The following is a 144,179-nucleotide window of genomic DNA, read 5'->3' as shown; positions in this document are numbered from 1 at the left end:
TTTTCTTTTACTGGCACAAGGACATGGTTGTGAGGAATTTGAAGGATTGTGTTGTATGAATTTGTCTGATCGTTCTGAATCCATTCACAAAAGCATTCAAAAATTAAAGGATCTGACAGCCCAAATTAAAGAAGATGGAGGTTCCTGGTTGGATGATTTGTTTCAAAATTGGAGTTTTGCACCTTGGCTAAGGCAACTTTGCAAGATAGGTCTTTACATATTAGGTGTTCTAATACTGATATTGATAGTGGCACCTTGTATACTCTGTTGTCTTCGGCGAATGATGAACAAAACAGCCCGAGAAGTTTTTGTCATTCAAGCAGGAGAATTAGGAAGTAGAAGCACAGAGAGTGTACGAAATCTCACGAAAGCAGTAGATGAGGGTATTGACATGAACGAAGGTTTTGAATTAAGGCCTTGGAATCGACCAGAGTTTTTTGAACGATGCCTTGTGACTGTTGCCAAACGTGATTCATATCTCTCTTTCAGGGATTGGGTCTTCACAGCATTAAGTTGCTGTGCCGTAATATAGCAATGCTTCAGTTAAGTGAAAATAGGTCTTCAGCAGATAATAAGCAGAAATTTTGCAATAGATCTATGAAACGCAAATAGCAAGCGACAAGAAAATGAAAGCTTCTGGGTCAAACAGAGAGGGGGAAATGTTGGAATCCATAAGGTTAGAGGATTTTTAAGAAATGGTTACAAAGAAGTATGTAGGCCTTAGACTGGAGTTTTGTTAGCATTGCAGAAAAGTTTCCCATGCAAGCAGAAAAAGTTTTCCATGCAAGCAGAAAAGTTTCCCAAGCAGTAGACGTGACAAAGAACAATAGGCTTCTGTAGAATTGGCTTTAGGACGGCAACAAGGTTATTTAATGTATATCTTTAGAAGGTTAGCATGAATAGAACTCTGTTCTTTGTCTCTTATCAACTAGTCTTTGTTTTAGCTACGATTACCTATGTTTTATAAGATTGGATAGAATGCTTGTCAAGATGTGTTTTCTGTGTCTGATTGGCTGAATTCTAGTCTGAGATGATTTTATGTATTGCTGTATGAGCCCTGTTGAAGGAGACATTTTTTGGTGTGGATCAGTGAGCTGTCATGTCTCCATTTTGTATTTTGAGACTGATGTGCTGGAAATAAAAGCAAAAATCTCTTCACTGGTCTGGTTACCATGTTATCCATATTTGGATATTTTGCCGCGGCCTAGTGGGTTCCTTTTTTAAGGCGTGGGTTCCTGACACTATTGGACTTATACCTGTCCCGTCCCCCGCATATTGGTGCCTCGTGTGAGGACGTAGAATAGAAGAAAAAGAAAGAAAAATCGTGGAAGTACCAGCTGCGGAGACCCAAGTGTTAACAAGGAGCACACTGTATCATCTCTCCCGCCGAAGCCAAGAAAATTGTAAGTAACTTATCTCGGGAGAGCGCTTGGGTGACGTTGGGAGGCAAAATAGCGAAAAAGAAAATTATTAAAAGAACACAAAAATGGGAACGAATTTATCAAAAGTTGAATGGGATGTTTTTCATCAATTAGAGACAATGTTACAAGAAAAAGGTCACTCTGAAATTTCAAAAACTGAGCTTAAAAACTTACTTATCTGGGTTAAAGCGAATACGCAAGATTTAAATCTGCAGTCTGCTTTTACTTTTCATTTTTGGGATCAGATAAACTGGAGAATCTATAAACTAGTCTCTCTCAAAAAAGATGAAAGCTTAAGAGAACTTATGCTGGTTTGTAGAGCGCTGTTGGAGCACTGTTTTAAACAAACTGATAATAATAAGATCAACTTGGACTCAGAAAACAAAGCTTCTGGTTCTGTCTCATTAAATTCCAGTAAACCGGAGACTGTGTGAGTATCGGAGAATGTTACAAGTGTTGTTGCAAATGCTGAAAGTATTGCTTTGAACTCTGTTGAACAAAATCTTTCTCCTCTCTCTCTGGGAAAAAATGAGACTCCTTTGGACTTTTCTTCGCGTTGTTCTGTTAATGTAAAAATATGTGACTCTTGTAAGGGGGATGGAACAAAGTGTGTAAAAGATGGAAATGAAAAAGTGACTGTACTTCCTAAAATTGTTTGTGCAGGGACACTGAAACCTGAATTGGATTCTGTTGGGCCTGGGGTGGAGGCTGAGGTGGCTGCTTCCACTCGGGAAATTGTGGTTCCGGGGAACTCTTTTTCAGTTAAGCAAAAACATGGTTGTTCTGGTGTTTGTCAATCTATAGATACAGAGAAAGAAAAATTGGCTTTAAGGGTGGAGTCCTTTGAAAGGAAGAGATGGAAGAAACTCGCGACTGTGTTGTTGCTGAAATTCAAAAAGCTGGACTTGAAATCTCTGCAACGAAAATTCAACAAGTTTCACCTTAGAAGTACCTGGGATGGAAGATGATGGAAGACGATGGAAGACGACAATAATACCACAGAAAATTCAGATCCAAACCAGAGTCAACAACCTACAAGAGTTACAACAACTTCTAGGAGAAATCAACTGGGTCAGACCGATGGTGGGAATCACCAATGATGAACTGAGTCTGCTCTTCCATTTGCTGAGAGGAAGTTGCGACATCACTTCGCCAAGAACTTTAACCCCTGAAGCTCGTGCTGCTCTCGACAAAGTCACAGAAGCTCTTCAAAAAAGACAAGCTCATCGCTGCGTTCCTGAAAATCCTTTCTTTCTTGCAATCTTAGGAGAGAAGATGCAGCTTTGTGGTCTCATTTTCCAGTGGGATGCCACAGAACAAGATCCTTTGTTAATAATGGAATGGGTTTTTCCTCCCTACAGGTTTTCAAAGACCATTTGCTCAGTTTTAGAAATGATTGCATACATTATAATTAAGGCTAGAACCAGATTGTTAACTTTGGCAGGTCAAGAATGTTCAGTTATCTATTTGCCATTGAAAAATGATTATTTCAATTGGGCAATGCAAAATTCTGATGATTTACAATATGCATTCTTAGGTTTTCCAGGTGTTTGTTCCATACACTATCCAGCTCACAAACTACTGCAAGCAAAATTGAGTTTCAGAGAAAAACCTAAATTAAGTGAAGAACCTTTACATGCTGTGACTCTCTTCACTGATGGCTCTGGTAAAAGCCACAAGTCCGTTGTGACTTGGTTTAATCAAAAGACTGATGTTTGGGAATCTGATATTCAAACAGTAGAGGGATCCCCTCAAATTGTTGAGCTTGCTGCAGTAGTTTGAGCTTTTCAGCTGTTTCCTCAGCCTTTTAATTTGGTCACAGATTCTGCTTATGTTGCTAATGTAGTCAGGAGAATAGAAGGTTCCATTTTAAAGGATGTTAGTAATGAAACTTACATCGTTGGCTTTCATGTCTTTTTATAACTTTGCAATATAGAACTAATCCATATTTTGTTTCTCACATTAGGGCGCATTCTTCACTTCCTGGATTTTTAGTGGAAGGAAATGCAAGAGCGGACATGCTGACAATGGTCATTTCTAACACATTGCCAAATATTTTTGAACAAGCAAAATTGAGTCATGCCTTTTTCCACCAAAATGCACAAGCACTCATGCGAATGTTCCAAATCACTAAAAGTCAAGCTAAAGCTATCATTCATACTTGCCCTGACTGTCAATTGGTACAACCTCCTGTTTCTACAGGAGCAATCAACCCCCGAGGCTTACAAAGCCTACAGTTGTGGCAAACAGGTGTTACTAAATAGCCTTCTTTTGGTAAATTTAAAAATATTCATGTTTCCATAGACACGTTCTCTGGTGCAGTTTTTGCTTCCCTTCACACAGGTGAAACTGGCAGCCATGCCTGTCATCATTTCCTGCAAGCTTTTGCTTCATTGGGTATACCCCAAGAAGTAAAAACTGACAATGGTCCCGCATACATATCTCAAAAATTGGCCACATTTTTAAATGAATGGGGTGTTCGACACATTTTTGGTATTCCCCACTCTCCCACAAGCCAAGCAATCATTGAAAGAACACATCAAACCTTAAAACGCATATTAGATCAACAGAGAAGGGGAACGGAAATCACCCCACAGATGAGACTGAGTAAGGCTTTGTATGGTTTTAATTTTCTAAATAGTTCAAGTACAGAACCAGATCCACCAATCTTTAGACACTTTTCAAATAGCACACAGGCAAAACTGAAAGAACATCCTCCTCTTCTAATTAGAAACCCTGACTCTGGACAGATGGAAGGCCCGTTTCAATTAATAACGTGGGGCAAAGGGTATGCTTCTATTTCCACAGGTGCTGGAAGAATTAAGTGGGTTCCTGCCAAAAACGTCAAACCGTATCGCACTTCAGAACCTGTTGTCGAGCCTAGAACTGAGGAAGCGAGTACGCAGACGTGGACCGAATGGAAGGATCCCGGGTCTCGCCTGACGCCTCTTGTGCCTGACGTTCTTTGTGCATCGGTGGAACCCATGAACTCTGATTTTGTGCCAATGTTATTTATGAGTATACGAATTGAATGCTGAATGTTTGTCTAACGAAGCAAATTTTTGGCTGAAAATTTAGGTTATTGTTTTTGTTTAGAAAGAATTCTGCCAAAACTTAGTTCTTGAAAGAGATGGGGAAGAATCAAATGGTATACTTGTTTTGCTTGATTTTAATTGTTTTTTGTCGTGCAGATTTGCCTGTGGATCAACCGAAAACGAGTGTTTGGGTGACCTTAGCCAAGGCTGCCGGATCGGATACTATATGTCTGTCTAATTCGGAACCAGAAAAGCCTTTCTCAACCTGTTTGGTTGGTGTGCCAGTGAAAGAGTTTCCTTTGGTCAGAAAAGAATCCAATGGTAAACCAGGTGGAATTGACAATGGAAACAGTCCTTCCTTCAATTGGAACATTTGTTCGAAAAAACTTCTCAGGGCAGCAAATGTTTCAAACAGTTGGGATGTGTTTCTGGAGACGGACCAATATCCACGGCAATTGCCAAAAGGGTATTGGATCATTTGCGGAGACAGAGGTTGGCAAGGCATTCCAGCCCACCTTGAAGGTGGCCCTTGTAGCATTGGTATGCTTACCATAATTGCCCCCACTGCCAAAGCAGTGATGAAAAAGAAACAAAGGAAAACAAGAGCTGTTCCTCATTATGATGAGAACTGTCAGAGTGATTTTATGCCTTGGAATGCCGCCAGAAGGCTTTCAGCAGGTATATTTCTACCCCAATTGGCTTCAGCTGTGGCATTGAGACAATTAGATCGAGTTGGATGTTGGCTGAGCAAACAAGCTAATGCCACATCCTCCGCAATCAGTGATATGTTGACCGATGTTGATAGTATTAGACATGCTACTCTTCAAAACAGAGCAGCCATTGATTTTCTCTTACTGGCACAAGGACATGGTCGTGAGGAATTTGAAGGATTGTGTTGTATGAATTTGTCTGATCGTTCTGAATCCATTCACAAAAGCATTCAAAAATTAAAGGATCTGACAGACCAAATTAAAGAAGATGGAGGTTCCTGGTTGGATGATTTGTTTCAAAATTGGAGTTTTGCACCTTGGCTAAGGCAACTTTGCAAGATAGGTCTTTACATATTAGGTGTTCTAATACTGATATTGATAGTGGCACCTTGTATACTCTGTTGTCTTCGGCGAATGATGAACAAAACAGTCTGAGAAGTTTTTGTCATTCAAGCAGGAGAACTAGGAAGTAGAAGCACAGAGAGTGTACGAAATCTCACGAAAGCAGTAGATGAGGGTATTGACATGAACGAAGGTTTTGAATTAAGGCCTTGGAATCGACCAGAGTTTTTTGAACGATGCCTTGTGACTGTTGCCAAACGTGATTCATATCTCTCTTTCAGGGATTGGGTCTTCACAGCATTAAGTTGCTGTGCCGTAATATAGCAATGCTTCAGTTTAGTGAAAATAGGTCTTCAGCAGATAATAAGCAGAAATTTTGCAATAGAGCTATGAAACGCAAATAGCAAGCGACAAGAAAATGAAAGCTTCTGGGTCAAACAGAGAGGGGGAAATGTTGGAATCCATAAGGTTAGAGGATTTTTAAGAAATGGTTACAAAGAAGTATGTAGGCCTTAGACTGGAGTTTTGTTAGCATTGCAGAAAAGTTTCCCATGCAAGCAGAAAAAGTTTTCCATGCAAGCAGAAAAGTTTCCCAAGCAGTAGACGTGACAAATAACAATAGGCTTCTGTAGAATTGGCTTTAGGACGGCAACAAGGTTATTTAATGTATATCTTTAGAAGGTTAGCATGAATAGAACTCTGTTCTTTGTCTCTTATCAACTAGTCTTTGTTTTAGCTACGATTACCTATGTTTTATAAGATTGGATAGAATGCTTGTCAAGATGTGTTTTCTGTGTCTGATTGGCTGAATTCTAGTCTGAGATGATTTTATGTATTGCTGTATGAGCCCTGTTGAAGGAGACATTTTTTGGTGTGGATCAGTGAGCTGTCATGTCTCCATTTTGTATTTTGAGACTGATGTGCTGGAAATAAAAGCAAAAATCTCTTCACTGGTCTGGTTACCATGTTATCCATATTTGGATATTTTGCCACGGCCTAGTGGGTTCCTTTTTTAAGGCGTGGGTTCCTGACACTATTGGACTTATACCTGTCCCGTCCCCCGCATATTGGTGCCTCGTGTGAGGACGTAGAATAGAAGAAAAACAAAGAAAAATCGTGGAAGTACCAGCTGCGGAGACCCAAGTGTTAACAAGGAGCACACTGTATCATCTCTCCCGCCGAAGCCAAGAAAATTGTAAGTAACTTATCTCGGGAGAGCGCTTGGGTGACGTTGGGAGGCAAAATAGCGAAAAAGAAAATTATTAAAAGAACACAAAAATGGGAACGAATTTATCAAAAGTTGAATGGGATGTTTTTCATCAATTAGAGACAATGTTACAAGAAAAAGGTCACTCTGAAATTTCAAAAACTGAGCTTAAAAACTTACTTATCTGGGTTAAAGCGAATACGCAAGATTTAAATCTGCAGTCTGCTTTTACTTTTCATTTTTGGGATCAGATAAACTGGAGAATCTATAAACTAGTCTATCTCAAAAAAGATGAAAGCTTAAGAGAACTTATGCTGGTTTGTAGAGCGCTGTTGGAGCACTGTTTTAAACAAACTGATAATAATAAGATCAACTTGGACTCAGAAAACAAAGCTTCTGGTTCTGTCTCATTAAATTCCAGTAAACCGGAGACTGTGTGAGTATCGGAGAATGTTACAAGTGTTGTTGCAAATGCTGAAAGTATTGCTTTGAACTCTGTTGAACAAAATCTTTCTCCTCTCTCTCTGGGAAAAAATGAGACTCCTTTGGACTTTTCTTCACGTTGTTCTGTTAATGTAAAAATATGTGACTCTTGTAAGGGGGATGGAACAAAGTGTGTAAAAGATGGAAATGAAAAAGTGACTGTACTTCCTAAAATTGTTTGTGCAGGGACACTGAAACCTGAGTTGGATTCTGTTGGGCCTGGGGTGGAGGCTGAGGTGGCTGCTTCCACTCGGGAAATTGTGGTTCCGGGGAACTCTTTTTCAGTTAAGCAAAAACATGGTTGTTCTGGTGTTTGTCAATCTATAGATACAGAGAAAGAAAAATTGGCTTTAAGGGTGGAGTCCTTTGAAAGGAAGAGATGGAAGAAACTCGCGACTGTGTTGTTGCTGAAATTCAAAAAGCTGGACTTGAAATCTCTGCAACGAAAATTCAACAAGTTTCACCTTAGAAGTGCCTGGGATGGAAGATGATGGAAGACGATGGAAGACGACAATAATACCACAGAAAATTCAGATCCGAACCAGAGTCAACAACCTACAAGAGTTACAACAACTTCTAGGAGAAATCAACTGGGTCAGACCGATGGTGGGAATCACCAATGATGAACTGAGTCCGCTCTTCCATTTGCTGAGAGGAAGTTGTGACATCACTTCGCCAAGAACTTTAACCCCTGAAGCTCGTGCTGCTCTCGACAAAGTCACAGAAGCTCTTCAAAAAAGACAAGCTCATCCCTGCGTTCCTGAAAATCCTTTCTTTCTTGCAATCTTAGGAGAGAAGATGCAGCTTTGTGGTCTCATTTTCCAGTGGGATGCCACAGAACAAGATCCTTTGTTAATAATGGAATGGGTTTTTCCTCCCTACAGGTTTTCAAAGACCATTTGCTCAGTTTTAGAAATGATTGCATACATTATAATTAAGGCTAGAACCAGATTGTTAACTTTGGCAGGTCAAGAATGTTCAGTTATCTATTTGCCATTGAAAAATGATTATTTCAATTGGGCAATGCAAAATTCTGATGATTTACAATATGCATTCTTAGGTTTTCCAGGTGTTTGTTCCATACACTATCCAGCTCACAAACTACTGCAAGCAAAATTGAGTTTCAGAGAAAAACCTAAATTAAGTGAAGAACCTTTACATGCTGTGACTCTCTTCACTGATGGCTCTGGTAAAAGCCACAAGTCCGTTGTGACTTGGTTTAATCAAAAGACTGATGTTTGGGAATCTGATATTCAAACAGTAGAGGGATCCCCTCAAATTGTTGAGCTTGCTGCAGTAGTTTGAGCTTTTCAGCTGTTTCCTCAGCCTTTTAATTTGGTCACAGATTCTGCTTATGTTGCTAATGTAGTCAGGAGAATAGAAGGTTCCATTTTAAAGGATGTTAGTAATGAAACTTTACATCGTTGGCTTTCATGTCTTTTTATAACTTTGCAATATAGAACTAATCCATATTTTGTTTCTCACATTAGGGCGCATTCTTCACTTCCTGGATTTTTAGTGGAAGGAAATGCAAGAGCGGACAAGCTGGCAATGGTCATTTCTAACACATTGCCAAATATTTTTGAACAAGCAAAATTGAGTCATGCCTTTTTCCACCAAAATGCACAAGCACTCATGCGAATGTTCCAAATCACTAAAAGTCAAGCTAAAGCTATCATTCATACTTGCCCTGACTGTCAATTGGTACAACCTCCTGTTTCTACAGGAGCAATCAACCCCCGAGGCTTACAAAGCCTACAGTTGTGGCAAACAGGTGTTACTAAATAGCCTTCTTTTGGTAAATTTAAAAATATTCATGTTTCCATAGACACGTTCTCTGGTGCAGTTTTTGCTTCCCTTCACACAGGTGAAACTGGCAGCCATGCCTGTCATCATTTCCTGCAAGCTTTTGCTTCATTGGGTATACCCCAAGAAGTAAAAACTGACAATGGTCCCGCATACATATCTCAAAAATTGGCCACATTTTTAAATGAATGGGGTGTTCGACACATTTTTGGTATTCCCCACTCTCCCACAAGCCAAGCAATCATTGAAAGAACACATCAAACCTTAAAACGCATATTAGATCAACAGAGAAGGGGAACGGAAATCACCCCACAGATGAGACTGAGTAAGGCTTTGTATGGTTTTAATTTTCTAAATAGTTCAAGTACAGAACCAGATCCACCAATCTTTAGACACTTTTCAAATAGCACACAGGCAAAACTGAAAGAACATCCTCCTCTTCTAATTAGAAGCCCTGACTCTGGACAGATGGAAGGCCCGTTTCAATTAATAACGTGGGGCAAAGGGTATGCTTCTATTTCCACAGGTGCTGGAAGAATTAAGTGGGTTCCTGCCAAAAACGTCAAACCGTATCGCACTTCAGAACCTGTTGTCGAGCCTAGAACTGAGGAAGCGAGTACGCAGACGTGGACCGAATGGAAGGATCCCGGGTCTCGCCTGACGCCTCTTGTGCCTGACGTTCTTTGTGCATCGGTGGAACCCATGAACTCTGATTTTGTGCCAATGTTATTTATGAGTATACGAATTGAATGCTGAATGTTTGTTTAACAAAGCTAATTTTTGGCTGAAAATTTAGGTTATTGTTTTTGTTTAGAAAGAATTCTGCCAAAACTTAGTTCTTGAAAGAGATGGGGCAGAATCAAATGGTATACTTGTTTTGCTTGATTTTAATTGTTTTTTGTCGTGCAGATTTGCCTGTGGATCAACCGAAAACGAGTGTTTGGGTGACCTTAGCCAAGGCTGCCGGATCGGATACTATATGTCTGTCTAATTCGGAACCAGAAAAGCCTTTCTCAACCTGTTTGGTTGGTGTGCCAGTGAAAGAGTTTCCTTTGGTCAGAAAAGAATCCAATGGTAAACCAGGTGGAATTGACAATGGAAACAGTCCTTCCTTCAATTGGAACATTTGTTCGAAAAAACTTCTCAGGGCAGCAAATGTTTCAAACAGTTGGGATGTGTTTCTGGAGACGGACCAATATCCACGGCAATTGCCAAAAGGGTATTGGATCATTTGCGGAGACAGAGGTTGGCAAGGCATTCCAGCCCACCTTGAAGGTGGCCCTTGTAGCATTGGTATGCTTACCATAATTGCCCCCACTGCCAAAGCAGTGATGAAAAAGAAACAAAGGAAAACAAGAGCTGTTCCTCATTATGATGAGAACTGTCAGAGTGATTTTATGCCTTGGAATGCCGCCAGAAGGCTTTCAGCAGGTATATTTCTACCCCAATTGGCTTCAGCTGTGGCATTGAGACAATTAGATCGAGTTGGATGTTGGCTGAGCAAACAAGCTAATGCCACATCCTCCGCAATCAGTGATATGTTGACCGATGTTGATAGTATTAGACATGCTACTCTTCAAAACAGAGCAGCCATTGATTTTCTTTTACTGGCACAAGGACATGGTTGTGAGGAATTTGAAGGATTGTGTTGTATGAATTTGTCTGATCGTTCTGAATCCATTCACAAAAGCATTCAAAAATTAAAGGATCTGACAGCCCAAATTAAAGAAGATGCAGGTTCCTGGTTGGATGATTTGTTTCAAAATTGGAGTTTTGCACCTTGGCTAAGGCAACTTTGCAAGATAGGTCTTTACATATTAGGTGTTCTAATACTGATATTGATAGTGGCACCTTGTATACTCTGTTGTGTTCGGCGAATGATGAACAAAACAGTCCGAGAAGTTTTTGTCATTCAAGCAGGAGAACTAGGAAGTAGAAGCACAGAGAGTGTATGAAATCTCACGAAAGCAGTAGATGAGGGTATTGACATGAACAAAGGTTTTGAATTAAGGCCTTGGAATCGACCAGAGTTTTTTGAACGATGCCTTGTGACTGTTGCCAAACGTGATTCATATCTCTCTTTCAGGGATTGGGTCTTCACAGCATTAAGTTGCTGTGCCGTAATATAGCAATGCTTCAGTTTAGTGAAAATAGGTCTTCAGCAGATACTAAGCAGAAATTTTGCAATAGAGCTATGAAACGCAAATAGCAAGCGACAAGAAAATGAAAGCTTCTGGGTCAAACAGAGAGGGGGAAATGTTGGAATCCATAAGGTTAGAGGATTTTTAAGAAATGGTTACAAAGAAGTATGTAAGCCTTAGACTGGAGTTTTGTTAGCATTGCAGAAAAGTTTCCCATGCAAGCAGAAAAAGTTTTCCATGCAAGCAGAAAAGTTTCCCAAGCAGTAGACGTGACAAATAACAATAGGCTTCTGTAGAATTGGCTTTAGGATGGCAACAAGGTTATTTAATGTATATCTTTAGAAGGTTAGCATGAATAGAACTCTGTTCTTTGTCTCTTATCAACTAGTCTTTGTTTTAGCTACGATTACCTATGTTTTATAAGATTGGATAGAATGCTTGTCAAGATGTGTTTTCTGTGTCTGATTGGCTGAATTCTAGTCTGAGATGATTTTATGTATTGCTGTATGAGCCCTGTTGAAGGAGACATTTTTTGGTGTGGATCAGTGAGCTGTCATGTCTCCATTTTGTATTTTGAGACTGATGTGCTGGAAATAAAAGCAAAAATCTCTTCACTGGTCTGGTTACCATGTTATCCATATTTGGATATTTTGCCGCGGCCTAGTGGGTTCCTTTTTTAAGGCGTGGGTTCCTGACACTATTGGACTTATACCTGTCCCGTCCCCCGCATATTGGTGCCTCGTGTGAGGACGTAGAATAGAAGAAAAACAAAGAAAAATCGTGGAAGTACCAGCTGCGGAGACCCAAGTGTTAACAAGGAGCACACTGTATCATCTCTCCCGCCGAAGCCAAGAAAATTGTAAGTAACTTATCTCGGGAGAGCGCTTGGGTGACGTTGGGAGGCAAAATAGCGAAAAAGAAAATTATTAAAAGAACACAAAAATGGGAACGAATTTATCAAAAGTTGAATGGGATGTTTTTCATCAATTAGAGACAATGTTACAAGAAAAAGGTCACTCTGAAATTTCAAAAACTGAGCTTAAAAACTTACTTATCTGGGTTAAAGCGAATACGCAAGATTTAAATCTGCAGTCTGCTTTTACTTTTCATTTTTGGGATCAGATAAACTGGAGAATCTATAAACTAGTCTCTCTCAAAAAAGATGAAAGCTTAAGAGAACTTATGCCGGTTTGTAGAGCGCTGTTGGAGCACTGTTTTAAACAAACTGATAATAATAAGATCAACTTGGACTCAGAAAACAAAGCTTCTGGTTCTGTCTCATTAAATTCCAGTAAACCGGAGACTGTGTGAGTATCGGAGAATGTTACAAGTGTTGTTGCAAATGCTGAAAGTATTGCTTTGAACTCTGTTGAACAAAATCTTTCTCCTCTCTCTCTGGGAAAAAATGAGACTCTTTTGGACTTTTCTTCACGTTGTTCTGTTAATGTAAAAATATGTGACTCTTGTAAGGGGGATGGAACAAAGTGTGTAAAAGAAGGAAATGAAAAAGTGACTGTGCTTCCTAAAATTGTTTGTGCAGGGACACTGAAACCTGAATTGGATTCTGTTGGGCCTGGGGTGGAGGCTGAGGTGGCTGCTTCCACTCGGGAAATTGTGGTTCCGGGGAACTCTTTTTCAGTTAAGCAAAAACATGGTTGTTCTGGTGTTTGTCAATCTATAGATACAGAGGAAGAAAAATTGGCTTTAAGGGTGGAGTCCTTTGAAAGGAAGAGATGGAAGAAACTCGCGACTGTGTTGTTGCTGAAATTCAAAAAGCTGGACTTGAAATCTCTGCAACGAAAATTCAACAAGTTTCACCTTAGAAGTACCTGGGATGGAAGATGATGGAAGACGATGGAAGACGACAATAATACCACAGAAAATTCAGATCTGAACCAGAGTCAAACACCTACAAGAGTTACAACAACTTCTAGGAGAAATCAACTGGGTCAGACCGATGGTGGGAATCACCAATGATGAACTGAGTCCGCTCTTCCATTTGCTGAGAGGAAGTTGCGACATCACTTCGCCAAGAACTTTAACCCCTGAAGCTCGTGCTGCTCTCGACAAAGTCACAGAAGCTCTTCAAAAAAGACAAGCTCATCGCTGCGTTCCTGAAAATCCTTTCTTTCTTGCAATCTTAGGAGAGAAGATGCAGCTTTGTGGTCTCATTTTCCAGTGGGATGCCACAGAACAAGATCCTTTGTTAATAATGGAATGGGTTTTTCCTCCCTACAGGTTTTCAAAGACCATTTGCTCAGTTTTAGAAATGATTGCATACATTATAATTAAGGCTAGAACCAGATTGTTAACTTTGGCAGGTCAAGAATGTTCAGTTATCTATTTGCCATTGAAAAATGATTATTTCAATTGGGCAATGCAAAATTCTGATGATTTACAATATGCATTCTTAGGTTTTCCAGGTGTTTGTTCCATACACTATCCAGCTCACAAACTACTGCAAGCAAAATTGAGTTTCAGAGAAAAACCTAAATTAAGTGAAGAACCTTACATGCTGTGACTCTCTTCACTGATGGCTCTGGTAAAAGCCACAAGTCCGTTGTGACTTGGTTTAATCAAAAGACTGATGTTTGGGAATCTGATATTCAAACAGTAGAGGGATCCCCTCAAATTGTTGAGCTTGCTGCAGTAGTTTGAGCTTTTCAGCTGTTTCCTCAGCCTTTTAATTTGGTCACAGATTCTGCTTATGTTGCTAATGTAGTCAGGAGAATAGAAGGTTCCATTTTAAAGGATGTTAGTAATGAAACTTACATCGTTGGCTTTCATGTCTTTTTATAACTTTGCAATATAGAACTAATCCATATTTTGTTTCTCACATTAGGGCGCATTCTTCACTTCCTGGATTTTTAGTGGAAGGAAATGCAAGAGCGGACAAGCTGGCAATGGTCATTTCTAACACATTGCCAAATATTTTTGAACAAGCAAAATTGAGTCATGCCTTTTTCCACCAAAATGCACAAGCACTCATGCGAATGTTCCAAATCACTAAAAGTCAAGCTAAAGCTATCATTCATACTTGCCCTGACTGTCAATTGGTACAACCTCCTGTTTCTACAGGAGCAATCAACCCCCGAGGCTTACAAAGCCTACAGTTGTGGCAAACAGGTGTTACTAAATAGCCTTCTTTTGGTAAATTTAAAAATATTCATGTTTCCATAGACACGTTCTCTGGTGCAGTTTTTGCTTCCCTTCACACAGGTGAAACTGGCAGCCATGCCTGTCATCATTTCCTGCAAGCTTTTGCTTCATTGGGTATACCCCAAGAAGTAAAAACTGACAATGGTCCCGCATACATATCTCAAAAATTGGCCACATTTTTAAATGAATGGGGTGTTCGACACATTTTTGGTATTCCCCACTCTCCCACAAGCCAAGCAATCATTGAAAGAACACATCAAACCTTAAAACGCATATTAGATCAACAGAGAGGGGGAACGGAAATCACCCCACAGATGAGACTGAGTAAGGCTTTGTAGGGTTTTAATTTTCTAAATAGTTCAAGTACAGAACCAGATCCACCAATCTTTAGACACTTTTCAAATAGCACACAGGCAAAACTGAAAGAACATCCTCCTCTTCTAATTAGAAACCCTGACTCTGGACAGATGGAAGGCCCGTTTCAATTAATAACGTGGGGCAAAGGGTATGCTTCTATTTCCACAGGTGCTGGAAGAATTAAGTGGGTTCCTGCCAAAAACGTCAAACCGTATCGCACTTCAGAACCTGTTGTCGAGCCTAGAACTGAGGAAGCGAGTACGCAGACGTGGACCGAATGGAAGGATCCCGGGTCTCGCCTGACGCCTCTTGTGCCTGACGTTCTTTGTGCATCGGTGGAACCCATGAACTCTGATTTTGTGCCAATGTTATTTATGAGTATACGAATTGAATGCTGAATGTTTGTTTAACAAAGCTAGTTTTTGGCTGAAAATTTAGGTTATTGTTTTTGTTTAGAAAGAATTCTGCCAAAACTTAGTTCTTGAAAGAGATGGGGCAGAATCAAATGGTATACTTGTTTTGCTTGATTTTAATTGTTTTTTGTCGTGCAGATTTGCCTGTGGATCAACCGAAAACGAGTGTTTGGGTGACCTTAGCCAAGGCTGCCGGATCGGATACTATATGTCTGTCTAATTCGGAACCAGAAAAGCCTTTCTCAACCTGTTTGGTTGGTGTGCCAGTGAAAGAGTTTCCTTTGGTCAGAAAAGAATCCAATGGTAAACCAGGTGGAATTGACAATGGAAACAGTCCTTCCTTCAATTGGAACATTTGGTCCAACAAACTTCTCAGGGCAGCAAATGTTTCAAACAGTTGGGATGTGTTTCTGGAGACGGACCAATATCCACGGCAATTGCCAAAAGGGTATTGGATCATTTGCGGAGACAGAGGTTGGCAAGGCATTCCAGCCCACCTTGAAGGTGGCCCTTGTAGCATTGGTATGCTTACCATAATTGCCCCCACTGCCAAAGCAGTGATGAAAAAGAAACAAAGGAAAACAAGAGCTGTTCCTCATTATGATGAGAACTGTCAGAGTGATTTTATGCCTTGGAATGCCGCCAGAAGGCTTTCAGCAGGTATATTTCTACCCCAATTGGCTTCAGCTGTGGCATTGAGACAATTAGATCGAGTTGGATGTTGGCTGAGCAAACAAGCTAATGCCACATCCTCCGCAATCAGTGATATGTTGACCGATGTTGATAGTATTAGACATGCTACTCTTCAAAACAGAGCAGCCATTGATTTTCTCTTACTGGCACAAGGACATGGTTGTGAGGAATTGGAAGGATTGTGTTGTATGAATTTGTCTGATCGTTCTGAATCCATTCACAAAAGCATTCAAAAATTAAAGGATCTGACAGCCCAAATTAAAGAAGATGGAGGTTCCTGGTTGGATGATTTGTTTCAAAATTGGAGTTTTGCACCTTGGCTAAGGCAACTTTGCAAGATAGGTCTTTACATATTAGGTGTTCTAATACTGATATTGATAGTGGCACCTTGTATACTCTGTTGTCTTCGGCGAATGATGAACAAAACAGTCTGAGAAGTTTTTGTCATTCAAGCAGGAGAACTAGGAAGTAGAAGCACAGAGAGTGTACGAAATCTCACGAAAGCAGTAGATGAGGGTATTGACATGAACGAAGGTTTTGAATAAAGGCCTTGGAATCGACCAGAGTTTTTTGAACGATGCCTTGTGACTGTTGCCAAACGTGATTCATATCTCTCTTTCAGGGATTGGGTCTTCACAGCATTAAGTTGCTGTGCCGTAATATAGCAATGCTTCAGTTTAGTGAAAATAGGTCTTCAGCAGATAATAAGCAGAAATTTTGCAATAGAGCTATGAAACGCAAATAGCAAGCGACAAGAAAATGAAAGCTTCTGGGTCAAACAGAGAGGGGGAAATGTTGGAATCCATAAGGTTAGAGGATTTTTAAGAAATGGTTACAAAGAAGTATGTAAGCCTTAGACTGGAGTTTTGTTAGCATTGCAGAAAAGTTTCCCATGCAAGCAGAAAAAGTTTTCCATGCAAGCAGAAAAGTTTCCCAAGCAGTAGACGTGACAAATAACAATAGGCTTCTGTAGAATTGGCTTTAGGATGGCAACAAGGTTATTTAATGTATATCTTTAGAAGGTTAGCATGAATAGAACTCTGTTCTTTGTCTCTTATCAACTAGTCTTTGTTTTAGCTACGATTACCTATGTTTTATAAGATTGGATAGAATGCTTGTCAAGATGTGTTTTCTGTGTCTGATTGGCTGAATTCTAGTCTGAGATGATTTTATGTATTGCTGTATGAGCCCTGTTGAAGGAGACATTTTTTGGTGTGGATCAGTGAGCTGTCATGTCTCCATTTTGTATTTTGAGACTGATGTGCTGGAAATAAAAGCAAAAATCTCTTCACTGGTCTGGTTACCATGTTATCCATATTTGGATATTTTGCCGCGGCCTAGTGGGTTCCTTTTTTAAGGCGTGGGTTCCTGACACTATTGGACTTATACCTGTCCCGTCCCCCGCATATTGGTGCCTCGTGTGAGGACGTAGAATAGAAGAAAAACAAAGAAAAATCGTGGAAGTACCAGCTGCGGAGACCCAAGTGTTAACAAGGAGCACACTGTATCATCTCTCCCGCCGAAGCCAAGAAAATTGTAAGTAACTTATCTCGGGAGAGCGCTTGGGTGACGTTGGGAGGCAAAATAGCGAAAAAGAAAATTATTAAAAGAACACAAAAATGGGAACGAATTTATCAAAAGTTGAATGGGATGTTTTTCATCAATTAGAGACAATGTTACAAGAAAAAGGTCACTCTGAAATTTCAAAAACTGAGCTTAAAAACTTACTTATCTGGGTTAAAGCGAATACGCAAGATTTAAATCTGCAGTCTGCTTTTACTTTTCATTTTTGGGATCAGATAAACTGGAGAATCTATAAACTAGTCTCTCTCAAAAAAGATGAAAGCTTAAGAGAACTTATGCCGGTTTGTAGAGCGCTGTTGGAGCACTGTTTTAAACAAACTGATAATAATAAGATCAACTTGGACTCAGAAAACAAAGCTTCTGGTTCTGTCTCATTAAATTCCAGTAAACCGGAGACTGTGTGAGTATCGGAGAATGTTACAAGTGTTGTTGCAAATGCTGAAAGTATTGCTTTGAACTCTGTTGAACAAAATCTTTCTTCTCTCTCTCTGGGAAAAAATGAGACTCTTTTGGACTTTTCTTCGCGTTGTTCTGTTAATGTAAAAATATGTGACTCTTGTAAGGGGGATGGAACAAAGTGTGTAAAAGATGGAAATGAAAAAGTGACTGTACTTCCTAAAATTGTTTGTGCAGGGACACTGAAACCTGAATTGGATTCTGTTGGGCCTGGGGTGGAGGCTGAGGTGGCTTCTTCCACTCGGGAAATTGTGGTTCCGGGGAACTCTTTTTCAGTTAAGCAAAAACATGGTTGTTCTGGTGTTTGTCAATCTATAGATACAGAGAAAGAAAAATTGGCTTTAAGGGTGGAGTCCTTTGAAAGGAATGATGGAAGAAACTCGCGACTGTGTTGTTGCTGAAATTCAAAAAGCTGGACTTGAAATCTCTGCAACGAAAATTCAACAAGTTTCACCTTAGAAGTACCTGGGATGGAAGATGATGGAAGACGATGGAAGACGACAATAATACCACAGAAAATTCAGATCCGAACCAGAGTCAACAACCTACAAGAGTTACAACAACTTCTAGGAGAAATCAACTGGGTCAGACCGATGGTGGGAATCACCAATGATGAACTGAGTCCGCTCTTCCATTTGCTGAGAGGAAGTTGCGACATCACTTCGCCAAGAACTTTAACCCCTGAAGCTCGTGCTGCTCTCGACAAAGTCACAGAAGCTCTTCAAAAAAGACAAGCTCATCGCTGCGTTCCTGAAAATCCTTTCTTTCTTGCAATCTTAGGAGAGAAGATGCAGCTTTGTGGTCTCATTTTCCAGTGGGATGCCACAGAACAAGATCCTTTGTTAATAATGGAATGGGTTTTTCCTCCCTACAGGTTTTCAAAGACCATTTGCTCAGTTTTAGAAATGATTGCATACATTATAATTAGGGCTAGAACCAGATTGTTAACTTTGGCAGGTCAAGAATGTTCAGTTATCTATTTGCCATTGAAAAATGATTATTTCAATTGGGCAATGCAAAATTCTGATGATTTACAATATGCATTCTTAGGTTTTCCAGGTGTTTGTTCCATACACTATCCAGCTCACAAACTACTGCAAGCAAAATTGAGTTTCAGAGAAAAACCTAAATTAAGTGAAGAACCTTTACATGCTGTGACTCTCTTCACTGATGGCTCTGGTAAAAGCCACAAGTCCGTTGTGACTTGGTTTAATCAAAAGACTGATGTTTGGGAATCTGATATTCAAACAGTAGAGGGATCCCCTCAAATTGTTGAGCTTGCTGCAGTAGTTTGAGCTTTTCAGCTGTTTCCTCAGCCTTTTAATTTGGTCACAGATTCTGCTTATGTTGCTAATGTAGTCAGGAGAATAGAAGGTTCCATTTTAAAGGATGTTAGTAATGAAACTTTACATCGTTGGCTTTCATGTCTTTTTATAACTTTGCAATATAGAACTAATCCATATTTTGTTTCTCACATTAGGGCGCATTCTTCACTTCCTGGATTTTTAGTGGAAGGAAATGCAAGAGCGGACAAGCTGGCAATGGTCATTTCTAACACATTGCCAAATATTTTTGAACAAGCAAAATTGAGTCATGCCTTTTTCCACCAAAATGCACAAGCACTCATGCGAATGTTCCAAATCACTAAAAGTCAAGCTAAAGCTATCATTCATACTTGCCCTGACTGTCAATTGGTACAACCTCCTGTTTCTACAGGAGCAATCAACCCCCGAGGCTTACAAAGCCTACAGTTGTGGCAAACAGGTGTTACTAAATAGCCTTCTTTTGGTAAATTTAAAAATATTCATGTTTCCATAGACACGTTCTCTGGTGCAGTTTTTGCTTCCCTTCACACAGGTGAAACTGGCAGCCATGCCTGTCATCATTTCCTGCAAGCTTTTGCTTCATTGGGTATACCCCAAGAAGTAAAAACTGACAATGGTCCCGCATACATATCTCAAAAATTGGCCACATTTTTAAATGAATGGGGTGTTCGACACATTTTTGGTATTCCCCACTCTCCCACAAGCCAAGCAATCATTGAAAGAACACATCAAACCTTAAAACGCATATTAGATCAACAGAGAGGGGGAACGGAAATCACCCCACAGATGAGACTGAGTAAGGCTTTGTATGGTTTTAATTTTCTAAATAGTTCAAGTACAGAACCAGATCCACCAATCTTTAGACACTTTTCAAATAGCACACAGGCAAAACTGAAAGAATATCCTCCTCTTCTAATTAGAAACCCTGACTCTGGACAGATGGAAGGCCCGTTTCAATTAATAACGTGGGGCAAAGGGTATGCTTCTATTTCCACAGGTGCTGGAAGAATTAAGTGGGTTCCTGCCAAAAACGTCAAACCGTATCGCACTTCAGAACCTGTTGTCGAGCCTAGAACTGAGGAAGCGAGTACGCAGACGTGGACCGAATGGAAGGATCCCGGGTCTCGCCTGACGCCTCTTGTGCCTGACGTTCTTTGTGCATCGGTGGAACCCATGAACTCTGATTTTGTGCCAATGTTATTTATGAGTATACGAATTGAATGCTGAATGTTTGTTTAACAAAGCTAGTTTTTGGCTGAAAATTTAGGTTATTGTTTTTGTTTAGAAAGAATTCTGCCAAAACTTAGTTCTTGAAAGAGATGGGGCAGAATCAAATGGTATACTTGTTTTGCTTGATTTTAATTGTTTTTTGTCGTGCAGATTTGCCTGTGGATCAACCGAAAACCATGTTTGGGTGACCTTAGCCAAGGCTGCCGGATCGGATACTATATGTCTGTCTAATTCGGAACCAGAAAAGCCTTTCTCAACCTGTTTGGTTGGTGTGCCAGTGAAAGAGTTTCCTTTGGTCAGAAAAGAATCCAATGGTAAACCAGGTGGAATTGACAATGGAAACAGTCCTTCCTTCAATTGGAACATTTGTTCGAAAAAACTTCTCAGGGCAGCAAATGTTTCAAACAGTTGGGATGTGTTTCTGGAGACGGACCAATATCCACGGCAATTGCCAAAAGGGTATTGGATCATTTGCGGAGACAGAGGTTGGCAAGGCATTCCAGCCCACCTTGAAGGTGGCCCTTGTAGCATTGGTATGCTTACCATAATTGCCCCCACTGCCAAAGCAGTGATGAAAAAGAAACAAAGGAAAACAAGAGCTGTTCCTCATTATGATGAGAACTGTCAGAGTGATTTTATGCCTTGGAATGCCGCCAGAAGGCTTTCAGCAGGTATATTTCTACCCCAATTGGCTTCAGCTGTGGCATTGAGACAATTAGATCGAGTTGGATGTTGGCTGAGCAAACAAGCTAATGCCACATCCTCCGCAATCAGTGATATGTTGACCGATGTTGATAGTATTAGACATGCTACTCTTCAAAACAGAGCAGCCATTGATTTTCTTTTACTGGCACAAGGACATGGTTGTGAGGAATTTGAAGGATTGTGTTGTATGAATTTGTCTGATCGTTCTGAATCCATTCACAAAAGCATTCAAAAATTAAAGGATCTGACAGCCCAAATTAAAGAAGATGCAGGTTCCTGGTTGGATGATTTGTTTCAAAATTGGAGTTTTGCACCTTGGCTAAGGCAACTTTGCAAGATAGGTCTTTACATATTAGGTGTTCTAATACTGATATTGATAGTGGCACCTTGTATACTCTGTTGTCTTCGGCGAATGATGAACAAAACAGTCTGAGAAGTTTTTGTCATTCAAGCAGGAGAACTAGGAAGTAGAATCACAGAGAGTGTACGAAATCTCACGAAAGCAGTAGATGAGGGTATTGACATGAACGAAGGTTTTGAATTAAGGCCTTGGAATCGACCAGAGTTTTTTGAACGATGCCTTGTGACTGTTGCCAAACGTGATTCATATCTCTCTTTCAGGGATTGGGTCTTCACAGCATTAAGTTGCTGTGCCGTAATATAGCAATGCTTCAGTTTAGTGAAAATAGGTCTTCAGCAGATAATAAGCAGAAATTTTGCAATAGAGCTATGAAACGCAAATAGCAAGCGACAAGAAAATGAAAGCTTCTGGGTCAAACAGAGAGGGGGAAATGTTGGAATCCATAAGGTTAGAGGATTTTTAAGAAATGGTTACAAAGAAGTATGTAAGCCTTAGACTGGAGTTTTGTTAGCATTGCAGAAAAGTTTCCCATGCAAGCAGAAAAAGTTTTCCATGCAAGCAGAAAAGTTTCCCAAGCAGTAGACGTGACAAATAACAATAGGCTTCTGTAGAATTGGCTTTAGGATGGCAACAAGGTTATTTAATGTATATCTTTAGAAGGTTAGCATGAATAGAACTCTGTTCTTTGTCTCTTATCAACTAGTCTTTGTTTTAGCTACGATTACCTATGTTTTATAAGATTGGATAGAATGCTTGTCAAGATGTGTTTTCTGTGTCTGATTGGCTGAATTCTAGTCTGAGATGATTTTATGTATTGCTGTATGAGCCCTGTTGAAGGAGACATTTTTTGGTGTGGATCAGTGAGCTGTCATGTCTCCATTTTGTATTTTGAGACTGATGTGCTGGAAATAAAAGCAAAAATCTCTTCACTGGTCTGGTTACCATGTTATCCATATTTGGATATTTTGCCGCGGCCTAGTGGGTTCCTTTTTTAAGGCGTGGGTTCCTGACACTATTGGACTTATACCTGTCCCGTCCCCCGCATATTGGTGCCTGGTGTGAGGACGTAGAATAGAAGAAAAACAAAGAAAAATCGTGGAAGTACCAGCTGCGGAGACCCAAGTGTTAACAAGGAGGACACTGTATCATCTCTCCCGCCGAAGCCAAGAAAATTGTAAGTAACTTATCTCGGGAGAGCGCTTGGGTGACGTTGGGAGGCAAAATAGCGAAAAAGAAAATTATTAAAAGAACACAGAAATGGGAACGAATTTATCAAAAGTTGAATGGGATGTTTTTCATCAATTAGAGACAATGTTACAAGAAAAAGGTCACTCTGAAATTTCAAAAACTGAGCTTAAAAACTTACTTATCTGGGTTAAAGCGAATACGCAAGATTTAAATCTGCAGTCTGCTTTTACTTTTCATTTTTGGGATCAGATAAACTGGAGAATCTATAAACTAGTCTCTCTCAAAAAAGATGAAAGCTTAAGAGAACTTATGCCGGTTTGTAGAGCGCTGTTGGAGCACTGTTTTAAACAAACTGATAATAATAAGATCAACTTGGACTCAGAAAACAAAGCTTCTGGTTCTGTCTCATTAAATTCCAGTAAACCGGAGACTGTGTGAGTATCGGAGAATGTTACAAGTGTTGTTGCAAATGCTGAAAGTATTGCTTTGAACTCTGTTGAACAAAATCTTTCTTCTCTCTCTCTGGGAAAAAATGAGACTCTTTTGGACTTTTCTTCGCGTTGTTCTGTTAATGTAAAAATATGTGACTCTTGTAAGGGGGATGGAACAAAGTGTGTAAAAGATGGAAATGAAAAAGTTGTTTGTGCAGGGACACTGAAACCTGAATTGGATTCTGTTGGGCCTGGGGTGGAGGCTGAGGTGGCTTCTTCCACTCGGGAAATTGTGGTTCCGGGGAACTCTTTTTCAGTTAAGCAAAAACATGGTTGTTCTGGTGTTTGTCAATCTATAGATACAGAGAAAGAAAAATTGGCTTTAAGGGTGGAGTCCTTTGAAAGGAAGAGATGGAAGAAACTCGCGACTGTGTTGTTGCTGAAATTCAAAAAGCTGGACTTGAAATCTCTGCAACGAAAATTCAACAAGTTTCACCTTAGAAGTACCTGGGATGGAAGATGATGGAAGACGATGGAAGACGACAATAATACCACAGAAAATTCAGATCCGAACCAGAGTCAACAACCTACAAGAGTTACAACAACTTCTAGGAGAAATCAACTGGGTCAGACCGATGGTGGGAATCACCAATGATGAACTGAGTCCACTCTTCCATTTGCTGAGAGGAAGTTGTGACATCCCTTCGCCAAGAACTTTAACCCCTGAAGCTCGTGCTGCTCTCGACAAAGTCACAGAAGCTCTTCAAAAAAGACAAGCTCATCGCTGCGTTCCTGAAAATCCTTTCTTTCTTGCAATCTTAGGAGAGAAGATGCAGCTTTGTGGTCTCATTTTCCAGTGGGATGCCACAGAACAAGATCCTTTGTTAATAATGGAATGGGTTTTTCCTCCCTACAGGTTTTCAAAGACCATTTGCTCAGTTTTAGAAATGATTGCATACATTATAATTAAGGCTAGAACCAGATTGTTAACTTTGGCAGGTCAAGAATGTTCAGTTATCTATTTGCCATTGAAAAATGATTATTTCAATTGGGCAATGCAAAATTCTGATGATTTACAATATGCATTCTTAGGTTTTCCAGGTGTTTGTTCCATACACTATCCAGCTCACAAACTACTGCAAGCAAAATTGAGTTTCAGAGAAAAACCTAAATTAAGTGAAGAACCTTTACATGCTGTGACTCTCTTCACTGATGGCTCTGGTAAAAGCCACAAGTCCGTTGTGACTTGGTTTAATCAAAAGACTGATGTTTGGGAATCTGATATTCAAACAGTAGAGGGATCCCCTCAAATTGTTGAGCTTGCTGCAGTAGTTTGAGCTTTTCAGCTGTTTCCTCAGCCTTTTAATTTGGTCACAGATTCTGCTTATGTTGCTAATGTAGTCAGGAGAATAGAAGGTTCCATTTTAAAGGATGTTAGTAATGAAACTTACATCGTTGGCTTTCATGTCTTTTTATAACTTTGCAATATAGAACTAATCCATATTTTGTTTCTCACATTAGGGCGCATTCTTCACTTCCTGGATTTTTAGTGGAAGGAAATGCAAGAGCGGACAAGCTGACAATGGTCATTTCTAACACATTGCCAAATATTTTTGAACAAGCAAAATTGAGTCATGCCTTTTTCCACCAAAATGCACAAGCACTCATGCGAATGTTCCAAATCACTAAAAGTCAAGCTAAAGCTATCATTCATACTTGCCCTGACTGTCAATTGGTACAACCTCCTGTTTCTACAGGAGCAATCAACCCCCGAGGCTTACAAAGCCTACAGTTGTGGCAAACAGGTGTTACTAAATAGCCTTCTTTTGGTAAATTTAAAAATATTCATGTTTCCATAGACACGTTCTCTGGTGCAGTTTTTGCTTCCCTTCACACAGGTGAAACTGGCAGCCATGCCTGTCATCATTTCCTGCAAGCTTTTGCTTCATTGGGTATACCCCAAGAAGTAAAAACTGACAATGGTCCCGCATACATATCTCAAAAATTGGCCACATTTTTAAATGAATGGGGTGTTCGACACATTTTTGGTATTCCCCACTCTCCCACAAGCCAAGCAATCATTGAAAGAACACATCAAACCTTAAAACGCATATTAGATCAACAGAGAGGGGGAACGGAAATCACCCCACAGATGAGACTGAGTAAGGCTTTGTATGGTTTTAATTTTCTAAATAGTTCAAGTACAGAACCAGATCCACCAATCTTTAGACACTTTTCAAATAGCACACAGGCAAAACTGAAAGAATATCCTCCTCTTCTAATTAGAAACCCTGACTCTGGACAGATGGAAGGCCCGTTTCAATTAATAACGTGGGGCAAAGGGTATGCTTCTATTTCCACAGGTGCTGGAAGAATTAAGTGGGTTCCTGCCAAAAACGTCAAACCGTATCGCACTTCAGAACCTGTTGTCGAGCCTAGAACTGAGGAAGCGAGTACGCAGACGTGGACCGAATGGAAGGATCCCGGGTCTCGCCTGACGCCTCTTGTGCCTGACGTTCTTTGTGCATCGGTGGAACCCATGAACTCTGATTTTGTGCCAATGTAATTTATGAGTATACGAATTGAATGCTGAATGTTTGTTTAACAAAGCTAATTTTTGGCTGAAAATTTAGGTTATTGTTTTTGTTTAGAAAGAATTCTGCCAAAACTTAGTTCTTGAAAGAGATGGGGAAGAATCAAATGGTATACTTGTTTTGCTTGATTTTAATTGTTTTTTGTCGTGCAGATTTGCCTGTGGATCAACCAAAAACCATGTTTGGGTGACCTTAGCCAAGGCTGCCGGATCGGATACTATATGCCTGTCTAATTCGGAACCAGAAAAGCCTTTCTCAACCTGTTTGGTTGGTGTGCCAGTGAAAGAGTTTCCTTTGGTCAGAAAAGAATCCAATGGTAAACCAGGTGGAATTGACAATGGAAACAGTCCTTCCTTCAATTGGAACATTTGGTCCAACAAACTTCTCAGGGCAGCAAATGTTTCAAACAGTTGGGATGTGTTTCTGGAGACGGACCAATATCCACGGCAATTGCCAAAAGGGTATTGGATCATTTGCGGAGACAGAGGTTGGCAAGGCATTCCAGCCCACCTTGAAGGTGGCCCTTGTAGCATTGGTATGCTTACCATAATTGCCCCCACTGCCAAAGCAGTGATGAAAAAGAAACAAAGGAAAACAAGAGCTGTTCCTCATTATGATGAGAACTGTCAGAGTGATTTTATGCCTTGGAATGCCGCCAGAAGGCTTTCAGCAGGTATATTTCTACCCCAATTGGCTTCAGCTGTGGCATTGAGACAATTAGATCGAGTTGGATGTTGGCTGAGCAAACAAGCTAATGCCACATCCTCCGCAATCAGTGATATGTTGACCAATGTTGATAGTATTAGACATGCTACTCTTCAAAACAGAGCAGCCATTGATTTTCTTTTACTGGCACAAGGACATGGTTGTGAGGAATTTGAAGGATTGGGTTGTATGAATTTGTCTGATCGTTCTGAATCCATTCACAAAAGCATTCAAAAATTAAAGGATCTGACAGCCCAAATTAAAGAAGATGGAGGTTCCTGGTTGGATGATTTGTTTCAAAATTGGAGTTTTGCACCTTGGCTAAGGCAACTTTGCAAGATAGGTCTTTACATATTAGGTGTTCTAATACTGATATTGATAGTGGCACCTTGTATACTCTGTTGTCTTCGGCGAATGATGAACAAAACAGTCTGAGAAGTTTTTGTCATTCAAGCAGGAGAACTAGGAAGTAGAAGCACAGAGAGTGTACGAAATCTCACGAAAGCAGTAGATGAGGGTATTGACATGAACGAAGGTTTTGAATTAAGGCCTTGGAATCGACCAGAGTTTTTTGAACGATGCCTTGTGACTGTTGCCAAACGTGATTCATATCTCTCTTTCAGGGATTGGGTCTTCACAGCATTAAGTTGCTGTGCCGTAATATAGCAATGCTTCAGTTTAGTGAAAATAGGTCTTCAGCAGATAATAAGCAGAAATTTTGCAATAGAGCTATGAAACGCAAATAGCAAGCGACAAGAAAATGAAAGCTTCTGGGTCAAACAGAGAGGGGGAAATGTTGGAATCCATAAGGTTAGAGGATTTTTAAGAAATGGTTACAAAGAAGTATGTAAGCCTTAGACTGGAGTTTTGTTAGCATTGCAGAAAAGTTTCCCATGCAAGCAGAAAAAGTTTTCCATGCAAGCAGAAAAGTTTCCCAAGCAGTAGACGTGACAAATAACAATAGGCTTCTGTAGAATTGGCTTTAGGATGGCAACAAGGTTATTTAATGTATATCTTTAGAAGGTTAGCATGAATAGAACTCTGTTCTTTGTCTCTTATCAACTAGTCTTTGTTTTAGCTACGATTACCTATGTTTTATAAGATTGGATAGAATGCTTGTCAAGATGTGTTTTCTGTGTCTGATTGGCTGAATTCTAGTCTGAGATGATTTTATGTATTGCTGTATGAGCCCTGTTGAAGGAGACATTTTTTGGTGTGGATCAGTGAGCTGTCATGTCTCCATTTTGTATTTTGAGACTGATGTGCTGGAAATAAAAGCAAAAATCTCTTCACTGGTCTGGTTACCATGTTATCCATATTTGGATATTTTGCCGCGGCCTAGTGGGTTCCTTTTTTAAGGCGTGGGTTCCTGACACTATTGGACTTATACCTGTCCCGTCCCCCGCATATTGGTGCCTCGTGTGAGGACGTAGAATAGAAGAAAAACAAAGAAAAATCGTGGAAGTACCAGCTGCGGAGACCCAAGTGTTAACAAGGAGCACACTGTATCATCTCTCCCGCCGAAGCCAAGAAAATTGTAAGTAACTTATCTCGGGAGAGCGCTTGGGTGACGTTGGGAGGCAAAATAGCGAAAAAGACAATTATTAAAAGAACACAAAAATGGGAACGAATTTATCAAAAGTTGAATGGGATGTTTTTCATCAATTAGAGACAATGTTACAAGAAAAAGGTCACTCTGAAATTTCAAAAACTGAGCTTAAAAACTTACTTATCTGGGTTAAAGCGAATACGCAAGATTTAAATCTGCAGTCTGCTTTTACTTTTCATTTTTGGGATCAGATAAACTGGAGAATCTATAAACTAGTCTCTCTCAAAAAAGATGAAAGCTTAAGAGAACTTATGCCGGTTTGTAGAGCGCTGTTGGAGCACTGTTTTAAACAAACTGATAATAATAAGATCAACTTGGACTCAGAAAACAAAGCTTCTGGTTCTGTCTCATTAAATTCCAGTAAACCGGAGACTGTGTGAGTATCGGAGAATGTTACAAGTGTTGTTGCAAATGCTGAAAGTATTGCTTTGAACTCTGTTGAACAAAATCTTTCTTCTCTCTCTCTGGGAAAAAATGAGACTCTTTTGGACTTTTCTTTGCGTTGTTCTGTTAATGTAAAAATATGTGACTCTTGTAAGGGGGATGGAACAAAGTGTGTAAAAGATGGAAATGAAAAAGTTGTTTGTGCAGGGACACTGAAACCTGAATTGGATTCTGTTGGGCCTGGGGTGGAGGCTGAGGTGGCTTCTTCCACTCGGGAAATTGTGGTTCCGGGGAACTCTTTTTCAGTTAAGCAAAAACAGGGTTGTTCTGGTGTTTGTCAATCTATAGATACAGAGAAAGAAAAATTGGCTTTAAGGGTGGAGTCCTTTGAAAGGAAGAGATGGAAGAAACTCGCGACTGTGTTGTTGCTGAAATTCAAAAAGCTGGACTTGAAATCTCTGCAACGAAAATTCAACAAGTTTCACCTTAGAAGTACCTGGGATGGAAGATGATGGAAGACGATGGAAGATGACAATAATACCACAGAAAATTCAGATCCGAACCAGAGTCAACAACCTACAAGAGTTACAACAACTTCTAGGAGAAATCAACTGGGTCAGACCGATGCTGGGAATCACCAATGATGAACTGAGTCCACTCTTCCATTTGCTGAGAGGAAGTTGTGACATCACTTCGCCAAGAACTTTAACCCCTGAAGCTCGTGCTGCTCTCGACAAAGTCACAGAAGCTCTTCAAAAAAGACAAGCTCATCGCTGCATTCCTGAAAATCCTTTCTTTCTTGCAATCTTAGGAGAGAAGATGCAGCTTTGTGGTCTCATTTTCCAGTGGGATGCCACAGAACAAGATCCTTTGTTAATAATGGAATGGGTTTTTCCTCCCTACAGGTTTTCAAAGACCATTTGCTCAGTTTTAGAAATGATTGCATACATTATAATTAAGGCTAGAACCAGATTGTTAACTTTGGCAGGTCAAGAATGTTCAGTTATCTATTTGCCATTGAAAAATGATTATTTCAATTGGGCAATGCAAAATTCTGATGATTTACAATATGCATTCTTAGGTTTTCCAGGTGTTTGTTCCATACACTATCCAGCTCACAAACTACTGCAAGCAAAATTGAGTTTCAGAGAAAAACCTAAATTAAGTGAAGAACCTTTACATGCTGTGACTCTCTTCACTGATGGCTCTGGTAAAAGCCACAAGTCCGTTGTGACTTGGTTTAATCAAAAGACTGATGTTTGGGAATCTGATATTCAAACAGTAGAGGGATCCCCTCAAATTGTTGAGCTTGCTGCAGTAGTTTGAGCTTTTCAGCTGTTTCCTCAGCCTTTCAATTTGGTCACAGATTCTGCTTATGTTGCTAATGTAGTCAGGAGAATAGAAGGTTCCATTTTAAAGGATGTTAGTAATGAAACTTACATCGTTGGCTTTCATGTCTTTTTATAACTTTGCAATATAGAACTAATCCATATTTTGTTTCTCACATTAGGGCGCATTCTTCACTTCCTGGATTTTTAGTGGAAGGAAATGCAAGAGCGGACAAGCTGACAATGGTCATTTCTAACACATTGCCAAATATTTTTGAACAAGCAAAATTGAGTCATGCCTTTTTCCACCAAAATGCACAAGCACTCATGCGAATGTTCCAAATCACTAAAAGTCAAGCTAAAGCTATCATTCATACTTGCCCTGACTGTCAATTGGTACAACCTCCTGTTTCTACAGGAGCAATCAACCCCCGAGGCTTACAAAGCCTACAGTTGTGGCAAACAGGTGTTACTAAATAGCCTTCTTTTGGTAAATTTAAAAATATTCATGTTTCCATAGACACGTTCTCTGGTGCAGTTTTTGCTTCCCTTCACACAGGTGAAACTGGCAGCCATGCCTGTCATCATTTCCTGCAAGCTTTTGCTTCATTGGGTATACCCCAAGAAGTAAAAACTGACAATGGTCCCGCATACATATCTCAAAAATTGGCCACATTTTTAAATGAATGGGGTGTTCGACACATTTTTGGTATTCCCCACTCTCCCACAAGCCAAGCAATCATTGAAAGAACACATCAAACCTTAAAACGCATATTAGATCAACAGAGAGGGGGAACGGAAATCACCCCACAGATGAGACTGAGTAAGGCTTTGTATGGTTTTAATTTTCTAAATAGTTCAAGTACAGAACCAGATCCACCAATCTTTAGACACTTTTCAAATAGCACACAGGCAAAACTGAAAGAACATCCTCCTCTTCTAATTAGAAACCCTGACTCTGGACAGATGGAAGGCCCATTTCAATTAATAACGTGGGGCAAAGGGTATGCTTCTATTTCCACAGGTGCTGGAAGAATTAAGTGGGTTCCTGCCAAAAACGTCAAACCGTATCGCACTTCAGAACCTGTTGTCGAGCCTAGAACTGAGGAAGCGAGTACGCAGACGTGGACCGAATGGAAGGATCCCGGGTCTCGCCTGACGCCTCTTGTGCCTGACGTTCTTTGTGCATCGGTGGAACCCATGAACTCTGATTTTGTGCCAATGTAATTTATGAGTATACGAATTGAATGCTGAATGTTTGTTTAACAAAGCTAATTTTTGGCTGAAAATTTAGGTTATTGTTTTTGTTTAGAAAGAATTCTGCCAAAACTTAGTTCTTGAAAGAGATGGGGAAGAATCAAATGGTATACTTGTTTTGCTTGATTTTAATTGTTTTTTGTCGTGCAGATTTGCCTGCGGATCAACCGAAAACAAGTGTTTGGGTGACCTTAGCCAAGGCTGCCGGATCGGATACTATATGCCTGTCTAATTCGGAACCAGAAAAGCCTTTCTCAACCTGTTTGGTTGGTGTGCCAGTGAAAGAGTTTCCTTTGGTCAGAAAAGAATCCAATGGTAAACCAGGTGGAATTGACAATGGAAACAGTCCTTCCTTCAATTGGAACATTTGTTCGAAAAAACTTCTCAGGGCAGCAAATGTTTCAAACAGTTGGGATGTGTTTCTGGAGACGGACCAATATCCACGGCAATTGCCAAAAGGGTATTGGATCATTTGCGGAGACAGAGGTTGGCAAGGCATTCCAGCCCACCTTGAAGGTGGCCCTTGTAGCATTGGTATGCTTACCATAATTGCCCCCACTGCCAAAGCAGTGATGAAAAAGAAACAAAGGAAAACAAGAGCTGTTCCTCATTATGATGAGAACTGTCAGAGTGATTTTATGCCTTGGAATGCCGCCAGAAGGCTTTCAGCAGGTATATTTCTACCCCAATTGGCTTCAGCTGTGGCATTGAGACAATTAGATCGAGTTGGATGTTGGCTGAGCAAACAAGCTAATGCCACATCCTCCGCAATCAGTGATATGTTGACCGATGTTGATAGTATTAGACATGCTACTCTTCAAAACAGAGCAGCCATTGATTTTCTTTTACTGGCACAAGGACATGGTTGTGAGGAATTGGAAGGATTGTGTTGTATGAATTTGTCTGATCATTCCGAATCCATTCACAAAAGCATTCAAAAATTAAAGGATCTGACAGCCCAAATTAAAGAAGATGGAGGTTCCAGGTTGGATGATTTGTTTCAAAATTGGAGTTTTGCACCTTGGCTAAGGCAACTTTGCAAGATAGGTCTTTACATATTAGGTGTTCTAATACTGATATTGATAGTGGCACCTTGTATACTCTGTTGTCTTCGGCGAATGATGAACAAAACAGTCCGAGAAGTTTTTGTCATTCAAGCAGGAGAACTAGGAAGTAGAAGCACAGAGAGTGTATGAAATCTCACGAAAGCAGTAGATGAGGGTATTGACATGAACGAAGGTTTTGAATTAGGGCCTTGGAATCGACCAGTTTTTTGAACGATGCCTTGTGACTGTTGCCAAACGTGATTCATATCTCTCTTTCAGGGATTGGGTCTTCACAGCATTAAGTTGCTGTGCCATAATATAGCAATGCTTCAGTTTAGTGAAAATAGGTCTTCAGCAGATAATAAGCAGAAATTTTGCAATAGAGCTATGAAACGCAAATAGCAAGCGACAAGAAAATGAAAGCTTCTGGGTCAAACAGAGAGGGGGAAATGTTGGAATCCATAAGGTTAGAGGATTTTTAAGAAATGGTTACAAAGAAGTATGTAGTCCTTAGACTGGAGTTTTGTTAGCATTGCAGAAAAGTTTCCCATGCAAGCAGAAAAAGTTTTCCATGCAAGCAGAAAAGTTTCCCAAGCAGTAGACGTGACAAATAACAATAGGCTTCTGTAGAATTGGCTTTAGGATGGCAACAAGGTTATTTAATGTATATCTTTAGAAGGTTAGCATGAATAGAACTCTGTTCTTTGTCTCTTATCAACTAGTCTTTGTTTTAGCTACGATTACCTATGTTTTATAAGATTGGATAGAATGCTTGTCAAGATGTGTTTTCTGTGTCTGATTGGCTGAATTCTAGTCTGAGATGATTTTATGTATTGCTGTATGAGCCCTGTTGAAGGAGACATTTTTTGGTGTGGATCAGTGAGCTGTCATGTCTCCATTTTGTATTTTGAGACTGATGAGCCGGAAATAAAAGCAAAAATCTCTTCACTGGTCTGGTTACCATGTTATCCATATTTGGATATTTTGCCGCGGCCTAGTGGGTTCCTTTTTTAAGGCGTGGGTTCCTGACACTATTGGACTTATACCTGTCGCGTCCCCCGCATATTGGTGCCTCGTGTGAGGACGTAGAATAGAAGAAAAACAAAGAAAAATCGTGGAAGTATCAGCTGCGGAGACCCAAGTGTTAACAAGGAGCACACTGTATCATCTCTCCCGCCAAAGCCAAGAAAATTGTAAGTAACTTATCTCGGGAGAGCGCTTGGGTGACGTTGGGAGGCAAAATAGCGAAAAAGAAAATTATTAAAAGAACACAAAAATGGGAACGAATTTATCAAAAGTTGAATGGGATGTTTTTCATCAATTAGAGACAATGTTACAAGAAAAAGGTCACTCTGAAATTTCAAAAACTGAGCTTAAAAACTTACTTATCTGGGTTAAAGCGAATACGCAAGATTTAAATCTGCAGTCTGCTTTTACTTTTCATTTTTGGGATCAGATAAACTGGAGAATCTATAATCTAGTCTCTCTCAAAAAAGATGAAAGCTTAAGAGAACTTATGCCAGTTTTTAGAGCGCTGTTGGAGCACTGTTTTAAACAAACGGATAATAATAAGATCAACTTGGACTCAGAAAACAAAGCTTCTGGTTCTGTCTCATTAAATTCCAGTAAACCGGAGACTGTGTGAGTATCGGAGAATGTTACAAGTGTTGTTGCAAATGCTGAAAGTATTGCTTTGAACTCTGTTGAACAAAATCTTTCTTCTCTCTCTGGGAAAAAATGAGACTCTTTTGGACTTTTCTTTGCGTTGTTCTGTTAATGTAAAAATATGTGACTCTTGTAAGGGGGATGGAACAAAGTGTGTAAAAGATGGAAATGAAAAAGTGACTGTACTTCCTAAAATTGTTTGTGCAGGGACACTGAAACCTGAATTGGATTCTGTTGGGCCTGGGGTGGAGGCTGAGGTGGCTGCTTCCACTCGGGAAATTGTGTTCCGGGGAACTCTTTTTCAGTTAAGCAAAAACAGGGTTGTTCTGGTGTTTGTCAATCTATAGATACAGAGAAAGAAAAATTGGCTTTAAGGGTGGAGTCCTTTGAAAGGAAGAGATGGAAGAAACTCGCGACTGTGTTGTTGCTGAAATTCAAAAAGCTGGACTTGAAATCTCTGCAACGAAAATTCAACAAGTTTCACCTTAGAAGTACCTGGGATGGAAGACGATGGAAGACGATGGAAGACGACAATAATACCACAGAAAATTCAGATCCGAACCAGAGTCAACAACCTACAAGAGTTACAACAACTTCTAGGAGAAATCAACTGGGTCAGACCGATGCTGGGAATCACCAATGATGAACTGAGTCCGCTCTTCCATTTGCTGAGAGGAAGTTGCGACATCACTTCGCCAAGAACTTTAACCCCTGAAGCTCGTGCTGCTCTCGACAAAGTCACAGAAGCTCTTCAAAAAAGACAAGCTCATCGCTGCGTTCCTGAAAATCCTTTCTTTCTTGCAATCTTAGGAGAGAAGATGCAGCTTTGTGGTCTCATTTTCCAGTGGGATGCCACAGAACAAGATCCTTTGTTAATAATGGAATGGGTTTTTCCTCCCTACAGGTTTTCAAAGACCATTTGCTCAGTTTTAGAAATGATTGCATACATTATAATTAAGGCTAGAACCAGATTGTTAACTTTGGCAGGTCAAGAATGTTCAGTTATCTATTTGCCATTGAAAAATGATTATTTCAATTGGGCAATGCAAAATTCTGATGATTTACAATATACATTCTTAGGTTTTCCAGGTGTTTGTTCCATACACTATCCAGCTCACAAACTACTGCAAGCAAAACTGAGTTTCAGAGAAAAACCTAAATTAAGTGAAGAACCTTTACATGCTGTGACTCTCTTCACTGATGGCTCTGGTAAAAGCCACAAGTCCGTTGTGACTTGGTTTAATCAAAAGACTGATGTTTGGGAATCTGATATTCAAACAGTAGAGGGATCCCCTCAAATTGTTGAGCTTGCTGCAGTAGTTTGAGCTTTTCAGCTGTTTCCTCAGCCTTTTAATTTGGTCACAGATTCTGCTTATGTTGCTAATGTAGTCAGGAGAATAGAAGGTTCCATTTTAAAGGATGTTAGTAATGAAACTTTACATCGTTGGCTTTCATGTCTTTTTATAACTTTGCAATATAGAACTAATCCATATTTTGTTTCTCACATTAGGGCGCATTCTTCACTTCCTGGATTTTTAGTGGAAGGAAATGCAAGAGCGGACAAGCTGACAATGGTCATTTCTAACACATTGTCAAATATTTTTGAACAAGCAAAATTGAGTCATGCCTTTTTCCACCAAAATGCACAAGCACTCATGCGAATGTTCCAAATCACTAAAAGTCAAGCTAAAGCTATCATTCATACTTGCCCTGACTGTCAATTGGTACAACCTCCTGTTTCTACAGGAGCAATCAACCCCCGAGGCTTACAAAGCCTACAGTTGTGGCAAACAGGTGTTACTAAATAGCCTTCTTTTGGTAAATTTAAAAATATTCATGTTTCCATAGACACGTTCTCTGGTGCAGTTTGTGCTTCCCTTCACACAGGTGAAACTGGCAGCCATGCCTGTCATCATTTCCTGCAAGCTTTTGCTTCATTGGGTATACCTCAAGAAGTAAAAACTGACAATGGTCCCGCATACATATCTCAAAAATTGGCCACATTTTTAAATGAATGGGGTGTTCGACACATTTTTGGTATTCCCCACTCTCCCACAAGCCAAGCAATCATTGAAAGAACACATCAAACCTTAAAACGCATATTAGATCAACAGAGAGGGGGAACGGAAATCACCCCACAGATGAGACTGAGTAAGGCTTTGTATGGTTTTAATTTTCTAAATAGTTCAAGTACAGAACCAGATCCACCAATCTTTAGACACTTTTCAAATAGCACACAGGCAAAACTGAAAGAACATCCTCCTCTTCTAATTAGAAACCCTGACTCTGGATAGATGGAAGTTCCGTTTCAATTAATAACGTGGGGCAAAGGGTATGCTTCTATTTCCACAGGTGCTGGAAGAATTAAGTGGGTTCCTGCCAAAAACGTCAAACCGTATCGCACTTCAGAACCTGTTGTCGAGCCTAGAACTGAGGAAGCGAGTACGCAGACGTGGACCGAATGGAAGGATCCCGGGTCTCGCCTGACGCCTCTTGTGCCTGACGTTCTTTGTGCATCGGTGGAACCCATGAACTCTGATTTTGTGCCAATGTTATTTATGAGTATACGAATTGAATGCTGAATGTTTGTTTAACGAAGCTAGTTTTTGGCTGAAAATTTAGGTTATTGTTTTTGTTTAGAAAGAATTCTGCCAAAACTTAGTTCTTGAAAGAGATGGGGCAGAATCAAATGGTATACTTGTTTTGCTTGATTTTAATTGTTTTTTGTCGTGCAGATTTGCCTGCGGATCAACCGAAAACGAGTGTTTGGGTGACCTTAGCCAAGGCTGCCGGATCGGATACTATATGTCTGTCTAATTCGGAACCAGAAAAGCCTTTCTCAACCTGTTTGGTTGGTGTGCCAGTGAAAGAGTTTCCTTTGGTCAGAAAAGAATCCAATGGTAAACCAGGTGGAATTGACAATGGAAACAGTCCTTCCTTCAATTGGAACATTTGTTCGAAAAAACTTCTCAGGGCAGCAAATGTTTCAAACAGTTGGGATGTGTTTCTGGAGACGGACCAATATCCACGGCAATTGCCAAAAGGGTATTGGATCATTTGCGGAGACAGAGGTTGGCAAGGCATTCCAGCCCACCTTGAAGGTGGCCCTTGTAGCATTGGTATGCTTACCATAATTGCCCCCACTGCCAAAGCAGTGATGAAAAAGAAACAAAGGAAAACAAGAGCTGTTCCTCATTATGATGAGAACTGTCAGAGTGATTTTATGCCTTGGAATGCCGCCAGAAGGCTTTCAGCAGGTATATTTCTACCCCAATTGGCTTCAGCTGTGGCATTGAGACAATTAGATCGAGTTGGATGTTGGCTGAGCAAACAAGCTAATGCCACATCCTCCGCAATCAGTGATATGTTGACCGATGTTGATAGTATTAGACATGCTACTCTTCAAAACAGAGCAGCCATTGATTTTCTTTTACTGGCACAAGGACATGGTTGTGAGGAATTTGAAGGATTGTGTTGTATGAATTTGTCTGATCGTTCTGAATCCATTCACAAAAGCATTCAAAAATTAAAGGATCTGACAGCCCAAATTAAAGAAGATGGAGGTTCCTGGTTGGATGATTTGTTTCAAAATTGGAGTTTTGCACCTTGGCTAAGGCAACTTTGCAAGATAGGTCTTTACATATTAGGTGTTCTAATACTGATATTGATAGTGGCACCTTGTATACTCTGTTGTGTTCGGCGAATGATGAACAAAACAGTCCGAGAAGTTTTTGTCATTCAAGCAGGAGAACTAGGAAGTAGAAGCACAGAGAGTGTATGAAATCTCACGAAAGCAGTAGATGAGGGTATTGACATGAACAAAAGTTTTGAATTAGGGCCTTGGAATCGACCAGTTTTTTGAACGATGCCTTGTGACTGTTGCCAAACGTGATTCGTATCTCTCTTTCAGGGATTGGGTCTTCACAGCATTAAGTTGCTGTGCCGTAATATAGCAATGCTTCAGTTTAGTGAAAATAGGTCTTCAGCAGATAATAAGCAGAAATTTTGCAATAGAGCTATGAAACGCAAATAGCAAGCGACAAGAAAATGAAAGCTTCTGGGTCAAACAGAGAGGGGGAAATGTTGGAATCCATAAGGTTAGAGGATTTTTAAGAAATGGTTACAAAGAAGTATGTAGGCCTTAGACTGGAGTTTTGTTAGCATTGCAGAAAAGTTTCCCATGCAAGCAGAAAAAGTTTTCCATGCAAGCAGAAAAGTTTCCCAAGCAGTAGACGTGACAAATAACAATAGGCTTCTGTAGAATTGGCTTTAGGATGGCAACAAGGTTATTTAATGTATATCTTTAGAAGGTTAGCATGAATAGAACTCTGTGCTTTGTCCCTTATCAACTAGTCTTTGTTTTAGCTACGATTACCTATGTTTTATAAGATTGGATAGAATGCTTGTCAAGATGTGTTTTCTGTGTCTGATTGGCTGAATTCTAGTCTGAGATGATTTTATGTATTGCTGTATGAGCCCTGTTGAAGGAGACATTTTTTGGTGTGGATCAGTGAGCTGTCATGTCTCCATTTTGTATTTTGAGACTGATGTGCTGGAAATAAAAGCAAAAATCTCTTCACTGGTCTGGTTACCATGTTATCCATATTTGGATATTTTGCCGCAGCCTAGTGGGTTCCTTTTTTAAGGCGTGGGTTCCTGACACTATTGGACTTATACCTGTCCCGTCCCCCGCATATTGGTGCCTCGTGTGAGGACGTAGAATAGAAGAAAAACAAAGAAAAATCGTGGAAGTACCAGCTGCGGAGACCCAAGTGTTAACAAGGAGCACACTGTATCATCTCTCCCGCCGAAGCCAAGAAAATTGTAAGTAACTTATCTCGGGAGAGCGCTTGGGTGACGTTGGGAGGCAAAATAGCGAAAAAGAAAATTATTAAACGAACACAAAAATGGGAACGAATTTATCAAAAGTTGAATGGGATGTTTTTCATCAATTAGAGACAATGTTACAAGAAAAAGGTCACTCTGAAATTTCAAAAACTGAGCTTAAAAACTTACTTATCTGGGTTAAAGCGAATACGCAAGATTTAAATCTGCAGTCTGCTTTTACTTTTCATTTTTGGGATCAGATAAACTGGAGAATCTATAAACTAGTCTCTCTCAAAAAAGATGAAAGCTTAAGAGAACTTATGCCGGTTTGTAGAGCGCTGTTGGAGCACTGTTTTAAACAAACGGATAATAATAAGATCAACTTGGACTCAGAAAACAAAGCTTCTGGTTCTGTCTCATTAAATTCCAGTAAACCGGAGACTGTGTGAGTATCGGAGAATGTTACAAGTGTTGTTGCAAATGCTGAAAGTATTGCTTTGAACTCTGTTGAACAAAATCTTTCTTCTCTCTCTGGGAAAAAATGAGACTCTTTTGGACTTTTCTTTGCGTTGTTCTGTTAATGTAAAAATATGTGACTCTTGTAAGGGGGATGGAACAAAGTGTGTAAAAGATGGAAATGAAAAAGTGACTGTACTTCCTAAAATTGTTTGTGCAGGGACACTGAAACCTGAATTGGATTCTGTTGGGCCTGGGGTGGAGGCTGAGGTGGCTGCTTCCACTCGGGAAATTGTGTTCCGGGGAACTCTTTTTCAGTTAAGCAAAAACATGGTTCTTCTGGTGTTTGTCAATCTATAGATACAGAGAAAGAAAAATTGGCTTTAAGGGTGGAGTCCTTTGAAAGGAAGAGATGGAAGAAACTCGCGACTGTGTTGTTGCTGAAATTCAAAAAGCTGGACTTGAAATCTCTGCAACGAAAATTCAACAAGTTTCACCTTAGAAGTACCTGGGATGGAAGACGATGGAAGACGATGGAAGACGACAATAATACCACAGAAAATTCAGATCCGAACCAGAGTCAACAACCTACAAGAGTTACAACAACTTCTAGGAGAAATCAACTGGGTCAGACCGATGCTGGGAATCACCAATGATGAACTGAGTCCGCTCTTCCATTTGCTGAGAGGAAGTTGCGACATCACTTCGCCAAGAACTTTAACCCCTGAAGCTCGTGCTGCTCTCGACAAAGTCACAGAAGCTCTTCAAAAAAGACAAGCTCATCGCTGCGTTCCTGAAAATCCTTTCTTTCTTGCAATCTTAGGAGAGAAGATGCAGCTTTGTGGTCTCATTTTCCAGTGGGATGCCACAGAACAAGATCCTTTGTTAATAATGGAATGGGTTTTTCCTCCCTACAGGTTTTCAAAGACCATTTGCTCAGTTTTAGAAATGATTGCATACATTATAATTAAGGCTAGAACCAGATTGTTAACTTTGGCAGGTCAAGAATGTTCAGTTATCTATTTGCCATTGAAAAATGATTATTTCAATTGGGCAATGCAAAATTCTGATGATTTACAATATGCATTCTTAGGTTTTCCAGGTGTTTGTTCCATACACTATCCAGCTCACAAACTACTGCAAGCAAAATTGAGTTTCAGAGAAAAACCTAAATTAAGTGAAGAACCTTTACATGCTGTGACTCTCTTCACTGATGGCTCTGGTAAAAGCCACAAGTCCGTTGTGACTTGGTTTAATCAAAAGACTGATGTTTGGGAATCTGATATTCAAACAGTAGAGGGATCCCCTCAAATTGTTGAGCTTGCTGCAGTAGTTTGAGCTTTTCAGCTGTTTCCTCAGCCTTTTAATTTGGTCACAGATTCTGCTTATGTTGCTAATGTAGTCAGGAGAATAGAAGGTTCCATTTTAAAGGATGTTAGTAATGAAACTTTACATCGTTGGCTTTCATGTCTTTTTATAACTTTGCAATATAGAACTAATCCATATTTTGTTTCTCACATTAGGGCGCATTCTTCACTTCCTGGATTTTTAGTGTATTGGAAAAAAAAGCTCCCAATATTACCAGTTAGATTGTGCCTGGGCCGGTCTGACCCTCGCTGCTGGGCCAAAGGCAGCAACTGCGGCGTGTCACCCCAGAGATACCTTAGCTTGCTGGTGGTTGCAGCTGGGCACTGAACAAGTCCAGGCTTGTAAGGCACCCCGTTACCTCAGGAGGATAGCTTCAGGCGATGGTGAAGAGAAAAAGGAGAGGATTCTGCTGGAGGGTTTAATGTCCAGAGGTTTATTCCATGGTTACAGAGGTCTGAACGTGAGGACCTGCTCCAACAGAACACCGACCGCATGGTCTGATGACCTTTTTAAGCTCAGGGACAGGGGGAGGGGAGGTACAGGTGAGCCACCAACCAGGTGAGAGGGGCAGGGTCTCAGGGGAAGATGACACCCAGACAGGCCAATGACCCCTGGGCCTGAGTGGCATCCTTTGAACTTGACCAACCACACGACGCCTTGCTGGAATGTTAAGCCTGAGTGACAGGACTCACTCAGCATGGGGGCAAGGGGGAAGGGAGAGAGGTATTGGCACACCTGGGAAAGTGACCTGGAAGGCCAAAATGGGACATTACAGCACACCACAATATTAGTGGAAGGAAATGCAAGAGCGGACAAGCTGACAATGGTCATTTCTAACACATTGCCAAATATTTTTGAACAAGCAAAATTGAGTCATGCCTTTTTCCACCAAAATGCACAAGCACTCATGCGAATGTTCCAAATCACTAAAAGTCAAGCTAAAGCTATCATTCATACTTGCCCTGACTGTCAATTGGTACAACCTCCTGTTTCTACAGGAGCAATCAACCCCCGAGGCTTACAAAGCCTACAGTTGTGGCAAACAGGTGTTACTAAATAGCCTTCTTTTGGTAAATTTAAAAATATTCATGTTTCCATAGACACGTTCTCTGGTGCAGTTTTTGCTTCCCTTCACACAGGTGAAACTGGCAGCCATGCCTGTCATCATTTCCTGCAAGCTTTTGCTTCATTGGGTATACCCCAAGAAGTAAAAACTGACAATGGTCCCGCATACATATCTCAAAAATTGGCCACATTTTTAAATGAATGGGGTGTTCGACACATTTTTGGTATTCCCCACTCTCCCACAAGCCAAGCAATCATTGAAAGAACACATCAAACCTTAAAACGCATATTAGATCAACAGAGAGGGGGAACGGAAATCACCCCACAGATGAGACTGAGTAAGGCTTTGTATGGTTTTAATTTTCTAAATAGTTCAAGTACAGAACCAGATCCACCAATCTTTAGACACTTTTCAAATAGCACACAGGCAAAACTGAAAGAACATCCTCCTCTTCTAATTAGAAACCCTGACTCTGGACAGATGGAAGGCCCGTTTCAATTAATAACGTGGGGCAAAGGGTATGCTTCTATTTCCACAGGTGCTGGAAGAATTAAGTGGGTTCCTGCCAAAAACGTCAAACCGTATCGCACTTCAGAACCTGTTGTCGAGCCTAGAACTGAGGAAGCGAGTACGCAGACGTGGACCGAATGGAAGGATCCCGGGTCTCGCCTGACGCCTCTTGTGCCTGACGTTCTTTGTGCATCGGTGGAACCCATGAACTCTGATTTTGTGCCAATGTTATTTATGAGTATACGAATTGAATGCTGAATGTTTGTTTAACAAAGCTAGTTTTTGGCTGAAAATTTAGGTTATTGTTTTTGTTTAGAAAGAATTCTGCCAAAACTTAGTTCTTGAAAGAGATGGGGCAGAATCAAATGGTATACTTGTTTTGCTTGATGTTAATTGTTTTTTGTCGTGCAGATTTGCCTGTGGATCAACCGAAAACGAATGTTTGGGTGACCTTAGCCAAGGCTGCCGGATCGGATACTATATGTCTGTCTAATTCGGAACCAGAAAAGCCTTTCTCAACCTGTTTGGTTGGTGTGCCAGTGAAAGAGTTTCCTTTGGTCAGAAAAGAATCCAATGGTAAACGAGGTGGAATTGACAATGGAAACAGTCCTTCCTTCAATTGGAACATTTGGTCCAACAAACTTCTCAGGGCAGCAAATGTTTCAAACAGTTGGGATGTGTTTCTGGAGACGGACCAATATCCACGGCAATTGCCAAAAGGGTATTGGATCATTTGCGGAGACAGAGGTTGGCAAGGCATTCCAGCCCACCTTGAAGGTGGCCCTTGTAGCATTGGTATGCTTACCATAATTGCCCCCACTGCCAAAGCAGTGATGAAAAAGAAACAAAGGAAAACAAGAGCTGTTCCTCATTATGATGAGAACTGTCAGAGTGATTTTATGCCTTGGAATGCCGCCAGAAGGCTTTCAGCAGGTATATTTCTACCCCAATTGGCTTCAGCTGTGGCATTGAGACAATTAGATCGAGTTGGATGTTGGCTGAGCAAACAAGCTAATGCCACATCCTCCACAATCAGTGATATGTGGACTGATGTTGATATTATAGGCATGCTACTCTTCAAAACAGAGCAGCCATTGATTTTCTCTTACTGGCACAAGGACATGGTTGTGAGGAATTGGAAGGATTGTGTTGTATGAATTTGTCTGATCATTCCGAATCCATTCACAAAAGCATTCAAAAATTAAAGGATCTGACAGCCCAAATTAAAGAAGATGGAGGTTCCTGGTTGGATGATTTGTTTCAAAATTGGAGTTTTGCACCTTGGCTAAGGCAACTTTGCAAGATAGGTCTTTACATATTAGGTGTTCTAATACTGATATTGATAGTGGCACTTTGTATACTCTGTTGTGTTCGGCGAATGATGAACAAAACAGTCCGAGAAGTTTTTGTCATTCAAGCAGGAGAATTAGGAAGTAGAAGCACAGAGAGTGTACGAAATCTCACGAAAGCAGTAGATGAGGGTATTGACATGAACGAAGGTTTTGAATTAAGGCCTTGGAATCGACCAGAGTTTTTTGAACGATGCCTTGTGACTGTTGCCAAACGTGATTCATATCTCTCTTTCAGGGATTGGGTCTTCACAGCATTAAGTTGCTGTGCCGTAATATAGCAATGCTTCAGTTTAGTGAAAATAGGTCTTCAGCAGATAATAAGCAGAAATTTTGCAATAGAGCTATGAAACGCAAATAGCAAGCGACAAGAAAATGAAAGCTTCTGGGTCAAACAGAGAGGGGGAAATGTTGGAATCCATAAGGTTAGAGGATTTTTAAGAAATGGTTACAAAGAAGTATGTAGGCCTTAGACTGGAGTTTTGTTAGCATTGCAGAAAAGTTTCCCATGCAAGCAGAAAAAGTTTTCCATGCAAGCAGAAAAGTTTCCCAAGCAGTAGACGTGACAAATAACAATAGGCTTCTGTAGAATTGGCTTTAGGATGGCAACAAGGTTATTTAATGTATATCTTTAGAAGGTTAGCATGAATAGAACTCTGTTCTTTGTCTCTTATCAACTAGTCTTTGTTTTAGCTACAATTACCTATGTTTTATAAGATTGGATAGAATGCTTGTCAAGATGTGTTTTCTGTGTCTGATTGGCTGAATTCTAGTCTGAGATGATTTTATGTATTGCTGTATGAGCCCTGTTGAAGGAGACATTTTTTGGTGTGGATCAGTGAGCTGTCATGTCTCCATTTTGTATTTTGAGACTGATGTGCTGGAAATAAAAGCAAAAATCTCTTCACTGGTCTGGTTACCATGTTATCCATATTTGGATATTTTGCCGCGACCTAGTGGGTTCCTTTTTTAAGGCGTGGGCTCCTGACACCATTGGACTTATACCTGTCCCGTCCCCCGCATATTGGTGCCTCGTGTGAGGACGTAGAATAGAAGAAAAACAAAGAAAAATCGTGGAAGTACCAGCTGCGGAGACCCAAGTGTTAACAAGGAGCACACTGTATCATCTCTCCCGCCGAAGCCAAGAAAATTGTAAGTAACTTATCTCGGGAGAGCGCTTGGGTGACGTTGGGAGGCAAAATAGCGAAAAAGAAAATTATTAAAAGAACACAAAAATGGGAACGAATTTATCAAAAGTTGAATGGGATGTTTTTCATCAATTAGAGACAATGTTACAAGAAAAAGGTCACTCTGAAATTTCAAAAACTGAGCTTAAAAACTTACTTATCTGGGTTAAAGCGAATACGCAAGATTTAAATCTGCAGTCTGCTTTTACTTTTCATTTTTGGGATCAGATAAACTGGAGAATCTATAATCTAGTCTCTCTCAAAAAAGATGAAAGCTTAAGAGAACTTATGCCGGTTTGTAGAGCGCTGTTGGAGCACTGTTTTAAACAAACTGATAATAATAAGATCAACTTGGACTCAGAAAACAAAGCTTCTGGTTCTGTCTCATTAAATTCCAGTAAACCGGAGACTGTGTGAGTATCGGAGAATGTTACAAGTGTTGTTGCAAATGCTGAAAGTATTGCTTTGAACTCTGTTGAACAAAATCTTTCTTCTCTCTCTCTGGGAAAAAATGAGACTCTTTTGGACTTTTCTTTGCGTTGTTCTGTTAATGTAAAAATATGTGACTCTTGTAAGGGGGATGGAACAAAGTGTGTAAAAGATGGAAATGAAAAAGTGACTGTACTTCCTAAAATTGTTTGTGCAGGGACACTGAAACCTGAATTGGATTCTGTTGGGCCTGGGGTGGAGGCTGAGGTGGCTGCTTCCACTCGGGAAATTGTGGTTCCGGGGAACTCTTTTTCACTTAAGCAAAAACATGGTTGTTCTGGTGTTTGTCAATCTATAGATACAGAGAAAGAAAAATTGGCTTTAAGGGTGGAGTCCTTTGAAAGGAAGAGATGGAAGAAACTCGCGACTGTGTTGTTGCTGAAATTCAAAAAGCTGGACTTGAAATCTCTGCAACGAAAATTCAACAAGTTTCACCTTAGAAGTACCTGGGATGGAAGATGATGGAAGACGATGGAAGACGACAATAATACCACAGAAAATTCAGATCCGAACCAGAGTCAACAACCTACAAGAGTTACAACAACTTCTAGGAGAAATCAACTGGGTCAGACCGATGCTGGGAATCACCAATGATGAACTGAGTCCGCTCTTCCATTTGCTGAGAGGAAGTTGCGACATCACTTCGCCAAGAACTTTAACCCCTGAAGCTCGTGCTGCTCTCGACAAAGTCACAGAAGCTCTTCAAAAAAGACAAGCTCATCGCTGCGTTCCTGAAAATCCTTTCTTTCTTGCAATCTTAGGAGAGAAGATGCAGCTTTGTGGTCTCATTTTCCAGTGGGATGCCACAGAACAAGATCCTTTGTTAATAATGGAATGGGTTTTTCCTCCCTACAGGTTTTCAAAGACCATTTGCTCAGTTTTAGAAATTATTGCATACATTATAATTAAGGCTAGAACCAGATTGTTAACTTTGGCAGGTCAAGAATGTTCAGTTATCTATTTGCCATTGAAAAATGATTATTTCAATTGGGCAATGCAAAATTCTGATGATTTACAATATGCATTCTTAGGTTTTCCAGGTGTTTGTTCCATACACTATCCAGCTCACAAACTACTGCAAGCAAAATTGAGTTTCAGAGAAAAACCTAAATTAAGTGAAGAACCTTTACATGCTGTGACTCTCTTCACTGATGGCTCTGGTAAAAGCCACAAGTCCGTTGTGACTTGGTTTAATCAAAAGACTGATGTTTGGGAATCTGATATTCAAACAGTAGAGGGATCCCCTCAAATTGTTGAGCTTGCTGCAGTAGTTTGAGCTTTTCAGCTGTTTCCTCAGCCTTTTAATTTGGTCACAGATTCTGCTTATGTTGCTAATGTAGTCAGGAGAATAGAAGGTTCCATTTTAAAGGATGTTAGTAATGAAACTTTACATCGTTGGCTTTCATGTCTTTTTATAACTTTGCAATATAGAACTAATCCATATTTTGTTTCTCACATTAGGGCGCATTCTTCACTTCCTGGATTTTTAGTGTATTGGAAAAAAAAGCTCCCAATATTACCAGTTAGATTGTGCCTGGGCCGGTCTGACCCTCGCTGCTGGGCCAAAGGCAGCAACTGCGGCGTGTCACCCCAGAGATACCTTAGCTTGCTGGTGGTTGCAGCTGGGCACTGAACAAGTCCAGGCTTGTAAGGCACCCCGTTACCTCAGGAGGATAGCTTCAGGCGATGGTGAAGAGAAAAAGGAGAGGATTCTGCTGGAGGGTTTAATGTCCAGAGGTTTATTCCATGGTTACAGAGGTCTGAACGTGAGGACCTGCTCCAACAGAACACCGACCGCATGGTCTGATGACCTTTTTAAGCTCAGGGACAGGGGGAGGGGAGGTACAGGTGAGCCACCAACCAGGTGAGAGGGGCAGGGTCTCAGGGGAAGATGACACCCAGACAGGCCAATGACCCCTGGGCCTGAGTGGCATCCTTTGAACTTGACCAACCACACGACGCCTTGCTGGAATGTTAAGCCTGAGTGACAGGACTCACTCAGCATGGGGGCAAGGGGGAAGGGAGAGAGGTATTGGCACACCTGGGAAAGTGACCTGGAAGGCCAAAATGGGACATTACAGCACACCACAATATTAGTGGAAGGAAATGCAAGAGCGGACAAGCTGACAATGGTCATTTCTAACACATTGCCAAATATTTTTGAACAAGCAAAATTGAGTCATGCCTTTTTCCACCAAAATGCACAAGCACTCATGCGAATGTTCCAAATCACTAAAAGTCAAGCTAAAGCTATCATTCATACTTGCCCTGACTGTCAATTGGTACAACCTCCTGTTTCTACAGGAGCAATCAACCCCCGAGGCTTACAAAGCCTACAGTTGTGGCAAACAGGTGTTACTAAATAGCCTTCTTTTGGTAAATTTAAAAATATTCATGTTTCCATAGACACGTTCTCTGGTGCAGTTTTTGCTTCCCTTCACACAGGTGAAACTGGCAGCCATGCCTGTCATCATTTCCTGCAAGCTTTTGCTTCATTGGGTATACCCCAAGAAGTAAAAACTGACAATGGTCCCGCATACATATCTCAAAAATTGGCCACATTTTTAAATGAATGGGGTGTTCGACACATTTTTGGTATTCCCCACTCTCCCACAAGCCAAGCAATCATTGAAAGAACACATCAAACCTTAAAACGCATATTAGATCAACAGAGAGGGGGAACGGAAATCACCCCACAGATGAGACTGAGTAAGGCTTTGTATGGTTTTAATTTTCTAAATAGTTCAAGTACAGAACCAGATCCACCAATCTTTAGACACTTTTCAAATAGCACACAGGCAAAACTGAAAGAACATCCTCCTCTTCTAATTAGAAACCCTGACTCTGGACAGATGGAAGGCCCGTTTCAATTAATAACGTGGGGCAAAGGGTATGCTTCTATTTCCACAGGTGCTGGAAGAATTAAGTGGGTTCCTGCCAAAAACGTCAAACCGTATCGCACTTCAGAACCTGTTGTCGAGCCTAGAACTGAGGAAGCGAGTACGCAGACGTGGACCGAATGGAAGGATCCCGGGTCTCGCCTGACGCCTCTTGTGCCTGACGTTCTTTGTGCATCGGTGGAACCCATGAACTCTGATTTTGTGCCAATGTTATTTATGAGTATACGAATTGAATGCTGAATGTTTGTTTAACAAAGCTAGTTTTTGGCTGAAAATTTAGGTTATTGTTTTTGTTTAGAAAGAATTCTGCCAAAACTTAGTTCTTGAAAGAGATGGGGCAGAATCAAATGGTATACTTGTTTTGCTTGATGTTAATTGTTTTTTGTCGTGCAGATTTGCCTGTGGATCAACCGAAAACGAATGTTTGGGTGACCTTAGCCAAGGCTGCCGGATCGGATACTATATGCCTGTCTAATTCGGAACCAGAAAAGCCTTTCTCAACCTGTTTGGTTGGTGTGCCAGTGAAAGAGTTTCCTTTGGTCAGAAAAGAATCCAATGGTAAACGAGGTGGAATTGACAATGGAAACAGTCCTTCCTTCAATTGGAACATTTGGTCCAACAAACTTCTCAGGGCAGCAAATGTTTCAAACAGTTGGGATGTGTTTCTGGAGACGGACCAATATCCACGGCAATTGCCAAAAGGGTATTGGATCATTTGCGGAGACAGAGGTTGGCAAGGCATTCCAGCCCACCTTGAAGGTGGCCCTTGTAGCATTGGTATGCTTACCATAATTGCCCCCACTGCCAAAGCAGTGATGAAAAAGAAACAAAGGAAAACAAGAGCTGTTCCTCATTATGATGAGAACTGTCAGAGTGATTTTATGCCTTGGAATGCCGCCAGAAGGCTTTCAGCAGGTATATTTCTACCCCAATTGGCTTCAGCTGTGGCATTGAGACAATTAGATCGAGTTGGATGTTGGCTGAGCAAACAAGCTAATGCCACATCCTCCACAATCAGTGATATGTGGACTGATGTTGATAGTATTAGGCATGCTACTCTTCAAAACAGAGCAGCCATTGATTTTCTCTTACTGGCACAAGGACATGGTTGTGAGGAATTGGAAGGATTGTGTTGTATGAATTTGTCTGATCATTCCGAATCCATTCACAAAAGCATTCAAAAATTAAAGGATCTGACAGCCCAAATTAAAGAAGATGGAGGTTCCTGGTTGGATGATTTGTTTCAAAATTGGAGTTTTGCACCTTGGCTAAGGCAACTTTGCAAGATAGGTCTTTACATATTAGGTGTTCTAATACTGATATTGATAGTGGCACCTTGTATACTCTGTTGTGTTCGGCGAATGATGAACAAAACAGTCCGAGAAGTTTTTGTCATTCAAGCAGGAGAATTAGGAAGTAGAAGCACAGAGAGTGTACGAAATCTCACGAAAGCAGTAGATGAGGGTATTGACATGAACGAAGGTTTTGAATTAAGGCCTTGGAATCGACCAGAGTTTTTTGAACGATGCCTTGTGACTGTTGCCAAACGTGATTCATATCTCTCTTTCAGGGATTGGGTCTTCACAGCATTAAGTTGCTGTGCCGTAATATAGCAATGCTTCAGTTTAGTGAAAATAGGTCTTCAGCAGATAATAAGCAGAAATTTTGCAATAGAGCTATGAAACGCAAATAGCAAGCGACAAGAAAATGAAAGCTTCTGGGTCAAACAGAGAGGGGGAAATGTTGGAATCCATAAGGTTAGAGGATTTTTAAGAAATGGTTACAAAGAAGTATGTAGGCCTTAGACTGGAGTTTTGTTAGCATTGCAGAAAAGTTTCCCATGCAAGCAGAAAAAGTTTTCCATGCAAGCAGAAAAGTTTCCCAAGCAGTAGACGTGACAAATAACAATAGGCTTCTGTAGAATTGGCTTTAGGATGGCAACAAGGTTATTTAATGTATATCTTTAGAAGGTTAGCATGAATAGAACTCTGTTCTTTGTCTCTTATCAACTAGTCTTTGTTTTAGCTACGATTACCTATGTTTTATAAGATTGGATAGAATGCTTGTCAAGATGTGTTTTCTGTGTCTGATTGGCTGAATTCTAGTCTGAGATGATTTTATGTATTGCTGTATGAGCCCTGTTGAAGGAGACATTTTTTGGTGTGGATCAGTGAGCTGTCATGTCTCCATTTTGTATTTTGAGACTGATGTGCTGGAAATAAAAGCAAAAATCTCTTCACTGGTCTGGTTACCATGTTATCCATATTTGGATATTTTGCCGCGACCTAGTGGGTTCCTTTTTTAAGGCGTGGGTTCCTGACACTATTGGACTTATACCTGTCCCGTCCCCCGCATATTGGTGCCTCGTGTGAGGACGTAGAATAGAAGAAAAACAAAGAAAAATCGTGGAAGTACCAGCTGCGGAGACCCAAGTGTTAACAAGGAGCACACTGTATCATCTCTCCCGCCGAAGCCAAGAAAATTGTAAGTAACTTATCTCGGGAGAGCGCTTGGGTGACGTTGGGAGGCAAAATAGCGAAAAAGAAAATTATTAAAAGAACACAAAAATGGGAACGAATTTATCAAAAGTTGAATGGGATGTTTTTCATCAATTAGAGACAATGTTACAAGAAAAAGGTCACTCTGAAATTTCAAAAACTGAGCTTAAAAACTTACTTATCTGGGTTAAAGCGAATACGCAAGATTTAAATCTGCAGTCTGCTTTTACTTTTCATTTTTGGGATCAGATAAACTGGAGAATCTATAATCTAGTCTCTCTCAAAAAAGATGAAAGCTTAAGAGAACTTATGCCGGTTTGTAGAGCGCTGTTGGAGCACTGTTTTAAACAAACTGATAATAATAAGATCAACTTGGACTCAGAAAACAAAGCTTCTGGTTCTGTCTCATTAAATTCCAGTAAACCGGAGACTGTGTGAGTATCGGAGAATGTTACAAGTGTTGTTGCAAATGCTGAAAGTATTGCTTTGAACTCTGTTGAACAAAATCTTTCTTCTCTCTCTCTGGGAAAAAATGAGACTCTTTTGGACTTTTCTTTGCGTTGTTCTGTTAATGTAAAAATATGTGACTCTTGTAAGGGGGATGGAACAAAGTGTGTAAAAGATGGAAATGAAAAAGTGACTGTACTTCCTAAAATTGTTTGTGCAGGGACACTGAAACCTGAATTGGATTCTGTTGGGCCTGGGGTGGAGGCTGAGGTGGCTGCTTCCACTCGGGAAATTGTGGTTCCGGGGAACTCTTTTTCACTTAAGCAAAAACATGGTTGTTCTGGTGTTTGTCAATCTATAGATACAGAGAAAGAAAAATTGGCTTTAAGGGTGGAGTCCTTTGAAAGGAAGAGATGGAAGAAACTCGCGACTGTGTTGTTGCTGAAATTCAAAAAGCTGGACTTGAAATCTCTGCAACGAAAATTCAACAAGTTTCACCTTAGAAGTACCTGGGATGGAAGATGATGGAAGACGATGGAAGACGACAATAATACCACAGAAAATTCAGATCCGAACCAGAGTCAACAACCTACAAGAGTTACAACAACTTCTAGGAGAAATCAACTGGGTCAGACCGATGCTGGGAATCACCAATGATGAACTGAGTCCGCTCTTCCATTTGCTGAGAGGAAGTTGCGACATCACTTCGCCAAGAACTTTAACCCCTGAAGCTCGTGCTGCTCTCGACAAAGTCACAGAAGCTCTTCAAAAAAGACAAGCTCATCGCTGCGTTCCTGAAAATCCTTTCTTTCTTGCAATCTTAGGAGAGAAGATGCAGCTTTGTGGTCTCATTTTCCAGTGGGATGCCACAGAACAAGATCCTTTGTTAATAATGGAATGGGTTTTTCCTCCCTACAGGTTTTCAAAGACCATTTGCTCAGTTTTAGAAATGATTGCATACATTATAATTAAGGCTAGAACCAGATTGTTAACTTTGGCAGGTCAAGAATGTTCAGTTATCTATTTGCCATTGAAAAATGATTATTTCAATTGGGCAATGCAAAATTCTGATGATTTACAATATGCATTCTTAGGTTTTCCAGGTGTTTGTTCCATACACTATCCAGCTCACAAACTACTGCAAGCAAAATTGAGTTTCAGAGAAAAACCTAAATTAAGTGAAGAACCTTTACATGCTGTGACTCTCTTCACTGATGGCTCTGGTAAAAGCCACAAGTCCATTGTGACTTGGTTTAATCAAAAGACTGATGTTTGGGAATCTGATATTCAAACAGTAGAGGGATCCCCTCAAATTGTTGAGCTTGCTGCAGTAGTTTGAGCTTTTCAGCTGTTTCCTCAGCCTTTTAATTTGGTCACAGATTCTGCTTATGTTGCTAATGTAGTCAGGAGAATAGAAGGTTCCATTTTAAAGGATGTTAGTAATGAAACTTTACATCGTTGGCTTTCATGTCTTTTTATAACTTTGCAATATAGAACTAATCCATATTTTGTTTCTCACATTAGGGCGCATTCTTCACTTCCTGGATTTTTAGTGGAAGGAAATGCAAGAGCGGACAAGCTGACAATGGTCATTTCTAACACATTGCCAAATATTTTTGAACAAGCAAAATTGAGTCATGCCTTTTTCCACCAAAATGCACAAGCACTCATGCGAATGTTCCAAATCACTAAAAGTCAAGCTAAAGCTATCATTCATACTTGCCCTGACTGTCAATTGGTACAACCTCCTGTTTCTACAGGAGCAATCAACCCCCGAGGCTTACAAAGCCTACAGTTGTGGCAAACAGGTGTTACTAAATAGCCTTCTTTTGGTAAATTTAAAAATATTCATGTTTCCATAGACACGTTCTCTGGTGCAGTTTTTGCTTCCCTTCACACAGGTGAAACTGGCAGCCATGCCTGTCATCATTTCCTGCAAGCTTTTGCTTCATTGGGTATACCTCAAGAAGTAAAAACTGACAATGGTCCCGCATACATATCTCAAAAATTGGCCACATTTTTAAATGAATGGGGTGTTCGACACATTTTTGGTATTCCCCACTCTCCCACAAGCCAAGCAATCATTGAAAGAACACATCAAACCTTAAAACGCATATTAGATCAACAGAGAGGGGGAACGGAAATCACCCCACAGATGAGACTGAGTAAGGCTTTGTATGGTTTTAATTTTCTAAATAGTTCAAGTACAGAACCAGATCCACCAATCTTTAGACACTTTTCAAATAGCACACAGGCAAAACTGAAAGAACATCCTCCTCTTCTAATTAGAAACCCTGACTCTGGACAGATGGAAGGCCCGTTTCAATTAATAACGTGGGGCAAAGGGTATGCTTCTATTTCCACAGGTGCTGGAAGAATTAAGTGGGTTCCTGCCAAAAACGTCAAACCGTATCGCACTTCAGAACCTGTTGTCGAGCCTAGAACTGAGGAAGCGAGTACGCAGACGTGGACCGAATGGAAGGATCCCGGGTCTCGCCTGACGCCTCTTGTGCCTGACGTTCTTTGTGCATCGGTGGAACCCATGAACTCTGATTTTGTGCCAATGTTATTTATGAGTATACGAATTGAATGCTGAATGTTTGTCTAACGAAGCAAATTTTTGGCTGAAAATTTAGGTTATTGTTTTTGTTTAGAAAGAATTCTGCCAAAACTTAGTTCTTGAAAGAGATGGGGCAGAATCAAATGGTATACTTGCTTTGCTTGATGTTAATTGTTTTTTGTCGTGCAGATTTGCCTGTGGATCAACCGAAAACGAATGTTTGGGTGACCTTAGCCAAGGCTGCCGGATCGGATACTATATGCCTGTCTAATTCGGAACCAGAAAAGCCTTTCTCAACCTGTTTGGTTGGTGTGCCAGTGAAAGAGTTTCCTTTGGTCAGAAAAGAATCCAATGGTAAACCAGGTGGAATTGACAATGGAAACAGTCCTTCCTTCAATTGGAACATTTGTTCGAAAAAACTTCTCAGGGCAGCAAATGTTTCAAACAGTTGGGATGTGTTTCTGGAGACGGACCAATATCCACGGCAATTGCCAAAAGGGTATTGGATCATTTGCGGAGACAGAGGTTGGCAAGGCATTCCAGCCCACCTTGAAGGTGGCCCTTGTAGCATTGGTATGCTTACCATAATTGCCCCCACTGCCAAAGCAGTGATGAAAAAGAAACAAAGGAAAACAAGAGCTGTTCCTCATTATGATGAGAACTGTCAGAGTGATTTTATGCCTTGGAATGCCGCCAGAAGGCTTTCAGCAGGTATATTTCTACCCCAATTGGCTTCAGCTGTGGCATTGAGACAATTAGATCGAGTTGGATGTTGGCTGAGCAAACAAGCTAATGCCACATCCTCCGCAATCAGTGATATGTGGACTGATGTTGATAGTATTAGACATGCTACTCTTCAAAACAGAGCAGCCATTGATTTTCTCTTACTGGCACAAGGACATGGTTGTGAGGAATTGGAAGGATTGTGTTGTATGAATTTGTCTGATCATTCCGAATCCATTCACAAAAGCATTCAAAAATTAAAGGATCTGACAGCCCAAATTAAAGAAGATGGAGGTTCCTGGTTGGATGATTTGTTTCAAAATTGGAGTTTTGCACCTTGGCTAAGGCAACTTTGCAAGATAGGTCTTTACATATTAGGTGTTCTAATACTGATATTGATAGTGGCACCTTGTATACTCTGTTGTCTTCGGCGAATGATGAACAAAACAGCCCGAGAAGTTTTTGTCATTCAAGCAGGAGAATTAGGAAGTAGAAGCACAGAGAGTGTACGAAATCTCACGAAAGCAGTAGATGAGGGTATTGACATGAACGAAGGTTTTGAATTAAGGCCTTGGAATCGACCAGAGTTTTTTGAACGATGCCTTGTGACTGTTGCCAAACGTGATTCATATCTCTCTTTCAGGGATTGGGTCTTCACAGCATTAAGTTGCTGTGCCGTAATATAGCAATGCTTCAGTTTAGTGAAAATAGGTCTTCAGCAGATAATAAGCAGAAATTTTGCAATAGAGCTATGAAACGCAAATAGCAAGCGACAAGAAAATGAAAGCTTCTGGGTCAAACAGAGAGGGGGAAATGTTGGAATCCATAAGGTTAGAGGATTTTTAAGAAATGGTTACAAAGAAGTATGTAGGCCTTAGACTGGAGTTTTGTTAGCATTGCAGAAAAGTTTCCCATGCAAGCAGAAAAAGTTTTCCATGCAAGCAGAAAAGTTTCCCAAGCAGTAGACGTGACAAATAACAATAGGCTTCTGTAGAATTGGCTTTAGGATGGCAACAAGGTTATTTAATGTATATCTTTAGAAGGTTAGCATGAATATGTGGGATCTCAGCACCTCAGGACTGAGGTACAGAGAGACCGAGAACACCCTTGGGGGGCTCGGGAGTCCTGGAATGTTGCCAGAAGTGTCTGGTGACAGGACTTTGATCCTACACAGGAGACGACACCTGTATGAGGACTGGGAGGATTTCACTGGGTGAATGGTGAAGGGATAAATTAATTAAGGTGTAGAACACAGGGTTTAGGATTTCTGTACAGGGGGGTCTAAAGAAGTAAGATGGAGGAATTGGGGCGTGTCCTGTTCTTCTTCTTCTTCTTCTTGGCCTCCATCTTCTGTGGTGATGGTGGCACTTTGGGATTGGTCTTTACTAAAAGTGCACCGGTTAATAAGAGTAGAAGGTATTGGAGAAAAATCATAAATATTGTACACGTAACTTTAGGTATAAAGATAAGTGACCGCCCCGGAGGCTCGGGTGTGTGCCCATGGCTGACTTGCTGTGCAGACCTCTGTCGGGCTGAAAGAAAATCTTTTAGATAAACAATTAATAAACACTGAGACCGAAACAAGATCAGAAGTCTCTCCTCGTCCTTTGAAGCGCGGGCTGTCCAAGGCCACTCTGGGCCTTTCCAGGTCTTTGAAACAGCCGAGAAAAGAGAGCAGAAACCGAGCAAGTGGCATCCCTGAGCTATCTCCGGACATAAAACAGCCGGGAAGAGAAACCGACAACCAGCAAACATAAATCAACCATAAAACAGAGGAGAAAGAGAAAAATGGGATCCGACATCTGGCGTTCCCTGCTTGGGCTACTCCCCACCAACCCTTTCGGGGGGGGGATCAGCCCTGAAGAGCTGAAGCTCAAGAACTGAAGAGCAAAGAGGGCAGCTCCAATCTAGGACGAGTTCTCAGGAGAGCACTGATAGCTCCTGAGGAGAGAAGCCTGAAGAAAAAAGAAAAAGAAGAAAAAAAAAAAAAAACAGCCAGAAGAGTCTGCAAAAAACAGCAGTCACTGAGAATTACATCTCTCAGCTTCTACCGAAGACAGTTCGTAGCAGAGCAGCCCGGATCGGAACCGGAAGGCGCCTCCGGATTCTTCTCCTGTGACCTGCTGGACAGAGACGGGAGCCTTCGGACAGCTCTGACGACAGATTCGGTGAGAAGGTCAAAATATAAGAACATAATTGCACACACTCTCCCAAGAACAACGGGAAATTTTGTCCGCCTTACAAGGCGTGGCTCAAGCACACACAGAAGAGATCCCAAAGAAAGTATTAAAACAGCTATTGTTGTGGGCAAGGCTTAATTACCCACTGGCCGAAACATGCCTGCTATTGGAAGTGGGGTTTTGGCAGGAAATCAATAGGCACTGATATTTCTTAACGACAAAAAAAAGACGAGACAGCGTTAAAGCTGCTCTCGCCGGCAAGGGTAATGCTAGAGAAAAGCATACCGGTTCAGTCGAAAAGACTGGGAGAGCAACGAAAAGTTACGGCATCCTCAGCAGAAGGATGGGGGAGCAAAGCTCCGGAAAAAAAAAAATTATTTCTGGCCTTAAGAAGCCAGGGGGAAAGGGCTCTCGAGAAAAGAGAGCAGGAAAAAATATTAAAGCCCCGGTCCCAAAACCCAGAAACCCCAGGAAGCTCCTAAAGCGTCCTGAAACTCCGGAGAGTACAGGGGAGTCAGGATCGGAGGGGGGGGTGAAGGGGGACAGAGAAGGGATTGGGGGGGGACGCTTCCTCGCGGGGGCACGGCGCGGTAGCGGCGGAGCAGGCGGGGAGCGCGGGAGAAGAGATACTGGGAGACACGAGTCCCGGTGCGGCTTTTGTCAGCACGGCGCCGGGGGGTGGCGGCCGTCCCGGAGACGCGCGCGGCGGGCAGAACTCGCAAAAACCCGCGGACAAATTCGGCTCGAATTGCGGGGCGGAGCGGGCCCGGGTGCCGGCGGGGGGCGGGCCGTACACACCGGCGGGAGGAATGGACACAGAGACAGAGTCAGGGGCAGACCGAGGGAGGAGACCTCGGAGGTGGAACAAGGGGGGGAGAGTGACGTCAGCCCAGGAGAGACGGGGAGAGGCTCGGAGAGCACGCATGCGCAGAGTAGAGCGCGGGCGGGGGCGGGCCCGTGACGTCTCGGGCGAGGAGGGGCCGTGCTCGGGATCCTCTGTCCCAGCGGCTCCACACCCTCTTCAGACTTGGTACCTCTGGTTATAACCCTCGGAGTCCCAGTCCCTTCCCTTCAAGGGAGACGTTCTGGTGTTCAAGCTCCATTTCCAGCTGAATTAAAAGCCAGACAGACACGGTCTCAAACGAGATCACGAACACGGCAGTTGACAGGACGAGGGGCAGTCCAGCTCATGCTGTCGTCCGACCTGGGGAGGCCGGTGACAGCGCCACCTAGTGGGGGGCAAGGCTTTCGCTTGTGTTTCCACAGATCGAGATCTGACGTGGGTGTTGGTACGACACGTGAAACCATTTCGAGTGCGAGAACATGAAAACGTGGATCCGAGAAACAATGATTCAAGTAACAAAGAGACGAGTACTCAGACAGGAGTCGAGACTCAGACTGCACAAGACGACTTGGAAGAGAAATAAAAAGAAACTAAGGACTTTGGGGGAATTCTCTGTTAAGGTCCTGAAAGAAAAGCGAAACAATGATTTCACATAGAAGCGAAGCCATGAGTTTCATGATGCTTATCTGCATCATTCTTTCATTCATTGCAGTAAGCAATGGGGGTAATATACCTATTAGTCAGCCAAAGCAAAATGTATGGTAGAATTCTTTGACATCTCTCCCATTTGGAGAGGAATTTTAAGGGTAGACTTCTTTGACATCTCTCCTATTTGGAGAGGAATTTTAAGGGTAGAGTTCTATGTTTTAATAATTCTACTAGTCCTCATACTTGTTATCCCATGAATATTTGCATGTTTAAAAGACACTATGAATCGGATAGCAAAAGAAGTTTTCCTGGTGCAAACAGAAGGGGGAGATGTGGGATCTCAGCACCTCAGGACTGAGGTACAGAGAGACCGAGAACACCCTTGGGGGGCTCGGGAGTCCTGGAATGTTGCCAGAAGTGTCTGGTGACAGGACTTTGATCCTACACAGGAGACGACACCTGTATGAGGACTGGGAGGATTTCACTGGGTGAATGGTGAAGGGATAAGTTAATTAAGGTGTAGAACACAGGGTTTAGGATTTCTGTACAGGGGGGTCTAAAGAAGTAAGATGGAGGAATTGGGGCGTGTCCTGTTCTTCTTCTTCTTCTTCTTGGCCTCCATCTTCTGTGGTGATGGTGGCACTTTGGGATTGGTCTTTACTAAAAGTGCACCGGTTAATAAGAATAGAAGGTATTGGAGAAAAATCATAAATATTGTACACGTAACTTTAGGTATAAAGATAAGTGACCGCCCCGGAGGCTCGGGTGTGTGCCCATGGCTGACTTGCTGTGCAGACCTCTGTCGGGCTGAAAGAAAATCTTTTAGATAAACAATTAATAAACACTGAGACCGAAACAAGATCAGAAGTCTCTCCTCGTCCTTTGAAGCGCGGGCTGTCCAAGGCCACTCTGGGCCTTTCCAGGTCTTTGAAACAGCCGAGAAAAGAGAGCAGAAACCGAGCAAGTGGCATCCCTGAGCTATCTCCGGACATAAAACAGCCGGGAAGAGAAACCGACAACCAGCAAACATAAATCAACCATAAAACAGAGGAGAAAGAGAAAAATGGGATCCGACATGAATAGAACTCTGTTCTTTGTCTCTTATCAACTAGTCTTTGTTTTAGCTACGATTACCTATGTTTTATAAGATTGGATAGAATGCTTGTCAAGATGTGTTTTCTGTGTCTGATTGGCTGAATTCTAGTCTGAGATGATTTTATGTATTGCTGTATGAGCCCTGTTGAAGGAGACATTTTTTGGTGTGGATCAGTGAGCTGTCATGTCTCCATTTTGTATTTTGAGACTGATGTGCTGGAAATAAAAGCAAAAATCTCTTCACTGGTCTGGTTACCATGTTATCCATATTTGGATATTTTGCCGCGACCTAGTGGGTTCCTTTTTTAAGGCGTGGGCTCCTGACACCATTGGACTTATATCTGTCCCGTCCCCTGCATATTGGTGCCTCGTGTGAGGACGTAGAATAGAAGAAAAACAAAGAAAAATCGTGGAAGTACCAGCTGCGGAGACCCAAGTGTTAACAAGGAGCACACTGTATCATCTCTCCCGCCGAAGCCAAGAAAATTGTAAGTAACTTATCTCGGGACAGCGCTTGGGTGACGTTGGGAGGCAAAATAGAGAAAAAGAAAATTATTAAAAGAACACAAAATGGGAACGAATTTATCAAAAGTTGAATGGGATGTTTTTCATCAATTAGAGACAATGTTACAAGAAAAAGGTCACTCTGAAATTTCAAAAACTGAGCTTAAAAACTTACTTATCTGGGTTAAAGCGAATACGCAAGATTTAAATCTGCAGTCTGCTTTTACTTTTCATTTTTGGGATCAGATAAACTGGAGAATCTATAAACTAGTCTCTCTCAAAAAAGATGAAAGCTTAAGAGAACTTATGCCGGTTTGTAGAGCGCTGTTGGAGCACTGTTTTAAACAAACTGATAATAATAAGATCAACTTGGACTCAGAAAACAAAGCTTCTGGTTCTGTCTCATTAAATTCCAGTAAACCGGAGACTGTGTGAGTATCGGAGAATGTTACAAGTGTTGTTGCAAATGCTGAAAGTATTGCTTTGAACTCTGTTGAACAAAATCTTTCTTCTCTCTCTCTGGGAAAAAATGAGACTCTTTTGGACTTTTCTTCGCGTTGTTCTGTTAATGTAAAAATATGTGACTCTTGTAAGGGGGATGGAACAAAGTGTGTAAAAGATGGAAATGAAAAAGTGACTGTACTTCCTAAAATTGTTTGTGCAGGGACACTGAAACCTGAATTGGATTCTGTTGGGCCTGGGGTGGAGGCTGAGGTGGCTGCTTCCACTCGGGAAATTGTGTTCCGGGGAACTCTTTTTCAGTTAAGCAAAAACAGGGTTGTTCTGGTGTTTGTCAATCTATAGATACAGAGAAAGAAAAATTGGCTTTAAGGGTGGAGTCCTTTGAAAGGAAGAGATGGAAGAAACTCGCGACTGTGTTGTTGCTGAAATTCAAAAAGCTGGACTTGAAATCTCTGCAACGAAAATTCAACAAGTTTCACCTTAGAAGTACCTGGGATGGAAGATGATGGAAGACGATGGAAGACGACAATAATACCACAGAAAATTCAGATCCGAACCAGAGTCAACAACCTACAAGAGTTACAACAACTTCTAGGAGAAATCAACTGGGTCAGACCAATGCTGAGAATCACCAATGATGAACTGAGTCCGCTCTTCCATTTGCTGAGAGGAAGTTGCGACATCACTTCGCCAAGAACTTTAACCCCTGAAGCTCGTGCTGCTCTCGACAAAGTCACAGAAGCTCTTCAAAAAAGACAAGCTCATCACTGCGTTCCTGAAAATCCTTTCTTTCTTGCAATCTTAGGAGAGAAGATGCAGCTTTGTGGTCTCATTTTCCAGTGGGATGCCGCAGAACAAGATCCTTTGTTAATAATGGAATGGGTTTTTCCTCCCTACAGGTTTTCAAAGACCATTTGCTCAGTTTTAGAAATGATTGCATACATTATAATTAAGGCTAGAACCAGATTGTTAACTTTGGCAGGTCAAGAATGTTCAGTTATCTATTTGCCATTGAAAAATGATTATTTCAATTGGGCAATGCAAAATTCTGATGATTTACAATATACATTCTTAGGTTTTCCAGGTGTTTGTTCCATACACTATCCAGCTCACAAACTACTGCAAGCAAAACTGAGTTTCAGAGAAAAACCTAAATTAGGTGAAGAACCTTTACATGCTGTGACTCTCTTCACTGATGGCTCTGGTAAAAGCCACAAGTCCGTTGTGACTTGGTTTAATCAAAAGACTGATGTTTGGGAATCTGATATTCAAACAGTAGAGGGATCCCCTCAAATTGTTGAGCTTGCTGCAGTAGTTTGAGCTTTTCAGCTGTTTCCTCAGCCTTTTAATTTGGTCACAGATTCTGCTTATGTTGCTAATGTAGTCAGGAGAATAGAAGGTTCCATTTTAAAGGATGTTAGTAATGAAACTTTACATCGTTGGCTTTCATGTCTTTTTATAACTTTGCAATATAGAACTAATCCATATTTTGTTTCTCACATTAGGGCGCATTCTTCACTTCCTGGATTTTTAGTGGAAGGAAATGCAAGAGCGGACAAGCTGGCAATGGTCATTTCTAACACATTGCCAAATATTTTTGAACAAGCAAAATTGAGTCATGCCTTTTTCCACCAAAATGCACAAGCACTCATGCGAATGTTCCAAATCACTAAAAGTCAAGCTAAAGCTATCATTCATACTTGCCCTGACTGTCAATTGGTACAACCTCCTGTTTCTACAGGAGCAATCAACCCCCGAGGCTTACAAAGCCTACAGTTGTGGCAAACAGGTGTTACTAAATAGCCTTCTTTTGGTAAATTTAAAAATATTCATGTTTCCATAGACACGTTCTCTGGTGCAGTTTTTGCTTCCCTTCACACAGGTGAAACTGGCAGCCATGCCTGTCATCATTTCCTGCAAGCTTTTGCTTCATTGGGTATACCCCAAGAAGTAAAAACTGACAATGGTCCCGCATACATATCTCAAAAATTGGCCACATTTTTAAATGAATGGGGTGTTCGACACATTTTTGGTATTCCCCACTCTCCCACAAGCCAAGCAATCATTGAAAGAACACATCAAACCTTAAAACGCATATTAGATCAACAGAGAGGGGGAACGGAAATCACCCCACAGATGAGACTGAGTAAGGCTTTGTATGGTTTTAATTTTCTAAATAGTTCAAGTACAGAACCAGATCCACCAATCTTTAGACACTTTTCAAATAGCACACAGGCAAAACTGAAAGAACATCCTCCTCTTCTAATTAGAAACCCTGACTCTGGACAGATGGAAGGCCCGTTTCAATTAATAACGTGGGGCAAAGGGTATGCTTCTATTTCCACAGGTGCTGGAAGAATTAAGTGGGTTCCTGCCAAAAACGTCAAACCGTATCGCACTTCAGAACCTGTTGTCGAGCCTAGAACTGAGGAAGCGAGTACGCAGACGTGGACCGAATGGAAGGATCCCGGGTCTCGCCTGACGCCTCTTGTGCCTGACGTTCTATGTGCATCGGTGGAACCCATGAACTCTGATTTTGTGCCAATGTTATTTATGAGTATACGAATTGAATGCTGAATGTTTGTTTAACGAAGCTAGTTTTTGGCTGAAAATTTAGGTTATTGTTTTTGTTTAGAAAGAATTCTGCCAAAACTTAGTTCTTGAAAGAGATGGGGCAGAATCAAATGGTATACTTGTTTTGCTTGATGTTAATTGTTTTTTGTCGTGCAGATTTGCCTGTGGATCAACCGAAAACGAATGTTTGGGTGACCTTAGCCAAGGCTGCCGGATCGGATACTATATGCCTGTCTAATTCGGAACCAGAAAAGCCTTTCTCAACCTGTTTGGTTGGTGTGCCAGTGAAAGAGTTTCCTTTGGTCAGAAAAGAATCCAATGGTAAACCAGGTGGAATTGACAATGGAAACAGTCCTTCCTTCAATTGGAACATTTGGTCCAACAAACTTCTCAGGGCAGCAAATGTTTCAAACAGTTGGGATGTGTTTCTGGAGACGGACCAATATCCACGGCAATTGCCAAAAGGGTATTGGATCATTTGCGGAGACAGAGGTTGGCAAGGCATTCCAGCCCACCTTGAAGGTGGCCCTTGTAGCATTGGTATGCTTACCATAATTGCCCCCACTGCCAAAGCAGTGATGAAAAAGAAACAAAGGAAAACAAGAGCTGTTCCTCATTATGATGAGAACTGTCAGAGTGATTTTATGCCTTGGAATGCCGCCAGAAGGCTTTCAGCAGGTATATTTCTACCCCAATTGGCTTCAGCTGTGGCATTGAGACAATTAGATCGAGTTGGATGTTGGCTGAGCAAACAAGCTAATGCCACATCCTCCGCAATCAGTGATATGTTGACCGATGTTGATAGTATTAGACATGCTACTCTTCAAAACAGAGCAGCCATTGATTTTCTCTTACTGGCAGAAGGACATGGTTGTGAGGAATTTGAAGGATTGGGTTGTATGAATTTGTCTGATCATTCCGAATCCATTCACAAAAGCATTCAAAAATTAAAGGATCTGACAGCCCAAATTAAAGAAGATGGAGGTTCCTGGTTGGATGATTTGTTTCAAAATTGGAGTTTTGCACCTTGGCTAAGGCAACTTTGCAAGATAGGTCTTTACATATTAGGTGTTCTAATACTGATATTGATAGTGGCACCTTGTATACTCTGTTGTCTTCGGCGAATGATGAACAAAACAGTCCGAGAAGTTTTTGTCATTCAAGCAGGAGAACTAGGAAGTAGAAGCACAGAGAGTGTACGAAATCTCACGAAAGCAGTAGATGAGGGTATTGACATGAACGAAGGTTTTGAATTAAGGCCTTGGAATCGACCAGAGTTTTTTGAACGATGCCTTGTGACTGTTGCCAAACGTGATTCATATCTCTCTTTCAGGGATTGGGTCTTCACAGCATTAAGTTGCTGTGCTGTAATATAGCAATGCTTCAGTTTAGTGAAAATAGGTCTTCAGCAGATAATAAGCAGAAATTTTGCAATAGAGCTATGAAACGCAAATAGCAAGCGACAAGAAAATGAAAGCTTCTGGGTCAAACAGAGAGGGGGAAATGTTGGAATCCATAAGGTTAGAGGATTTTTAAGAAATGGTTACAAAGAAGTATGTAGGCCTTAGACTGGAGTTTTGTTAGCATTGCAGAAAAGTTTCCCATGCAAGCAGAAAAAGTTTTCCATGCAAGCAGAAAAGTTTCCCAAGCAGTAGACGTGACAAATAACAATAGGCTTCTGTAGAATAGGCTTTAGGATGGCAACAAGGTTATTTAATGTATATCTTTAGAAGGTTAGCATGAATAGAACTCTGTTCTTTGTCTCTTATCAACTAGTCTTTGTTTTAGCTACGATTACCTATGTTTTATAAGATTGGATAGAATGCTTGTCAAGATGTGTTTTCTGTGTCTGATTGGCTGAATTCTAGTCTGAGATGATTTTATGTATTGCTGTATGAGCCCTGTTGAAGGAGACATTTTTTGGTGTGGATCAGTGAGCTGTCATGTCTCCATTTTGTATTTTGAGACTGATGTGCTGGAAATAAAAGCAAAAATCTCTTCACTGGTCTGGTTACCATGTTATCCATATTTGGATATTTTGCCGCGACCTAGTGGGTTCCTTTTTTAAGGCGTGGGCTCCTGACACCATTGGACTTATATCTGTCCCGTCCCCTGCATATTGGTGCCTCGTGTGAGGACGTAGAATAGAAGAAAAACAAAGAAAAATCGTGGAAGTACCAGCTGCGGAGACCCAAGTGTTAACAAGGAGCACACTGTATCATCTCTCCCGCCGAAGCCAAGAAAATTGTAAGTAACTTATCTCGGGACAGCGCTTGGGTGACGTTGGGAGGCAAAATAGAGAAAAAGAAAATTATTAAAAGAACACAAAATGGGAACGAATTTATCAAAAGTTGAATGGGATGTTTTTCATCAATTAGAGACAATGTTACAAGAAAAAGGTCACTCTGAAATTTCAAAAACTGAGCTTAAAAACTTACTTATCTGGGTTAAAGCGAATACGCAAGATTTAAATCTGCAGTCTGCTTTTACTTTTCATTTTTGGGATCAGATAAACTGGAGAATCTATAAACTAGTCTCTCTCAAAAAAGATGAAAGCTTAAGAGAACTTATGCCGGTTTGTAGAGCGCTGTTGGAGCACTGTTTTAAACAAACTGATAATAATAAGATCAACTTGGACTCAGAAAACAAAGCTTCTGGTTCTGTCTCATTAAATTCCAGTAAACCGGAGACTGTGTGAGTATCGGAGAATGTTACAAGTGTTGTTGCAAATGCTGAAAGTATTGCTTTGAACTCTGTTGAACAAAATCTTTCTTCTCTCTCTCTGGGAAAAAATGAGACTCTTTTGGACTTTTCTTCGCGTTGTTCTGTTAATGTAAAAATATGTGACTCTTGTAAGGGGGATGGAACAAAGTGTGTAAAAGATGGAAATGAAAAAGTGACTGTACTTCCTAAAATTGTTTGTGCAGGGACACTGAAACCTGAATTGGATTCTGTTGGGCCTGGGGTGGAGGCTGAGGTGGCTGCTTCCACTCGGGAAATTGTGTTCCGGGGAACTCTTTTTCAGTTAAGCAAAAACAGGGTTGTTCTGGTGTTTGTCAATCTATAGATACAGAGAAAGAAAAATTGGCTTTAAGGGTGGAGTCCTTTGAAAGGAAGAGATGGAAGAAACTCGCGACTGTGTTGTTGCTGAAATTCAAAAAGCTGGACTTGAAATCTCTGCAACGAAAATTCAACAAGTTTCACCTTAGAAGTACCTGGGATGGAAGATGATGGAAGACGATGGAAGACGACAATAATACCACAGAAAATTCAGATCCGAACCAGAGTCAACAACCTACAAGAGTTACAACAACTTCTAGGAGAAATCAACTGGGTCAGACCAATGCTGAGAATCACCAATGATGAACTGAGTCCGCTCTTCCATTTGCTGAGAGGAAGTTGCGACATCACTTCGCCAAGAACTTTAACCCCTGAAGCTCGTGCTGCTCTCGACAAAGTCACAGAAGCTCTTCAAAAAAGACAAGCTCATCACTGCGTTCCTGAAAATCCTTTCTTTCTTGCAATCTTAGGAGAGAAGATGCAGCTTTGTGGTCTCATTTTCCAGTGGGATGCCGCAGAACAAGTTCCTTTGTTAATAATGGAATGGGTTTTTCCTCCCTACAGGTTTTCAAAGACCATTTGCTCAGTTTTAGAAATGATTGCATACATTATAATTAAGGCTAGAACCAGATTGTTAACTTTGGCAGGTCAAGAATGTTCAGTTATCTATTTGCCATTGAAAAATGATTATTTCAATTGGGCAATGCAAAATTCTGATGATTTACAATATACATTCTTAGGTTTTCCAGGTGTTTGTTCCATACACTATCCAGCTCACAAACTACTGCAAGCAAAACTGAGTTTCAGAGAAAAACCTAAATTAGGTGAAGAACCTTTACATGCTGTGACTCTCTTCACTGATGGCTCTGGTAAAAGCCACAAGTCCGTTGTGACTTGGTTTAATCAAAAGACTGATGTTTGGGAATCTGATATTCAAACAGTAGAGGGATCCCCTCAAATTGTTGAGCTTGCTGCAGTAGTTTGAGCTTTTCAGCTGTTTCCTCAGCCTTTTAATTTGGTCACAGATTCTGCTTATGTTGCTAATGTAGTCAGGAGAATAGAAGGTTCCATTTTAAAGGATGTTAGTAATGAAACTTTACATCGTTGGCTTTCATGTCTTTTTATAACTTTGCAATATAGAACTAATCCATATTTTGTTTCTCACATTAGGGCGCATTCTTCACTTCCTGGATTTTTAGTGGAAGGAAATGCAAGAGCGGACAAGCTGGCAATGGTCATTTCTAACACATTGCCAAATATTTTTGAACAAGCAAAATTGAGTCATGCCTTTTTCCACCAAAATGCACAAGCACTCATGCGAATGTTCCAAATCACTAAAAGTCAAGCTAAAGCTATCATTCATACTTGCCCTGACTGTCAATTGGTACAACCTCCTGTTTCTACAGGAGCAATCAACCCCCGAGGCTTACAAAGCCTACAGTTGTGGCAAACAGGTGTTACTAAATAGCCTTCTTTTGGTAAATTTAAAAATATTCATGTTTCCATAGACACGTTCTCTGGTGCAGTTTTTGCTTCCCTTCACACAGGTGAAACTGGCAGCCATGCCTGTCATCATTTCCTGCAAGCTTTTGCTTCATTGGGTATACCCCAAGAAGTAAAAACTGACAATGGTCCCGCATACATATCTCAAAAATTGGCCACATTTTTAAATGAATGGGGTGTTCGACACATTTTTGGTATTCCCCACTCTCCCACAAGCCAAGCAATCATTGAAAGAACACATCAAACCTTAAAACGCATATTAGATCAACAGAGAGGGGGAACGGAAATCACCCCACAGATGAGACTGAGTAAGGCTTTGTATGGTTTTAATTTTCTAAATAGTTCAAGTACAGAACCAGATCCACCAATCTTTAGACACTTTTCAAATAGCACACAGGCAAAACTGAAAGAACATCCTCCTCTTCTAATTAGAAACCCTGACTCTGGACAGATGGAAGGCCCGTTTCAATTAATAACGTGGGGCAAAGGGTATGCTTCTATTTCCACAGGTGCTGGAAGAATTAAGTGGGTTCCTGCCAAAAACGTCAAACCGTATCGCACTTCAGAACCTGTTGTCGAGCCTAGAACTGAGGAAGCGAGTACGCAGACGTGGACCGAATGGAAGGATCCCGGGTCTCGCCTGACGCCTCTTGTGCCTGACGTTCTATGTGCATCGGTGGAACCCATGAACTCTGATTTTGTGCCAATGTTATTTATGAGTATACGAATTGAATGCTGAATGTTTGTTTAACGAAGCTAGTTTTTGGCTGAAAATTTAGGTTATTGTTTTTGTTTAGAAAGAATTCTGCCAAAACTTAGTTCTTGAAAGAGATGGGGCAGAATCAAATGGTATACTTGTTTTGCTTGATGTTAATTGTTTTTTGTCGTGCAGATTTGCCTGTGGATCAACCGAAAACGAATGTTTGGGTGACCTTAGCCAAGGCTGCCGGATCGGATACTATATGCCTGTCTAATTCGGAACCAGAAAAGCCTTTCTCAACCTGTTTGGTTGGTGTGCCAGTGAAAGAGTTTCCTTTGGTCAGAAAAGAATCCAATGGTAAACCAGGTGGAATTGACAATGGAAACAGTCCTTCCTTCAATTGGAACATTTGGTCCAACAAACTTCTCAGGGCAGCAAATGTTTCAAACAGTTGGGATGTGTTTCTGGAGACGGACCAATATCCACGGCAATTGCCAAAAGGGTATTGGATCATTTGCGGAGACAGAGGTTGGCAAGGCATTCCAGCCCACCTTGAAGGTGGCCCTTGTAGCATTGGTATGCTTACCATAATTGCCCCCACTGCCAAAGCAGTGATGAAAAAGAAACAAAGGAAAACAAGAGCTGTTCCTCATTATGATGAGAACTGTCAGAGTGATTTTATGCCTTGGAATGCCGCCAGAAGGCTTTCAGCAGGTATATTTCTACCCCAATTGGCTTCAGCTGTGGCATTGAGACAATTAGATCGAGTTGGATGTTGGCTGAGCAAACAAGCTAATGCCACATCCTCCGCAATCAGTGATATGTTGACCGATGTTGATAGTATTAGACATGCTACTCTTCAAAACAGAGCAGCCATTGATTTTCTCTTACTGGCAGAAGGACATGGTTGTGAGGAATTTGAAGGATTGGGTTGTATGAATTTGTCTGATCATTCCGAATCCATTCACAAAAGCATTCAAAAATTAAAGGATCTGACAGCCCAAATTAAAGAAGATGGAGGTTCCTGGTTGGATGATTTGTTTCAAAATTGGAGTTTTGCACCTTGGCTAAGGCAACTTTGCAAGATAGGTCTTTACATATTAGGTGTTCTAATACTGATATTGATAGTGGCACCTTGTATACGCTGTTGTCTTCGGCGAATGATGAACAAAACAGTCCGAGAAGTTTTTGTCATTCAAGCAGGAGAACTAGGAAGTAGAAGCACAGAGAGTGTACGAAATCTCACGAAAGCAGTAGATGAGGGTATTGACATGAACGAAGGTTTTGAATTAAGGCCTTGGAATCGACCAGAGTTTTTTGAACGATGCCTTGTGACTGTTGCCAAACGTGATTCATATCTCTCTTTCAGGGATTGGGTCTTCACAGCATTAAGTTGCTGTGCTGTAATATAGCAATGCTTCAGTTTAGTGAAAATAGGTCTTCAGCAGATAATAAGCAGAAATTTTGCAATAGAGCTATGAAACGCAAATAGCAAGCGACAAGAAAATGAAAGCTTCTGGGTCAAACAGAGAGGGGGAAATGTTGGAATCCATAAGGTTAGAGGATTTTTAAGAAATGGTTACAAAGAAGTATGTAGGCCTTAGACTGGAGTTTTGTTAGCATTGCAGAAAAGTTTCCCATGCAAGCAGAAAAAGTTTTCCATGCAAGCAGAAAAGTTTCCCAAGCAGTAGACGTGACAAATAACAATAGGCTTCTGTAGAATAGGCTTTAGGATGGCAACAAGGTTATTTAATGTATATCTTTAGAAGGTTAGCATGAATAGAACTCTGTTCTTTGTCTCTTATCAACTAGTCTTTGTTTTAGCTACGATTACCTATGTTTTATAAGATTGGATAGAATGCTTGTCAAGATGTGTTTTCTGTGTCTGATTGGCTGAATTCTAGTCTGAGATGATTTTATGTATTGCTGTATGAGCCCTGTTGAAGGAGACATTTTTTGGTGTGGATCAGTGAGCTGTCATGTCTCCATTTTGTATTTTGAGACTGATGTGCTGGAAATAAAAGCAAAAATCTCTTCACTGGTCTGGTTACCATGTTATCCATATTTGGATATTTTGACGCGGCCTAGTGGGTTCCTTTTTTAAGGCGTGGGCTCCTGACACCATTGGACTTATACCTGTCCCGTCCCCTGCATATTGGTGCCTCGTGTGAGGACGTAGAATAGAAGAAAAACAAAGAAAAATCGTGGAAGTACCAGCTGCGGAGACCCAAGTGTTAACAAGGAGCACACTGTATCATCTCTCCCGCCGAAGCCAAGAAAATTGTAAGTAACTTATCTCGGGACAGCGCTTGGGTGACGTTGGGAGGCAAAATAGAGAAAAAGAAAATTATTAAAAGAACACAAAATGGGAACGAATTTATCAAAAGTTGAATGGGATGTTTTTCATCAATTAGAGACAATGTTACAAGAAAAAGGTCACTCTGAAATTTCAAAAACTGAGCTTAAAAACTTACTTATCTGGGTTAAAGCGAATACGCAAGATTTAAATCTGCAGTCTGCTTTTACTTTTCATTTTTGGGATCAGATAAACTGGAGAATCTATAAACTAGTCTCTCTCAAAAAAGATGAAAGCTTAAGAGAACTTATGCCGGTTTGTAGAGCGCTGTTGGAGCACTGTTTTAAACAAACTGATAATAATAAGATCAACTTGGACTCAGAAAACAAAGCTTCTTGTTCTGTCTCATTAAATTCCAGTAAACCGGAGACTGTGTGAGTATCGGAGAATGTTACAAGTGTTGTTGCAAATGCTGAAAGTATTGCTTTGAACTCTGTTGAACAAAATCTTTCTTCTCTCTCTCTGGGAAAAAATGAGACTCTTTTGGACTTTTCTTTGCGTTGTTCTGTTAATGTAAAAATATGTGACTCTTGTAAGGGGGATGGAACAAAGTGTGTAAAAGATGGAAATGAAAAAGTGACTGTACTTCCTAAAATTGTTTGTGCAGGGACACTGAAACCTGAATTGGATTCTGTTGGGCCTGGGGTGGAGGCTGAGGTGGCTGCTTCCACTCGGGAAATTGTGTTCCGGGGAACTCTTTTTCAGTTAAGCAAAAACAGGGTTGTTCTGGTGTTTGTCAATCTATAGATACAGAGAAAGAAAAATTGGCTTTAAGGGTGGAGTCCTTTGAAAGGAAGAGATGGAAGAAACTCGCGACTGTGTTGTTGCTGAAATTCAAAAAGCTGGACTTGAAATCTCTGCAACGAAAATTCAACAAGTTTCACCTTAGAAGTACCTGGGATGGAAGATGATGGAAGACGATGGAAGACGACAATAATACCACAGAAAATTCAGATCCGAACCAGAGTCAACAACCTACAAGAGTTACAACAACTTCTAGGAGAAATCAACTGGGTCAGACCGATGGTGGGAATCACCAATGATGAACTGAGTCCGCTCTTCCATTTGCTGAGAGGAAGTTGCGACATCACTTCGCCAAGAACTTTAACCCCTGAAGCTCGTGCTGCTCTCGACAAAGTCACAGAAGCTCTTCAAAAAAGACAAGCTCATCGCTGCGTTCCTGAAAATCCTTTCTTTCTTGCAATCTTAGGAGAGAAGATGCAGCTTTGTGGTCTCATTTTCCAGTGGGATGCCACAGAACAAGATCCTTTGTTAATAATGGAATGGGTTTTTCCTCCCTACAGGTTTTCAAAGACCATTTGCTCAGTTTTAGAAATGATTGCATACATTATAATTAAGGCTAGAACCAGATTGTTAACTTTGGCAGGTCAAGAATGTTCAGTTATCTATTTGCCATTGAAAAATGATTATTTCAATTGGGCAATGCAAAATTCTGATGATTTACAATATGCATTCTTAGGTTTTCCAGGTGTTTGTTCCATACACTATCCAGCTCACAAACTACTGCAAGCAAAACTGAGTTTCAGAGAAAAACCTAAATTAAGTGAAGAACCTTTACATGCTGTGACTCTCTTCACTGATGGCTCTGGTAAAAGCCACAAGTCCGTTGTGACTTGGTTTAATCAAAAGACTGATGTTTGGGAATCTGATATTCAAACAGTAGAGGGATCCCCTCAAATTGTTGAGCTTGCTGCAGTAGTTTGAGCTTTTCAGCTGTTTCCTCAGCCTTTTAATTTGGTCACAGATTCTGCTTATGTTGCTAATGTAGTCAGGAGAATAGAAGGTTCCATTTTAAAGGATGTTAGTAATGAAACTTTACATCGTTGGCTTTCATGTCTTTTTATAACTTTGCAATATAGAACTAATCCATATTTTGTTTCTCACATTAGGGCGCATTCTTCACTTCCTGGATTTTTAGTGGAAGGAAATGCAAGAGCGGACAAGCTGACAATGGTCATTTCTAACACATTGCCAAATATTTTTGAACAAGCAAAATTGAGTCATGCCTTTTTCCACCAAAATGCACAAGCACTCATGCGAATGTTCCAAATCACTAAAAGTCAAGCTAAAGCTATCATTCATACTTGCCCTGACTGTCAATTGGTACAACCTCCTGTTTCTACAGGAGCAATCAACCCCCGAGGCTTACAAAGCCTACAGTTGTGGCAAACAGGTGTTACTAAATAGCCTTCTTTTGGTAAATTTAAAAATATTCATGTTTCCATAGACACGTTCTCTGGTGCAGTTTTTGCTTCCCTTCACACAGGTGAAACTGGCAGCCATGCCTGTCATCATTTCCTGCAAGCTTTTGCTTCATTGGGTATACCCCAAGAAGTAAAAACTGACAATGGTCCCGCATACATATCTCAAAAATTGGCCACATTTTTAAATGAATGGGGTGTTCGACACATTTTTGGTATTCCCCACTCTCCCACAAGCCAAGCAATCATTGAAAGAACACATCAAACCTTAAAACGCATATTAGATCAACAGAGAGGGGGAACGGAAATCACCCCACAGATGAGACTGAGTAAGGCTTTGTATGGTTTTAATTTTCTAAATAGTTCAAGTACAGAACCAGATCCACCAATCTTTAGACACTTTTCAAATAGCACACAGGCAAAACTGAAAGAACATCCTCCTCTTCTAATTAGAAACCCTGACTCTGAACAGATGGAAGGCCCGTTTCAATTAATAACGTGGGGCAAAGGGTATGCTTCTATTTCCACAGGTGCTGGAAGAATTAAGTGGGTTCCTGCCAAAAACGTCAAACCGTATCGCACTTCAGAACCTGTTGTCGAGCCTAGAACTGAGGAAGCGAGTACGCAGACGTGGACCGAATGGAAGGATCCCGGGTCTCGCCTGACGCCTCTTGTGCCTGACGTTCTTTGTGCATCGGTGGAACCCATGAACTCTGATTTTGTGCCAATGTTATTTATGAGTATACGAATTGAATGCTGAATGTTTGTCTAACGAAGCTAATTTTTGGCTGAAAATTTAGGTTATTGTTTTTGTTTAGAAAGAATTCTGCCAAAACTTAGTTCTTGAAAGAGATGGGGCAGAATCAAATGGTATACTTGTTTTGCTTGATGTTAATTGTTTTTTGTCGTGCAGATTTGCCTGTGGATCAACCGAAAACGAATGTTTGGGTGACCTTAGCCAAGGCTGCCGGATCGGATACTATATGCCTGTCTAATTCGGAACCAGAAAAGCCTTTCTCAACCTGTTTGGTTGGTGTGCCAGTGAAAGAGTTTCCTTTGGTCAGAAAAGAATCCAATGGTAAACCAGGTGGAATTGACAATGGAAACAGTCCTTCCTTCAATTGGAACATTTGTTCGAAAAAACTTCTCAGGGCAGCAAATGTTTCAAACAGTTGGGATGTGTTTCTGGAGACGGACCAATATCCACGGCAATTGCCAAAAGGGTATTGGATCATTTGCGGAGACAGAGGTTGGCAAGGCATTCCAGCCCACCTTGAAGGTGGCCCTTGTAGCATTGGTATGCTTACCATAATTGCCCCCACTGCCAAAGCAGTGATGAAAAAGAAACAAAGGAAAACAAGAGCTGTTCCTCATTATGATGAGAACTGTCAGAGTGATTTTATGCCTTGGAATGCCGCCAGAAGGCTTTCAGCAGGTATATTTCTACCCCAATTGGCTTCAGCTGTGGCATTGAGACAATTAGATCGAGTTGGATGTTGGCTGAGCAAACAAGCTAATGCCACATCCTCCGCAATCAGTGATATGTTGACCGATGTTGATAGTATTAGACATGCTACTCTTCAAAACAGAGCAGCCATTGATTTTCTCTTACTGGCACAAGGACATGGTTGTGAGGAATTTGAAGGATTGGGTTGTATGAATTTGTCTGATCATTCTGAATCCATTCACAAAAGCATTCAAAAATTAAAGGATCAGACAGCCCAAATTAAAGAAGATGGAGGTTCCTGGTTGGATGATTTGTTTCAAAATTGGAGTTTTGCACCTTGGCTAAGGCAACTTTGCAAGATAGGTCTTTACATATTAGGTGTTCTAATACTGATATTGATAGTGGCACCTTGTATACTCTGTTGTCTTCGGCGAATGATGAACAAAACAGTCCGAGAAGTTTTTGTCATTCAAGCAGGAGAACTAGGAAGTAGAAGCACAGAGAGTGTACGAAATCTCACGAAAGCAGTAGATGAGGGTATTGACATGAACGAAGGTTTTGAATTAAGGCCTTGGAATCGACCAGAGTTTTTTGAACGATGCCTTGTGACTGTTGCCAAACGTGATTCATATCTCTCTTTCAGGGATTGGGTCTTCACAGCATTAAGTTGCTGTGCCGTAATATAGCAATGCTTCAGTTTAGTGAAAATAGGTCTTCAGCAGATAATAAGCAGAAATTTTGCAATAGAGCTATGAAACGCAAATAGCAAGCGACAAGAAAATGAAAGCTTCTGGGTCAAACAGAGAGGGGGAAATGTTGGAATCCATAAGGTTAGAGGATTTTTAAGAAATGGTTACAAAGAAGTATGTAGGCCTTAGACTGGAGTTTTGTTAGCATTGCAGAAAAGTTTCCCATGCAAGCAGAAAAAGTTTTCCATGCAAGCAGAAAAGTTTCCCAAGCAGTAGACGTGACAAATAACAATAGGCTTCTGTAGAATAGGCTTTAGGATGGCAACAAGGTTATTTAATGTATATCTTTAGAAGGTTAGCATGAATAGAACTCTGTTCTTTGTCTCTTATCAACTAGTCTTTGTTTTAGCTACGATTACCTATGTTTTATAAGATTGGATAGAATGCTTGTCAAGATGTGTTTTCTGTGTCTGATTGGCTGAATTCTAGTCTGAGATGATTTTATGTATTGCTGTATGAGCCCTGTTGAAGGAGACATTTTTTGGTGTGGATCAGTGCGCTGTCATGTCTCCATTTTGTATTTTGAGACTGATGTGCTGGAAATAAAAGCAAAAATCTCTTCACTGGTCTGGTTACCATGTTATCCATATTTGGATATTTTGCTGCGACCTAGTGGTTCCTTTTTTAAGGCGTGGGCTCCTGACACCATTGGACTTATACCTGTCCCGTCCCCCGCATATTGGTGCCTCGTGTGAGGACGTAGAATAGAAGAAAAACAAAGAAAAATCGTGGAAGTACCAGCTGCGGAGACCCAAGTGTTAACAAGGAGCACACTGTATCATCTCTCCCGCCGAAGCCAAGAAAATTGTAAGTAACTTATCTCGGGACAGCGCTTGGGTGACGTGGGGAGGCAAAATAGCGAAAAAGAAAATTATTAAAAGAACACAAAAATGGGAACGAATTTATCAAAAGTTGAATGGGATGTTTTTCATCAATTAGAGACAATGTTACAAGAAAAAGGTCCCTCTGAAATTTCAAAAACTGAGCTTAAAAACTTACTTATCTGGGTTAAAGCCAATACGCAAGATTTAAATCTGCAGTCTGCTTTTACTTTTCATTTTTGGGATCAGATAAACTGGAGAATCTATAAACTAGTCTCTCTCAAAAAAGATGAAAGCTTAAGAGAACTTATGCCGGTTTGTAGAGCGCTGTTGGAGCGCTGTTTTAAACAAACTGATAATAATAAGATCAACTTGGACTCAGAAAACAAAGCTTCTGGTTCTGTCTCATTAAATTCCAGTAAACCGGAGACTGTGTGAGTATCGGAGAATGTTACAAGTGTTGTTGCAAATGCTGAAAGTATTGCTTTGAACTCTGTTGAACAAAATCTTTCTTCTCTCTCTCTGGGAAAAAATGAGACTCTTTTGGACTTTTCTTCGCGTTGTTCTGTTAATGTAAAAATATGTGACTCTTGTAAGGGGGATGGAACAAAGTGTGTAAAAGATGGAAATGAAAAAGTGACTGTACTTCCTAAAATTGTTTGTGCAGGGACACTGAAACCTGAATTGGATTCTGTTGGGCCTGGGGTGGAGGCTGAGGTGGCTGCTTCCACGCGGGAAATTGTGGTTCCGGGGAACTCATTTTCACTTAAGCAAAAACATGGTTGTTCTGGTGTTTGTCAATCTATAGATACAGAGAAAGAAAAATTGGCTTTAAGGGTGGAGTCCTTTGAAAGGAAGAGATGGTAGAAACTCGCGACTGTGTTGTTGCTGAAATTCAAAAAGCTGGACTTGAAATCTCTGCAACGAAAATTCAACAAGTTTCTTCTTAGATGTACCTGGGATGGAAGATGATGGAAGACGTTGGAAGACGACAATAATACCACAGAAAATTCAGATCCGAACCAGAGTCAACAACCTACAAGAGTTACAACAACTTCTAGGAGAAATCAACTGGGTCAGACCGATGCTGGGAATCACCAATGATGAACTGAGTCCGCTCTTCCATTTGCTGAGAGGAAGTTGCGACATCACTTCGCCAAGAACTTTAACCCCTGAAGCTCGTGCTGCTCTCGACAAAGTCACAGAAGCTCTTCAAAAAAGACAAGCTCATCGCTGCGTTCCTGAAAATCCTTTCTTTCTTGCAATCTTAGGAGAGAAGATGCAGCTTTGTGGTCTCATTTTCCAGTGGGATGCCACAGAACAAGATCCTTTGTTAATAATGGAATGGGTTTTTCCTCCCTACAGGTTTTCAAAGACCATTTGCTCAGTTTTAGAAATGATTGCATACATTATAATTAAGGCTAGAACCAGATTGTTAACTTTGGCAGGTCAAGAATGTTCAGTTATCTATTTGCCATTGAAAAATGATTATTTCAATTGGGCAATGCAAAATTCTGATGATTTACAATATGCATTCTTAGGTTTTCCAGGTGTTTGTTCCATACACTATCCAGCTCACAAACTACTGCAAGCAAAATTAAGTTTCAGAGGAAAACCTAAATTAAGTGAAGAACCTTTACATGCTGTGACTCTCTTCACTGATGGCTCTGGTAAAAGCCACAAGTCCGTTGTGACTTGGTTTAATCAAAAGACTGATGTTTGGGAATCTGATATTCAAACAGTAGAGGGATCCCTTCAAATTGTTGAGCTTGCTGCAGTAGTTTGAGCTTTTCAGCTGTTTCCTCAGCCTTTTAATTTGGTCACAGATTCTGCTTATGTTGCTAATGTAGTCAGGAGAATAGAAGGTTCCATTTTAAAGGATGTTAGTAATGAAACTTTACATCGTTGGCTTTCATGTCTTTTTATAACTTTGCAATATAGAACTAATCCATATTTTGTTTCTCACATTAGGGCGCATTCTTCACTTCCTGGATTTTTAGTGGAAGGAAATGCAAGAGCGGACAAGCTGGCAATGGTCATTTCTAACACATTGCCAAATATTTTTGAACAAGCAAAATTGAGTCATGCCTTTTTCCACCAAAATGCACAAGCACTCATGCGAATGTTCCAAATCACTAAAAGTCAAGCTAAAGCTATCATTCATACTTTCCCTGACTGTCAATTGGTACAACCTCCTGTTTCTACAGGAGCAATCAACCCCCGAGGCTTACAAAGCCTACAGTTGTGGCAAACAGGTGTTACTAAATAGCCTTCTTTTGGTAAATTTAAAAATATTCATGTTTCCATAGACACGTTCTCTGGTGCAGTTTTTGCTTCCCTTCACACAGGTGAAACTGGCAGCCATGCCTGTCATCATTTCCTGCAAGCTTTTGCTTCATTGGGTATACCCCAAGAAGTAAAAACTGACAATGGTCCCGCATACATATCTCAAAAATTGGCCACATTTTTAAATGAATGGGGTGTTCGACACATTTTTGGTATTCCCCACTCTCCCACAAGCCAAGCAATCATTGAAAGAACACATCAAACCTTAAAACGCATATTAGATCAACAGAGAGGGGGAACGGAAATCACCCCACAGATGAGACTGAGTAAGGCTTTGTAGGGTTTTAATTTTCTAAATAGTTCAAGTACAGAACCAGATCCACCAATCTTTAGACACTTTTCAAATAGCACACAGGCAAAACTGAAAGAACATCCTCCTCTTCTAATTAGAAACCCTGACTCTGGACAGATGGAAGGCCCGTTTCAATTAATAACGTGGGGCAAAGGGTATGCTTCTATTTCCACAGGTGCTGGAAGAATTAAGTGGGTTCCTGCCAAAAACGTCAAACCGTATCGCACTTCAGAACCTGTTGTCGAGCCTAGAACTGAGGAAGCGAGTACGCAGACGTGGACCGAATGGAAGGATCCAGGGTCTCGTCTGACGCCTCTTGTGCCTGACGTTCTCTGTGCATCGGTGGAACCCATGAACTCTGATTTTGTGCCAATGTTATTTATGAGTATACGAATTGAATGCTGAATGTTTGTTTAACGAAGCTAATTTTTGGCTGAAAATTTAGGTTATTGTTTTTGTTTAGAAAGAATTCTGCCAAAACTTAGTTCTTGAAAGAGATGGGGAAGAATCAAATGGTATACTTGTTTTGCATGATTTTAATTGTTTTTTGTCGTGCAGATTTGCCTGTGGATCAACCGAAAACGAGTGTTTGGGTGACCTTAGCCAAGGCTGCCGGATCGGATACTATATGCCTGTCTAATTCGGAACCAGAAAAGCCTTTCTCAACCTGTTTGGTTGGTGTGCCAGTGAAAGAGTTTCCTTTGGTCAGAAAAGAATCCAATGGTAAACCAGGTGGAATTGACAATGGAAACAGTCCTTCCTTCAATTGGAACATTTGTTCGAAAAAACTTCTCAGGGCAGCAAATGTTTCAAACAGTTGGGATGTGTTTCTGGACACGGACCAATATCCACGGCAATTGCCAAAAGGGTATTGGATCATTTGCGGAGACAGAGGTTGGCAAGGCATTCCAGCCCACCTTGAAGGTGGCCCTTGTAGCATTGGTATGCTTACCATAATTGCCCCCACTGCCAAAGCAGTGATGAAAAAGAAACAAAGGAAAACAAGAGCTGTTCCTCATTATGATGAGAACTGTCAGAGTGATTTTATGCCTTGGAATGCCGCCAGAAGGCTTTCAGCAGGTATATTTCTACCCCAATTGGCTTCAGCTGTGGCATTGAGACAATTAGATCGAGTTGGATGTTGGCTGAGCAAACAAGCTAATGCCACATCCTCCGCAATCAGTGATATGTTGACCGATGTTGATAGTATTAGACATGCTACTCTTCAAAACAGAGCAGCCATTGATTTTCTCTTACTGGCACAAGGACATGGTTGTGAGGAATTGGAAGGATTGTGTTGTATGAATTTGTCTGATCCTTCCGAATCCATTCACAAAAGCATTCAAAAATTAAAGGATCTGACAGCCCAAATTAAAGAAGATGGAGGTTCCTGGTTGGATGATTTGTTTCAAAATTGGAGTTTTGCACCTTGGCTAAGGCAACTTTGCAAGATAGGTCTTTACATATTAGGTGTTCTAATACTGATATTGATAGTGGCACCTTGTATACTCTGTTGTCTTCGGCGAATGATGAACAAAACAGTCCGAGAAGTTTTTGTCATTCAAGCAGGAGAATTAGGAAGTAGAAGCACAGAGAGTGTACGAAATCTCACGAAAGCAGTAGATGAGGGTATTGACATGAACGAAGGTTTTGAATTAAGGCCTTGGAATCGACCAGAGTTTTTTGAACGATGCCTTGTGACTGTTGCCAAACGTGATTCATATCTCTCTTTCAGGGATTGGGTCTTCACAGCATTAAGTTGCTGTGCCGTAATATAGCAATGCTTCAGTTTAGTGAAAATAGGTCTTCAGCAGATAATAAGCAGAAATTTTGCAATAGAGCTATGAAACGCAAATAGCAAGCGACAAGAAAATGAAAGCTTCTGGGTCAAACAGAGAGGGGGAAATGTTGGAATCCATAAGGTTAGAGGATTTTTAAGAAATGGTTACAAAGAAGTATGTAGGCCTTAGACTGGAGTTTTGTTAGCATTGCAGAAAAGTTTCCCATGCAAGCAGAAAAAGTTTTCCATGCAAGCAGATAAGTAAGTTTTTAAGCTCAGTTTTTGAAATTTCAGAGTGACCTTTTTCTTGTAACATTGTCTCTAATTGATGAAAAACATCCCATTCAACTTTTGATAAATTCGTTCCCATTTTTGTGTTCTTTTAATAATTCTCTTTTTCGCTATTTTGCCTCCCAACGTCACCAAAGCGCTCTCCCGAGATAAGTTACTTACAATTTTCTTGGCTTCGGCGGGAGAGATGATACAGTGTGCTCCTTGTTAACACTTGGGTCTCCGCAGCTGGTACTTCCACGATTTTTCTTTGTTTTTCTTCTATTCTACGTCCTCACACGAGGCACCAATATGCGGGGGACGCGACAGGTATAAGTCCAATGGTGTCAGGAGCCCACGCCTTAAAAAAGGAACCCACTAGGTCGCGGCAAAATATCCAAATATGGATAACATGGTAACCAGACCAGTGAAGAGATTTTTGCTTTTATTTCCAGCACATCAGTCTCAAAATACAAAATGGAGACATGACAGCTCACTGATCCACACCAAAAAATGTCTCCTTCAACAGGGCTCATACAGCAATACATAAAATCATCTCAGACTAGAATTCAGCCAATCAGACACAGAAAACACATCTTGACAAGCATTCTATCCAATCTTATAAAACATAGGTAATCGTAGCTAAAACAAAGACTAGTTGATAAGAGACAAAGAACAGAGTTCTATTCATGCTAACCTTCTAAAGATATACATTAAATAACCTTGTTGCCATCCTAAAGCCAATTCTACAGAAGCCTATTGTTATTTGTCACGTCTACTGCTTGGGAAACTTTTCTGCTTGCATGGAAAACTTTTTCTGCTTGCATGGGAAACTTTTCTGCAATGCTAACAAAACTCCAGTCTAAGGCCTACATACTTCTTTGTAACCATTTCTTAAAAATCCTCTAACCTTATGGATTCCAACATTTCCCCCTCTCTGTTTGACCCAGAAGCTTTCATTTTCTTGTCGCTTGCTATTTGCGTTTCATAGCTCTATTGCAAAATTTCTGCTTATTATCTGCTGAAGACCTATTTTCACTAAACTGAAGCATTGCTATATTACGGCACAGCAACTTAATGCTGTGAAGACCCAATCCCTGAAAGAGAGATATGAATCACGTTTGGCAACAGTCACAAGGCATCGTTCAAAAAACTCTGGTCGATTCCAAGGCCTTAATTCAAAACCTTCGTTCATGTCAATACCCTCATCTACTGCTTTCGTGAGATTTCATACACTCTCTGTGCTTCTACTTCCTAATTCTCCTGCTTTAATGACAAAAACTTCTCGGACTGTTTTGTTCATCATTCGCCGAACACAACAGAGTATACAAGGTGCCACTATCAATATCAGTATTAGAACACCTAATATGTAAAGACCTATCTTGCAAAGTTGCCTTAGCCAAGGTGCAAAACTCAAATTTTGAAACAAATCATCCAACCAGGAACCTCCATCTTCTTTAATTTGGGCTGTCAGATCCTTTAATTTTTGAATGCTTTTGTGAATGGATTCAGAACGATCAGACAAATTCATACAACACAATCCTTCAAATTCCTCACAACCATGTCCTTGTGCCAGTAAAAGAAAATCAATGGCTGCTCTGTTTTGAAGAGTAGCATGTCTAATACTATCAACATCGGTCAACATATCACTGATTGCGGAGGATGTGGCATTAGCTTGTTTGCTCAGCCAACATCCAACTTGATCTAATTGTCTCAATGCCACAGCTGAAGCCAATTGGGGTAGAAATATACCTGCTGAAAGCCTTCTGGCGGCATTCCAAGGCATAAAATCACTCTGACAGTTCTCATCATAATGAGGAACAGCTCTTGTTTTCCTTTGTTTCTTTTTCATCACTGCTTTGGCAGTGGGGGCAATTATGGTAAGCATACCAATGCTACAAGGGCCACCTTCAAGGTGGGCTGGAATGCCTTGCCAACCTCTGTCTCCGCAAATGATCCAATACCCTTTTGGCAATTGCCGTGGATATTGGTCCGTCTCCAGAAACACATCCCAACTGTTTGAAACATTTGCTGCCCTGAGAAGTTTGTTGGACCAAATGTTCCAATTGAAGGAAGGACTGTTTCCATTGTCAATTCCACCTGGTTTACCATTGGATTCTTTTCTGACCAAAGGAAACTCTTTCACTGGCACACCAACCAAACAGGTTGAGAAAGGCTTTTCTGGTTCCGAATTAGACAGACATATAGTATCCGATCCGGCAGCCTTGGCTAAGGTCACCCAAACATTCGTTTTCGGTTGATCCACAGGCAAATCTGCACGACAAAAAACAATTAACATCAAGCAAAACAAGTATACCATTTGATTCTGCCCCATCTCTTTCAAGAACTAAGTTTTGGCAGAATTCTTTCTAAACAAAAACAATAACCTAATTTTCAGCCAAAAACTAGCTTTGTTAAACAAACATTCAGCATTCAATTCGTATACTCATAAATAACATTGGCACAAAATCAGAGTTCATGGGTTCCACCGATGCACAAAGAACGTCAGGCACAAGAGGCGTCAGGCGAGACCCGGGATCCTTCCATTCGGTCCACGTCTGCGTACTCGCTTCCTCAGTTCTAGGCTCGACAACAGGTTCTGAAGTGCGATACGGTTTGACGTTTTTGGCAGGAACCCACTTAATTCTTCCAGCACCTGTGGAAATAGAAGCATACCCTTTGCCCCACGTTATTAATTGAAACGGGCCTTCCATCTGTCCAGAGTCAGGGCTTCCAATTAGAAGAGGAGGATGTTCTTTCAGTTTTGCCTGTGTGCTATTTGAAAAGTGTCTAAAGATTGGTGGATCTGGTTCTGTACTTGAACTATTTAGAAAATTAAAACCATACAAAGCCTTACTCAGTCTCATCTGTGGGGTGATTTCCGTTCCCCCTCTCTGTTGATCTAATATGCGTTTTAAGGTTTGATGTGTTCTTTCAATGATTGCTTGGCTTGTGGGAGAGTGGGGAATACCAAAATGTGTCGAACACCCCATTCATTTAAAAATGTGGCCAATTTTTGAGATATGTATGCGGGACCATTGTCAGTTTTTACTTCTTGGGGTATACCCAATGAAGCAAAAGCTTGCAGGAAATGATGACAGGCATGGCTGCCAGTTTCACCTGTGTGAAGGGAAGCAAAAACTGCACCAGAGAACGTGTCTATGGAAACATGAATATTTTTAAATTTACCAAAAGAAGGCTATTTAGTAACACCTGTTTGCCACAACTGTAGGCTTTGTAAGCCTCGGGGGTTGATTGCTCCTGTAGAAACAGGAGGTTGTACCAATTGACAGTCAGGGCAAGTATGAATGATAGCTTTAGCTTGACTTTTAGTGATTTGGAACATTCGCATGAGTGCTTGTGCATTTTGGTGGAAAAGGCATGACTCAATTTTGCTTGTTCAAAAATATTTGGCAATGTGTTAGAAATGACCATTGTCAGCTTGTCGCTCTTGCATTTCCTTCCACTAAAAATCCAGGAAGTGAAGAATGCGCCCTAATGTGAGAAACAAAATATGGATTAGTTCTATATTGCAAAGTTATAAAAAGACATGAAAGCCAACGATGTAAAGTTTCATTACTAACATCCTTTAAAATGGAACCTTCTATTCTCCTGACTACATTAGCAACATAAGCAGAATCTGTGACCAAATTAAAAAGGCTGAGGAAACAGCTGAAAAGCTCAAACTACTGCAGCAAGCTCAACAATTTGAGGGGATCCCTCTACTGTTTGAATATCAGATTCCCAAACATCAGTCTTTTGATTAAACCAAGTCACAACGGACTTGTGGCTTTTACCAGAGCCATCAGTGAAGAGAGTCACAGCATGTAAAGGTTCTTCACTTAATTTAGGTTTTTCTCTGAAACTCAATTTTGCTTGCAGTAGTTTGTGAGCTGGATAGTGTATGGAACAAACACCTGGAAAACCTAAGAATGCATATTGTAAATCATCAGAATTTTGCATTGCCAATTGAAATAATCATTTTTCAATGGCAAATAGATAACTGAACATTCTTGACCTGCCAAAGTTAACAATCTGGTTCTAGCCTTAATTATAATGTATGCAATCATTTCTAAAACTGAGCAAATGGTCTTTGAAAACCTGTAGGGAGGAAAAACCCATTCCATTATTAACAAAGGATCTTGTTCTGTGGCATCCCACTGGAAAATGAGACCACAAAGCTGCATCTTCTCTCCTAAGATTGCAAGAAAGAAAGGATTTTCAGGAACGCAGCGATGAGCTTGTCTTTTTTGAAGAGCTTCTGTGACTTTGTCGAGAGCAGCACGAGCTTCAGGGGTTAAAGTTCTTGGCGAAGTGATGTCGCAACTTCCTCTCAGCAAATGGAAGAGCGGACTCAGTTCATCATTGGTGATTCCAGCATCGGTCTGACCAGTTGATTTCTCCTAGAAGTTGTTGTAACTCTTGTAGGTTGTTGACTCTGGTTCGGATCTGAATTTTCTGTGGTCTTCTTGTCGTCTTCCATCGTCTTCCATCATCTTCCATCCAGGTACTTCTAAGGTGAAACTTGTTGAATTTTCGTTGCAGAGATTTCAAGTCCAGCTTTTTGAATTTCAGCAACAACACAGTCGCCAGTTTCTTCCATCTCTTCCTTTCAAAGGACTCCACCCTTAAAGCCAATTTTTCTTTCTCTGTATCTATAGATTGACAAACACCAGAACAACCATGTTATTGCTTAAGTGAAAACGAGTTCCCCGGAACCACAATTTCCGCGTGGAAGCAGCCACCTCAGCCTCCACCCCAGGCCCAACAGAATCAATTCAGGTTTCAGTGTCCCTGCACAAACAATTTTAGGAAGTACAGTCACTTTTTCATTTCCATCTTTTACACACTTTGTTCCATCCCCCTTACAAGAGTCACATATTTTTACATTAATAGAACAACGCAAAGAAAAGTCCAAAGAGTCTCATTTTTCCCAGAGAGAGAGAAGAAAGATTTTGTTCAACAGAGTTCAAAGCAATACTTTCAGCATTTGCAACAACACTTGTAACATTCTCCGATACTCACACAGTCTCCGGTTTACTGGAATTAATGAGACAGAACCAGAAGCTTTGTTTTCTGAGTCCAAGTTGATCTTATTATTATCAGTTTGTTTAAAACAGCGCACCAACAGCGCTCTACAAACCGGCATAAGTTCTCTAAGCTTTCATCTTTTTTGAGAGAGACTAGTTTATAGATTCTCCAGTTTATCTGATCCAAAATGAAAAGTAAAAGCAGACTGCAGATTTAAATCTTGCGTATTCGCTTTACCCAGATAAGTAAGTTTTTAAGCTCAGTTTTGAAATTTCAGAGTGACCTTTTTCTTGTAACATTGTCTCTAATTGATGAAAAACATCCCATTCAACTTTTGATAAATTCGTTCCCATTTTTGTGTTCTTTTAATAATTTTCTTTTTCGCTATTTTGCCTCCCAACGTCACCCAAGCGCTCTCCCGAGATAAGTTACTTACAATTTTCTTGGCTTCGGCGGAGATGATACAGCTAGTGCTCCTTGTAACACTTGGGTCTCCGCTCCGCAGCTGTACTTCCACGATTTTTCTTTGTTTTTCTTCTATTCTACGTCCTCACACGAGGCACCAATATGCGGGGGACGCGACAGGTATAAGTCCAATGGTGTCAGGAGCCCACGCCTTAAAAAAGGAACCCACTAGGCCGCGACAAAATATCCAAATATGGATAACATGGTAACCAGACCAGTGAAGAGATTTTTGCTTTTATTTCCATCACATCAGTCTCAAAATACAAAATGGAGACATGACAGCTCACTGATCCACACCAAAAAATGTCTCCTTCAACAGGGCTCATACAGCAATACATAAAATCATCTCAGACTAGAATTCAGCCAATCAGACACAGAAAACACATCTTGACAAGCATTCTATCCAATCTTATAAAACATAGGTAATCGTAGCTAAAACAAAGACTAGTTGATAAGAGACAAAGAACAGAGTTCTATTCATGCTAACCTTCTAAAGATATACATTAAATAACCTTGTTTCCATTTTTCACTTCTACTGCTTGGGAAACTTTTCTGCTTGCACGGAAATCTTTTCTGCTTGCATGGGAAACTTTTCTGCAATGCTAACAAAACTCCAATCTAAGGCCTACGTACTTTTTTTTAACCATTTCTTAAAAATCCTCTAACCTTATGGATTCCAACATCAGGCCTTTATCAGTTCCATAGCTTTAAGCCATAACAAACACAATTCAACCAACCACCATGCACCACGCTGTCAACACTCGACGGTTCTAGAACTTGTTGATTTACGTCTAATTCAGCTGCCTCACCTCCCACAGTCCTTTTCTACTTAGCCAAAGTAATGGGCCTCAGCCCAAGGCCTTCCTTTTGTAAGCTTCTAGCTATATGCAGCAGCAAACCACTACTTTCTTCTGTGCCAAGACTTTAGGTAGACGATTTGCATCTGCCCTTCCAGTGAAACCTAATGGAGAGAGAAAAGCCTCTCAGAGATGTTTAGTCATTCCATTTTCTAGACAGGCCAAATCCAAAGAAAAGCAAGCTATGGGATTGTGTACTTGCTCTTACAAAACACCTGCTGCCCTCTGACAATCAACTAGCAGAAAACCAGCCAAACTGAGACTTGAGGCAAACGACCCTTGGAAGGGAATAATGATGTGATCAATCAAGACAACACTTTTCCAGGCTACCGAGATATTGGAAATGTCAGCAAAGGCTTGAGAGCAAAGGCTGAACAAATGGGGAAAGGGTAAAAGAATCCCAAGAAAAACATGACCAAAGGTTAAAACAATTCCAAGAAAAACATGGGCAAGTAACCTGTTGAAGCCTTCAGGAAATCAGTGGCCGCTGATTGACATAGGCCATTCAAGTTAATTGACCCCTGCACCTTCCACTCCTTTTTCATAGGGTGAATTGAGACCATGGAATCACAATTCCTTGGATTCTGTTCTTAACTTTAGGAGAGAAGTACAGCAGCTGAAGTACCTGTTACTGATGTGATACCCAGAAACACAGAGTTGACACATTTCATTCTTGGCCAATCACAACAAGCAAGACTAAGAGGATAAGGCTGGCTTATTTTCATGACATTTTTCTTGTTTGACAGCCTGCTCTGATTGCAGTGAAACTTTTTCATTAGCTTCTCTCTACAAGGAAAAAGTCCAGTTCACTGTCCTGCCCTACAGCTGCAGGTATACCATTTGGTTTGTCGAGCCAAAAAATTGAATTGGAAGGTACGGAGCTAAGAGGCGCTCCGGGGCGTCTTTCAGCAGAAGCCGCGCTAAGGAGAGCACTGTGAGCGGCACAATCGTCTTTGCGCGAAGAAGCCGCTTCTTCGGCTCCGGGAGCCGGAGAGAGCGGCAGCTTCGGGAAGGTGAAGAAGAAAGCTGTACAACACTGGGATTGTGAGCGCACCTTGCCAACTGATAGAAAACAGTACCTTTGCACTCTCCTGACTTTTCCAATCACATGAACATTCGATTAGAAGCTGTTTTGGACAACTTTTCTTTTCTTCCTGCCAAACACTTGGCAGACATCTCTGCAACTTCTAGAACACGATGGGAGATGTTTTCTGTGCTGGCACAATTTTTCCTAGCCAGACATAGTGGGAAAGCGTTTTGCTAAGATGTAGACTGCAAAAGAAGCGAAAGACGAAGGTAGGATGCTGTCCGGAGCTAAGAGCCGCTCCTGGGCGTCTTTCGGCAGAAGCCGCGCTAAGGAGAGCACTGTGAGCGGCACAATCGTCTTTGCGCGAAGAAGCCGCTTCTTCGGCTCCGGGAGCCGGGGAGAGCGGCAGCTTCGGAAAGGTGAAGAAGCAAGCTGTACAACACTGGGATTGTGTGTGCAGCTTGCCAACTGATAGAAAACAGTACTTTTGCACTCTCCTGACTTTTCCAATCACATGAACATTCGATTGGAAGCTGTTTTGGACAACTTTTCTTTTCTTCCTGCCAAACACTTGGCAGACATCTCTGCAACTTCTAGAACACGATGGGAGATGTTTTCTGTGCTGGCACAGTTTTTCCTAGCCAGACATAGTGGGAAAGCGCTTTGCTGAGATGTAGATGAGAAGAGGCGCTAAAGACGAAGGTAGGATGCTCTCCGGAGCTAAGAGCCGCTCCCGGGCGTCTTTCAGCAGAAGCCGCGCTAAGGAGAGCACTGTGAGCGGCACAATCGTCTTTGCGCGAAGAAGCCGCTTCTTCGGCTCCGGGAGCCGGGGAGAGTGGCAGCTTCGGAAAGGTGAAGAAGCAAGCTGTACAACACTGGGATTGTGTGCGCACCTTGCCGACTGATAGAAAACAGTACTTTTGCACTCTCCTGACTTTTCCAATCACATGAACATTCGATTGGAAGCTGTTTTGGACAACTTTTCTTCCTGCCAAACACTTGGCAGACACCTCTGCAACTTCTAGAACACGATGGGAGATGTTTTCTGTGCTGGCACAATTTCTCCTTGCCAGATGTAGTGGAAAAGCTTTTTGCTAAGATGTAGACGACAAGAGAGGCTAAAGAGTGGATGTAAGCAAATGACACCCATCTTCAAAAAAGGCAATTCAGAGGACTCGCGATAGTACAAACCAGCCAGCCTCTTTTTTATCCCCAGGAAGTTGATGAAGCAGCTCTTCCTGGAAATCCTTGCCAGGCACATGAAAGACGACCAAATAATGTAGTTAGCATGATTTTTCAGGGGAATTTCATGCTGAACATCACTTTAAACTCCTCTGATGAATCAACTTGACTGGTAGATGAAGGGAATATTATCTGCCTGGGCTTCAGGGCGGTTTTTGACATATCTCTACATGGCAGCACACATACATATGGAAGCAATAGTGCAAAGGGGAGGGAATCAGTGTCTTTTCAGTGATGCTGAGGGAAAAGACAAGAGGCAGTGGGCACACACTGAAATACAGGAGATTGCCTTTGAACATCAGTAAATGTTTCTTTACTGTGAGGGTGACTGAACCACGGCACAGACTGCCCAGAAAGATTGTGGAGCCTGGATCTTTGAAGACATTAAAAGTACACCCAGATAGAATCCTGGGCAAGAGGCTCTAGGTATCCTGGTTTAGGCAGGGGGGTTGGGCCTGGTTAGCCCCACCAACCCCTTCCACTCTCTTTCATTCTGTGCTAGTGAATTCTCTTCAAGATGCATTTCAAGCACTGGCATGACAAAGTTCTGTGCAGACAGAGATCCAAATGGACATGGCATCTAAGTTCCTTAAGCAGTGTTCAAGAAGAATGTAAAACTCTGGCACAAGTGTCTCTTCCCTAACTGAATCCCTTTCATGGGAAAATTCCCAGCTCTAGAAAGATCTTCTGATACGCATGCTTAAGACTGACACTGGCTGAGCAAATTTCTCCCTATGTGTATCTAAGACCAGTTAGGATCTTCACCCAAAGTGCTGTCAACATAGTCACAGAATGCCTATTGTTAAGAAGTGACAGCTTCCATCAGAATGGCAACTATTGGTCCACAAAATGGATTAATGGATGGGAATTATCTACGTGGGTTAAAAACAAAAATAAAGAGTTGGTCTTTATTTATCAATTTCATTGCAATATTGATAAGGGAAGAAAAAGATCTAAGTCCTTGACTTTCTGAACTCGAGGAAAGATTTTAAAAATTCCTTGTAAAAATGTATGATCACAATCAGACTATTGAAACCATTTTAGTTGGGAACAAAGTTCCAAAATTGTCTAGATAGTGGCAAAGAAGCCAAGAAAATAGGAAAGAAACAAAAAGAGAGCAAAAGAGTCAGCTTCAGTGTACAAGCTCGTTCTAGAAGTAGTCTGCTGGGAAAAGGAACCCCCAGCTAAATTTCCAATGTATTCCTGCGCTTGATTCAGTAACTGGTCAATGTAAAAACCAATCCTTTTGTACAACTTCTTCCAGCAACAAAAGCTCCAACAGGTTGACACTACCATCATGCCTGTTCCAGACATATTTAAAAGAGAAATGATGATTTTCTTGAAAACCTACTTGCATAAAAGTTGCAAGATGGTGGAGGGATTCCCACATCCTCCTTCCTCCATCTGGCTTGAAAGTATATTTGATAAAATATGCAACAAAGCACATGATTTATAAGGGAGAGTCAAATGGATGATTTGGGAATTGATCTCTTGTTGATAGTAAACTTCATATCCACTCGGTGTGACCTTTTTAAAACAAAATGTGGAGCTGAGGCATGAATCTGCCACAACAATTGTAAAGCAAACATACACACTCCCCTTCACATGCCCCCCCTTCCACACACACCTAGGCACACACAGAGATCAGCATAGCAGATCATGAACACCTTGGAAAAGACTGAAATGCTAAATGCCTCTCTTGATGGGCAAAAGAGCTGGTGCAGTAATTCAAATGCCTGGTACAAAAATTCTGTTTCATATTTAGCTCCTATTTAAAACACAGCTTTTCATTTCATTCTATTTACAGAATATTTTAATTTCATTTGTTTCTTTAAAATTACTTAGTTCTCACCTGTTGTATGTCTAGGAATATTTTCTTCCAAAAATAGAAAAAAATAGATGATATCTTTTCAGCAGAAAACATTGGTTGATACAATTTTAAACCATCATGATATGGAAGAATTCTTCTGTCCCTCTCGAAGGTGGAAGAAGCATTTGGATCACAGATCATCTACAATGAAATACTTGACATGTTTAAGATGCTTTCAATCAATTTTGATCGTCAATTGCTTATTCGTTGTAAACAGTAATTTTTCAGTGAAGGGAAAGTGTGTGTGGTATATCTACATGATGTGTTCAAAGCCAGTTCCTACTAATGGCCAGGCTGAATTCCAGTAAATAATGTCCCGAATGATATTTTGCCGCCTTCTTTGGCACTTCATGAAATCTTACCCCGATGAAGTGCTGAAACACAGAGATTTTCTCTTAGAGAGTGTCTCATGTTGTAACCCATCCCATGGATTTTATGCTGTAATTCTTATCTCTTTTAAAATTTACTATCTTCTGTACAGTTTTCATGAAACTTTCTGTTACAGTAGTGAATAGCACAGATAAATGTCATTTTGTACAACTTTGAATTTACCCCAAGAGCTGAGAGAAAACTTGCTCCTATACTTCAATCCGAGTTTCTTCTATAGTCCAACTTTGTTTCTCTACCATCAAGCTTCTCCTTTGTTGCTGCTCCAAGCCCCGTCCAAGGTGACCTTGAATACTTTCAGGGAGGGGACACCCACAACTTCTCTGGGCAACCTGTTCCAGTGTTCCAGCACTCCCACAGTAAAAAAGGCCTTCCTTTCATCTAATATGTGTAGGAAATCATAAATCTAGGCATAGAAGCTTGGAGTGCAAATTTGAAATTCTTTGGATTTGAAGCACATTTTATATGAATACTGACTTACAGATGACTAAAAGATGTTGATGGGCATTTGAGCTGACAAGTTTTGAAAAAGTGCACGGAAATTAAAATTGAAACCACTAAAATTAAAAACTCCTTGCCATTTTCTTTTTCCTCTCCTATTCAAAATTGCATATGTCAGATATCAGTGCTTCATGCAAACATCTCAGATGCTCTCAGAGAAAAAGCTTTTCTTTCAGACTAAGTTGCGGTTGACGTAGAACACTAGCAGGAGTGAAAGTTTTTCTGGGCATCGGGGCAGCACCTTCTCCTTGGATTTGTGTGCAGAATGCATTTTATCCAAACTGGAAAATAGATCCCAGCTCTGTTCTATTCATCATTCTTACTTCATCAGGCCTGAAGATTCTGTGAAAAGTAGCCTGTGGACCTTGAAGATAGCGCATGTGAAACAGATGAGAGGTGATAGAGAAGTTGAGGGAGAGAAGAAAGAGCATATGGCTGAAACCAGAAAGTATTTCTTCACATGATCATGGAAGATTGCAGGAGCCACTTGGTGCTATCAAACCAACCCGACTTGGCACTGGTGCCACCTTGGGTCTGGGAGCCATCTTGCATATCGTGCATTTTAAGGAGCCAGCTGGCCACTCCCAGCCATATGCCCCCAAACACAAACCACGGCCCTTTTCTCTGGCAAACAAAACTCAGCTGCCCAGCTTTTTGATGGCAGATGGCAGGAGCCACTTGATACTATCAAACCAGCCTGACTTGGCACTGGTGCCACCATGGGTCTGGTAACCATCCTGCCTATTGTAGCTTTTCAGGAGCCAGCCGGTCACTCTCAGCCATAGGCCCCAGACACAAACCTTGGCCCGTTTCCCTGGCAAACAAAAGTAAGCTGCCCCGCTTCTGGATGGCAGATTGCAGGAGATACTTAGTACTATAAAACCAGCCCGACTTGGCACTGGTGCCACCTTGGATCTGGGAACCATCCTGCGTATCGAGCATTTTAAGGAGCCAGCCGGCCACTCCCATCCATATGCCCCCAAAAACAAACCACGGACCTTTACTCTGGCAAACAAAAATCAGCTGCCCCGCTTCTGGATGGCAGATTGCAGGAGCCACTTGGTACTATCAAACCAGCCCGACTTGGCACTGGTGCCACCTTGGATCTGGGAACCATCCTGCGTATCGTACATATTCAGGAACCAGCCGAACACTGCTGGCCATAGGCCCCCAAACCCAAACCTTGGCACGTTTCCCTGGCAAACAAAAGTAAGCTGCCCCGCTTCTGGATGGCAGTTTGCAGGAGCCACTTGGTACTATCAAACCAGCCCAACTTGGCACTGGTACCACCTTGGATCTGGGAACCATCCTGCGTATCGTGGATTTTCAGGGGCCAGCCGACCACTCCCAGCCATATGTCCCCAAACACAAACCTCGGCCCTTTTCTCTGGCAAACAAAACTCAACTGCCCCTCTTCTGGATGGCAGTTTGCAGGAGCCACTTGGTACTACAAAAACAGCCCAACTTGGCACTGGTGCCACCTTGGGTCTGGTTACCATCCTGCGTATCGTGCATTTTAAGGAGCCAGCTGGCCACTCCCAGCCATATGCCCCCAAACACAACCCACAACCCTTTTCTCTGGCAAACAAAACTCAGCTGCCCAGCTTCTGGATGGCAGATTGCAGGAGCCACTTGGTACTATCAAACCAGCCCAACTTGGCAGTGGTGCCACCTTGGGTCTGGGAACCATCCTGCGAATTGTGGATTGTCAGGAGCCAGCCGACCACTCTCGGCCACAGACCCCAATCAAAAACAACGGCCCGTTTCCCTGGAAAAAAAAAACTCAGCTTCCCCGCTTCTGGATGGCAGATTGCAGGAGGCACTTGACACTGTCAAACCAGCCTGACTTGCCACTGGTGCCACCTTGGGTCTGGGAACCATCCTGCGTATCGTGGATTCTAAGGAGCCAGCCGGCCACTCCCAGCCACAGGCCCCCAAACACAAACAACAGCCCTTTTTTCTGGCAAACAAAACTTAGCTGCCTCGCTTCTGGATGGCAGATTGCAGGAGCCACTTGGGACTATTAAACCAGCCCAACTTGGCACTGGTGGCACCTTGGGTCTGGGAACCATCCTGCGTATCGTGGATTCTAAGGAGCCAGCCGGCCACTCCCAGCCACAGGCCCCCAAACACAAACAACGGCGCTTTTCCCCGGAAAACAAAACTCGCCTGCCAACTTTTTGATAGCAGATTGCAGGAGACACTTGGTACTATCAAACAAGCCCGACTTGGCACTGGTGCCACCATGGATCTGGGAAACATCCGACCTATCGTGGATTTTCAGGGGCCAGCCGGTCACTCCCAGCCATATGCCCCCAAACACTAACCTCGGCCCTTTTCTCTGGCAAACAAAACTCAACTGCCCCTCTTCTGGATGGCAGTTTGCAGGAGCCACTTGGTACTATCAAACCAGCCCGACTTGGCACTGGTGCCACCTTGGATCTGGGAACCATCCTGCGTATCGAGCATTTTAAGGAGCCAGCCGAACACTGCTGGCCATAGGCCCCCAGACACAAACCTTGGAGCTTTTCCCTGGCAAACAAAAGTAAGCTGCCCCGCTTCTGGATGGCAGATTGCGGGAGCCACTTGGTACTATCAAACCAGCCCAACTTGGCACTGGTACCACCTTGGATCTGGGAACCATCCTGCGTATCATGGATTTTCAGGGGCCAGCCGGCCACTCCCTTCCATATGCCCCCAAACACAACCCACGGCCCTTTTCTCTGGCAAACAAAACTCAGCTTCCCAGCTTCTGGATGGCAGATTGCAGGAGGCACTTGACACTGTCAAACCAGCCTGACTTGCCACTGGTGCCACCTTGGCTCTGGGAACCATCTTGTGTATCGTGGATTCTAAGGAGCCAGCCGGCCACTCCCAGTCACAGGCCCCCAAACACAAACCACAGCACTTTTCTCTGGCAAACACAACTCAGCTGCCCCGCTTCTGGATGGCAGATTGCAGGAGCCACTTGGGACTATCAAACAAGCCTGACTTGGCACTGGTGCCACCTTGGGTCTGGGAACCATCCTGCCTATCGTGGATTTAAAGGAGCCAGCCGGCGACTCCCAGCCACAGGCCCCCAACAAAAACCACGGCCCTTTTCTCTGGCAAACAAAACTTAGCTGCCTCGCTTCTGGATGGCAGATTGCAGAAGCCACTTGGTGCTATCAAACTAGCCCAACTTGGCACTGGTGCCACCTTGGGTCTGGGAACCATCCTGCGTATCGTGGATTTTCAGGGGCCAGCCGGCCACTCCCAGCCACAGGCCCCGAAAAACAAAAACAACGGCGCTTTTCTCTGGCAAACAAAACTCAACTGCCCCTCTTCTGGATGGCAGATTGCAGGAGCCACTTGGTACTATCAAACCAGCCCGACTTGGCACTGGTGCCACCTTGGCTCTGGGAACTATCCTGCGTATCGTGGATTCTAATGAGCCAGCCGGCCACTCCCAGCCACATGCCCCCAAAAAAAAACCGCGGACCTTTTCTCTGGCAAAAAAAAATCAGCTGCCCCGCTTCTGGATGGCAGATTGCAGGAGCCACTTGGTACTATTAAACCAGCCCGACTTGGCCCTGGTGCCACCTTGGGTCTGGAAGCCATCATGCGTATGGTTGATTTTCAGGAGTCAGTCGGGCTGGTTTGATAGTCCCAAGTGGCTCCTGCAATCTGCCATCCAGAAGCGGGGCAGCTGAGTTGTGTTTGCCAGAGAAAAGGGCTGTGGTTTGTGTTTGGGGGCCTGTGACTGGGAGTGGCCGGCTGGCTCCTTAGAATCCACGATACGCAAGATGGTTCCCAGAGCCAAGGTGGCACCAGTGGCAAGTCAGGCTGGTTTGACAGTGTCAAGTGCCTCCTGCAATCTGCCATCCAGAAGCTGGGCAGCTGAGTTTTGTTTGCCAGAGAAAAGGGCCGTGGGTTGTGTTTGGGGGCATATGGAAGGGAGTGGCCGGCTGGCCCCTGAAAATCCACGATACGCAGGATGGTTCCCAGATCCAAGGTGGTACCAGTGCCAAGTTGGGCTGGTTTGATAGTACCAAGTGGCTCCCGCAATCTGCCATCCAGAAGCGGGGCAGCTTACTTTTGTTTGCCAGGGAAAAGCTCCAAGGTTTGTGTCTGGGGGCCTATGGCCAGCAGTGTTCGGCTGGCTCCTTAAAATGCTCGATACGCAGGATGGTTCCCAGATCCAAGGTGGCACCAGTGCCAAGTCGGGCTGGTTTGATAGTACCAAGTGGCTCCTGCAAACTGCCATCCAGAAGAGGGGCAGTTGAGTTTTGTTTGCCAGAGAAAAGGGCCGAGGTTAGTGTTTGGGGGCATATGGCTGGGAGTGACCGGCTGGCCCCTGAAAATCCACGATAGGTCGGATGTTTCCCAGATCCATGGTGGCACCAGTGCCAAGTCGGGCTTGTTTGATAGTACCAAGTGTCTCCTGCAATCTGCTATCAAAAAGTTGGCAGGCGAGTTTTGTTTTCCGTGGAAAAGCGCCGTTGTTTGTGTTTGGGGGCCTGTGGTTGGGAGTGGCCGGCTGGCTCCTTAGAATCCACGATACGCAGGATGGTTCCCAGACCCAAGGTGCCACCAGTGCCAAGTTGGGCTGGTTTAATAGTCCCAAGTGGCTCCTGCAATCTGCCATCCAGAAGCGAGGCAGCTAAGTTTTGTTTGCCAGAAAAAAGGGCTGTTGTTTGTGTTTGGGGGCCTGTGGCTGGGAGTGGCCGGCTGGCTCCTTAGAATCCACGATACGCAGGATGGTTCCCAGACCCAAGGTGGCACCAGTGGCAAGTCAGGCTGGTTTGACAGTGTCAAGTGCCTCCTGCAATCTGCCATCCAGAAGCGGGGAAGCTGAGTTTTTTTTTTCCAGGGAAACGGGCCGTTGTTTTTGATTGGGGTCTGTGGCCGAGAGTGGTCGGCTGGCTCCTGACAATCCACAATTCGCAGGATGGTTCCCAGACCCAAGGTGGCACCACTGCCAAGTTGGGCTGGTTTGATAGTACCAAGTGGCTCCTGCAATCTGCCATCCAGAAGCTGGGCAGCTGAGTTTTGTTTGCCAGAGAAAAGGGTTGTGGGTTGTGTTTGGGGGCATATGGCTGGGAGTGGCCAGCTGGCTCCTTAAAATGCACGATACGCAGGATGGTAACCAGACCCAAGGTGGCACCAGTGCCAAGTTGGGCTGTTTTTGTAGTACCAAGTGGCTCCTGCAAACTGCCATCCAGAAGAGGGGCAGTTGAGTTTTGTTTGCCAGAGAAAAGGGCCGAGGTTTGTGTTTGGGGACATATGGCTGGGAGTGGTCGGCTGGCCCCTGAAAATCCACGATACGCAGGATGGTTCCCAGATCCAAGGTGGTACCAGTGCCAAGTTGGGCTGGTTTGATAGTACCAAGTGGCTCCTGCAAACTGCCATCCAGAAGCGGGGCAGCTTACTTTTGTTTGCCAGGGAAAAGTGCCAAGGTTTGGGTTTGGGGGCCTATGGCCAGCAGTGTTCGGCTGGTTCCTGAATATGTACGATACGCAGGATGGTTCCCAGATCCAAGGTGACACCAGTGCCAAGTCGGGCTGGTTTGATAGTACTAAGTATCTCCTGCAATCTGCCATCCAGAAGCGGGGCAGCTTACTTTTGTTTGCCAGGGAAACGGGCCAAGGTTTGTGTCTGGGGCCTATGGCTGAGAGTGACCGGCTGGCTCCTGAAAAGCTACAATAGGCAGGATGGTTACCAGACCCATGGTGGCACCAGTGCCAAGTCAGGCTGGTTTGATAGTATCAAGTGGCTCCTGCCATCTGCCATCAAAAAGCTGGGCAGCTGAGTTTTGTTTGCCAGAGAAAAGGGCCGTGGTTTGTGTTTGGGGGCATATGGCTGGGAGTGGCCAGCTGGCTCCTTAAAATGCACGATATGCAAGATGGCTCCCAGACCCAAGGTGGCACCAGTGCCAAGTCGGGTTGGTTTGATAGCACCAAGTGGCTCCTGCAATCTTCCATGATCATGTGAAGAAATACTTTCTGGTTTCAGCCATATGCTCTTTCTTCTCTCCCTCAACTTCTCTATCACCTCTCATCTGTTTCACATGCGCTATCTTCAAGGTCCACAGGCTACTTTTCACAGAATCTTCAGGCCTGATGAAGTAAGAATGATGAATAGAACAGAGCTGGGATCTATTTTCCAGTTTGGATAAAATGCATTCTGCACACAAATCCAAGGAGAAGGTGCTGCCCCGATGCCCAGAAAAACTTTCACTCCTGCTAGTGTTCTACGTCAACCGCAACTTAGTCTGAAAGAAAAGCTTTTTCTCTGAGAGCATCTGAGATGTTTGCATGAAGCACTGATATCTGACATATGCAATTTTGAATAGGAGAGGAAAAAGAAAATGGCAAGGAGTTTTTAATTTTAGTGGTTTCAATTTTAATTTCCGTGCACTTTTTCAAAACTTGTCAGCTCAAATGCCCATCAACATCTTTTAGTCATCTGTAAGTCAGTATTCATATAAAATGTGCTTCAAATCCAAAGAATTTCAAATTTGCACTCCAAGCTTCTATGCCTAGATTTATGATTTCCTACACATATTAGATGAAAGGAAGGCCTTTTTTACTGTGGGAGTGCTGGAACACTGGAACAGGTTGCCCAGAGAAGTTGTGGGTGTCCCCTCCCTGAAAGTATTCAAGGTCACCTTGGACGGGGCTTGGAGCAGCAACAAAGGAGAAGCTTGACGGTAGAGAAACAAAGTTGGACTATAGAAGAAACTCGGATTGAAGTATAGGAGCAAGTTTTCTCTCAGCTCTTGGGGTAAATTCAAAGTTGTACAAAATGACATTTATCTGTGCTATTCACTACTGTAACAGAAAGTTTCATGAAAACTGTACAGAAGATAGTAAATTTTAAAAGAGATAAGAATTACAGCATAAAATCCATGGGATGGGTTACAACATGAGACACTCTCTAAGAGAAAATCTCTGTGTTTCAGCACTTCATCGGGGTAAGATTTCATGAAGTGCCAAAGAAGGCGGCAAAATATCATTCGGGACATTATTTACTGGAATTCAGCCTGGCCATTAGTAGGAACTGGCTTTGAACACATCATGTAGATATACCACACACACTTTCCCTTCACTGAAAAATTACTGTTTACAACGAATAAGCAATTGACGATCAAAATTGATTGAAAGCATCTTAAACATGTCAAGTATTTCATTGTAGATGATCTGTGATCCAAATGCTTCTTCCACCTTCGAGAGGGACAGAAGAATTCTTCCATATCATGATGGTTTAAAATTGTATCAACCAATGTTTTCTGCTGAAAAGATATCATCTATTTTTTTCTATTTTTGGAAGAAAATATTCCTAGACATACAACAGGTGAGAACTAAGTAATTTTAAAGAAACAAATGAAATTAAAATATTCTGTAAATAGAATGAAATGAAAAGCTGTGTTTTAAATAGGAGCTAAATATGAAACAGAATTTTTGTACCAGGCATTTGAATTACTGCACCAGCTCTTTTGCCCATCAAGAGAGGCATTTAGCATTTCAGTCTTTTCCAAGGTGTTCATGATCTGCTATGCTGATCTCTGTGTGTGCCTAGGTGTGTGTGGAAGGGGGGGCATGTGAAGGGGAGTGTGTATGTTTGCTTTACAATTGTTGTGGCAGATTCATGCCTCAGCTCCACATTTTGTTTTAAAAAGGTCACACCGAGTGGATATGAAGTTTACTATCAACAAGAGATCAATTCCCAAATCATCCATTTGACTCTCCCTTATAAATCATGTGCTTTGTTGCATATTTTATCAAATATACTTTCAAGCCAGATGGAGGAAGGAGGATGTGGGAATCCCTCCACCATCTTGCAACTTTTATGCAAGTAGGTTTTCAAGAAAATCATCATTTCTCTTTTAAATATGTCTGGAACAGGCATGATGGTAGTGTCAACCTGTTGGAGCTTTTGTTGCTGGAAGAAGTTGTACAAAAGGATTGGTTTTTACATTGACCAGTTACTGAATCAAGCGCAGGAATACATTGGAAATTTAGCTGGGGGTTCCTTTTCCCAGCAGACTACTTCTAGAACGAGCTTGTACACTGAAGCTGACTCTTTTGCTCTCTTTTTGTTTCTTTCCTATTTTCTTGGCTTCTTTGCCACTATCTAGACAATTTTGGAACTTTGTTCCCAACTAAAATGGTTTCAATAGTCTGATTGTGATCATACATTTTTACAAGGAATTTTTAAAATCTTTCCTCGAGTTCAGAAAGTCAAGGACTTAGATCTTTTTCTTCCCTTATCAATATTGCAATGAAATTGATAAATAAAGACCAACTCTTTATTTTTGTTTTTAACCCACGTAGATAATTCCCATCCATTAATCCATTTTGTGGACCAATAGTTGCCATTCTGATGGAAGCTGTCACTTCTTAACAATAGGCATTCTGTGACTATGTTGACAGCACTTTGGGTGAAGATCCTAACTGGTCTTAGATACACATAGGGAGAAATTTGCTCAGCCAGTGTCAGTCTTAAGCATGCGTATCAGAAGATCTTTCTAGAGCTGGGAATTTTCCCATGAAAGGGATTCAGTTAGGGAAGAGACACTTGTGCCAGAGTTTTACATTCTTCTTGAACACTGCTTAAGGAACTTAGATGCCATGTCCATTTGGATCTCTGTCTGCACAGAACTTTGTCATGCCAGTGCTTGAAATGCATCTTGAAGAGAATTCACTAGCACAGAATGAAAGAGAGTGGAAGGGGTTGGTGGGGCTAACCAGGCCCAACCCCCCTGCCTAAACCAGGATACCTAGAGCCTCTTGCCCAGGATTCTATCTGGGTGTACTTTTAATGTCTTCAAAGATCCAGGCTCCACAATCTTTCTGGGCAGTCTGTGCCGTGGTTCAGTCACCCTCACAGTAAAGAAACATTTACTGATGTTCAAAGGCAATCTCCTGTATTTCAGTGTGTGCCCACTGCCTCTTGTCTTTTCCCTCAGCATCACTGAAAAGACACTGATTCCCTCCCCTTTGCACTATTGCTTCCATATGTATGTGTGCTGCCATGTAGAGATATGTCAAAAACCGCCCTGAAGCCCAGGCAGATAATATTCCCTTCATCTACCAGTCAAGTTGATTCATCAGAGGAGTTTAAAGTGATGTTCAGCATGAAATTCCCCTGAAAAATCATGCTAACTACATTATTTGGTCGTCTTTCATGTGCCTGGCAAGGATTTTCAGGAAGAGCTGCTTCATCAAATTCCTGGGGATAAAGAAGAGGCTGGCTGGTTTGTACTATCGCGAGTCCTCTTAATTGCCTATTTTGAAGATGGGTGTCATTTGCTTACATCCACTCTTTAGCCTCTCTTGTCGTCTACATCTTAGCAAAAAGCTTTTCCACTACATCAGGCAAGGAGAAATTGTGCCAGCACAGAAAACATCTCCCATCGTGATCTAGACATTGCACGGAGGTCTGCCAAGTGTTTGGCAGGAAGAAAAGTTGTCCAAAACAGCTTCTAATCGAATGTTCATGTGATTGGAAAAGTCAGGAGAGTGCAAAGGTACTGTTTTCTATCAGTTGGCAAGGTGCGCACACAATCCCAGTCTTGTACAGCTTGCTTCTTCACCTTTCCGAAGCTGCCGCTCTCTCCGGCTCCCGGAGCCGAAGAAGCGGGTTCTTCGCGCAAAGACGATTGTGCCGCTCACAGTGCTCTCCTTAGCGCGGCTTCTGCTGAAAGACGCCCGGGAGCGGCTCTTAGCTCCGGAGAGCATCCTACCTTCGTCTTTAGCGTCTCTTCTCATCTACATCTCAGCAAAAAGCTTTTCCACTATGTCTGGCTAGGAAAAACTGTGCCAGCACAGAAAACATCTCCCAAGGTGTTCTAGAAGTTGCAGAGATGTCTGCCAAGTGTTTGGCAGGAAGAAAAGAAAAGTTGTCCAAAACAGCTTCTAATCGAATGTTCATGTGATTGGAAAAGTCAGGAGAGTGCAAAGGTACTGTTTTCTATCAGTTGGCAAGGTGCGCTCACAATCCCAGTGTTGTACAGCTTTCTTCTTCACCTTCCCGAAGCTGCCGCTCTCTCCGGCTCCCGGAGCCGAAGAAGCGGCTTCTTCGCGCAAAGACGATTGTGCCGCTCACAGTGCTCTCCTTAGCGCGGCTTCTGCCGAAAGACGCCCCGGAGCGCCTCTTAGCTCCGTACCTTCCAATTCAATTTTTTGGCTCGACAAACCAAATGGTATACCTGCAGCTGTAGGGCAGGACAGTGAACTGGACTTTTTCCTTGTAGAGAGAAGCTAATGAAAAAGTTTCACTGCAATCAGAGCAGGCTGTCAAACAAGAAAAATGTCATGAAAATAAGCCAGCCTTATCCTCTTAGTCTTGCTTGTTGTGATTGGCCAAGAATGAAATGTGTCAACTCTGTGTTTCTGGGTATCACATCAGTAACAGGTACTTCAGCTGCTGTACTTCTCTCCTAAAGTTAAGAACAGAATCCAAGGAATTGTGATTCCATGGTCTCAATTCACCCTATGAAAAAGGAGTGGAAGGTGCAGGGGTCAATTAACTTGAATGGCCTATGTCAATCAGCGGCCACTGATTTCCTGAAGGCTTCAACAGGTTACTTGCCCATGTTTTTCTTGGAATTGTTTTAACCTTTGGTCATGTTTTTCTTGGGATTCTTTTACCCTTTCCCCATTTGTTCAGCCTTTGCTCTCAAGCCTTTGCTGACATTTCCAATATCTCGGTAGCCTGGAAAAGTGTTGTCTTGATTGATCACATCATTATTCCCTTCCAAGGGTCGTTTGCCTCAAGTCTCAGTTTGGCTGGTTTTCTGCTAGTTGATTGTCAGAGGGCAGCAGGTGTTTTGTAAGAGCAAGTACACAATCCCATAGCTTGCTTTTCTTTGGATTTGGCCTGTCTAGAAAATGGAATGACTAAACATCTCTGAGAGGCTTTTCTCTCCCCATTAGGTTTCACTGGAAGGGCAGATGCAAATCGTCTACCTAAAGTCTTGGCACAGAAGAAAGTAGTGGTTTGCTGCTGCATATAGCTAGAAGCTTAAAAAAGGAAGGCCTTGGGCTGAGGCCCATTACTTTGGCTAAGTAGAAAAGGACTGTGGGAGGTGAGGCAGCTGAATTAGACGTAAATCAACAAGTTCTAGAACCGTCGTGTGTTCACAGCGTGGTGCATGGTGGTTGATTGAATTGTGTTTGTTATGGCTTAAAGCTATGGAAGTGATAAAGGCCTGATGTTGGAATCCATAAGGTTAGAGGATTTTTAAGAAATGGTTAAAAAGAAGTATGTAGGCCTTAGACTGGAGTTTTGTTAGCATTGCCGAAAAGTTTCCCATGCAAGCAGAAAAGATTTCCGTGCAAGCAGAAAAGTTTCCCAAGCAGTAGAAGTGAAAAATGGAAACAAGGTTATTTAATGTATATCTTTAGAAGGTTAGCATGAATAGAACTCTGTTCTTTGTCTCTTATCAACTAGTCTTTGTTTTAGCTACGATTACCTATGTTTTATAAGATTGGATAGAATGCTTGTCAAGATGTGTTTTCTGTGTCTGATTGGCTGAATTCTAGTCTGAGATGATTTTATGTATTGCTGTATGAGCCCTGTTGAAGGAGACATTTTTTGGTGTGGATCAGTGAGCTGTCATGTCTCCATTTTGTATTTTGAGACTGATGTGATGGAAATAAAAGCAAAAATCTCTTCACTGGTCTGGTTACCATGTTATCCATATTTGGATATTTTGCCGCGGCCTAGTGGGTTCCTTTTTTAAGGCGTGGGTTCCTGACACTATTGGACTTATACCTGTCCCGTCCCCCGCATATTGGTGCCTCGTGTGAGGACGTAGAATAGAAGAAAAACAAAGAAAAATCGTGGAAGTACCAGCTGCGGAGACCCAAGTGTTAACAAGGAGCACACTGTATCATCTCTCCCGCCGAAGCCAAGAAAATTGTAAGTAACTTATCTCGGGAGAGCGCTTGGGTGACGTTGGGAGGCAAAATAGCGAAAAAGAAAATTATTAAAAGAACACAAAAATGGGAACGAATTTATCAAAAGTTGAATGGGATGTTTTTCATCAATTAGAGACAATGTTACAAGAAAAAGGTCCCTCTGAAATTTCAAAAACTGAGCTTAAAAACTTACTTATCTGGGTTAAAGCGAATACGCAAGATTTAAATCTGCAGTCTGCTTTTACTTTTCATTTTTGGGATCAGATAAACTGGAGAATCTATAAACTAGTCTCTCTCAAAAAAGATGAAAGCTTAAGAGAACTTATGCCGGTTTGTAGAGCGCTGTTGGAGCACTGTTTTAAACAAACTGATAATAATAAGATCAACTTGGACTCAGAAAACAAAGCTTCTGGTTCTGTCTCATTAAATTCCAGTAAACCGGAGACTGTGTGAGTATCGGAGAATGTTACAAGTGTTGTTGCAAATGCTGAAAGTATTGCTTTGAACTCTGTTGAACAAAATCTTTCTTCTCTCTCTCTGGGAAAAAATGAGACTGTTTTGGACTTTTCTTTGCGTTGTTCTGTTAATGTAAAAATATGTGACTCTTGTAAGGGGGATGGAACAAAGTGTGTAAAAGATGGAAATGAAAAAGTGACTGTACTTCCTAAAATTGTTTGTGCAGGGACACTGAAACCTGAATTGGATTCTGTTGGGCCTGGGGTGGAGGCTGAGGTGGCTGCTTCCACTCGGGAAATTGTGTTCCGGGGAACTCTTTTTCAGTTAAGCAAAAACAGGGTTGTTCTGGTGTTTGTCAATCTATAGATACAGAGAAAGAAAAATTGGCTTTAAGGGTGGAGTCCTTTGAAAGGAAGAGATGGAAGAAACTCGCGACTGTGTTGTTGCTGAAATTCAAAAAGCTGGACTTGAAATCTCTGCAACGAAAATTCAACAAGTTTCACCTTAGAAGTACCTGGGATGGAAGACGATGGAAGACGATGGAAGACGACAATAATACCACAGAAAATTCAGATCCGAACCAGAGTCAACAACCTACAAGAGTTACAACAACTTCTAGGAGAAATCAACTGGGTCAGACCGATGCTGGGAATCACCAATGATGAACTGAGTCCGCTCTTCCATTTGCTGAGAGGAAGTTGCGACATCACTTCGCCAAGAACTTTAACCCCTGAAGCTCGTGCTGCTCTCGACAAAGTCACAGAAGCTCTTCAAAAAAGACAAGCTCATCGCTGCGTTCCTGAAAATCCTTTCTTTCTTGCAATCTTAGGAGAGAAGATGCAGCTTTGTGGTCTCATTTTCCAGTGGGATGCCACAGAACAAGATCCTTTGTTAATAATGGAATGGGTTTTTCCTCCCTACAGGTTTTCAAAGACCATTTGCTCAGTTTTAGAAATGATTGCATACATTATAATTAAGGCTAGAACCAGATTGTTAACTTTGGCAGGTCAAGAATGTTCAGTTATCTATTTGCCATTGAAAAATGATTATTTCAATTGGGCAATGCAAAATTCTGATGATTTACAATATGCATTCTTAGGTTTTCCAGGTGTTTGTTCCATACACTATCCAGCTCACAAACTACTGCAAGCAAAATTGAGTTTCAGAGAAAAACCTAAATTAAGTGAAGAACCTTTACATGCTGTGACTCTCTTCACTGATGGCTCTGGTAAAAGCCACAAGTCCGTTGTGACTTGGTTTAATCAAAAGACTGATGTTTGGGAATCTGATATTCAAACAGTAGAGGGATCCCCTCAAATTGTTGAGCTTGCTGCAGTAGTTTGAGCTTTTCAGCTGTTTCCTCAGCCTTTTAATTTGGTCACAGATTCTGCTTATGTTGCTAATGTAGTCAGGAGAATAGAAGGTTCCATTTTAAAGGATGTTAGTAATGAAACTTTACATCGTTGGCTTTCATGTCTTTTTATAACTTTGCAATATAGAACTAATCCATATTTTGTTTCTCACATTAGGGCGCATTCTTCACTTCCTGGATTTTTAGTGGAAGGAAATGCAAGAGCGGACAAGCTGACAATGGTCATTTCTAACACATTGCCAAATATTTTTGAACAAGCAAAATTGAGTCATGCCTTTTTCCACCAAAATGCACAAGCACTCATGCGAATGTTCCAAATCACTAAAAGTCAAGCTAAAGCTATCATTCATACTTGCCCTGACTGTCAATTGGTACAACCTCCTGTTTCTACAGGAGCAATCAACCCCCGAGGCTTACAAAGCCTACAGTTGTGGCAAACAGGTGTTACTAAATAGCCTTCTTTTGGTAAATTTAAAAATATTCATGTTTCCATAGACACGTTCTCTGGTGCAGTTTTTGCTTCCCTTCACACAGGTGAAACTGGCAGCCATGCCTGTCATCATTTCCTGCAAGCTTTTGCTTCATTGGGTATACCCCAAGAAGTAAAAACTGACAATGGTCCCGCATACATATCTCAAAAATTGGCCACATTTTTAAATGAATGGGGTGTTCGACACATTTTTGGTATTCCCCACTCTCCCACAAGCCAAGCAATCATTGAAAGAACACATCAAACCTTAAAACGCATATTAGATCAACAGAGAGGGGGAACGGAAATCACCCCACAGATGAGACTGAGTAAGGCTTTGTATGGTTTTAATTTTCTAAATAGTTCAAGTACAGAACCAGATCCACCAATCTTTAGACACTTTTCAAATAGCACACAGGCAAAACTGAAAGAACATCCTCCTCTTCTAATTAGAAACCCTGACTCTGGACAGATGGAAGGCCCGTTTCAATTAATAACGTGGGGCAAAGGGTATGCTTCTATTTCCACAGGTGCTGGAAGAATTAAGTGGGTTCCTGCCAAAAACGTCAAACCGTATCGCACTTCAGAACCTGTTGTCGAGCCTAGAACTGAGGAAGCGAGTACGCAGACGTGGACCGAATGGAAGGATCCCGGGTCTCGCCTGACGCCTCTTGTGCCTGACGTTCTTTGTGCATCGGTGGAACCCATGAACTCTGATTTTGTGCCAATGTTATTTATGAGTATACGAATTGAATGCTGAATGTTTGTTTAACAAAGCTAATTTTTGGCTGAAAATTTAGGTTATTGTTTTTGTTTAGAAAGAATTCTGCCAAAACTTAGTTCTTGAAAGAGATGGGGAAGAATCAAATGGTATACTTGTTTTGCTTGATTTTAATTGTTTTTTGTCGTGCAGATTTGCCTGTGGATCAACCGAAAACGAGTGTTTGGGTGACCTTAGCCAAGGCTGCCGGATCGGATACTATATGTCTGTCTAATTCGGAACCAGAAAAGCCTTTCTCAACCTGTTTGGTTGGTGTGCCAGTGAAAGAGTTTCCTTTGGTCAGAAAAGAATCCAATGGTAAACCAGGTGGAATTGACAATGGAAACAGTCCTTCCTTCAATTGGAACATTTGTTTGAAAAAACTTCTCAGGGCAGCAAATGTTTCAAACAGTTGGGATGTGTTTCTGGAGACGGACCAATATCCACGGCAATTGCCAAAAGGGTATTGGATCATTTGCGGAGACAGAGGTTGGCAAGGCATTCCAGCCCACCTTGAAGGTGGCCCTTGTAGCATTGGTATGCTTACCATAATTGCCCCCACTGCCAAAGCAGTGATGAAAAAGAAACAAAGGAAAACAAGAGCTGTTCCTCATTATGATGAGAACTGTCAGAGTGATTTTATGCCTTGGAATGCCGCCAGAAGGCTTTCAGCAGGTATATTTCTACCCCAATTGGCTTCAGCTGTGGCATTGAGACAATTAGATCGAGTTGGATGTTGGCTGAGCAAACAAGCTAATGCCACATCCTCCGCAATCAGTGATATGTTGACCGATGTTGATAGTATTAGACATGCGACTCTTCAAAACAGAGCAGCCATTGATTTTCTCTTACTGGCACAAGGACATGGTTGTGAGGAATTTGAAGGATTGTGTTGTATGAATTTGTCTGATCATTCTGAATCCATTCACAAAAGCATTCAAAAATTAAAGGATCAGACAGCCCAAATTAAAGAAGATGGAGGTTCCTGGTTGGATGATTTGTTTCAAAATTGGAGTTTTGCACCTTGGCTAAGGCAGCTTTGCAAGATAGGTCTTTACATATTAGGTGTTCTAATACTGATATTGATAGTGGCACCTTGTATACTCTGTTGTGTTCGGCGAATGATGAACAAAACAGTCCGAGAAGTTTTTGTCATTCAAGCAGGAGAACTAGGAAGTAGAAGCACAGAGAGTGTATGAAATCTCACGAAAGCAGTAGATGAGGGTATTGACATGAACGAAGGTTTTGAATTAAGGCCTTGGAATCGACCAGAGTTTTTTGAACGATGCCTTGTGACTGTTGCCAAACGTGATTCATATCTCTCTTTCAGAGATTGGGTCTTCACAGCATTAAGTTGCTGTGCCGTAATATAGCAATGCTTCAGTTTAGTGAAAATAGGTCTTCAGCAGATAATAAGCAGAAATTTTGCAATAGAGCTATGAAACGCAAATAGCAAGCGACAAGAAAATGAAAGCTTCTGGGTCAAACAGAGAGGGGGAAATGTTGGAATCCATAAGGTTAGAGGATTGTTAAGAAATGGTTACAAAGAAGTATGTAGGCCTTAGACTGGAGTTTTGTTAGCATTGCAGAAAAGTTTCCCATGCAAGCAGAAAAAGTTTTCCATGCAAGCAGAAAAGTTTCCCAAGCAGTAGACGTGACAAATAAAAATAGGCTTCTGTAGAATTGGCTTTAGGATGGCAACAAGGTTATTTAATGTATATCTTTAGAAGGCCAGCATGAATAGAACTCTGTTCTTTGTCTCTTATCAATTAATCTTTGTTTTAGCTACGATTACCTATGTTTTATAAGATTGGATAGAATGCTTGTCAAGATGTGTTTTCTGTGTCTGATTGGCTGAATTCTAGTCTGAGATGATTTTATGTATTGCTGTATGAGCCCTGTTGAAGGAGACATTTTTTGGTGTGGATCAGTGAGCTGTCATGTCTCCATTTTGTATTTTGAGACTGATGTGCTGGAAATAAAGGCAAAAATCTCTTCACTGGTCTGGTTACCATGTTATCCATATTTGGATATTTTGCCGCGGCCTAGTGGGTTCCTTTTTTAAGGCGTGGGCTCCTGACACTATTGGACTTATACCTGTCCCGTCCCCCGCATATTGGTGCCTCGTGTGAGGACGTAGAATAGAAGAAAAACAAAGAAAAATCGTGGAAGTACCAGCTGCGGAGACCCAAGTGTTAACAAGGAGCACACTGTATCATCTCTCCCGCCGAAGCCAAGAAAATTGTAAGTAACTTATCTCGGGAGAGCGCTTGGGTGACGTTGGGAGGCAAAATAGCGAAAAAGAAAATTATTAAAAGAACACAAAAATGGGAACGAATTTATCAAAAGTTGAATGGGATGTTTTTCATCAATTAGAGACAATGTTACAAGAAAAAGGTCCCTCTGAAATTTCAAAAACTGAGCTTAAAAACTTACTTATCTGGGTTAAAGCGAATACGCAAGATTTAAATCTGCAGTCTGCTTTTACTTTTCATTTTTGGGATCAGATAAACTGGAGAATCTATAAACTAGTCTCTCTCAAAAAAGATGAAAGCTTAAGAGAACTTATGCCGGTTTGTAGAGCGCTGTTGGAGCACTGTTTTAAACAAACTGATAATAATAAGATCAACTTGGACTCAGAAAACAAAGCTTTTGGTTCTGTCTCATTAAATTCCAGTAAACCGGAGACTGTGTGAGTATCGGAGAATGTTACAAGTGTTGTTGCAAATGCTGAAAGTATTGCTTTGAACTCTGTTGAACAAAATCTTTCTTCTCTCTCTCTGGGAAAAAATGAGACTCTTTTGGACTTTTCTTTGCGTTGTTCTGTTAATGTAAAAATATGTGACTCTTGTAAGGGGGATGGAACAAAGTGTGTAAAAGATGGAAATGAAAAAGTGACTGTACTTCCTAAAATTGTTTGTGCAGGGACACTGAAACCTGAATTGGATTCTGTTGGGCCTGGGGTGGAGGCTGAGGTGGCTGCTTCCACTCGGGAAATTGTGGTTCCGGGGAACTCTTTTTCACTTAAGCAAAAACATGGTTGTTCTGGTGTTTGTCAATCTATAGATACAGAGAAAGAAAAATTGGCTTTAAGGGTGGAGTCCTTTGAAAGGAAGAGATGGAAGAAACTCGCGACTGTGTTGTTGCTGAAATTCAAAAAGCTGGACTTGAAATCTCTGCAACGAAAATTCAACAAGTTTCACCTTAGAAGTACCTGGGATGGAAGATGATGGAAGACGATGGAAGACGACAATAATACCACAGAAAATTCAGATCCGAACCAGAGTCAACAACCTACAAGAGTTACAACAACTTCTAGGAGAAATGAACTGGGTCAGACCGATGCTGGGAATCACCAATGATGAACTGAGTCCGCTCTTCCATTTGCTGAGAGGAAGTTGCGACATCACTTCGCCAAGAACTTTAACCCCTGAAGCTCGTGCTGCTCTCGACAAAGTCACAGAAGCTCTTCAAAAAAGACAAGCTCATCGCTGCGTTCCTGAAAATCCTTTCTTTCTTGCAATCTTAGGAGAGAAGATGCAGCTTTGTGGTCTCATTTTCCAGTGGGATGCCACAGACCAAGATCCTTTGTTAATAATGGAATGGGTTTTTCCTCCCTACAGGTTTTCAAAGACCATTTGCTCAGTTTTAGAAATGATTGCATACATTATAATTAAGGCTAGAACCAGATTGTTAACTTTGGCAGGTCAAGAATGTTCAGTTATCTATTTGCCATTGAAAAATGATTATTTCAATTGGGCAATGCAAAATTCTGATGATTTACAATATGCATTCTTAGGTTTTCCAGGTGTTTGTTCCATACACTATCCAGCTCACAAACTACTGCAAGCAAAATTGAGTTTCAGAGAAAAACCTAAATTAAGTGAAGAACCTTTACATGCTGTGACTCTCTTCACTGATGGCTCTGGTAAAAGCCACAAGTCCGTTGTGACTTGGTTTAATCAAAAGACTGATGTTTGGGAATCTGATATTCAAACAGTAGAGGGATCCCCTCAAATTGTTGAGCTTGCTGCAGTAGTTTGAGCTTTTCAGCTGTTTCCTCAGCCTTTTAATTTGGTCACAGATTCTGCTTATGTTGCTAATGTAGTCAGGAGAATAGAAGGTTCCATTTTAAAGGATGTTAGTAATGAAACTTTACATCGTTGGCTTTCATGTCTTTTTATAACTTTGCAATATAGAACTAATCCATATTTTGTTTCTCACATTAGGGCGCATTCTTCACTTCCTGGATTTTTAGTGGAAGGAAATGCAAGAGCGGACAAGCTGACAATGGTCATTTCTAACACATTGCCAAATATTTTTGAACAAGCAAAATTGAGTCATGCCTTTTTCCACCAAAATGCACAAGCACTCATGCGAATGTTCCAAATCACTAAAAGTCAAGCTAAAGCTATCATTCATACTTGCCCTGACTGTCAATTGGTACAACCTCCTGTTTCTACAGGAGCAATCAACCCCCGAGGCTTACAAAGCCTACAGTTGTGGCAAACAGGTGTTACTAAATAGCCTTCTTTTGGTAAATTTAAAAATATTCATGTTTCCATAGACACGTTCTCTGGTGCAGTTTTTGCTTCCCTTCACACAGGTGAAACTGGCAGCCATGCCTGTCATCATTTCCTGCAAGCTTTTGCTTCATTGGGTATACCCCAAGAAGTAAAAACTGACAATGGTCCCGCATACATATCTCAAAAATTGGCCACATTTTTAAATGAATGGGGTGTTCGACACATTTTTGGTATTCCCCACTCTCCCACAAGCCAAGCAATCATTGAAAGAACACATCAAACCTTAAAACGCATATTAGATCAACAGAGAGGGGGAACGGAAATCACCCCACAGATGAGACTGAGTAAGGCTTTGTATGGTTTTAATTTTCTAAATAGTTCAAGTACAGAACCAGATCCACCAATCTTTAGACACTTTTCAAATAGCACACAGGCAAAACTGAAAGAACATCCTCCTCTTCTAATTAGAAACCCTGACTCTGGACAGATGGAAGGCCCGTTTCAATTAATAACGTGGGGCAAAGGGTATGCTTCTATTTCCACAGGTGCTGGAAGAATTAAGTGGGTTCCTGCCAAAAACGTCAAACCGTATCGCACTTCAGAACCTGTTGTCGAGCCTAGAACTGAGGAAGCGAGTACGCAGACGTGGACCGAATGGAAGGATCCCGGGTCTCGCCTGACGCCTCTTGTGCCTGACGTTCTTTGTGCATCGGTGGAACCCATGAACTCTGATTTTGTGCCAATGTTATTTATGAGTATACGAATTGAATGCTGAATGTTTGTTTAACAAAGCTAATTTTTGGCTGAAAATTTAGGTTATTGTTTTTGTTTAGAAAGAATTCTGCCAAAACTTAGTTCTTGAAAGAGATGGGGAAGAATCAAATGGTATACTTGTTTTGCTTGATTTTAATTGTTTTTTGTCGTGCAGATTTGCCTGTGGATCAACCGAAAACGAGTGTTTGGGTGACCTTAGCCAAGGCTGCCGGATCGGATACTATATGTCTGTCTAATTCGGAACCAGAAAAGCCTTTCTCAACCTGTTTGGTTGGTGTGCCAGTGAAAGAGTTTCCTTTGGTCAGAAAAGAATCCAATGGTAAACCAGGTGGAATTGACAATGGAAACAGTCCTTCCTTCAATTGGAACATTTGTTCGAAAAAACTTCTCAGGGCAGCAAATGTTTCAAACAGTTGGGATGTGTTTCTGGAGACGGACCAATATCCACGGCAATTGCCAAAAGGGTATTGGATCATTTGCGGAGACAGAGGTTGGCAAGGCATTCCAGCCCACCTTGAAGGTGGCCCTTGTAGCATTGGTATGCTTACCATAATTGCCCCCACTGCCAAAGCAGTGATGAAAAAGAAACAAAGGAAAACAAGAGCTGTTCCTCATTATGATGAGAACTGTCAGAGTGATTTTATGCCTTGGAATGCCGCCAGAAGGCTTTCAGCAGGTATATTTCTACCCCAATTGGCTTCAGCTGTGGCATTGAGACAATTAGATCGAGTTGGATGTTGGCTGAGCAAACAAGCTAATGCCACATCCTCCGCAATCAGTGATATGTTGACCGATGTTGATAGTATTAGACATGCTACTCTTCAAAACAGAGCAGCCATTGATTTTCTCTTACTGGCACAAGGACATGGTTGTGAGGAATTGGAAGGATTGTGTTGTATGAATTTGTCTGATCATTCTGAATCCATTCACACAAGCATTCAAAAATTAAAGGATCTGACAGCCCAAATTAAAGAAGATGGAGGTTCCTGGTTGGATGATTTGTTTCAAAATTGGAGTTTTGCACCTTGGCTAAGGCAACTTTGCAAGATAGGTCTTTACATATTAGGTGTTCTAATACTGATATTGATAGTGGCACCTTGTATACTCTGTTGTCTTCGGTGAATGATGAACAAAACAGTCCGAGAAGTTTTTGTCATTCAAGCAGGAGAATTAGGAAGTAGAAGCACAGAGAGTGTACGAAATCTCACGAAAGCAGTAGATGAGGGTATTGACATGAACGAAGGTTTTGAATTAAGGCCTTGGAATCGACCAGAGTTTTTTGAACGATGCCTTGTGACTGTTGCCAAACGTGATTCATATCTCTCTTTCAGGGATTGGGTCTTCACAGCATTAAGTTGCTGTGCCGTAATATAGCAATGCTTCAGTTTAGTGAAAATAGGTCTTCAGCAGATAATAAGCAGAAATTTTGCAATAGAGCTATGAAACGCAAATAGCAAGCGACAAGAAAATGAAAGCTTCTGGGTCAAACAGAGAGGGGGAAATGTTGGAATCCATAAGGTTAGAGGATTTTTAAGAAATGGTTACAAAGAAGTATGTAGGCCTTAGACTGGAGTTTTGTTAGCATTGCAGAAAAGATTCCCATGCAAGCAGAAAAGTTTCCCAAGCAGTAGATGTGACAAATAACAATAGGCTTCTGTAGAATTGGCTTTAGGATGGCAACAAGGTTATTTAATGTATATCTTTAGAAGGTTAGCATGAATAGAACTCTGTTCTTTGTCTCTTATCAACTAGTCTTTGTTTTAGCTACGATTACCTATGTTTTATAAGATTGGATAGAATGCTTGTCAAGATGTGTTTTCTGTGTCTGATTGGCTGAATTCTAGTCTGAGATGATTTTATGTATTGCTGTATGAGCCCTGTTGAAGGAGACATTTTTTGGTGTGGATCAGTGAGCTGTCATGTCTCCATTTTGTATTTTGAGACTGATGTGCTGGAAATAAAAGCAAAAATCTCTTCACTGGTCTGGTTACCATGTTATCCATATTTGGATATTTTGCCGCGGCCTAGTGGGTTCCTTTTTTACGGCGTGGGTTCCTGACACTATTGGACTTATACCTGTCTCGTCCCCCGCATATTGGTGCCTCGTGTGAGGACGTAGAATAGAAGAAAAACAAAGAAAAATCGTGGAAGTACCAGCTGCGGAGACCCAAGTGTTAACAAGGAGCACACTGTATCATCTCTCCCGCCGAAGCCAAGAAAATTGTAACTTATCTCGGGAGAGCGCTTGGGTGACGTTGGGAGGCAAAATAGAGAAAAAGAAAATTATTAAAAGAACACAAAAATGGGAACGAATTTATCAAAAGTTGAATGGGATGTTTTTCATCAATTAGAGACAATGTTACAAGAAAAAGGTCACTCTGAAATTTCAAAAACTGAGCTTAAAACCTTACTTATCTGGGTTAAAGCGAATACGCAAGATTTAAATCTGCAGTCTGCTTTTACTTTTCATTTTTGGGATCAGATAAACTGGAGAATCTATAAACTAGTCTCTCTCAAAAAAGATGAAAGCTTAAGAGAACTTATGCCGGTTTGTAGAGCGCTGTTGGAGCACTGTTTTAAACAAACTGATAATAATAAGATCAACTTGGACTCAGAAAACAAAGCTTCTGGTTCTGTCTCATTAAATTCCAGTAAACCGGAGACTGTGTGAGTATCGGAGAATGTTACAAGTGTTGTTGCAAATGCTGAAAGTATTGCTTTGAACTCTGTTGAACAAAATCTTTCTTCTCTCTCTCTGGGAAAAAATGAGACTCTTTTGGACTTTTCTTTGCGTTGTTCTATTAATGTAAAAATATGTGACTCTTGTAAGGGGGATGGAACAAAGTGTGTAAAAGATGGAAATGAAAAAGTGACTGTACTTCCTAAAATTGTTTGTGCAGGGACACTGAAACCTGAATTGGATTCTGTTGGGCCTGGGGTGGAGGCTGAGGTGGCTGCTTCCACTCGGGAAATTGTGGTTCCGGGGAACTCTTTTTCAGTTAAGCAAAAACATGGTTGTTCTGGTGTTTGTCAATCTATAGATACAGAGAAAGAAAAATTGGCTTTAAGGGTGGAGTCCTTTGAAAGGAAGAGATGGAAGAAACTCGCGACTGTGTTGTTGCTGAAATTCAAAAAGCTGGGCTTGAAATCTCTGCAACGAAAATTCAACAAGTTTCACCTTAGAAGTACCTGGGATGGAAGATGATGGAAGACGATGGAAGACGACAATAATACCACAGAAAATTCAGATCCGAACCAGAGTCAACAACCTACAAGAGTTACAACAACTTCTAGGAGAAATGAACTGGGTCAGACCGATGCTGGGAATCACCAATGATGAACTGAGTCCGCTCTTCCATTTGCTGAGAGGAAGTTGCGACATCACTTCGCCAAGAACTTTAACCCCTGAAGCTCGTGCTGCTCTCGACAAAGTCACAGAAGCTCTTCAAAAAAGACAAGCTCATCGCTGCGTTCCTGAAAATCCTTTCTTTCTTGCAATCTTAGGAGAGAAGATGCAGCTTTGTGGTCTCATTTTCCAGTGGGATGCCACAGACCAAGATCCTTTGTTAATAATGGAATGGGTTTTTCCTCCCTACAGGTTTTCAAAGACCATTTGCTCAGTTTTAGAAATGATTGCATACATTATAATTAAGGCTAGAACCAGATTGTTAACTTTGGCAGGTCAAGAATGTTCAGTTATCTATTTGCCATTGAAAAATGATTATTTCAATTGGGCAATGCAAAATTCTGATGATTTACAATATGCATTCTTAGGTTTTCCAGGTGTTTGTTCCATACACTATCCAGCTCACAAACTACTGCAAGCAAAATTGAGTTTCAGAGAAAAACCTAAATTAAGTGAAGAACCTTTACATGCTGTGACTCTCTTCACTGATGGCTCTGGTAAAAGCCACAAGTCCGTTGTGACTTGGTTTAATCAAAAGACTGATGTTTGGGAATCTGATATTCAAACAGTAGAGGGATCCCCTCAAATTGTTGAGCTTGCTGCAGTAGTTTGAGCTTTTCAGCTGTTTCCTCAGCCTTTTAATTTGGTCACAGATTCTGCTTATGTTGCTAATGTAGTCAGGAGAATAGAAGGTTCCATTTTAAAGGATGTTAGTAATGAAACTTTACATCGTTGGCTTTCATGTCTTTTTATAACTTTGCAATATAGAACTAATCCATATTTTGTTTCTCACATTAGGGCGCATTCTTCACTTCCTGGATTTTTAGTGGAAGGAAATGCAAGAGCGGACAAGCTGACAATGGTCATTTCTAACACATTGCCAAATATTTTTGAACAAGCAAAATTGAGTCATGCCTTTTTCCACCAAAATGCACAAGCACTCATGCGAATGTTCCAAATCACTAAAAGTCAAGCTAAAGCTATCATTCATACTTGCCCTGACTGTCAATTGGTACAACCTCCTGTTTCTACAGGAGCAATCAACCCCCGAGGCTTACAAAGCCTACAGTTGTGGCAAACAGGTGTTACTAAATAGCCTTCTTTTGGTAAATTTAAAAATATTCATGTTTCCATAGACACGTTCTCTGGTGCAGTTTTTGCTTCCCTTCACACAGGTGAAACTGGCAGCCATGCCTGTCATCATTTCCTGCAAGCTTTTGCTTCATTGGGTATACCCCAAGAAGTAAAAACTGACAATGGTCCCGCATACATATCTCAAAAATTGGCCACATTTTTAAATGAATGGGGTGTTCGACACATTTTTGGTATTCCCCACTCTCCCACAAGCCAAGCAATCATTGAAAGAACACATCAAACCTTAAAACGCATATTAGATCAACAGAGAGGGGGAACGGAAATCACCCCACAGATGAGACTGAGTAAGGCTTTGTATGGTTTTAATTTTCTAAATAGTTCAAGTACAGAACCAGATCCACCAATCTTTAGACACTTTTCAAATAGCACACAGGCAAAACTGAAAGAACATCCTCCTCTTCTAATTAGAAACCCTGACTCTGGACAGATGGAAGGCCCGTTTCAATTAATAACGTGGGGCAAAGGGTATGCTTCTATTTCCACAGGTGCTGGAAGAATTAAGTGGGTTCCTGCCAAAAATGTCAAACCGTATCGCACTTCAGAACCTGTTGTCGAGCCTAGAACTGAGGAAGAGAGTACGCAGACGTGGACCGAATGGAAGGATCCCGGGTCTCACCTGACGCCTCTTGTGCCTGACGTTCTTTGTGCATCGGTGGAACCCATGAACTCTGATTTTGTGCCAATGTTATTTATGAGTATACGAATTGAATGCTGAATGTTTGTTTAACAAAGCTAATTTTTGGCTGAAAATTTAGGTTATTGTTTTTGTTTAGAAAGAATTCTGCCAAAACTTAGTTCTTGAAAGAGATGGGGCAGAATCAAATGGTATACTTGTTTTGCTTGATGTTAATTGTTTTTTGTCGTGCAGATTTGCCTGTGGATCAACCGAAAACGAATGTTTGGGTGACCTTAGCCAAGGCTGCCGGATCGGATACTATATGCCTGTCGAATTCGGAACCAGAAAAGCCTTTCTCAACCTGTTTGGTTGGTGTGCCAGTGAAAGTTTCCTTATGTCAGAAAAGAATCCAATGGTAAACCAGGTGGAATTGACAATGGAAACAGTCCTTCCTTCAATTGGAACATTTGTTCGAAAAAACTTCTCAGGGCAGCAAATGTTTCAAACAGTTGGGATGTGTTTCTGGAGACGGACCAATATCCACGGCAATTGCCAAAAGGGTATTGGATCATTTGCGGAGACAGAGGTTGGCAAGGCATTCCAGCCCACCTTGAAGGTGGCCCTTGTAGCATTGGTATGCTTACCATAATTGCCCCCACTGCCAAAGCAGTGATGAAAAAGAAACAAAGGAAAACAAGAGCTGCTCCTCATTATGATGAGAACTGTCAGAGTGATTTTATGCCTTGGAATGCCGCCAGAAGGCTTTCAGCAGGTATATTTCTACCCCAATTGGCTTCAGCTGTGGCATTGAGACAATTAGATCGAGTTGGATGTTGGCTGAGCAAACAAGCTAATGCCACATCCTCCGCAATCAGTGATATGTTGACCGATGTTGATAGTATTAGACATGCTACTCTTCAAAACAGAGCAGCCATTGATTTTCTTTTACTGGCACAAGGACATGGTTGTGAGGAATTGGAAGGATTGTGTTGTATGAATTTGTCTGATCATTCTGAATCCATTCACACAAGCATTCAAAAATTAAAGGATCTGACAGCCCAAATTAAAGAAGATGGAGGTTCCTGGTTGGATGATTTGTTTCAAAATTGGAGTTTTGCACCTTGGCTAAGGCAACTTTGCAAGATAGGTCTTTACATATTAGGTGTTCTAATACTGATATTGATAGTGGCACCTTGTATACTCTGTTGTCTTCGGCGAATGATGAACAAAACAGTCCGAGAAGAATTTGTCATTCAAGCAGGAGAATTAGGAAGTAGAAGCACAGAGAGTGTACGAAATCTCACGAAAGCAGTAGATGAGGGTATTGACATGAACGAAGGTTTTGAATTAAGGCCTTGGAATCGACCAGAGTTTTTTGAACGATGCCTTGTGACTGTTGCCAAACGTGATTCATATCTCTCTTTCAGGGATTGGGTCTTCACAGCATTAAGTTGCTGTGCCGTAATATAGCAATGCTTCAGTTTAGTGAAAATAGGTCTTCAGCAGATAATAAGCAGAAATTTTGCAATAGAGCTATGAAACGCAAATAGCAAGCGACAAGAAAATGAAAGCTTCTGGGTCAAACAGAGAGGGGGAAATGTTGGAATCCATAAGGTTAGAGGATTTTTAAGAAATGGTTACAAAGAAGTATGTAGGCCTTAGACTGGAGTTTTGTTAGCATTGCAGAAAAGTTTCCCATGCAAGCAGAAAAAGTTTTCCATGCAAGCAGAAAAGTTTCCCAAGCAGTAGACGTGAAAATAACAATAGGCTTCTGTAGAATTGGCTTTAGGATGGCAACAAGGTTATTTAATGTATATCTTTAGAAGGTTAGCATGAATAGAACTCTGTTCTTTGTCTCTTATCAACTAGTCTTTGTTTTAGCTACGATTACCTATGTTTTATAAGATTGGATAGAATGCTTGTCAAGATGTGTTTTCTGTGTCTGATTGGCTGAATTCTAGTCTGAGATGATTTTATGTATTGCTGTATGAGCCCTGTTGAAGGAGACGTTTTTTGGTGTGGATCAGTGAGCTGTCATGTCTCCATTTTGTATTTTGAGACTGATGTGCTGGAAATAAAAGCAAAAATCTCTTCACTGGTCTGGTTACCATGTTATCCATATTTGGATATTTTGACGCGGCCTAGTGGGTTCCTTTTTTAAGGCGTGGGTTCCTGACACTATTGGACTTATACCTGTCCCGTCCCCTGCATAATGGTGCCTCGTGTGAGGACGTAGAATAGAAGAAAAACAAAGAAAAATCGTGGAAGTACCAGCTGCGGAGACCCAAGTGTTAACAAGGAGCACACTGTATCATCTCTCCCGCCGAAGCCAAGAAAATTGTAAGTAACTTATCTCGGGAGAGCGCTTGGGTGACGTGGGGAGGCAAAATAGCGAAAAAGAAAATTATTAAAAGAACACAAAAATGGGAACGAATTTATCAAAAGTTGAATGGGATGTTTTTCATCAATTAGAGACAATGTTACAAGAAAAAGGTCACTCTGAAATTTCAAAAACTGAGCTTAAAAACTTACTTATCTGGGTTAAAGCGAATACGCAAGATTTAAATCTGCAGTCTGCTTTTACTTTTCATTTTTGGGATCAGATAAACTGGAGAATCTATAATCTAGTCTCTCTCAAAAAAGATGAAAGCTTAAGAGAACTTATGCCGGTTTGTAGAGCGCTGTTGGAGCACTGTTTTAAACAAACTGATAATAATAAGATCAACTTGGACTCAGAAAACAAAGCTTCTGGTTCTGTCTCATTAAATTCCAGTAAACCGGAGACTGTGTGTCTATCGGAGAATGTTACAAGTGTTGTTGTAAATGCTGAAAGTATTGCTTTGAACTCTGTTGAACAAAATCTTTCTTCTCTCTCTCTGGGAAAAAATGAGACTCTTTTGGACTTTTCTTCGCGTTGTTCTGTTAATGTAAAAATATGTGACTCTTGTAAGGGGGATGGAACAAAGTGTGTAAAAGATGGAAATGAAAAAGTGACTGTACTTCCTAAAATTGTTTGTGCAGGGACACTGAAGCCTGAATTGGATTCTGTTGGGCCTGGGGTGGAGGCTGAGGTGGCTGCTTCCACTCGGGAAATTGTGGTTCCGGGGAACTCTTTTTCAGTTAAGCAAAAACATGGTTGTTCTGGTGTTTGTCAATCTATAGATACAGAGAAAGAAAAATTGGCTTTAAGGGTGGAGTCCTTTGAAAGGAAGAGATGGAAGAAACTCGCGACTGTGTTGTTGCTGAAATTCAAAAAGCTGGACTTGAAATCTCTGCAACGAAAATTCAACAAGTTTCACCTTAGAAGTACCTGGGATGGAAGATGATGGAAGACGATGGAAGACGACAATAATACCACAGAAAATTCAGATCCGAACCAGAGTCAACAACCTACAAGAGTTACAACAACTTCTAGGAGAAATCAACTGGGTCAGACCGATGCTGGGAATCACCAATGATGAACTGAGTCCGCTCTTCCATTTGCTGAGAGGAAGTTGCGACATCACTTCGCCAAGAACTTTAACCCCTGAAGCTCGTGCTGCTCTCGACAAAGTCACAGAAGCTCTTCAAAAAAGACAAGCTCATCGCTGCGTTCCTGAAAATCCTTTCTTTCTTGCAATCTTAGGAGAGAAGATGCAGCTTTGTGGTCTCATTTTCCAGTGGGATGCCACAGAACAAGATCCTTTGTTAATAATGGAATGGGTTTTTCCTCCCTACAGGTTTTCAAAGACCATTTGCTCAGTTTTAGAAATGATTGCATACATTATAATTAAGGCTAGAACCAGATTGTTAACTTTGGCAGGTCAAGAATGTTCAGTTATCTATTTGCCATTGAAAAATGATTATTTCAATTGGGCAATGCAAAATTCTGATGATTTACAATATGCATTCTTAGGTTTTCCAGGTGTTTGTTCCATACACTATCCAGCTCACAAACTACTGCAAGCAAAACTGAGTTTCAGAGAAAAACCTAAATTAAGTGAAGAACCTTTACATGCTGCGACTCTCTTCACTGATGGCTCTGGTAAAAGCCACAAGTCCGTTGTGACTTAGTTTAATCAAAAGACTGATGTTTGGGAATCTGATATTCAAACAGTAGAGGGATCCCCTCAAATTGTTGAGCTTGCTGCAGTAGTTTGAGCTTTTCAGCTGTTTCCTCAGCCTTTTTATTTGGTCACAGATTCTGCTTATGTTGCTAATGTAGTCAGGAGAATAGAAGGTTCCATTTTAAAGGATGTTAGCAATGAAACTTTACATCGTGGGCTTTCATGTCTTTTTATAACTTTGCAATATAGAACTTATCCGTATTTTGTTTCTCACATTAGGGCGCATTCTTCACTTCCTGGATTTTTTGTGGAAGGAAATGCAAGAGCGGACAAGCTGACAATGGTCATTTCTAACACATTGCCAAATATTTTTGAACAAGCAAAATTGAGTCATGCCTTTTTCCACCAAAATGCACAAGCACTCATGCGAATGTTCCAAATCACTAAAAGTCAAGCTAAAGCTATCATTCATACTTGCCCTGACTGTCAATTGGTACAACCTCCTGTTTCTACAGGAGCAATCAACCCCCGAGGCTTACAAAGCCTACAGTTGTGGCAAACAGGTGTTACTAAATAGCCTTCTTTTGGTAAATTTAAAAATATTCATGTTTCCATAGACACGTTCTCTGGTGCAGTTTTTGCTTCCCTTCACACAGGTGAAACTGGCAGCCATGCCTGTCATCATTTCCTGCAAGCTTTTGCTTCATTGGGTATACCCCAAGAAGTAAAAACTGACAATGGTCCCGCATACATATCTCAAAAATTGGCCACATTTTTAAATGAATGGGGTGTTCGACACATTTTTGGTATTCCCCACTCTCCCACAAGCCAAGCAATCATTGAAAGAACACATCAAACCTTAAAACGCATATTAGATCAACAGAGAGGGGGAACGGAAATCACCCCACAGATGAGACTGAGTAAGGCTTTGTATGGTTTTAATTTTCTAAATAGTTCAAGTACAGAACCAGATCCACCAATCTTTAGACACTTTTCAAATAGCACACAGGCAAAACTGAAAGAACATCCTCCTCTTCTAATTAGAAACCCTGACTCTGGACAGATGGAAGGCCCGTTTCAATTAATAACGTGGGGCAAAGGGTATGCTTCTATTTCCACAGGTGCTGGAAGAATTAAGTGGGTTCCTGCCAAAAACGTCAAACCGTATCGCACTTCAGAACCTGTTGTCGAGCCTAGAACTGAGGAAGCGAGTACGCAGACGTGGACCGAATGGAAGGATCCCGGGTCTCGCCTGACGCCTCTTGTGCCTGACGTTCTTTGTGCATCGGTGGAACCCATGAACTCTGATTTTGTGCCAATGTTATTTATGAGTATACGAATTGAATGCTGAATGTTTGTTTAACAAAGCTAATTTTTGGCTGAAAATTTAGGTTATTGTTTTTGTTTAGAAAGAATTCTGCCAAAACTTAGTTCTTGAAAGAGATGGGGCAGAATCAAATGGTATACTTGTTTTGCTTGATTTTAATTGTTTTTTGTCGTGCAGATTTGCCTGTGGATCAACCGAAAACGAGTGTTTGGGTGACCTTAGCCAAGGCTGCCGGATCGGATACTATATGTCTGTCTAATTCGGAACCAGAAAAGCCTTTCTCAACCTGTTTGGTTGGTGTGCCAGTGAAAGAGTTTCCTTTGGTCAGAAAAGAATCCAATGGTAAACCAGGTGGAATTGACAATGGAAACAGTCCTTCCTTCAATTGGAACATTTGTTCGAAAAAACTTCTCAGGGCAGCAAATGTTTCAAACAGTTGGGATGTGTTTCTGGAGACGGACCAATATCCACGGCAATTGCCAAAAGGGTATTGGATCATTTGCGGAGACAGAGGTTGGCAAGGCATTCCAGCCCACCTTGAAGGTGGCCCTTGTAGCATTGGTATGCTTACCATAATTGCCCCCACTGCCAAAGCAGTGATGAAAAAGAAACAAAGGAAAACAAGAGCTGTTCCTCATTATGATGAGAACTGTCAGAGTGATTTTATGCCTTGGAATGCCGCCAGAAGGCTTTCAGCAGGTATATTTCTACCCCAATTGGCTTCAGCTGTGGCATTGAGACAATTAGATCGAGTTGGATGTTGGCTGAGCAAACAAGCTAATGCCACATCCTCCGCAATCAGTGATATGTTGACCGATGTTGATAGTATTAGACATGCTACTCTTCAAAACAGAGCAGCCATTGATTTTCTCTTACTGGCACAAGGACATGGTTGTGAGGAATTTGAAGGATTGTGTTGTATGAATTTGTCTGATCATTCCGAATCCATTCACAAAAGCATTCAAAAATTAAAGGATCTGACAGCCCAAATTAAAGAAGATGGAGGTTCCTGGTTGGATGATTTGTTTCAAAATTGGAGTTTTGCACCTTGGCTAAGGCAACTTTGCAAGATAGGTCTTTACATATTAGGTGTTCTAATACTGATATTGATAGTGGCACCTTGTATACTCTGTTGTCTTCGGTGAATGATGAACAAAACAGTCCGAGAAGTTTTTGTCATTCAAGCAGGAGAATTAGGAAGTAGAAGCACAGAGAGTGTACGAAATCTCACGAAAGCAGTAGATGAGGGTATTGACATGAACGAAGGTTTTGAATTAAGGCCTTGGAATCGACCAGAGTTTTTTGAACGATGCCTTGTGACTGTTGCCAAACGTGATTCATATCTCTCTTTCAGGGATTGGGTCTTCACAGCATTAAGTTGCTGTGCCGTAATATAGCAATGCTTCAGTTTAGTGAAAATAGGTCTTCAGCAGATAATAAGCAGAAATTTTGCAATAGAGCTATGAAACGCAAATAGCAAGCGACAAGAAAATGAAAGCTTCTGGGTCAAACAGAGAGGGGGAAATGTTGGAATCCATAAGGTTAGAGGATTTTTAAGAAATGGTTACAAAGAAGTATGTAGGCCTTAGACTGGAGTTTTGTTAGCATTGCAGAAAAGTTTCCCATGCAAGCAGAAAAAGTTTTCCATGCAAGCAGAAAAGTTTCCCAAGCAGTAGACGTGACAAATAACAATAGGCTTCTGTAGAACTGGCTTTAGGATGGCAACAAGGTTATTTAATGTATATCTTTAGAAGGTTAGCATGAATAGAACTCTGTTCTTTGTCTCTTATCAACTAGTCTTTGTTTTAGCTACGATTACCTATGTTTTATAAGATTGGATAGAATGCTTGTCAAGATGTGTTTTCTGTGTCTGATTGGCTGAATTCTAGTCTGAGATGATTTTATGTATTGCTGTATGAGCCCTGTTGAAGGAGACATTTTTTGGTGTGGATCAGTGAGCTGTCATGTCTCCATTTTGTATTTTGAGACTGATGTGCTGGAAATAAAAGCAAAAATCTCTTCACTGGTCTGGTTACCATGTTATCCATATTTGGATATTTTGCCGCGGCCTAGTGGGTTCCTTTTTTAAGGCGTGGGTTCCTGACACTATTGGACTTATACCTGTCCCGTCCCCCGCATATTGGTGCCTCGTGTGAGGACGTAGAATAGAAGAAAAACAAAGAAAAATCGTGGAAGTACCAGCTGCGGAGACCCAAGTGTTAACAAGGAGCACACTGTATCATCTCTCCCGCCGAAGCCAAGAAAATTGTAAGTAACTTATCTCGGGAGAGCGCTTGGGTGACGTTGGGAGGCAAAATAGCGAAAAAGAAAAGTATTAAAAGAACACAAAAATGGGAACGAATTTATCAAAAGTTGAATGGGATGTTTTTCATCAATTAGAGACAATGTTACAAGAAAAAGGTCACTCTGAAATTTCAAAAACTGAGCTTAAAAACTTACTTATCTGGGTTAAAGCGAATACGCAAGATTTAAATCTTCACTCTGCTTTGACTTTTCATTTTTGGGATCAGATAAACTGGAGAATCTATAAACTAGTCTCTCTCAAAAAAGATGAAAGCTTAAGAGAACTTATGCCGGTTTGTAGAGCGCTGTTGGAGCACTGTTTTAAACAAACTGATAATAATAAGATCAACTTGGACTCAGAAAACAAAGCTTCTGGTTCTGTCTCATTAAATTCCAGTAAACCGGAGACTGTGTGAGTATCGGAGAATGTTACAAGTGTTGTTGCAAATGCTGAAAGTATTGCTTTGAACTCTGTTGAACAAAATCTTTCTTCTCTCTCTCTGGGAAAAAATGAGACTCTTTTGGACTTTTCTTCGCGTTGTTCTGTTAATGTAAAAATATGTGACTCTTGTAAGGGGGATGGAACAAAGTGTGTAAAAGATGGAAATGAAAAAGTGACTGTACTTCCTAAAATTGTTTGTGCAGGGACACTGAAGCCTGAATTGGATTCTGTTGGGCCTGGGGTGGAGGCTGAGGTGGCTGCTTCCACTCGGGAAATTGTGGTTCCGGGGAACTCTTTTTCACTTAAGCAAAAACATGGTTGTTCTGGTGTTTGTCAATCTATAGATACAGAGAAAGAAAAATTGGCTTTAAGGGTGGAGTCCTTTGAAAGGAAGAGATGGAAGAAACTCGCGACTGTGTTGTTGCTGAAATTCAAAAAGCTGTACTTGAAATCTCTGCAACGAAAATTCAACAAGTTTCACCTTAGAAGTACCTGGGATGGAAGATGATGGAAGACGATGGAAGACGACAATAATACCACAGAAAATTCAGATCCGAACCAGAGTCAACAACCTACAAGAGTTACAACAACTTCTAGGAGAAATCAACTGGGTCAGACCGATGCTGGGAATCACCAATGATGAACTGAGTCCGCTCTTCCATTTGCTGAGAGGAAGTTGCGACATCACTTCGCCAAGAACTTTAACCCCTGAAGCTCGTGCTGCTCTCGACAAAGTCACAGAAGCTCTTCAAAAAAGACAAGCTCATCGCTGCGTTCCTGAAAATCCTTTCTTTCTTGCAATCTTAGGAGAGAAGATGCAGCTTTGTGGTCTCATTTTCCAGTGGGATGCCACAGAACAAGATCCTTTGTTAATAATGGAATGGGTTTTTCCTCCCTACAGGTTTTCAAAGACCATTTGCTCAGTTTTAGAAATGATTGCATACATTATAATTAAGGCTAGAACCAGATTGTTAACTTTGGCAGGTCAAGAATGTTCAGTTATCTATTTGCCATTGAAAAATGATTATTTCAATTGGGCAATGCAAAATTCTGATGATTTACAATATGCATTCTTAGGTTTTCCAGGTGTTTGTTCCATACACTATCCAGCTCACAAACTACTGCAAGCAAAATTGAGTTTCAGAGAAAAACCTAAATTAAGTGAAGAACCTTTACATGCTGTGACTCTCTTCACTGATGGCTCTGGTAAAAGCCACAAGTCCGTTGTGACTTGGTTTAATCAAAAGACTGATGTTTGGGAATCTGATATTCAAACAGTAGAGGGATCCCCTCAAATTGTTGAGCTTGCTGCAGTAGTTTGAGCTTTTCAGCTGTTTCCTCAGCCTTTTAATTTGGTCACAGATTCTGCTTATGTTGCTAATGTAGTCAGGAGAATAGAAGGTTCCATTTTAAAGGATGTTAGTAATGAAACTGTACATCGTTGGCTTTCATGTCTTTTTATAACTTTGCAATATAGAACTAATCCATATTTTGTTTCTCACATTAGGGCGCATTCTTCACTTCCTGGATTTTTAGTGGAAGGAAATGCAAGAGCGGACAAGCTGACAATGGTCATTTCTAACACATTGCCAAATATTTTTGAACAAGCAAAATTGAGTCATGCCTTTTTCCACCAAAATGCACAAGCACTCATGCGAATGTTCCAAATCACTAAAAGTCAAGCTAAAGCTATCATTCATACTTGCCCTGACTGTCAATTGGTACAACCTCCTGTTTCTACAGGAGCAATCAACCCCCGAGGCTTACAAAGCCTACAGTTGTGGCAAACAGGTGTTACTAAATAGCCTTCTTTTGGTAAATTTAAAAATATTCATGTTTCCATAGACACGTACTCTGGTGCAGTTTTTGCTTCCCTTCACACAGGTGAAACTGGCAGCCATGCCTGTCATCATTTCCTGCAAGCTTTTGCTTCATTGGGTATACCCCAAGAAGTAAAAACTGACAATGGTCCCGCATACATATCTCAAAAATTGGCCACATTTTTAAATGAATGGGGTGTTCGACACATTTTTGGTATTCCCCACTCTCCCACAAGCCAAGCAATCATTGAAAGAACACATCAAACCTTAAAACGCATATTAGATCAACAGAGAGGGGGAACGGAAATCACCCCACAGATGAGACTGAGTAAGGCTTTGTATGGTTTTAATTTTCTAAATAGTTCAAGTACAGAACCAGATCCACCAATCTTTAGACACTTTTCAAATAGCACACAGGCAAAACTGAAAGAACATCCTCCTCTTCTAATTGGAAGCCCTGACTCTGGACAGATGGAAGGCCCGTTTCAATTAATAACGTGGGGCAAAGGGTATGCTTCTATTTCCACAGGTGCTGGAAGAATTAAGTGGGTTCCTGCCAAAAACGTCAAACCGTATCGCACTTCAGAACCTGTTGTCGAGCCTAGAACTGAGGAAGCGAGTACGCAGACGTGGACCGAATGGAAGGATCCCGGGTCTCGCCTGACGCCTCTTGTGCCTGACGTTCTTTGTGCATCGGTGGAACCCATGAACTCTGATTTTGTGCCAATGTTATTTATGAGTATACGAATTGAATGCTGAATGTTTGTTTAACAAAGCTAATTTTTGGCTGAAAATTTAGGTTATTGTTTTTGTTTAGAAAGAATTCTGCCAAAACTTAGTTCTTGAAAGAGATGGGGAAGAATCAAATGGTATACTTGTTTTGCTTGATTTTAATTGTTTTTTGTCGTGCAGATTTGCCTGTGGATCAACCGAAAACGAGTGTTTGGGTGACCTTAGCCAAGGCTGCCGGCTCGGATACTATATGCCTGTCTAATTCGGAACCAGAAAAGCCTTTCTCAACCTGTTTGGTTGGTGTGCCAGTGAAAGAGTTTCCTTTGGTCAGAAAAGAATCCAATGGTAAACCAGGTGGAATTGACAATGGAAACAGTCCTTCCTTCAATTGGAACATTTGTTCGAAAAAACTTCTCAGGGCAGCAAATGTTTCAAACAGTTGGGATGTGTTTCTGGAGACGGACCAATATCCACGGCAATTGCCAGAAGGGTATTGGATCATTTGCAGAGACAGAGGTTGGCAAGGCATTCCAGCCCACCTTGAAGGTGGCCCTTGTAGCATTGGTATGCTTACCATAATTGCCCCCACTGCCAAAGCAGTGATGAAAAAGAAACAAAGGAAAACAAGAGCTGTTCCTCATTATGATGAGAACTGTCAGAGTGATTTTATGCCTTGGAATGCTGCCAGAAGGCTTTCAGCAGGTATATTTCTACCCCAATTGGCTTCAGCTGTGGCATTGAGACAATTAGATCGAGTTGGATGTTGGCTGAGCAAACAAGCTAATGCCACATCCTCCGCAATCAGTGATATGTTGACCGATGTTGATAGTATTAGACATGCTACTCTTCAAAACAGAGCAGCCATTGATTTTCTTTTACTGGCACAAGGACATGGTTGTGAGGAATTGGAAGGATTGTGTTGTATGAATTTGTCTGATCATTCTGAATCCATTCACAAAAGCATTCAAAAATTAAAGGATCAGACAGCCCAAATTAAAGAAGATGGAGGTTCCTGGTTGGATGATTTGTTTCAAAATTGGAGTTTTGCACCTTGGCTAAGGCAACTTTGCAAGATAGGTCTTTACATATTAGGTGTTCTAATACTGATATTGATAGTGGCACCTTGTATACTCTGTTGTCTTCGGCGAATGATGAACAAAACAGCCCGAGAAGTTTTTGTCATTCAAGCAGGAGAATTAGGAAGTAGAAGCACAGAGAGTGTACGAAATCTCACGAAAGCAGTAGATGAGGGTATTGACATGAACGAAGGTTTTGAATTAAGGCCTTGGAATCGACCAGAGTTTTTTGAACGATGCCTCGTGACTGTTGCCAAACGTGATTCATATCTCTCTTTCAGGGATTGGGTCTTCACAGCATTAAGTTGCTGTGCCGTAATATAGCAATGCTTCAGTTTAGTGAAAATAGGTCTTCAGCAGATAATAAGCAGAAATTTTGCAATAGAGCTATGAAACGCAAATAGCAAGTGACAAGAAAATGAAAGCTTCTGGGTCAAACAGAGAGGGGGAAATGTTGGAATCCATAAGGTTAGAGGATTTTTAAGAAATGGTTACAAAGAAGTATGTAGGCCTTAGACTGGAGTTTTGTTAGCATTGCAGAAAAGTTTCCCATGCAAGCAGAAAAAGTTTTCCATGCAAGCAGAAAAGTTTCCCAAGCAGTAGACGTGACAAATAACAATAGGCTTCTGTAGAACTGGCTTTAGGATGGCAACAAGGTTATTTAATGTATATCTTTAGAAGGTTAGCATTAATAGAACTCTGTTCTTTGTCTCTTATCAACTAGTCTTTGTTTTAGCTACGATTACCTATGTTTTATAAGATTGGATAGAATGCTTGTCAAGATGTGTTTTCTGTGTCTGATTGGCTGAATTCTAGTCTGAGATGATTTTATGTATTGCTGTATGAGCCCTGTTGAAGGAGACATTTTTTGGTGTGGATCAGTGAGCTGTCATGTCTCCATTTTGTATTTTGAGACTGATGTGCTGGAAATAAAAGCAAAAATCTCTTCACTGGTCTGGTTACCATGTTATCCATATTTGGATATTTTGCCGCGGCCTAGTGGGTTCCTTTTTTAAGGCGTGGGTTCCTGACACTATTGGACTTATACCTGTCCCGTCCCCCGCATATTGGTGCCTCGTGTGAGGACGTAGAATAGAAGAAAAACAAAGAAAAATCGTGGAAGTACCAGCTGCGGAGACCCAAGTGTTAACAAGGAGCACACTGTATCATCTCTCCCGCCGAAGCCAAGAAAATTGTAAGTAACTTATCTCGGGAGAGCGCTTGGGTGACGTTGGGAGGCAAAATAGCGAAAAAGAAAAGTATTAAAAGAACACAAAAATGGGAACGAATTTATCAAAAGTTGAATGGGATGTTTTTCATCAATTAGAGACAATGTTACAAGAAAAAGGTCACTCTGAAATTTCAAAAACTGAGCTTAAAAACTTACTTATCTGGGTTAAAGCGAATACGCAAGATTTAAATCTTCAGTCTGCTTTGACTTTTCATTTTTGGGATCAGATAAACTGGAGAATCTATAAACTAGTCTCTCTCAAAAAAGATGAAAGCTTAAGAGAACTTATGCCGGTTTGTAGAGCGCTGTTGGAGCACTGTTTTAAACAAACTGATAATAATAAGATCAACTTGGACTCAGAAAACAAAGCTTCTGGTTCTGTCTCATTAAATTCCAGTAAACCGGAGACTGTGTGAGTATCGGAGAATGTTACAAGTGTTGTTGCAAATGCTGAACGTATTGCTTTGAACTCTGTTGAACAAAATCTTTCTTCTCTCTCTCTGGGAAAAAATGAGACTCTTTTGGACTTTTCTTCGCGTTGTTCTGTTAATGTAAAAATATGTGACTCTTGTAAGGGGGATGGAACAAAGTGTGTAAAAGATGGAAATGAAAAAGTGACTGTACTTCCTAAAATTGTTTGTGCAGGGACACTGAAGCCTGAATTGGATTCTGTTGGGCCTGGGGTGGAGGCTGAGGTGGCTGCTTCCACTCGGGAAATTGTGGTTCCGGGGAACTCTTTTTCACTTAAGCAAAAACATGGTTGTTCTGGTGTTTGTCAATCTATAGATACAGAGAAAGAAAAATTGGCTTTAAGGGTGGAGTCCTTTGAAAGGAAGAGATGGAAGAAACTCGCGACTGTGTTGTTGCTGAAATTCAAAAAGCTGGACTTGAAATCTCTGCAACGAAAATTCAACAAGTTTCACCTTAGAAGTACCTGGGATGGAAGATGATGGAAGACGATGGAAGACGACAATAATACCACAGAAAATTCAGATCCGAACCAGAGTCAACAACCTACAAGAGTTACAACAACTTCTAGGAGAAATCAACTGGGTCAGACCGATGCTGGGAATCACCAATGATGAACTGAGTCCGCTCTTCCATTTGCTGAGAGGAAGTTGCGACATCACTTCGCCAAGAACTTTAACCCCTGAAGCTCGTGCTGCTCTCGACAAAGTCACAGAAGCTCTTCAAAAAAGACAAGCTCATCGCTGCGTTCCTGAAAATCCTTTCTTTCTTGCAATCTTAGGAGAGAAGATGCAGCTTTGTGGTCTCATTTTCCAGTGGGATGCCACAGAACAAGATCCTTTGTTAATAATGGAATGGGTTTTTCCTCCCTACAGGTTTTCAAAGACCATTTGCTCAGTTTTAGAAATGATTGCATACATTATAATTAAGGCTAGAACCAGATTGTTAACTTTGGCAGGTCAAGAATGTTCAGTTATCTATTTGCCATTGAAAAATGATTATTTCAATTGGGCAATGCAAAATTCTGATGATTTACAATATGCATTCTTAGGTTTTCCAGGTGTTTGTTCCATACACTATCCAGCTCACAAACTACTGCAAGCAAAATTGAGTTTCAGAGAAAAACCTAAATTAAGTGAAGAACCTTTACATGCTGTGACTCTCTTCACTGATGGCTCTGGTAAAAGCCACAAGTCCGTTGTGACTTGGTTTAATCAAAAGACTGATGTTTGGGAATCTGATATTCAAACAGTAGAGGGATCCCCTCAAATTGTTGAGCTTGCTGCAGTAGTTTGAGCTTTTCAGCTGTTTCCTCAGCCTTTTAATTTGGTCACAGATTCTGCTTATGTTGCTAATGTAGTCAGGAGAATAGAAGGTTCCATTTTAAAGGATGTTAGTAATGAAACTGTACATCGTTGGCTTTCATGTCTTTTTATAACTTTGCAATATAGAACTAATCCATATTTTGTTTCTCACATTAGGGCGCATTCTTCACTTCCTGGATTTTTAGTGGAAGGAAATGCAAGAGCGGACAAGCTGACAATGGTCATTTCTAACACATTGCCAAATATTTTTGAACAAGCAAAATTGAGTCATGCCTTTTTCCACCAAAATGCACAAGCACTCATGCGAATGTTCCAAATCACTAAAAGTCAAGCTAAAGCTATCATTCATACTTGCCCTGACTGTCAATTGGTACAACCTCCTGTTTCTACAGGAGCAATCAACCCCCGAGGCTTACAAAGCCTACAGTTGTGGCAAACAGGTGTTACTAAATAGCCTTCTTTTGGTAAATTTAAAAATATTCATGTTTCCATAGACACGTTCTCTGGTGCAGTTTTTGCTTCCCTTCACACAGGTGAAACTGGCAGCCATGCCTGTCATCATTTCCTGCAAGCTTTTGCTTCATTGGGTATACCCCAAGAAGTAAAAACTGACAATGGTCCCGCATACATATCTCAAAAATTGGCCACATTTTTAAATGAATGGGGTGTTCGACACATTTTTGGTATTCCCCACTCTCCCACAAGCCAAGCAATCATTGAAAGAACACATCAAACCTTAAAACGCATATTAGATCAACAGAGAGGGGGAACGGAAATCACCCCACAGATGAGACTGAGTAAGGCTTTGTATGGTTTTAATTTTCTAAATAGTTCAAGTACAGAACCAGATCCACCAATCTTTAGACACTTTTCAAATAGCACACAGGCAAAACTGAAAGAACATCCTCCTCTTCTAATTAGAAACCCTGACTCTGGACAGATGGAAGGCCCGTTTCAATTAATAACGTGGGGCAAAGGGTATGCTTCTATTTCCACAGGTGCTGGAAGAATTAAGTGGGTTCCTGCCAAAAACGTCAAACCGTATCGCACTTCAGAACCTGTTGTCGAGCCTAGAACTGAGGAAGCGAGTACGCAGACGTGGACCGAATGGAAGGATCCCGGGTCTCGCCTGACGCCTCTTGTGCCTGACGTTCTTTGTGCATCGGTGGAACCCATGAACTCTGATTTTGTGCCAATGTTATTTATGAGTATACGAATTGAATGCTGAATGTTTGTTTAACAAAGCTAATTTTTGGCTGAAAATTTAGGTTATTGTTTTTGTTTAGAAAGAATTCTGCCAAAACTTAGTTCTTGAAAGAGATGGGGCAGAATCAAATGGTATACTTGTTTTGCTTGATTTTAATTGTTTTTTGTCGTGCAGATTTGCCTGTGGATCAACCGAAAACGAGTGTTTGGGTGACCTTAGCCAAGGCTGCCGGATCGGATACTATATGTCTGTCTAATTCGGAACCAGAAAAGCCTTTCTCAACCTGTTTGGTTGGTGTGCCAGTGAAAGAGTTTCCTTTGGTCAGAAAAGAATCCAATGGTAAACCAGGTGGAATTGACAATGGAAACAGTCCTTCCTTCAATTGGAACATTTGTTCGAAAAAACTTCTCAGGGCAGCAAATGTTTCAAACAGTTGGGATGTGTTTCTGGAGACGGACCAATATCCACGGCAATTGCCAAAAGGGTATTGGATCATTTGCGGAGACAGAGGTTGGCAAGGCATTCCAGCCCACCTTGAAGGTGGCCCTTGTAGCATTGGTATGCTTACCATAATTGCCCCCACTGCCAAAGCAGTGATGAAAAAGAAACAAAGGAAAACAAGAGCTGTTCCTCATTATGATGAGAACTGTCAGAGTGATTTTATGCCTTGGAATGCCGCCAGAAGGCTTTCAGCAGGTATATTTCTACCCCAATTGGCTTCAGCTGTGGCATTGAGACAATTAGATCGAGTTGGATGTTGGCTGAGCAAACAAGCTAATGCCACATCCTCCGCAATCAGTGATATGTTGACCGATGTTGATAGTATTAGACATGCTACTCTTCAAAACAGAGCAGCCATTGATTTTCTCTTACTGGCACAAGGACATGGTTGTGAGGAATTTGAAGGATTGTGTTGTATGAATTTGTCTGATCATTCCGAATCCATTCAAAAAAGCATTCAAAAATTAAAGGATCAGACAGCCCAAATTAAAGAAGATGGAGGTTCCTGGTTGGATGATTTGTTTCAAAATTGGAGTTTTGCACCTTGGCTAAGGCAACTTTGCAAGATAGGTCTTTACATATTAGGTGTTCTAATACTGATATTGATAGTGGCACCTTGTATACTCTGTTGTCTTCGGCGAATGATGAACAAAACAGTCCGAGAAGTTTTTGTCATTCAAGCAGGAGAATTAGGAAGTAGAAGCACAGAGAGTGTACGAAATCTCACGAAAGCAGTAGATGAGGGTATTGACATGAACGAAGATTTTGAATTAAGGCCTTGGAATCGACCAGAGTTTTTTGAACGATGCCTTGTGACTGTTGCCAAACGTGATTCATATCTCTCTTTCAGGGATTGGGTCTTCACAGCATTAAGTTGCTGTGCCGTAATATAGCAATGCTTCAGTTTAGTGAAAATAGGTCTTCAGCAGATAATAAGCAGAAATTTTGCAATAGAGCTATGAAACGCAAATAGCAAGCGACAAGAAAATGAAAGCTTCTGGGTCAAACAGAGAGGGGGAAATGTTGGAATCCATAAGGTTAGAGGATTTTTAAGAAATGGTTACAAAGAAGTATGTAGGCCTTAGACTGGAGTTTTGTTAGCATTGCAGAAAAGTTTCCCATGCAAGCAGAAAAAGTTTTCCATGCAAGCAGAAAAGTTTCCCAAGCAGTAGACGTGACAAATAACAATAGGCTTCTGTAGAATTGGCTTTAGGATGGCAACAAAGTTATTTAATATATATCTTTAGAAGGTTAGCATGAATAGAACTCTGTTCTTTGTCTCTTATCAACTAGTCTTTGTTTTAGCTACGATTACCTATGTTTTATAAGATTGGATAGAATGCTTGTCAAGATGTGTTTTCTGTGTCTGATTGGCTGAATTCTAGTCTGAGATGATTTTATGTATTGCTGTATGAGCCCTGTTGAAGGAGACATTTTTTGGTGTGGATCAGTGAGCTGTCATGTCTCCATTTTGTATTTTGAGACTGATGAGCCGGAAATAAAAGCAAAAATCTCTTCACTGGTCTGGTTACCATGTTATCCATATTTGGATAATTTGCCGCGACCTAGTGGGTTCCTTTTTAAAGGCATGGGCTCCTGACACCATTGGACTTATACCTGTCCCGTCCCCCGCATATTGGTGCCTCGTGTGAGGACGTAGAATAGAAGAAAAACAAAGAAAAATCGTGGAAGTACCAGCTGCGGAGACCCAAGTGTTAACAAGGAGCACACTGTATCATCTCTCCCGCCGAAGCCAAGAAAATTGTAAGTAACTTATCTCGGGAGAACGCTTGGGTGACGTGGGGAGGCAAAATAGCGAAAAAGAAAATTATTAAAAGAACACAAAAATGGGAACGAATTTATCAAAAGTTGAATGGGATGTTTTTCATCAATTAGAGACAATGTTACAAGAAAAAGGTCACTCTGAAATTTCAAAAACTGAGCTTAAAAACTTACTTATCTGGGTTAAAGCGAATACGCAAGATTTAAATCTGCAGTCTGCTTTTACTTTTCATTTTTGGGATCAGATAAACTGGAGAATCTATAATCTAGTCTCTCTCAAAAAAGATGAAAGCTTAAGAGAACTTATGCCGGTTTGTAGAGCGCTGTTGGAGCACTGTTTTAAACAAACTGATAATAATAAGATCAACTTGGACTCAGAAAACAAAGCTTCTGGTTCTGTCTCATTAAATTCCAGTAAACCGGAGACTGTGTGAGTATCGGAGAATGTTACAAGTGTTGTTGCAAATGCTGAAAGTATTGCTTTGAACTCTGTTGAACAAAATCTTTCTTCTCTCTCTCTGGGAAAAAATGAGACTCTTTTGGACTTTTCTTTGCGTTGTTCTATTAATGTAAAAATATGTGACTCTTGTAAGGGGGATGGAACAAAGTGTGTAAAAGATGGAAATGAAAAAGTGACTGTACTTCCTAAAATTGTTTGTGCAGGGACACTGAAACCTGAATTGGATTCTGTTGGGCCTGGGGTGGAGGCTGAGGTGGCTGCTTCCACTCGGGAAATTGTGGTTCCGGGGAACTCTTTTTCAGTTAAGCAAAAACATGGTTGTTCTGGTGTTTGTCAATCTATAGATACAGAGAAAGAAAAATTGGCTTTAAGGGTGGAGTCCTTTGAAAGGAAGAGATGGAAGAAACTCGCGACTGTGTTGTTGCTGAAATTCAAAAAGCTGGACTTGAAATCTCTGCAACGAAAATTCAACAAGTTTCACCTTAGAAGTACCTGGGATGGAAGATGATGGAAGACAATGGAAGACGACAATAATACCACAGAAAATTCAGATCCGAACCAGAGTCAACAACCTACAAGAGTTACAACAACTTCTAGGAGAAATCAACTGGGTCAGACCGATGCTGGGAATCACCAATGATGAACTGAGTCCGCTCTTCCATTTGCTGAGAGGAAGTTGCGACATCACTTCGCCAAGAACTTTAACCCCTGAAGCTCGTGCTGCTCTCGACAAAGTCACAGAAGCTCTTCAAAAAAGACAAGCTCATCGCTGCGTTCCTGAAAATCCTTTCTTTCTTGCAATCTTAGGAGAGAAGATGCAGCTTTGTGGTCTCATTTTCCAGTGGGATGCCACAGAACAAGATCCTTTGTTAATAATGGAATGGGTTTTTCCTCCCTACAGGTTTTCAAAGACCATTTGCTCAGTTTTAGAAATGATTGCATACATTATAATTAAGGCTAGAACCAGATTGTTAACTTTGGCAGGTCAAGAATGTTCAGTTATCTATTTGCCATTGAAAAATGATTATTTCAATTGGGCAATGCAAAATTCTGATGATTTACAATATGCATTCTTAGGTTTTCCAGGTGTTTGTTCCATACACTATCCAGCTCACAAACTACTGCAAGCAAAATTGAGTTTCAGAGAAAAACCTAAATTAAGTGAAGAACCTTTACATGCTGTGACTCTCTTCACTGATGGCTCTGGTAAAAGCCACAAGTCCGTTGTGACTTGGTTTAATCAAAAGACTGATGTTTGGGAATCTGATATTCAAACAGTAGAGGGATCCCCTCAAATTGTTGAGCTTGCTGCAGTAGTTTGAGCTTTTCAGCTGTTTCCTCAGCCTTTTAATTTGGTCACAGATTCTGCTTATGTTGCTAATGTAGTCAGGAGAATAGAAGGTTCCATTTTAAAGGATGTTAGTAATGAAACTGTACATCGTTGGCTTTCATGTCTTTTTATAACTTTGCAATATAGAACTAATCCATATTTTGTTTCTCACATTAGGGCGCATTCTTCACTTCCTGGATTTTTAGTGGAAGGAAATGCAAGAGCGGACAAGCTGACAATGGTCATTTCTAACACATTGCCAAATATTTTTGAACAAGCAAAATTGAGTCATGCCTTTTTCCACCAAAATGCACAAGCACTCATGCGAATGTTCCAAATCACTAAAAGTCAAGCTAAAGCTATCATTCATACTTGCCCTGACTGTCAATTGGTACAACCTCCTGTTTCTACAGGAGCAATCAACCCCCGAGGCTTACAAAGCCTACAGTTGTGGCAAACAGGTGTTACTAAATAGCCTTCTTTTGGTAAATTTAAAAATATTCATGTTTCCATAGACACGTTCTCTGGTGCAGTTTTTGCTTCCCTTCACACAGGTGAAACTGGCAGCCATGCCTGTCATCATTTCCTGCAAGCTTTTGCTTCATTGGGTATACCCCAAGAAGTAAAAACTGACAATGGTCCCGCATACATATCTCAAAAATTGGCCACATTTTTAAATGAATGGGGTGTTCGACACATTTTTGGTATTCCCCACTCTCCCACAAGCCAAGCAATCATTGAAAGAACACATCAAACCTTAAAACGCATATTAGATCAACAGAGAGGGGGAACGGAAATCACCCCACAGATGAGACTGAGTAAGGCTTTGTATGGTTTTAATTTTCTAAATAGTTCAAGTACAGAACCAGATCCACCAATCTTTAGACACTTTTCAAATAGCACACAGGCAAAACTGAAAGAACATCCTCCTCTTCTAATTAGAAACCCTGACTCTGGACAGATGGAAGGCCCGTTTCAATTAATAACGTGGGGCAAAGGGTATGCTTCTATTTCCACAGGTGCTGGAAGAATTAAGTGGGTTCCTGCCAAAAACGTCAAACCGTATCGCACTTCAGAACCTGTTGTCGAGCCTAGAACTGAGGAAGCGAGTACGCAGACGTGGACCGAATGGAAGGATCCCGGGTCTCGCCTGACGCCTCTTGTGCCTGACGTTCTTTGTGCATCGGTGGAACCCATGAACTCTGATTTTGTGCCAATGTTATTTATGAGTATACGAATTGAATGCTGAATGTTTGTTTAACAAAGCTAATTTTTGGCTGAAAATTTAGGTTATTGTTTTTGTTTAGAAAGAATTCTGCCAAAACTTAGTTCTTGAAAGAGATGGGGCAGAATCAAATGGTATACTTGTTTTGCTTGATTTTAATTGTTTTTTGTCGTGCAGATTTGCCTGTGGATCAACCGAAAACGAGTGTTTGGGTGACCTTAGCCAAGGCTGCCGGATCGGATACTATATGTCTGTCTAATTCGGAACCAGAAAAGCCTTTCTCAACCTGTTTGGTTGGTGTGCCAGTGAAAGAGTTTCCTTTGGTCAGAAAAGAATCCAATGGTAAACCAGGTGGAATTGACAATGGAAACAGTCCTTCCTTCAATTGGAACATTTGTTCGAAAAAACTTCTCAGGGCAGCAAATGTTTCAAACAGTTGGGATGTGTTTCTGGAGACGGACCAATATCCACGGCAATTGCCAAAAGGGTATTGGATCATTTGCGGAGACAGAGGTTGGCAAGGCATTCCAGCCCACCTTGAAGGTGGCCCTTGTAGCATTGGTATGCTTACCATAATTGCCCCCACTGCCAAAGCAGTGATGAAAAAGAAACAAAGGAAAACAAGAGCTGTTCCTCATTATGATGAGAACTGTCAGAGTGATTTTATGCCTTGGAATGCCGCCAGAAGGCTTTCAGCAGGTATATTTCTACCCCAATTGGCTTCAGCTGTGGCATTGAGACAATTAGATCGAGTTGGATGTTGGCTGAGCAAACAAGCTAATGCCACATCCTCCGCAATCAGTGATATGTTGACCGATGTTGATAGTATTAGACATGCTACTCTTCAAAACAGAGCAGCCATTGATTTTCTCTTACTGGCACAAGGACATGGTTGTGAGGAATTTGAAGGATTGTGTTGTATGAATTTGTCTGATCATTCCGAATCCATTCAAAAAAGCATTCAAAAATTAAAGGATCAGACAGCCCAAATTAAAGAAGATGGAGGTTCCTGGTTGGATGATTTGTTTCAAAATTGGAGTTTTGCACCTTGGCTAAGGCAACTTTGCAAGATAGGTCTTTACATATTAGGTGTTCTAATACTGATATTGATAGTGGCACCTTGTATACTCTGTTGTCTTCGGCGAATGATGAACAAAACAGTCCGAGAAGTTTTTGTCATTCAAGCAGGAGAATTAGGAAGTAGAAGCACAGAGAGTGTACGAAATCTCACGAAAGCAGTAGATGAGGGTATTGACATGAACGAAGATTTTGAATTAAGGCCTTGGAATCGACCAGAGTTTTTTGAACGATGCCTTGTGACTGTTGCCAAACGTGATTCATATCTCTCTTTCAGGGATTGGGTCTTCACAGCATTAAGTTGCTGTGCCGTAATATAGCAATGCTTCAGTTTAGTGAAAATAGGTCTTCAGCAGATAATAAGCAGAAATTTTGCAATAGAGCTATGAAACGCAAATAGCAAGCGACAAGAAAATGAAAGCTTCTGGGTCAAACAGAGAGGGGGAAATGTTGGAATCCATAAGGTTAGAGGATTTTTAAGAAATGGTTACAAAGAAGTATGTAGGCCTTAGACTGGAGTTTTGTTAGCATTGCAGAAAAGTTTCCCATGCAAGCAGAAAAAGTTTTCCATGCAAGCAGAAAAGTTTCCCAAGCAGTAGACGTGACAAATAACAATAGGCTTCTGTAGAATTGGCTTTAGGATGGCAACAAAGTTATTTAATATATATCTTTAGAAGGTTAGCATGAATAGAACTCTGTTCTTTGTCTCTTATCAACTAGTCTTTGTTTTAGCTACGATTACCTATGTTTTATAAGATTGGATAGAATGCTTGTCAAGATGTGTTTTCTGTGTCTGATTGGCTGAATTCTAGTCTGAGATGATTTTATGTATTGCTGTATGAGCCCTGTTGAAGGAGACATTTTTTGGTGTGGATCAGTGAGCTGTCATGTCTCCATTTTGTATTTTGAGACTGATGAGCCGGAAATAAAAGCAAAAATCTCTTCACTGGTCTGGTTACCATGTTATCCATATTTGGATAATTTGCCGCGACCTAGTGGGTTCCTTTTTAAAGGCATGGGCTCCTGACACCATTGGACTTATACCTGTCCCGTCCCCCGCATATTGGTGCCTCGTGTGAGGACGTAGAATAGAAGAAAAACAAAGAAAAATCGTGGAAGTACCAGCTGCGGAGACCCAAGTGTTAACAAGGAGCACACTGTATCATCTCTCCCGCCGAAGCCAAGAAAATTGTAAGTAACTTATCTCGGGAGAACGCTTGGGTGACGTGGGGAGGCAAAATAGCGAAAAAGAAAATTATTAAAAGAACACAAAAATGGGAACGAATTTATCAAAAGTTGAATGGGATGTTTTTCATCAATTAGAGACAATGTTACAAGAAAAAGGTCACTCTGAAATTTCAAAAACTGAGCTTAAAAACTTACTTATCTGGGTTAAAGCGAATACGCAAGATTTAAATCTGCAGTCTGCTTTTACTTTTCATTTTTGGGATCAGATAAACTGGAGAATCTATAATCTAGTCTCTCTCAAAAAAGATGAAAGCTTAAGAGAACTTATGCCGGTTTGTAGAGCGCTGTTGGAGCACTGTTTTAAACAAACTGATAATAATAAGATCAACTTGGACTCAGAAAACAAAGCTTCTGGTTCTGTCTCATTAAATTCCAGTAAACCGGAGACTGTGTGAGTATCGGAGAATGTTACAAGTGTTGTTGCAAATGCTGAAAGTATTGCTTTGAACTCTGTTGAACAAAATCTTTCTTCTCTCTCTCTGGGAAAAAATGAGACTCTTTTGGACTTTTCTTTGCGTTGTTCTATTAATGTAAAAATATGTGACTCTTGTAAGGGGGATGGAACAAAGTGTGTAAAAGATGGAAATGAAAAAGTGACTGTACTTCCTAAAATTGTTTGTGCAGGGACACTGAAACCTGAATTGGATTCTGTTGGGCCTGGGGTGGAGGCTGAGGTGGCTGCTTCCACTCGGGAAATTGTGGTTCCGGGGAACTCTTTTTCAGTTAAGCAAAAACATGGTTGTTCTGGTGTTTGTCAATCTATAGATACAGAGAAAGAAAAATTGGCTTTAAGGGTGGAGTCCTTTGAAAGGAAGAGATGGAAGAAACTCGCGACTGTGTTGTTGCTGAAATTCAAAAAGCTGGACTTGAAATCTCTGCAACGAAAATTCAACAAGTTTCACCTTAGAAGTACCTGGGATGGAAGATGATGGAAGACAATGGAAGACGACAATAATACCACAGAAAATTCAGATCCGAACCAGAGTCAACAACCTACAAGAGTTACAACAACTTCTAGGAGAAATCAACTGGGTCAGACCGATGCTGGGAATCACCAATGATGAACTGAGTCCGCTCTTCCATTTGCTGAGAGGAAGTTGCGACATCACTTCGCCAAGAACTTTAACCCCTGAAGCTCGTGCTGCTCTCGACAAAGTCACAGAAGCTCTTCAAAAAAGACAAGCTCATCGCTGCGTTCCTGAAAATCCTTTCTTTCTTGCAATCTTAGGAGAGAAGATGCAGCTTTGTGGTCTCATTTTCCAGTGGGATGCCACAGAACAAGATCCTTTGTTAATAATGGAATGGGTTTTTCCTCCCTACAGGTTTTCAAAGACCATTTGCTCAGTTTTAGAAATGATTGCATACATTATAATTAAGGCTAGAACCAGATTGTTAACTTTGGCAGGTCAAGAATGTTCAGTTATCTATTTGCCATTGAAAAATGATTATTTCAATTGGGCAATGCAAAATTCTGATGATTTACAATATGCATTCTTAGGTTTTCCAGGTGTTTGTTCCATACACTATCCAGCTCACAAACTACTGCAAGCAAAATTGAGTTTCAGAGAAAAACCTAAATTAAGTGAAGAACCTTTACATGCTGTGACTCTCTTCACTGATGGCTCTGGTAAAAGCCACAAGTCCGTTGTGACTTGGTTTAATCAAAAGACTGATGTTTGGGAATCTGATATTCAAACAGTAGAGGGATCCCCTCAAATTGTTGAGCTTGCTGCAGTAGTTTGAGCTTTTCAGCTGTTTCCTCAGCCTTTTAATTTGGTCACAGATTCTGCTTATGTTGCTAATGTAGTCAGGAGAATAGAAGGTTCCATTTTAAAGGATGTTAGTAATGAAACTGTACATCGTTGGCTTTCATGTCTTTTTATAACTTTGCAATATAGAACTAATCCATATTTTGTTTCTCACATTAGGGCGCATTCTTCACTTCCTGGATTTTTAGTGGAAGGAAATGCAAGAGCGGACAAGCTGACAATGGTCATTTCTAACACATTGCCAAATATTTTTGAACAAGCAAAATTGAGTCATGCCTTTTTCCACCAAAATGCACAAGCACTCATGCGAATGTTCCAAATCACTAAAAGTCAAGCTAAAGCTATCATTCATACTTGCCCTGACTGTCAATTGGTACAACCTCCTGTTTCTACAGGAGCAATCAACCCCCGAGGCTTACAAAGCCTACAGTTGTGGCAAACAGGTGTTACTAAATAGCCTTCTTTTGGTAAATTTAAAAATATTCATGTTTCCATAGACACGTTCTCTGGTGCAGTTTTTGCTTCCCTTCACACAGGTGAAACTGGCAGCCATGCCTGTCATCATTTCCTGCAAGCTTTTGCTTCATTGGGTATACCCCAAGAAGTAAAAACTGACAATGGTCCCGCATACATATCTCAAAAATTGGCCACATTTTTAAATGAATGGGGTGTTCGACACATTTTTGGTATTCCCCACTCTCCCACAAGCCAAGCAATCATTGAAAGAACACATCAAACCTTAAAACGCATATTAGATCAACAGAGAGGGGGAACGGAAATCACCCCACAGATGAGACTGAGTAAGGCTTTGTATGGTTTTAATTTTCTAAATAGTTCAAGTACAGAACCAGATCCACCAATCTTTAGACACTTTTCAAATAGCACACAGGCAAAACTGAAAGAACATCCTCCTCTTCTAATTAGAAACCCTGACTCTGGACAGATGGAAGGCCCGTTTCAATTAATAACGTGGGGCAAAGGGTATGCTTCTATTTCCACAGGTGCTGGAAGAATTAAGTGGGTTCCTGCCAAAAACGTCAAACCGTATCGCACTTCAGAACCTGTTGTCGAGCCTAGAACTGAGGAAGCGAGTACGCAGACGTGGACCGAATGGAAGGATCCCGGGTCTCGCCTGACGCCTCTTGTGCCTGACGTTCTTTGTGCATCGGTGGAACCCATGAACTCTGATTTTGTGCCAATGTTATTTATGAGTATACGAATTGAATGCTGAATGTTTGTTTAACAAAGCTAATTTTTGGCTGAAAATTTAGGTTATTGTTTTTGTTTAGAAAGAATTCTGCCAAAACTTAGTTCTTGAAAGAGATGGGGCAGAATCAAATGGTATACTTGTTTTGCTTGATTTTAATTGTTTTTTGTCGTGCAGATTTGCCTGTGGATCAACCGAAAACGAGTGTTTGGGTGACCTTAGGCAAGGCTGCCGGATCGGATACTATATGTCTGTCTAATTCGGAACCAGAAAAGCCTTTCTCAACCTGTTTGGTTGGTGTGCCAGTGAAAGAGTTTCCTTTGGTCAGAAAAGAATCCAATGGTAAACCAGGTGGAATTGACAATGGAAACAGTCCTTCCTTCAATTGGAACATTTGTTCGAAAAAACTTCTCAGGGCAGCAAATGTTTCAAACAGTTGGGATGTGTTTCTGGAGACGGACCAATATCCACGGCAATTGCCAAAAGGGTATTGGATCATTTGCGGAGACAGAGGTTGGCAAGGCATTCCAGCCCACCTTGAAGGTGGCCCTTGTAGCATTGGTATGCTTACCATAATTGCCCCCACTGCCAAAGCAGTGATGAAAAAGAAACAAAGGAAAACAAGAGCTGTTCCTCATTATGATGAGAACTGTCAGAGTGATTTTATGCCTTGGAATGCCGCCAGAAGGCTTTCAGCAGGTATATTTCTACCCCAATTGGCTTCAGCTGTGGCATTGAGACAATTAGATCGAGTTGGATGTTGGCTGAGCAAACAAGCTAATGCCACATCCTCCGCAATCAGTGATATGTTGACCGATGTTGATAGTATTAGACATGCTACTCTTCAAAACAGAGCAGCCATTGATTTTCTCTTACTGGCAGAAGGACATGGTTGTGAGGAATTTGAAGGATTG

This window comes from Melospiza melodia, chromosome W (assembly GCF_035770615.1).
Source record: "Melospiza melodia melodia isolate bMelMel2 chromosome W, bMelMel2.pri, whole genome shotgun sequence".
Taxonomy (NCBI): Eukaryota; Metazoa; Chordata; class Aves; order Passeriformes; family Passerellidae; genus Melospiza; species Melospiza melodia.
The sequence above is the reverse complement of the archived record's forward strand: the minus strand, read 5'-3'. Positions refer to the sequence as shown.